At 47.9% G+C, this 106,730-nt stretch overlaps 5 protein-coding genes, 1 non-coding gene and 2 pseudogenes across 21 annotated transcripts; 3 read left to right on the top strand and 5 right to left on the bottom strand.

The window, feature by feature from the left end:
* Window positions 1–2,800: 2,800 nt before the first annotated feature.
* On the bottom strand, window positions 2,801–5,038 carry LOC140596108 (vesicle-associated membrane protein-associated protein A pseudogene; annotated as a pseudogene).
* A 7,562-nt stretch (window positions 5,039–12,600) lies between these two features.
* Window positions 12,601–18,409, top strand: PCSK1N (proprotein convertase subtilisin/kexin type 1 inhibitor). The gene is made up of 3 exons (XM_072744768.1): window positions 12,601–12,822; window positions 17,210–17,682; window positions 18,037–18,409. Exons 1-3 carry the CDS (start codon window positions 12,709–12,711, stop codon window positions 18,230–18,232), a joined length of 783 nt encoding a protein of 260 aa, XP_072600869.1. The 5' UTR covers window positions 12,601–12,708; the 3' UTR covers window positions 18,233–18,409.
* Window positions 18,410–19,600: 1,191 nt separating this feature from the next.
* ERAS (ES cell expressed Ras) lies at window positions 19,601–23,380 on the bottom strand. Its single transcript, XM_025982368.2, has 2 exons — window positions 23,124–23,380; window positions 19,601–20,463 (listed from the first exon to the last, which is right to left on the bottom strand). Exon 2 carries the CDS (start codon window positions 20,419–20,421, stop codon window positions 19,720–19,722), a length of 702 nt encoding a protein of 233 aa, XP_025838153.1. The 5' UTR covers window positions 20,422–20,463; window positions 23,124–23,380; the 3' UTR covers window positions 19,601–19,719.
* A 986-nt stretch (window positions 23,381–24,366) lies between these two features.
* On the bottom strand, window positions 24,367–45,082 carry HDAC6 (histone deacetylase 6). 16 transcript variants are annotated; one of them, XM_025982363.2, is made up of 29 exons: window positions 44,524–45,082; window positions 43,684–43,806; window positions 43,477–43,605; window positions 43,252–43,340; window positions 41,867–41,951; window positions 41,730–41,770; window positions 40,950–41,046; window positions 40,706–40,803; window positions 39,441–39,545; window positions 39,247–39,315; window positions 32,459–32,585; window positions 32,287–32,352; window positions 32,135–32,194; window positions 31,946–32,035; window positions 31,495–31,601; window positions 31,330–31,397; window positions 30,934–31,099; window positions 30,698–30,826; window positions 30,448–30,616; window positions 30,028–30,161; window positions 29,392–29,460; window positions 29,111–29,303; window positions 27,700–27,849; window positions 26,237–26,411; window positions 25,670–26,127; window positions 25,469–25,588; window positions 25,188–25,334; window positions 24,964–25,092; window positions 24,367–24,764 (listed from the first exon to the last, which is right to left on the bottom strand). In XM_025982363.2, the coding sequence occupies exons 1-29, from the start codon at window positions 44,617–44,619 to the stop codon at window positions 24,696–24,698; spliced, it is 3,558 nt and encodes a 1,185-aa protein (XP_025838148.1). In that variant the 5' UTR covers window positions 44,620–45,082; the 3' UTR covers window positions 24,367–24,695. The 16 variants fall into 16 exon arrangements, with proteins under 16 accessions (XP_025838148.1, XP_025838152.1, XP_072599503.1 ...); XM_025982367.2 differs by having other exon boundaries at window positions 44,879–45,067; XM_072743402.1 differs by having other exon boundaries at window positions 43,477–43,602; window positions 44,879–45,019.
* LOC112907309 (U6 spliceosomal RNA) lies at window positions 39,755–39,860 on the top strand. The gene has a single exon (XR_003232750.1). It is a non-coding gene; the product is annotated as a U6 spliceosomal RNA (small nuclear RNA).
* A 6,010-nt stretch (window positions 45,083–51,092) lies between the features above and the next one.
* GATA1 (GATA binding protein 1) lies at window positions 51,093–57,989 on the bottom strand. The gene is made up of 6 exons (XM_025982372.2): window positions 57,916–57,989; window positions 54,166–54,399; window positions 53,281–53,658; window positions 53,014–53,159; window positions 52,311–52,436; window positions 51,093–51,624 (listed from the first exon to the last, which is right to left on the bottom strand). Exons 2-6 carry the CDS (start codon window positions 54,380–54,382, stop codon window positions 51,253–51,255), a joined length of 1,239 nt encoding a protein of 412 aa, XP_025838157.1. The 5' UTR covers window positions 54,383–54,399; window positions 57,916–57,989; the 3' UTR covers window positions 51,093–51,252.
* Window positions 57,990–59,985: 1,996 nt separating this feature from the next.
* Window positions 59,986–66,259, top strand: LOC112907293 (mammalian ependymin-related protein 1-like; annotated as a pseudogene).
* A 4,275-nt stretch (window positions 66,260–70,534) lies between these two features.
* Window positions 70,535–82,637, bottom strand: GLOD5 (glyoxalase domain containing 5). Its single transcript, XM_025982508.2, has 4 exons — window positions 82,521–82,637; window positions 78,761–78,898; window positions 71,951–72,106; window positions 70,535–70,874 (listed from the first exon to the last, which is right to left on the bottom strand). Exons 1-4 carry the CDS (start codon window positions 82,581–82,583, stop codon window positions 70,749–70,751), a joined length of 483 nt encoding a protein of 160 aa, XP_025838293.1. The 5' UTR covers window positions 82,584–82,637; the 3' UTR covers window positions 70,535–70,748.
* Between the last annotated feature and the right edge of the window lie 24,093 nt (window positions 82,638–106,730).

Here is a 106,730-nt window from a genome sequence, read left to right as displayed (position 1 = left end):
AAACTAAAAAATAAATAAATAAATAAATAAATAAATAAATAAATAAATAAAATAAAAAAGAAAGCTACCTTCAGAGGTACTTAACAACTATGAAATTTTTTTGAAACATTTTTTTAAAGATTTATTTCTTTATTTATGATAGACATAGAGAGAAAGAGGCAGAGACACAGGAGGAGGGAGAAGCAGGTTCCATGCTGGGAGCCCGACATGGGACTGGATCCCAGGACTCCAGGATCGCGCCCTGGGCCAAAGGCAGGAGCCAAACCACTGAGCCACCCAGGGATCCCCAACAACTATGAAATTTTTGGCAGGTGGACGAGTGAAATCAAACTGAGAATAGTAGCCATGGTCTGAGAAAATACCCAAGAGGGTTTTGTTTCTTCCTTAAGTGACAGGGAGACCGTAGGAGATCAAAAGTAACAGGGTGAAAATAAGGGAGATCAGGGGAGGGGAGTGGGGGATGGGGTAACTGGGTGATGGGCATTAAGGAGGGCACGTGATGGAATGAGCATTGGGTGTTATATGCAACTGATGAATCCCCAAATTCTCCTTCTGAGGGGAAACTGGGTGGCTCCATGGTTGAGCATCTGCTTTTGACTCAGGGCATGATCCCGGGGTCCTGGGACGGAGTCCCACGTCAGCCTCCCAACAGGGAGCCTGCTTCTCCCTCTGCCTATGTCTCTGCCTCTCTCTCTGTGTCTCCCATGAATAAACAAATAAAGCCTTTAATAAATAAATAAATTAGCCCTCCGAAACCAACAGTATACTATATGTTAATTAAATTGAATTTAAATTTTAAAAAAGAAAGTAAGGGATATCGTACTGAGAGATATCTTAATTGGGTACTAGAGGGTGTCAAGACACACTAATAGTCAAGACCCATAGTGGGATAAAAAGAAAAAAGGGATGCTGTAAAATCAGAAAATTAATCTCGGGCAGCCCTGGTGGCGCAGCAGTTTAGTGCTGCCTGCAGGCCAGGGTGTGATCCTGGAGACCCAGGATGGAGTCCCACATCGGGCTCCCTGCATGGGGCCTGCTTATCCCTCTGCCTGTGTCTCTCATGAATAAATAAAAAAAAAATCTTAAAAAAAAAAAAAGAAAATCTCGTCTTGTCATCTTGGGGAGAAGCTCTGCACCTCTGTCGTCATCAGCTTCCGGAGAATTCCTAAGAATCCTGTTTGATGCCTATTAATAGATCTTTTCAAGAAGTTCGAGGGTGGTTTTCCCTTTGTTCATGCAGGTTTTGTTTAGGTGGATATTTTGAAATTTGTTTTTTGTTTTTTTTTAAGTAATCTCTACACTCAATGTGGGCCTCCAACTCAGGAAATTGAGTCTCTTACTGAGCCAGTCAGGGGCCCCTAGGTGGATATTTTTTAAATGCAACTTGAACCTGTTAGGGAGACATCTAGAGGCATCATATGAGTCTCTGGTAGTATAAAGTTACATTGACCTGTAATAGGGTTGAATCTAGGATTCAAAGTGAAATTACAAAAAAAAAAAAAATGAGATGGTCTGTTATTAACACAGAAGTAACTAACCAGGGATCTCTGGGTGGCGCAGCGGTTTGGTGCCTGCCTTTGGCCCAAGGCGCGATCCTGGAGACCCGGGATCGAATCCCACATTGGGCTCCCGGTGCATGGAGCCTGCTTCTCCCTCTGCCTGTGTCTCTGCCTCTCTCTCTCTCTCTGTGTGTGACTATCATAAATAAAAAATTTAAAAAAATTTATAAAAAAAAATTAAAAAAAAGAAGTAACTAACCAGAGGTGGTCCCCAGAGATCTTATTGCCATCAAGGCTAATAGCAATACTTTAGTCCCTGGAAGTTTGAGGGTTTCTCAGAAGTGTGTTGATTATATATATATATATATATATATATATATATATATATAGACAGTTTTTTTATGTTAAATACCATGGGACAGGATTGTAAGGATGAAAAACTCAGTCAACAACTGCCTCACAAGGGATAAGAAAAATTCTGCCATATTAGCAAAGGTAAAGGAGAAAATCTACACTGTAAGAGGCACCATTTCCCCACAGAATACCTCTTGGCATTTCCTGAATGAGTGGGATTAGCAATCTAAATAAATCGGGATCCCTGGGTGGCGCAGTGATTTGGCACCTGCCTTTGGCTCAGGGCGTGATCCTGGAGACCCGGGATCGAATCCCACATCAGGCTCCCGGTGCATGGAGCCTGCTTCTCCCTCTGCCTATGTCTCTGCCTCTCTCTCTCTCTCTCTCTCTCTCTGTGTGACCATCATAAATAATAAATAAAAAAAATTAAAAAATAAATAAATTAATCATATTTCAAGAGGTAACAGCAACAGATAAAATTTAAACATTTTTTTAAATCTTTATTTATTTATGATAGTCACAGAGAGAGAGAGAGAGGCAGAGACACAGGCAGAGGGAGAAGCAGGCTCCATGCACCGGGAGCCCGATGTGGGATTCGATCCCGGGTCTCCAGGATCGCGCCCTGGGCCAAAGGCAGGCGCCAAACCGCTGCGCCACCCAGGGATCCCAACAGATAAAATTTAAAGGGATTATTAAAATAACATTTACAAGACCCTGAACAATTCTTGAACTCTTATTAAAACCACAAAGAAAGAACAATTCTTTATTTATGAATTTCATAAAGGACTGAATGTGCAACTGACATCTGCTAGTGATGATCTAGTAATATACAATTTGTCCAGGAGCCGAACAGTTTGTTTTATTGTGTTTTCTAACCGTAAGAGATCATTAAAGGCAAAGCCTATGTGACACTGTACACACACACACACACAGGTCACTGTGGGCCATACTACCAATGAAAAGGTAGGTAAACAAATCTTTTTCTGGTCAAGAGAAAAAAAAAATAGTACTCTGCATGCTTCACTCTACAAGATGAACTTCCTAGAAAGAACCCGATGAAAATGGCTGCAATTACGACAAGAAGGGAAGGAGGAGGACTGGAGACATTATCTCTGAAGGATGCAGCTGAGGTTGATACATGTTTATCTGAATGTGCTACCTTTCTGAGCCTTAAACCTTCATCTCTCAGATGTCAGTTTTCTTCTGATAGTTTCATCATTTCTCCTTTAAGTCTTACATTCTTCCATGAGTTTCCTTGATTCAGTATCATTGAGTGAAACACTATGTGGTTTTGGAATGGGTCCATCTTGTTTGGAGGCATTAGGTGGAACAGTTTTGCTAGGTTCCAGATCATTCAATTTATAATTTTCATTGGGCATTTCAAATACACATCTCAATTTATTTTTTTCACATCTCAATTTAGAATCCATTAATTCATAAGGTTTTGCCTCTTTCCACACAGCTTCCATATCTGAAGTGTTTGTGTTGTGCCCAAGATCGCAAATCCGAGAAACCACCAAGGAGCCGACACCGATGCAAACACACGAGGGTTTATTTACAAGCTCCAGCCTGGGTCCAAGTATAACTGACACAGTGGAGCAGGGACTTGGACCCCAAGACTAAGAGGCGTAGCAGCTTTATAGGGGCCGGTGGCCAATGGGATTGTAACATACGCAGAAAGTTGCAGTCATGTCGGTCCACACGCAGGTGGCTGATTGAATTACATTTTACCCTATAGTATCCATTTGAGCTGGCCTATTACTTTGGTCAGAATTGGCACGCAGTTTTGGCGGGCACAAGGCAGAGTTACATTGTTATGAGCCGGTTTCCCATAAGGGTGTGCTCAGCGGCTTGGCTAGGGTGGGGCAGCGCCTTAAGTAATAAGCAGGTCATGTGGGGGTGATACAGGAGGTGGCGGGTGCAGCACAAAATGGAGTTAGTCCTGCTCTGCTTGTCCAGGGGCAGGGGATTTTTGTTAAATTTCCTGGGTCCCACATTTGGTGGAGCAAAAATTGTACCATAAACTTGTGTTTACTCTTCTCATTGGGATCATAGTCAAAAAGGCTTGTAGCATTACTGAAACAGTCACAGTCGACCTAGGGTCAATGATCCCGCTGTTAGGCCTCACGCAGTACCGACTAGGTGCTGTAGCCTTCACCTTGAAACGCACTTTCCTATCAGATGGATTTCGCAACTTAAGATTTGTGGGGACTACATCTGTGAAGGGGCCTGCTACTACCCGTCCCCGGGCTGACACAGAGCTCTCCTGCCTGCACGCGCTTGGGTCTCCGCCAGCACCGCCCGTCGGTCCTAACTGGAGGCCTTCTTGGGCTTCTCCGCCTCCCTGGAGCGCCTCGAACCTGACAGCCCCAGGCCCAACCAGTGACACGGTGGGCGGCAGCCCTGTGCCGGGGGCAGCTCCACCCGGGCCCTGCCCCTGGACCCACGTCCCGGCCGCAGCACAGCTGCCTCACCCGGCCTCCCACCGCCGCTGACCGAGATTATAAGATTTTATTTATTTATTCTTGAGAGAAAGAGAGAGGCAGAGACACAGGCAGACGGAGAAGCAGGTTCCCTGCGGGGAGCGCACCGCAGGACTCGATCCTGGGTCTCCGGGATCATGCCCTGGGCCAAAGTCAGGCACTAAACCGCTGAGCCACCCAGGCGTCCCTGTTGATATATTTTTAAAGATTGTATTTATTTATTTGAGAGCAAGAGAGAGCACAAGTAGAGGGAGAGACAGAGGGAGAGGGACAAACAGACACCCCGATGAGCACAGAACCAGACAAGGGGCTCAATCTCAGTATCCCGAGACCATGACCTGAGCTGAAGTCAGACCCTTAACCAACTGAACCACCCAGGCATCCCAGAAGTGTGTTGATTTTTTTGTAAATTGAAGTTTAGTTGGGACGGTTGAGCTTCTTCTGCTTTCAGCTCAGGGCTTGACACCAGGATTCTGGGATGGAGTCCCATGGGGCTCCCTAAGGGGAGCCTGCTTCTCCCTCTGCCCATGTCTCTGCCCCTCTCTGTGTGTCTCTCATGAATAAATATATAAAATCTTTAAAAAATAATTGAAGTTTAGTTGACATACACTATCACATTAGTTCCGGGTACATAGTGATTCAACATCTATGTGTGATGCTATGCTGACAAGTATAGCTACCTGTATCACCATACAAGGCCATTACAATACTGGTGACTAATATTCCCTATGCTGTGCCTTTCAACCCTGTGACGTATTCACTTCATAACTGGAAGCCTGTATGTCCCACTCCCCTTCACTCCTTTTTGCCTATTCCCCCCATCTCTTCCCCTCTGGCAACCATCAGCTTGTTTTCTGTTACCTTTTGCTATTAGAATTCCATTAAGTCTCTCTACTTTTTCTGAAATTATGGATGATAATGGCTATAGAGTTTGTAAATTAAAACTTCACAGGTTTTTTTAAAGATTTTATTTATTTATTCATGACAGACAGAGAAAGGGAGAGAGGCAGAGACACAGGCAGAGGGAGAAGCAGGCTCCATGCAGGGAGCCCAACGTGGGACTCGATCCCAAGTCTCCAGGATCACACCCCTGAAAGTGGCACTAAACCACTAGGCCACCAGGACTGCCCTTCACAGAGTTTTTTTTTTTTTAAATAACGGAATTATTTAAATGAGTGCAATGTGTGTCCCTGTTACTGGAGAGAGAAGTTGAGTTTCCCCATGTCAAATACAAAAGCAAGCAATTTCCCCTATCTTTACAGGAAAAGCTCTCTGGCCATGAAAAGCTCAGTTCGCCTAGGAAATAAACCACAGCCAGAATATGCTCATAACCCATTTGGAGGTGTTCAAAGGAGCCTTAAGTCTTGGGTTCCTATCCATGTCCTACCTTTATGGTTTTGTTTTTTTTTTTTTAATTTTTATTTATTTATGATAGTCACAGAGAGAGAGAGAGAGAGAGAGAGAGGGGCAGAGACACAGGCAGAGGGAGAAGCAGGCACAATGCACCGGGAGCCTGATGTGGGATCCGATCCCGGGTCTCCAGGATCACGCCCTGGGCCAAAGGCAGGCACCAAACCGCTGCGCCACCCAGAGATCCCCTCCTTTATGGTTTTTGCCATGATTGTGTCATTAGAGATATGACATTCAAAGGGACCATCTCAGCAAAAGCCTTAAAGTTACCCCATCAATGTTTTATTATCAAGGCCAATTTATCTCTGCTATTGTGGCTAATGTCACAAAGCATTTTTGCCACTTTCCATTCTTTCTATGGCTATCTCAAGCTATATAGAATAATGGCAAGCTATATAGAATTTCCTTCATTTGTTGTCCATTTTGATAAGGGTTCCTGAAGTGGCTTCAGATGAACATGAAATTATCTCTGTAAAAAGCTAGTTATGTTCCCTCCAAAAGTAGAGGGGAAGATTTTTGCTGCAGGAAAATACAATCTGATATGAACATACTCAAAAGAATTATTACAGAGGCGCCTGGACAGCTAAGTTGGTTAAAGATTAAAGCATCTGACTCTTGATTTCAGCTCAGGTCATGATCTTATGGTCTTGGGATCAAGCCCCAAATGGGGCTCTGCACTCAGTGTGTGTGGGGCGAAGGTGGGGGATGGTCTGCTTGGGGATTCTCTTGTTGGCGCAAGAGTGAGCACTCTATATTTAAAAAAATACAAAATAATAACAAATTTTAAAAGAGACGGGACGCCTGGGTGGCTCAATTAGTTGGGTGGCAGGCTCTTGGTTGCAGGTCCAACATTGGTCTTGAGGTCCTAGTTTTGAGCCCTGCATTGTGCTCTGTGCTCATTGGGGAATCTGCTTGAAGATTCTTTCTCTTCTCCCTCTGCCCCTCCCCGCCCCAGTGGTGTGCTCTCTCTCTCTTAAATAAATAAATAAATAAATAAATAAATAAATAAATAAATATTTTAACAAAACCTTGGGTGGTTCAGTTGGTTAAGCATCCAACTATTGATTTTGGCTAGGGTCATGAACTCAGGGGTGTGGGATGGACCCTCTCCCCCTAGAGGAGGCTCTGCCCTCAGCTCAGAGTCCGCTTGAGATTCTTTCTCCCTCTCTCCCTCCTACTCTGCTCCTCCCTCTGCTTGAGCTCACTCGCTCTCTCTTAGATAGATAAATAGATAGATAAAATCTTTTTTTAAAAAGTCAACACTCGGCAGCCCCGGTGGCACAGCGGTTTAGTGCAGCCTGCAACCCAGGGTGTGATCCTGGAGACCCTGGATCGAGTCCCATGTTGGGCTCCCTGCATGGAGCCTGCTTCTCCTCTGCCTGTGTCTCTGCCTCTCTCTCTCTCTCTCTCTCTGCATCTCTATGAATAAATAAAATCTTTTTAAAAAAGTCAGCACTGGGATCCCTGGGTGGCGCAGCGGTTTGGTGTCTGCCTTTGGCCCAGGGCGCGATCCTGGAGACCCGGGATCGAATCCCACATCGGGCTCCCGGTGCATGGAGCCTGCTTCTCCCTCTGCCTGTGTCTCTGCCTCTCTCTCTCTCTCTGTGACTATCATAAGTAAATAAAAATTAAAAAAAAAAAGTCAGCACTGATTAGTCTCCAAATACAGAAATGAAAAGAAGGGTGTCTCCTTTGTTAAATAAAATGATCTCTCTCGGGATCCCTGGGTGGCGCAGTGGTTTGGCGCCTGCCTTTGGCCCAGGGCGCGATCCTGGAGACCCGGGATCGAATCCCACGTCAGGCTCCCGGTGCATGGAGCCTGCTTCTCTCTCTCTCTCTCTCTCTCTCTCTCTGCGACTATCATAAATAAATAAAAATTTTTAAAAAAATTATCTCTCTCTTAGATTAAACAAGCCGTCTCTTCATGTGGATTTGTGCCCTTTTTATTCTTTTTTTAATTTTATAAATTTTGTTTTTTAAGTAAGCTCCATGCTCACTGTAGAGGTCAATGCAGGGCTTGAACTCATGACCCTGAGATTAAGACGTGAGCTGAGATCAAGAGCTGGACACTTAACCAACTGAACCACCCGGGTGCCCCAGCTGCCCTTTTTGTTCTAAGGCATCCCTCAAACAAGCAATCTTGTTCATGGCAGAAGTTTCCTGCAGTAGTAACTGCAATTTCAAAATTTCCCTGGTGAAATTATGCCAGTTCCAGTTAACTAAACATATGTATTGATGTTTCAGTGAAAAAACACGAAGGACACAGGTGCTTGGCCTGAGAAGATCCTGTGAGAATTGCAATGCTCCATCAGGGTGGTGCTTGTGTAACTGGCATCTCCAGATTCTGGCTAAAGGCCAATCGTCATGATCATGGGCCAGGAACAAAAACCCTCCTGACTGAGCAGATGAAACTAAACAAAGCAATTCTCAGGGACACAAAGAAAAGACTGAAGAAGAAATTCATGTAACTTTTGTTTGTTTTATTGTGGTGAAATACACATAACATAAAATTTACCATCTTTACCACTTTAAGTGTACATTTCAGGAGTATCAAATATGGTCATAATATTGTGCAACTATTACCACCATCCATCTCCGTAACTTTTCGTCTTATAAAACTGAAACTTCAGGGGCACTTTAGTGAATCAGTTGGTTACATATCTGCCTTTGACTTGGGTCATGATCCCAGGGTCCTGGAATCAAGCCTTGTGTGGGCTTCCCTGCTCAGCGGGGAGTCTGCTTGTTCCTCTGCACCACTCCCCCCCCCCCGCCTTTGCCCCCCCCCACACTGGTGCTGGGGCAAGCACACATGCTCTCTTTCTCTCTCAAATAAATAAATCTTAAAACAACTAGGGGGTGCCTGAGTGGCTGAGTCGGTTAAGTGTCTGCCTTCGGCTTAGGTTATGATCCTGGGGTCCTGGGATGGACCCCACCTCAGGATTCCTGCTTAGTGAGGAGTCTGCTTTTCCCTCTCCCTCTCCTGGCCCCCCACTCCCTGCTCGTGCTCTCTCTATCTCTCTCTCAAATAAATTAATAAAATCTAAAAAAAAAAAAAAATTAAAAAAAAAACCCTGAAACTCTACTCATTAAACACTAACTCCCTAGTCTCCCCACCCCCCAGCCCCTGGTAACCCATCATTCTACTTTCTGTCTCTATGATTTTGACTATTCTAAGTACCTCATATAAGTGGACTCATTCAGTATTCTTTTGGGGACTGGCTTATCTCACTTAGCATAATGTCCTCAGTGTTTATTCATGTTGTAGCGTGTGTCAGAATTTCCTTCCTTAAAGGCTGAATAATATACCATCGTGGGCATATATCACATTTTGCTTATCCATTCATCCACCAATGGATACTTGGGTTGCTTCCATGTTTACCTGTGGTGAATAATGCTGCTACGAACATGTGTGTACAAATAATCTATTTGAGACTGCTTCCACGTAAGATTTTCTTTTTTTAAAATTGGGTTTATTAGCTCCTTGCAATGAGAGAGACTGCACGCCATGAGGAACCATGGAGTATCTGAAAAAGGGGTGTTGGAAGTAAGTGATTATGGGATTTGAACCTATGTTAGATGGTTTTTGTGGTTTTCAGGGTAAGGTCTTGCACTTATTTTGTTAAATTTGTTTCTAAGTGTTTTTATTCTTTTTTAAAAAGATTTTTATTTTTATTTTATTTTTTTAAAAAGATTTTATTTATTTATTCATGAGAGGCACACAGAGAGAGAGAGGCAGAGACACAGGCAGAGGGACAAGCAGACTCCTCACAGGGAGCCCGATGTGGGACCCGATCCAGGGACCCCGGGATCACGCCCTGAGTCAAAGACAGATGCTCAACTGCTGAGCCACCCAGATGTCCCCGTTCTTTTTGATGGTATTGCAAATGGAATTGTTCCCTTTTGTTTTTGGATTGTTCATTTGCAGTGTGTAGAAATACAACTGAGCTTTATAATATTGATCTTATATCCTGCAACCTCGCTGGTCTCATTTATTAACTCTAATGATTTTGATGTGGATTCCTTAAGATTATCCATGTAAAAGGCCATGCCATTTGCAAATGGAAATGATTTCACTTCTGCCTTTCCACTCTGGATGCCTTTTTTTTCTTGCCTAAGTGTCCTGGCTAGAACCTTCAGTACGATGTCAAATAGAAATGAGAGGGAATATCCTTATCTTTCTTTCTTTTTTAAAATTAATTAATTAAGTTTTTATTAATTAATTTTTTATTATTTTTTTAAAGTAAGCTCTACACCCAATGTGAGGCTAGAACTCACCACCATGAGATCAAGAGTCATATGCTCTATGGACGGAGCCAGCCAGGTCACCCTTGGAACATCCTTGTCTTGATCCTGATCCCTGGGGAAAAAGCTTTCAGTCATTCATTGTTTTTTTTTTTTTTTAAATGAACAATCTGATTTATTTTTATTTTTATTTTTTTTAAAATTTATTTATTTATTTATGATAGAGAGAGAGAGAGAGAGGCAGAGACACAGGCAGAGGGAGAAGCAGGCTCCATGCTGGGAGCCTGACACGGGACTCGATCCCGGGACTCCAGGATCGCACCCTGGACCAAAGGCAGGCGCCAAACCGCTGAGCCACCCAGGGATCCCCCAGTCATTCATTGTTAAGTATGTTGTTAGCTGTGGTTTTTTTTTTTTTTAGATTTTATTTATTTATTCATGAAAGGCACAGAGAAAGAGGCAGATACATAGGCAGAAGGAGAGGTAGGCTTCCTGTGGGGAGCCTGATGTGAAACTCAATCCCAGGACCCCAGGATCATGCCTCGAGCCAAAGGCAGACACTCAACCACTGAGCCACCCAGGCGCCCCTGTGGGGTTTTGTCCTTTATCAGGTTGAGAACGTCCTCTTCTATTCCTAGTTTGTTGATATGTGTTACTTCTCAGCTTAAAACAACAGACTTACAGTTTTTGTGGGTCAGGACTCAGGACGTGGCTTAACTGGGATATATGCTTAGGGTTGCACAAGGCTGAAATGAAGGTGCTGACAAGGGCTGCAGTCTCATCTAAGGCTTGACTGGGGAAGGATCCAAGCTCACTCTGGTCATTGGCAGAATTGAGTTCTTTGCAGGGGAAGGACTGGGGGCTTTGATTTCTTGCAGGCTGTCATCCGGAGGCCACCTTCAATTCCTAGAGACTAACCACTCTTTCTTGCCATCTGAAGTTCCCAAAGTGGCCCCTTGCTTCATCAAAGCTAGTAAAGGAGTGGGAGTCACCTCATGACAAGAAGGTCATTTTGATAAAGTAGGCAGTTAGCTAGACATGAACTGGAGGCAAAGGTGGTGATAAATAGATGACACTTTAGAAGCCTGAAGGGACAACACTCTGACTTTGTGGCTTCTAACATCCTGGCCTTAAAGCTTCTAATACCCTGGGGCTGACAGGCCAAGAGCCATAGGTGCAGAATATGTGCTCTCTTCTTCCACCTCTGCCCTAGGGTAATCTATACTTTCATCATAATATATTTACATTATATATTACAATGGCCAGAGTGGCCCAGGGTCCAGCCACCAGTCTGCACCCAGTTTCAATGTGCCTCCCTCCACTGTAGGGAAAAATAGCCATAACAGTTCCAGCAAGAACCTTGTAGGGCCCAAAACTCTCCCTCTCAACTGGTAGGAGGAATTCGTTAGATGATTGGAAACAACCTCAGTCAGAGATCGCTAGCTATGACCCACAACCTATACGACCATAAAAAGAAAAGGCATCCCTAACCCCAGTTCAGTTGCCACCTCCGGGCCTGCCCACTCTCCATTCTTGAGAGTGTACTGTCCTTAATATGCTGCTTTGTGCTTGCTACCTTCCCTGGGGCTGTCTCTATTCGAGTGTGGATCCTCATGTAAATCTCTTATGGGGAATCCAAGAACCAAGACCTCCATTCACCCAATGTAGTCTCTCCTGCAACAATTCCAACCTCCAACAATTCCCATAACATAATTATGTACATGTAATCACATATATCTGGTCACCTTTGGTCATGCACACTTTCAAAGGGGAGGGGATTACGCAAGATTGTGGACACCAGGAGACAAGGATCATGGGAACCACCTTAAACACGTGTCCATCACACCATCACTGGGTACATCATTTTCAGGTCCATAAAGGCATGTGTGTGATGGTTTTCTTTGTAAGTTGTTTATAACAACGAAGAGCTGGAGACAGAAAATCTATGGATGAGATATACTCACAGCAGCATAAACGGATCTCTTTCCTTCACTTTTAATTTGTGCCGTTACCATACTTTAATTTCTGAATGAAAATATCTTTATTTTTTATCTGATTATAATATTCATTGCAACACTTTTTCAGATAACAGAGAGAAATGTAAAGGAGAAAGTGACAAACCATTATTTATCTCCCCACCCAGAAATTATCACTAACACTCCCTCCCCAACGTTTTTTTGCCCAACGTATAGACAAATTTCACCAAAGTTTTGTTTCCTTTGATGCATCATTTTAAGTGGCTTGAAATCCTTTCTGGAACAATATATGGATAAAATCTATTCGATTCTGTATCTTTGCTCACCCACAGTGGCAAGTAACTGTTTATCCAGCGAACAAAGTCTTCTATCTCCTCCTCAGGGAGGGCGGGTGGGGACCAGACCCCATTCCACTCCATTGAGTCAATTTTGCCTGCTTATCTGCTATGGGACCGCCAGGTCTGTTGCCCCGGCAACTGCCCTTCGACTGCCATGGCAACCGCCAGCGCCTGCTCCAGCTCACCACCTTGCCCCTCAGGCATCTCCATGGCGACGGGTAGGATGGAGGCGCTGCTGGAGCTCCCAGGCTGCGCCTGCGTGGAGTGGCGGGAGAGGGGGTGGGCAGGGGAGGGCCGGGCTCCCCGGCGTGCGCAGCCGCAAAGCACCGCAGCCTTGCCCGCTCGCCCAGGCGCTGCGCATTTGCCAGCCAGTCCGCCCGTCCGGAGCCCGGCTCGCTGGGGCAGCATGGCGTGGTCGCCGCTGCTCGGCGGGCCGCGGGCCGGGGGCGTCGGCCTTTTGGTGCTGCTGCTGTTGGGCTTACTTCGGCCGCCTCCCGCGTTCTGCGCGCGGCCGGTAAAGGTGCGACACCGGTCCGGCGCGGGGTGGGGGTGGGGGTGGGCAGGAGGGTGCTGCGGGCGAGGGTGTGTGCTCGGCTGCTGGCCCCTCGTCCTCGCTGGCCCGTGCCTGCCCCTGGACGTGCGGGGACATCGGCCAGGGTGGCCCGGGATGCAGCCGCCGGTCTGCGCCCAGACCGCACGGGGCTCGGTCTCTGGGTGTGCGAGGATCGGCTGGCAGCCACGCCCTGGCCACCCTTGGCACCTGGCGTGGGCCGGCCTCGCCCGGGGCGCTGTCCAGGGCACTAGTGCGCATTAAGGAAGGGGGTGCGCACACGGATCTGCGTGCGCGAGATGCGATGACAGGCGTGAGAATGTGGTGGCCGTCTTTTGATGTGAGCGCTTCCGAGCGCCGGTACAGAGGTGTGATCGTGAGTCTGGGTGTGCTGTGTGTGATGCCGGCTGTGTTCCTGCGTTTGACTTGTCTCAGTGACGCCGTGTGAGTGTTTGTGAATCCTATGTTATGGCTGGCCTATGGGCGTGTCAGTGTGTGTGTGAGATTTCGTTTTTTAGGTGGGAGTGGTCTTTGCATCCACATATGTGCATCCCATTTTCGTTCTGTTGGACTAGGATTTTGTATGCGTGTTCCCAAGGCTGTTTCTGACTGTCTCTTTATGCAGCTGTGTCATCGTGGGGAGAGGAGCCATGATGTTTCTGCTGCATTGTGTCTTTAAGGGTGGTGCATGTCCTTGCATCTGGGTAGCTTGGGCATCGTAACCGCAGGAGCAGCCCTGTATGTGAATGTGTGCAGTTCCTTCTGTGTGGATGCGGCACGTGTGACATCCCAAGGCCTGCTAGTCCACGAGAATATATGTGAGGCTCTGATTGCTGAGTGTGTGATTCCCTAGGGCCTGAGGGGTGGTGGGTGTCCAGGGCACTTGGAACATATCATCCTCCAACTCATCAGGGCTATCTGTGTCAAGGATGGAGGATTTTTAAAAAATTATTAAATAGGGATCCCTGGGTGGCGCAGCGCTTTGGCGCCTGCCTTTGGCCCAGGGCGCGATCCTGGAGACCTGGGATCGAATCCCACGTCAGGCTCCCGGTGCATGGAGCCTGCTTCTCCCTCTGCCTGTGTCTCTGCCTCTCTCTCTCTCTCTGTGACTATCATAAATAAATAAAAATTTAAAAAAAATTAAAAAAAATATTAAATATTTGATATATGACATAATATAGTTAATATACACGTATGATGTAAGGAATGATGATAATTAATAACCCCTGTGTGTATCCACCACTCAGTTGAAGAAATAGAGCATGACCAATAGTTAGAAGCCCTTGGGGGCCGCTGCGCACAGATCCCTCCTGCTCCATAATCATTATCTTCTTTTCTGTTCATCAATTCCTTACTTCTCTTTGTAGCTTATCACATATATATGTATGTCTAAATAATATGTTATTTCGCCTTTCCTTTTTTTTAAAACATTTTTTTATTATTTATTTATGAGAGTCATACAGAGAGAGAGAGAGAGAGAGAGAGAGAGAGGCAGAGACATAGGCAGAGGGAGAAGCAGGCTCCATGCACCGGGAGCCTGACGTGGGATTCGATCCCAGGTCTCCAGGATCGCGCCCTGGGCCAAAGGCAGGCGCCAAAGCGCTGCGCCACCCAGGGATCCCAATTTCACCTTTCCTCATAGAAATGGAATCATACCAGGCATTGGGCCCTTTGTGGTCACTAGGGGTCACTAGGAAGTCATCAGGGTGGCTGGTAGTCTTAGGCTGCCTGCAGTGGCATTCTATAACTTGCTTTTTTTTGGGGGGGGGTCTGCATTGATAGTGAGATGCGTGCACCATCCACATTTCCGCATTGAAGTGTGTGGCTATAATTCATTTATCTTTATTGATGCATAATATTTTATTTTCTTTTTTTAAAGATTTATTTATTTATTCATGATAGACACATAGAGAGAGGGGTGGAGACACAGGCAAAGGGAGAAGCAGGCTCCATGCAGGAAGCCTGACGTGGGACTCGATCCCGGGACTCCAGGATCGAGTCCTGGGCCCAAGGCAGGTGCTAAACCACTGAGCCACCCAGGGATCCCCAATATTTTATTTTCTGAGTATATCATCAATAAATGAGTATATTATGGTTGACAAATGCATTCTCAATTTATCAGTAGACATTTGGGTGGTTTCCAGGCTTTCTCCCCCACTCTGCCCACTTCCTTGATGTCACAAATAGTGCCTATGTGATTTTTCACAAACTCATGTCCAGTATAGTATGTGTACAAAAACTATAGCACCCCAGGAGTGGGTCACAGGATTTGTGTATCTTTTTAGACGTTGCCAAATTGTTTTTTTTAAGTTATTTTGGCAATTGAATTCCCACCAGCAATGTACGAGAGTTTCTGTTTTTCCCACCCCCCTGTCAACATTGGACATTATTGGGCAGTTTAAGTTTTGGCAATCTTTTGGACAAATTATGCATACTACCTCACTGGCACTTTAATTTACATTTTCCTGATTACTAATGAGGCTCACAATTTTTCATATATTTAGTAACTATTTTTGTTTCCTTTTTAAAAAAGATTTTATTTATTTATTCATGAGAGACACAGAAAGAGGGAGAAAGAGAGGCAGAGACCTAGACAGAGGGAGAAGCAGGCTCCATGCAAGGAGCCTGATGTGGGACTCGATCTTGGATCTTGGGCTCATGCCCTGAGCCAAAGGCAGACTCTCAACCACTGAGCCACCCAGGCATCCCCTATTTATGTTTCCTTTTTTATGGAATACTTGATCATCAGTTTTCCCTATTTTTTAAATTTATTTTTTATCTAAATAATCTCTGTACCCCACGTGGGGCTGGAACTTATGACCCCCAAATCAAGAGTCGCGTGCTCTTCCTGCTGAGCCAGCCAGGCACCCCTCCCTATTTTTGCATTAGTTTTTCTGTTTGCTTTTTACACATTTTTTTGGTATAATTCTAGATGTTCTAGGTGTTTCTTTTTCAATTCTTCACGGTCATTTTAATGGTCTTATGGTCTTTTGTTCCTTACTCATACTTTTGATACTGTCTTTTATTTCTTTTTAAAAAGATTTTATTTATTCATTCATGAGAGAGAGAGAGAGAGAGAGAGGCAGAGACATAGGCAGAGGGAGAGGCAGTCTCCACGCAGGGAGCCCAATGTGGGACTGGATCCCGGGCAGACGCTCAACCACTGAGCCACCCAGGCGTCCCTGTCTTTTATTTCTTTAAACCTTTTGAAATTGTTTCAAAACCGTCTAAATTGAAAATTAGTTACTGGGTAATTTATCTTACAGAAAGATTTACACACACACACAAAAAAGAAAGATTTACACATATGCCAAAAAATATACGAACAAGGTTATTCATCCCAACATTACAAGAATAGCAAAAGATTGGGGGGGCACCTGGCTGGCTCAGTTGGTAGAACACCAGGCTCTTAATGGGGATGTGAGTTTCAGTCCCATATTGGGACTGAAGTATAGAGTATATTTAAGTATAGAGATTACTTTAAAAATACAATCTTGGGGTGCTTGGATGGCTCAGTCCGTTAAGCATCTGCCTTCGGTTCAGGTCATGGTCCTGGAGTCTTGTGATGGAGCCCCTTAAAGCCCCCTATCGGGCACCCTTCTCAGCGGGGAGTCTGCTTCTCCCTCAGGCTCCTCACCTCACTCATGCTCTCTCTCTGTCTCTGTCTCTCTCAAAAAAAACAAATAAAATCTATAAAAATTAAAATATTTTTAAAAAGGAATAGCAAAAGATTGGAAACACTGTAAATGTCCATCAATCGAAGACTAGTCAAATATGTACATCCATACAAAAGGGATTCAATGCAGAGGAAAAAAAGGCAAAGAGGAGGAGAGAGAAGGAAAGGGGGGAGGGAGGGAACAAGAGAGGGAGAGGGGGGGAGGGAGGGAGGGAGGAGAAAGAAAAGGAAGAGAGAGATGTACTGAAAGTACTGATCTAGATATAGATTCGGAAATGCAAGGTGTGGAACAGTTCGCTAACTTTTGCGTAAAACAAGTGAACGATAGGAACCTATAAAATGCAAATATGGTTCTTATAGTCCACAACATCAAAATAGACAAATTTATGGCTGTATATCCGCCATCACCACCTATAAAGAAACCCTTTCTCCAGCAGCTCTGGGGGAAATTCTGAATCACTAGGAAATTGTTGAGGAGGTTAGGGATCTAGGGGCCTTCAGCTGTCTTACGTGTGCCTGGACATATTTGGGACCCAGTGGCCTTAGGGGTGTCCGGGTATATTTGAGGGGCCATGGTGCCTTTGGCGGCATCTGGGGATGTCTGAGGTCCACAGGGCTCCCCCGGTGGGGTCCTTGGCCTGACCGCCGCTGACATCTCCCTCTTCCCACGTCTTCCGGCAGGAGCCCCGCGGCCTGGGCGCAGTCTCGTCGCCCTTGGCCGAGGCCGGCGCTCCCCGCCGCTTCCGGCGAGCGGTGCCCGGGGGCGAGGCGGCGGGGGCCGTGCAGGAGCTGGCGCGGGCGCTGGCGCACCTGCTGGAGGCCGAGAGGCAGGAGCGGGCGCGGGCGGAGGCGCAGGAGGCCGAGGACCAGCAGGCGCGCGTCCTGGCGCAGCTGCTGCGCGCCTGGGGCGCACCCCGCGCCAGCGAACCCGCGCCGGGCCTGGAGGACGACCCCGAGGCGCCCGCCGCGCAGCTAGCCCGCGCCCTGCTCCGAGCCCGCCTGGATCCCGCTGCCCTCGCCGCCCAGCTCGTCCCCGCCCCGGCCCCGGCCGCGGCGCTCAGACCCCGGCCCCCAGTCTACGACGACGGCCCCGTGGGTCCAGAGGCCGAGGACGCCAGCGACGACACCCCCGACGTGGACCCGGAGCTGCTGAGGTGCCCCAGCGAGAGGGGCAGGGGGCGGCGCCTTCGTGGGGCGGGGGCCCCTAGGAGGGAGTGAGGACCCGCACCCAAGGGCTGGGGCAGAGGTGCTTTGCCGGGGGGACTCTGGGGAACGGGACTCTTGGTCCCGGGGAGGGGGCTCCGCTGTCGGTTTCTGGGAGGGGTGGGGGACTGGGAGGCTGGGAAACCAGAGGGTCTGGAATTGGAGGCCGGGACTGCTGGAAAGCAGTGGGCTGGGGACGACCTGGTTCCCCGGCTGTGTGGGGTTGCAGGGCCATCTGGGTCCTAGGGCCGCGACGTTATTGCGCGGGCACGTTCTCACTGCCGCCCACTCCCGCTCTCCTGCAGGTACTTGTTGGGGCGGATCCTGGCCGGAAGCGGGGATCCCGAGGCTGTGGCTGCCCCGCGCCGTCTCCGCCGAGCCGCGGACCAGGATCTGGGCCCCGAGGTGCCCCCTGAGGGCGTGCTGGGGGCTCTGCTTCGGGTGAAGCGCCTGGAGACCCCTTCGCCTCAGGCGCAGGTGCGCCGCCTCCTGCCCCCCTGAGCCCCGGCCGAATCCTGCGCTCCTTGGGGCCCAGGACTGCCCCACCCCTACACCCCGACTGCTCCCTGTCGGCACATTGAGAGCGGCTTACCGGCTTACCGCGTCAGCCGCAGTTGCGGCCCTCGACCCCCAACATCCCCGCCTTTGGCTCCACAATAAAGAGATCTGAAGCAGCCATATGCTTGTCCGAGTGGCTGTCTCTAGGGGGGCTGGTGGGCCCAGCGGTGATGACTGCCCTCAGACAAAGGCAGAGGGGCCCCTGGTGGCACCTTGGAGTCCCCCGCCCCCACTCTGCCTCTCCTCACTGGGGGAGGCATCCATAAAGACAATAGCAGTAACCGGCCAGATCCTGTGCCCCACTCCAGAAGGCTTTGAGGACACTTCCAGAGCCTGCAGCACCATTTTCCTGGGGTCCATCCTTCTGAGAACCAAGGGGTGGCTGTGAGGCCTGAGTGGCTGGAGCTGTGCTGGCTGCAGAGGCCACAGGCACACCTGAGCACTTCCTGCTGCAGGCCAGCAGGAGGTAGGCCTTCCCAACGGACACATTCAGGCATGGGAGAACACATTCAGGCATGGGACTCCAGGTCGTAAGAGAGGGTCTTTGTCAAATCAGGAAAGTAGGGTGTATTTTACTTGCATTTGTTAGCTTGATTTGTAATATTTATAGAGTAGAAGCTCGCTGTAGCTGTACTCTTACCCTTGGCCTGAAGGTATTGGGAGTTGTGGTGGCAGCTGATTTATGCTCACAGCCTTTGCACTGGTTATTCCCTCTGCCCCTAGTTACCTGCAAAAGTTTTTTTTAAGATTGTATTATTAATGACAGAGAGAGAGAGAGAGGCAGAGACGTAGGCAGAGGGAGAAGCAGACTCTCCGTGGGGAATCCCATGAGGGACTCCATCTTAGGACCCTGGATCAGGCCCTGAGACAAAGGCAGAGGCTCAACCACTGAGCCACCCAGGTGCCCCACCTTCAAAAGTTTTTACTCAAGTATCACCTACTCAGTAGGGCTTTCCTTGACCTGTCGCTCTTTATTCCTGCACTCGCTTTTAATACATAGCCTTTGTTATATCTACGAGGGCAGGGATTTCTAAGTGTCTTGTTTGCCTCTACATCCTTTGCACCCAGAGCAGGGCCTGACACACAGTGGCCTCTCCCCAACATTTCCTGAATGAAAGAATTCTCACAATTAAAGTAACAGTCTCCCCAGTTTCACTCCCACCTACGTAACACTTGGCACAGAGGCAGCTTTGAAGCCTGAGAACACCATTTATTTAATTTTGCACAAAATCTCTTAGCTTGCCGGTGACCAATACTATGCCCCACATTCCCAAATGCCCATCACCAAATGCAAACTTCCCCAATAGAGGGATGGATTCTTATATCCCAACACACCAACAGTGTCCCACACAGCTGGTTGCTCTGGGGATCTCATGCCTAGGAACCACCACCCTGGCCTGGGGGAAGGCCACTTTTCTTGACCAAGAGCTTCAGGCCACGGAACAGCCACAGCGGCACATGGCCTTCTGGTGTCGGCTCTTATCTCCACTTGCCCCTGCCATGGCCTCCTTTGCCATGGCCTCCCGGACCTTTTGAATCTCATGAATGAGCAGGGTAAAGGCCTCTTCTACACCTTGCCGTGTTTTGGCTGAAGTTTCCACGAAGGGGGCTCCCCAGCTCTTTGCGAGGGCGGCAGCTGCAGCATGAGCATCTCCGGTGGTGGTTACAAGGTCACACTTATTGCCCACAAGGACGAGGGGCTGGGTGTGGCGAGGGCCCCAGGTGGCCCGCATCTGCTGCAACTGGGCTAGAGACGAGGGGTCATCCAGGGCAAAGACACCCAGCACACCATCTCCAATAGCCACGCACTGGTCACGCAGGGCCCTATGAGTGGCCTGCCCTGCCGTGTCCAGCACATTCAGAATGCAGCCCCCGTGGCCCAGGGCCACCTCCTTCCAGTAGGAATCCTGGATCGTGGGATCGTGGTCTTCCACGAAGCACTGGTGATTCAGCTGGATGGTGAGCGCACTCTTGCCCACGCCACTCGCGCCCACCACCACCGCCTTGTACTCGGGCAACTGCTTCCCGACACTCTTGGAGGGCGCCTGAGCCCTCTGGTTCTCCTCTCGGGAGCTAAGGCTCCACGTGCCCAGGCCCAGATCAAACATGTTAGGCTTTCTTGGCAGTGCCATCCCCTAGTGGGCAGCTCGGAGGAGGAATGTGGACAGCAGGCCCTGTGAAGGGAAGAGAAAAAACAAGACAAGGGTACCTAGGTGTGTGCAAATCACCTCCTAGTAGGCCATATATACACCTTATTTATGTTGTTTAATTTGTTTCATTCCTTCTATGTGAAGGCAGGGATTTTTATTTTATTTTAAAGATCTTATTTATTTATTCTGAGAGACAGAGACAGGCGGAGGGAGAATCAGGCTCCCTGTGGGGAGCAGGATGTGGGACTGAATCCTGGGACCCCGGGATCACACTCTGAGCCAAAGGCAGACACTCAACCCTGAGCCACCCAGGTGCCCCAAGGCAAGGATTTTAAAAACAGCTTGATTTAGACATAATTTATATATCACAAAGTTAATCTCGTTCCAGTGCACAGTTCAATGTTTGTTTCGTTGTTTTTTTTAAAGTATATTCAGACTGTTGTGCAACCATCTTCATAATCTAATCTTAAAACATTTTCATCACCTGGAAAAGAAAGTTCCTGCCCATTAGCAGTCCCTCCTCATTCCAGAGGGAGGGTGGGGGTTTTGGTTAGTTTGGGTTTTGGATTGTTATTGGATTGTTATCACTGCTGGTCTCCAGCCCACCACCATGCTTGTCACATATTATATGCCAAGCAACATTCCTGTCCCCAGGGAGTTTGTATTCTAAAAGGTGGAGACAATAAACCAAACAAATCAGTAAATTATGAGGTCGGTTAGCCATTAACATTAGAATTTAGTCTTTCTTACGTATGCAGCATGCGGCTATTGAGAACCCACTGTGGGGCAAGGACAAACAAGTGGGGAGAATAGTTAAAGCAGTTAACAAACCCTTGGCCCCCAGGAGCGTGACATACTAGTCAGGAAGACTGACACCGAGAAAGATAAATCAGTAAAAACAGACGGAAACAATAGGTGATAAACACGCAGAAAATGCTTGGTTAATGTTAGGCCTCTTTATTATTATTTAATTTTCATGCATTATTTCCAGTGTTTTCCGGCAGGCCAGGCATTGTGATGGGTGTGGGGAAGGGAGGGGGGAGGTGTGGGGGTGGAGAACGGGAAAGAACAAAATAGACTAAAATCCCTGCCCTTGGGAGGATTAGATTCTGGAAGTGAGGAGACAATCAACAACATAAGCAAGTAAATTATCATGCAGTTTGGAGAGGATGGGCACACAGCAGGTACTCAATTAGTGTTAGCTATTAATAGCAAATTACCATTAAACTTATTCAATACACATCCAGGTCCTGGTTCAGTGTGTGGCCTCAAGAAATGCATCATAATGACTGCTACCTGGAGTCTCTCTGGAAACCCGGGGAGAATGTCAGTTTGGGGGCAGACCTTGGGTTCGAGGTATCCACAGGGAGTTCAGTCGAATGTCAGGGTTGGGGGCAGGGAAGGTCCCAGATGGGGATCCAGCTGGGAGGTCCCAGGCCCAGAGAGACTCCAGGCAATAGTTATTAGATGCACTGGCCCAGAAAGAAGGGCGGCCCTGGTGAAGAGCGGTAAACTGTGGACAGAACTCTGGCGGGGGGGGGGGGGGCGAACACTTGGGAGACAGAAAGAGGGGGACGATGTAGCAGCAAGGACAGGCGAGGAGAGAGTGAGGGTGGAAAGCAGCGAGGAGGCCACTGCCCTGGTCCAAGGCCATCCATGGCCGAGGTCAGAACCTGGCATATTCCTAGATTGGAATTGACAGGATTTGCTCCAACAGTAAAAGGCGGTGTTGGGGGCAGGGTGTGGAATTAAGATTAATTCTCCAGTTTGGGGTTCGGCAGCTGGGAATCTGAGGGTGCCCCGGCCCAAGACCAGGGACAAGTGAGAGGGCTCTCCCTGTCTCCCTTGGTGACCAACACCTGGAGCGGTAAGGAGCCGCAGGAATTCTTTCCAGGGAGCTCGGCCTGCAACAGGGGAGCCGCCCGATGGCCCCCGCAACTCTTCCCACCGCCCTCGAGAGGCTACCCTTCCCTACCCACCCAGGCCACTGTTAGCGTGAAACAGGGAGGCCCCGGCAAGCGAGGTGGCGGTGGCGGTGACCTGCCCGAGGTCACACAGCCCGGGAGATCAGACCAGACCAATGGCAGAGGGGGGTCTGGCCCTCCCTGGGTGACACTGTGCCACTTTCTGTGGGTCGAGAGCTTACGAGCGTCACCGTGGGGCCCTTGAGACCCTGTGACCCCACTTGGAGCCGGCTGGCCCAGGGCCATGTGGATTCGCCCGGATCCAGGGGTGCATGTTGGTGGGGGGAGGAAGGTGGCAGCGGCACCCGAGCGTGCACCCCTACGAGCCAAAACCCGAAACCGGTGCCAGGCCAACGCTTCCCCTGACTCGGCCAGGGGAGGTGCAGGATAGGGTCACACGAGTTTCCCTTAAAGCTGTCCCCTGTGCTCCAGGCGGCCCAGCTCGTCCAGTTCTCCTTTCTAGGGGGCTGGGGTCGCCCCAATCCCGAGCCTCGGGCCTGTAGCCCGGCTTCCTGTGTGGTACAGCGACCCGCACCCAGGTCTGTCTCTTAGAGGTGGCTGAGTGAGGGGCTGGGAGTGGTCACTGGCCACTTGGAATGGGAGGAGATAGGGGAAGGGTCCCCTCTCAATGCCCACCTCCGTCGCGCTCCCTCAGCCCACAGTGGGAAAAGACCCCTGGCTCAAGCCTCAGGGGCTGGAGGCCCAGAGGCAGTGGCTCACCTTGGTCCTGGGAAAGGCCGGAGTGCTCGACCGGAACCTGCCGCAGCTCTGACAGGACAGAGGAGAAGATGCTCCCACCCTGTCTCAGCAGGTGTGTGGTGGGGGGCGGGAGACAGGAGGGAGAACGCATGCGCAGCAGCGCTCCCAGGCCCCTACAATGGCACGCCCCCTCCCCGCCCCACCCCGCCCCGCCCTGGGGGTAGGCATGGGGTCCAAGCCTCTGGCCAGCCACCTTGCACCAAGGAGGTGGTCTTGGGGATGCACGGAGCGGCGGGATCTGTTCCTGTACCCCCTGTTGCACCTCTCCCTTACCTTGCCCCTATCTGGGATGGGATTTCATGTTTTTGGCATGCGGGGGGTGTCAAGTTTGACCTGAATGGCCAGACTTTGTTATATGTCTCAAGAGGGCCCCAAGCGGTGGCGCCTGGGCTGCCTCAAGCAGGCTTTTGGAAAGTAGCTTGGGGGAGAAGGTTCGGCCTGCTTCTGGAGGGAAAGAGTTGCAGGGGAGGGTTATTGTATCAGGGCCTTAGGAATCTGATTTGAAGTGGATGTGTGTCAAGCTCAAACATTTCCCAGACTCCCTTGCAGCTATGACAGCCATGTGGCACAGTTCTGACCAAGGAGATGTAAGTTGAGGTTGTTGGTAGCGGGGAAGCCTCCAGAATGCTCTTTCAAAGATGGATGAATGATGGGGCTCTGTGGGTATCTTGGGTTCATAAGGTAGCCATGAAGAAAAGTCTAAGAAATCTTAACCTGGTCTCTTCTGAGTTGCCAAAGAAATTCTCAGTATACGGGAGAAATAAAACCCCCAAAGTATCCTCCAGTTCCTCATGCCTGGTCAATGATGGGCACTCTGTTCTGGGGGAAGTTACCCATGACCACTAAATCTGAGTATGTTAAACCTAAACCACACTGAAATCAGGACAAAAACAGAGATGGGGAGAATGAGGCCTGGTGAGGACACTTCCTGTTAGTTGTCCCCCCTTCTCAGCCCAGGGTGTAGCTGAGACTGGCAGTGAGGCTATTTCTAGGGCAGGCACTCATTTGCTCAGGGATTCCACCATTTAATCTATAGTAGAGCCAGTCAAGCTGCTTGCCCTATTCCCAGTTAGTTTTTCGGACTCTGGTTGGGCAGGGTTGACCCGATAAAGACCCATGCCCTCATTCCTTCATTACACCTTGGACCTGTTGGCCAGGGGTGTGGCGTTCTTTACTTACTTAAGGTTAAAAGGCTCTCTCCAGGTTTTGTAATAGCTCGTCCTTTATTACAAATGCAACTCAGCTATATATTGTCAGTTGATCCCCTCCCTCCAAAGTATCCGGTTCAGGATATCAGCCCCCTCTTGGGACCACTGAACTGCCCCCCGTTTCTTTCCAGGGCAGGTTAGATGGAGTCCCTCAAACAGGCAGTGGGCAGGGGGAGATTTACAATTGATCATCACAGTCCTCTTACAAGTATTGATGCTTAAATCGGTATCCCAGGGGAGCTGAAAAGTCTTCAGGATGGGATGGAGTGGGGCTGTGCCTCATGTGAATCCTCAGAAGGTGGAGATGAGAAGCATTTTCTGGGATTTAGTGTGAGTGGGGCATGTCCTCCCCAAACTTGTTCTGGTGAGCAACGTTCTTCACATCTAGGAGAGCCTGAGGAGGCGAGAGAGGGTGGGGAGGAGAGTGAGGACCCCTCAGCCAGGAGGTTGTCCCACACCAGTCCTCAACCACCCTTCTCCTGGACTGTCCTGTCCTACATGCAGAAGGGTCCTCACTCTCCCTTTACCCAAGCACAGAAGGTCTGTGTGAGGGTGTGTGTGCGCGCGTGTTAGAGGCTCTGCCCAGGACCCACCTGGTGGTGGACATAGGCCTCACAGTTGTAACACCAGGTGGATAGGTCGACATAGCTGAGGACCAGCGGGTGTCCTGAGTCTTCGTGGTGGTGGAGCATATGAGCACTGATGTAACGACCGCAGTATACCTGAAGTTGGGAAGTGAGGATTGAGTGGGGATCAGTACCCATCGGCAGTCTGCTCCCAGCCAACCTCCACTCCAACCCCTTCTTCTGCTGCCTACCTGATAGCAAGAGAGACACACCCAGTTCTCCTGGAGCACTCCACAGTCCTGACAAGGTTGGGTCACGTCGAGGCCTGACTCAGGGATGGGGCACACTGCCACCAAATGGGGACACCAGGGCAGCGGTGTCACAGCATAAAGCACGACCTGGAATGGATGAAACTGAGTGAGCTAGGGACTCCATCTCCCCATCCCATGTCCCTCCACCACATTTTCCTAGCTGGAGGCTGGAACGGGCAAGAGACAGAAGCCACAGTCTTCTCCCTGGTGCCTGAGCTCACCTGGTCAGTGTCAGCATGGTCCCCACAGCTCTCATTCAGCACAGAATCATCCACGTCCTGACCTCCAGCTGCCTCTCCTAGTAGCCCCTCCTCTTCTGGGATCTGAGATTCTGGTGCCTTCTGGATGCAGAGGTAAGAGATGTATCTGAGAGGCCAGATTCTTGCCCCTTCTTCCCCCTAACTGGGTGTGGTAGGTCTTACCTCAGCCTTGTTGTTTAGTTCCAAGGTCCTGAGATTCTCAATCAGTTTACTGGGGGATATCTGGGGTGTGGGTCCTTGCACAGGTGAGGTTGGGGGAGTCTGGTTATCAGTACATGAGGTTTGGATCACTTCAGCTCCCCCCACAGCTTCCTCTGAGGTGGTCTGGCCTGGTGTGGTTCCTTCTGTGGCTGCCTCTGGGATGGTCTGGTCCAGAGTGGTTTCCCCTGTGGTAGCCTCCAAGGACTGGTCCTGATTGAGCTCCACCACAGCAGTCTCTGACTTAGCTTGCCTGGGAGTGGACTCTTCCATGGATGATGCTGAGGGACCCTTCTCTGTGTCTATGTCCAGAATGTTCCCTTCTGGTGTGGTCATCCTCTCAGCTGACCCAGGGTTGGCTGGTTGGGTCACTTTCTTGGTGATCAACTCAGAAGTAGAGGGTCCCTCCTTGTCTTCGACCTCTGGAACCACAGGAGGGAGATCCTTGAGTGTGAGTGCTCTCTCCTATCCTGCCCCTGATCCCTGCTCTCTCATGAGCCCCATCACCCCCAGTTCCCCACGTCTGCTCACTCATGACTCGCAAGCTGCGCCAGTATCTGCGATGGATTTGGATGGTCTCGGTGATGGAGGCCAGGGCCCCCGATAGTGGGGGCCGCGACAGGGTTAGCGGTGGTGGTGGGTCCCCAAGGAGGGAACGGGTGCAGGCAGCCATGGACTCTGAGATGGATGTCAGGTTATAGCCACCCTTTGTTAAGAAAAAGTGGAGGAAAAGTATGATGGAGGGTCCCCGTGGAATCTGGGAGGCAAGATGTTCTGCCTTCCAATCCCCCTCCAGGGCCCTGCAAGTCTGGAGGGTGAAGACAAATGAGTAGAACACACATCTGTCAGATGGGCAGCATCCACCAAGTCAGATGGGCTGCTGAGGGAGATCAATTATGATGTAAAGTGCAAGATAATAATTACCATGATGACAGTAGCACTGAGCGTAATGTTAGTAACAGCAAATATTCCTCAAGTGCCTTCTGGGTGCCAGACCCTATATTGAGCATTTTATGTGTTATCAAATCACTTAATCCTTACCATCACATGTGCCCAGTCTGTAGGGAAACCCCCTTTGCTCAACATCCTATAGGAATCCCAGTCTCTGCTCTTTCTACAAAGAAACTGAGGCTCAGTGTGGTAAGATAATGTGTCTGAGTCCCACAGCGGGTTACAGGCAGTGCTCAGGTCGGGAGCTGGGCTACCTGATGGGAGAGTCCAAGTTCTTCACCACTTCCCTGCCCTGCCACAAGTGGTCCTGGGCACCCTGTGGGACCTTAGAGCAGCTAATTAATCTCTGAGTGACTGTCCTTATCTGCTCAGTAGTGAAAAATAGCAGCATGTAAGGTGGCCCGAGAGGGTTCAACTAGCACATGTAACTCACGACAATTAGAAACTACTTATACAGCACTTAGCACACACCAGGCACTGTTTTGTGAGTAGCCAGCCCCATCTTACAGTTGAGGAAACTGAGGCACGGGGGGGGGGGGTGGCACAGGGGCACTGAGTGACTCACAAAAGGTCAGTGAGTTAACTTTGTCTCGGGAGATTTCTTGAGATAGCTCAACTAATGGTAAAGGATTTAGACGCCAGAGTGAGTAAGGCTGCTTGGGTTCAAGCCCTGGCTCTGCCATCATCAGATGTGTGGAGGTGGGCTAGTCACTACACCTCTCTGTGCCTCAGTTTTCCTGATCATGAGGGAGGAAGATGACAAGGTCAGCAGACTCTACCTTGGAAGGCTGTTTTGGCAAGTGAGCGGGTTAATATTACACATGAAGAGCTGGGAGGAGCGCATGGCAAATGCCAAGCACTCAGTTAAAGCTATTAAGCTGGTGTTATTGACACTGGGTGTCTACCAGCAATCCCAGGTGGGGACACTCAAAGCAGATTTTGGCAAGCTGCCCCCGAGTGTTACAGCTAGCCAGCAGAGAGGGCAGGACTTCAAGCCTTCCAAACCATCCTCCCACCGTGGGAAGAGAGGCTAAGAGAATTACCTCCAGGATTAGGACAACACGGCCATTGGCGAGGCCCATCAGCAGGTGGGTGAGGTGGGCATAGCCCTCCGGCGACACCTGGCAGCCCCCCAGCGGGTCCCCCCGTGCAGCGTCAAAGCCAGCTGAGACCAGCACCAGTTCTGGGTTAAACTGAACCAGGAGAGAAGAGATATGGGGGCATGAGTGTGGTGGCCTGGGTAGCTAGTAGGGGAGGGTGACCGAGACACACAGAGATGCCAGTCAGAGAAAGATGGAGGACTGCAGACTGGGGGACACAGGACCAGAGCCCTGAAAATAGGAAGGGGAGGGGAGGACGTGGAGACACAGGGCAGGCAGAATCAGGGTCACAGAGACAGAGACATGGAGACAGATCAACAGGGATGTGGACACACCAAACATAGACTGAGAGACATGACGCAACAGAGACTGGGAGACAGTTCTGGAAATGGACAGATGGGGACACAAAGAGTCATAAGGCAGAAACATGAAATGTGGAGATTCAGACGTCAGGAGATGGTGACATGGGACATACATGCACAACACAGGGATTTATACACAGTACCAAAGGGAGGTGCACATATACTTCCATCACAGAAAGTGACAATATAAGTGCCACAGGCAGAAAATGGTCACATGCCCACACATATGAGACGGTAGCACATAGACTGAACTGACATTGTGCTAATCACACACACATACACAACAGTACCTCACAGACGGGATGGTAAGCCACATCCACCCCTACACAGACACAGTCCTACATGTGCCATTACCCAAATCACCACACACACACACTGCACACAGAGAAAGCAGTCATCTATAGCCACACACTCACGCAGTGTCAGGCAAAGATACACAGGCTATTGCCAGCCAGACACACAAGCAGCTGTGGCAGACAGGCAGAGGGGGATGTCACACATACTCTCACACATGCTGAAAGCCACGCACCAGCTGTCACAGAGAGAGCAGTGCATGGTAACATCCAGTGTTACAGCCACCAGAGAGCAAAACGGTGGTGGCCAAGAGCCATTTGTGCAGCCACACACACACACACACACACACACACACACACTCAAACTCCTCCCTGCCTTGCATGTGCAATTCCACAGAGATGGCACTCACACAGGGCCACCTCATATGCATCCAAAGAAGTCCACCACCACATACCCGGAAGTCCCTTATGATTACAGGACCGCAGGGAAGGCGGTCACATAGAGCCACTCTGCAGAGGCAGAAATATGCCAGGGCCATCGCAGAGTCACGCCCCCCCCCCCCCACAGCCATCACTACAGCCACCCACAGGATCAGTCACTCACTACAGCTATCCCACAGGATCAGTCATCTGGAAGTCAGACACATGCAGGCCCACTGTCACCCACACAGTCACTGCCACATGCATCCCATACTATACCTCGTAGGCAATAGGAAGCACCAGACGATGCCAGGCAGCCAGGTAGTCGGCGTCACCCACGCGGGGCCCATTCCAGGCCACGTTGACAGTGAAGCCAGTGCCTGCGGCCTGGCCTACCTGGCTGCTGGCACCCTCATCCCCCATGGGAAAGAAGGTGCCGTGATCATACCGATGCAGGGAAATGTAGAGCACGCTGCCGGGGTGGGAAGGGGGCGACCATGGCTGGTTAGTGGCCCCCGGCACCCCTGAGGCATGCCCCGGCCCCTGCCCCAGCCCCTCACCTGGGGTCTTCCTCAAATATGTGCTGAGTTCCATTACCATGATGGACATCCCAGTCCACTATCAGGATCCTGGGGAGGGAAGGGCTCCTTAGTGACCTGGGACACTGGCCCCCTGAGAGAGGATAGGGGCTTGAACCCCAGGGTCTGTCTGCAGGGGCATTTATTGCTGGCGGCAAAACTCTGGGTCCCGGGGGAAAGCAGTGGGTGGCAGGCTTGCGGGTCCTATCAGAGTAAGGATGAAGGCCAGAGACTCGGTCCTGAGGTCTTCACTATGAGCCCAAGCAAGTGCTTGGGGCTGGAACCACCCCCCCAAAACCCCTGTATGGGTAAATGTGGGGAGCTGGATACTGGGTCTTCTGAAGTAAGCACTGGGGGCCTGGACCTTGAAATCTGTCAGGATGGCCATCAGGGGCCAGAAATGAGGGAGCAGGGAGACACTGGGTGCCACAATCTGGGGGTCCTATCCGGTTAAGTACTACAAGGCTAGATCCTTGGTCCTTTTTTGGGGAAGTACTGGGCAAAAGTACACTTGGGTGTTTCTGGGTAAGTCCTAGTAGCAGTCTGCACCACTGGCCCAGTGAGTAAGCACTGGGCTGGTGGGAGGGGTGGGGGTAATGGAGCCCAGGGAGCCCTCACCGCAGCGCATGCCCACTGATGGCCTGGGCATGGCGAGCAGCCACAGCCACAGAGTTGAAAAAGCAGAAACCACAAGCGGCATCCCGCTCTGCGTGGTGTCCTGGGGGACGCACCACAGCAGCACCATTCAAAACCTGGGGGGAGGAGCAGGAAGCAAAGATTAGACCACCTGCCCTCGCTGCTTTCTCTCTCCTTTATTCCCTTTATTCTCTTCTTCCGTCATTGCCACTACCCCCCGCTGCTAGGCGCCCCCAGCCTATAATCCCCATCCCCCCACTGCACTTGCCAGTAAGCAAGGCCTCTGGGGAGCAGGGGTCTTCCTTCCTGTGCGCCTCAAGGCCCAGCCCCACACCTCTTTCCATCCCCCCTACCCCTCCCAAGACCCCCCCAACACACACACACACAGTGTGTAGGAGGTACCTCTCTGGCTAGTACAGCCTCCACCAGGCGGCACACAGAGCCAGTGGCCAGCTGCGCACAGGCAAAGGTGCTGGGGCAGATGTAGATGGAGTCAAAGTTGGAGCCCTCGCGGTGCAGCTCTCGGGTTTTCATCTTCTCGGTTGCTCGCAGACGGCCCACATACTCGGCACTGGAGGCACAGACGGGGGACAGTCGGGTGCTTCCATCCCCTCCACCAGGGCAGTAGTGGGGGGGTGGAGGGAGGTCTGACCTGTGGCAGGTAAGCAGCTCAGCGTCCGTGGCAGGACGTGTGGGCAAGGTAAGGCAGCGCCCTGCAAGGCCCAGCTCTTCCAAACGGCGCATGATCCGAAAGACTCGCTGAGGCATCTCTGGGTGATGGCTGGGTTTGGGGTGGGGGTGGGCAAGGAACAGAGACAGGGCTTAGTGCTTCAGAAAGGGGGGAGGAATGTCCCTGTCTATTTAGCCAGTGGCCCTCCAACTGCATACTTGTCCCACAAGTTGTAGTGACCCATCATCCGCTGGTCATAGACCAGCCCTGTGCGAGCCTGCAGCATGGGCCACGTCAGAACTGGGAGCACTGAGGGCTGCCACGGTCTCTCCTCTTCCTTCTCCACCTTTTCCTCCTCCAGGATGTCCTCCTCCAGGGCCTCAGCTGTAAAGGGAGGCCACGTTTACTCTACTCCCCCAACCTCAGATCCCTGTAATGCTCTGGAACTCAGTTTACCCAAACATAAAAGAGGTGAGAGGCCTGAAACCAGGGTCCAGGGCGAGAGAAGGCCTGACGCTCCCCTACCAGGAAAAGTCATGCAGGGTCTGGGAGAGTCTCTCCCAAGGGCTCATTTCATGCTTGACTCCCCACCTAGCCCCCTCCCTGCCTCCTACCTGATCTCACAAGGACCTCCCAGAAGGGCTCCAGGGCTTCCAGGGCGCAGAAGAGTGACGCCTGGGCACTAGAGGGCAGGGGAGGGGAAATGTGATCAGATGGCCAGTGGGCGGGCAGTACGGGTCCCACTTTTCTCCTCCTCCACCCTCCACTAGGGTGCTCACCTTGGGCAGGGGGCACTGGGAGACTCCAGGATGGGGCAGGGGTCTCCCAGAAGGGTGTGGAGTGAGGCGCTGACACCCTCAGCCAGGGCGCGGAGGTTGTAGCCGCCCTGGGAAAGGAGTGTGTGTGGGGGGGATCAGGAAAGAGCCACGCATTATGAAGGAATAACAGCAGTAATGCTACTAGGGTGCTGACTACACAGCAAGCAACAAGGAAAATGAAGGCTGACTTCCATTTCGTTCACCAAACAGTGCAGGGAGGCAATCACCACAGTTATGATGCCCATTTTGCACAAGGCAAGTGGGGGTACAAGTAAGTTCAGTGACTTAGATGAGGTGGTCCAGCTAGTAAGCAGAAGGGCTGGGACAAACTCCTGCCTAACCTGAAAGCTTTGTTCTAATGTCCTCCTGGATGGATCCATAGACAGGCTGAGACTTGAAGGGAGTCACTCACCTCCAGAGACAGGATCAGCTTGCCTCCTGCCAGACCCATGAGCAGGTGGGTTAGCTGAGCGAACCCTGCCGGAGTGGCGGCCATCTCACCCTGGGTGGGGGTAGGGGGGTGGGGGATGTGTGTGGAGGATCAGCCTGGCTCGATGCAGCCCCCTTCTGCCCACGTACCATCCCAGGCAGCCCACCTTACCTTGGGGTCCCCTTGGAGGGCATCAAATCCAGCGGCCACCAGGACCAGCTGGGGCTGGAACTGAGGGGGAAAGGGACTACATGAGGCCACTTGCCCTCACGGCCCATCCCTCAACATTGTTCCTGTCCCAACACACCCCAGACCCCCAGGACCTCAAGGGCGACTGGCAGAAGGAGGCGCAGGAAAGCAGCAATGTAGTCAGCATCTCGCATCCCCACCTGCAGACAAAGCAGCACAATGGGGACATTCTGCCCTCTGCCCCGAAACCGGCTGAAGGGCAGGGTGGGGCCTGACTTTGGGGGTGTAGGGCGGGCAGACGCTGACCTGGTTCCAAGGCACATTGATGGTATATCCCTGGCCTTGGCCAAAACCTATGGTGGACCAGTTAGAGGCCTTCAGGTGGGGCCAGAACCGACCCTGCTCATAGCGGTGGATGGAGAAATAGAGGACGCTAGAGGCAGGGAGGGGGAAAAAAAGGTGGGGGGCAGTTGAGAGTCAATGCCCCCAGACACCCCAACCCACAGCACCCAGCTGACTTGGCCACTCATTCATTCTCTCATCCATTTCCCCACTAACTCAACTCTCACATCCATTCATTCTATTTAGTCGCCAACTTATCCATCCTTCCATTCACGAATGTTCCTGTTTCTCCAACACTTCACTCATTCGTGCACTTGCTCTCTCACTGGCAAAAACACAGGTATCCTCTGCCTTTCTTTCTCTGTCTCTCATGAATAAATAAATATAATTTTTTTTAAAAAAAAAGGACCTCAGGGGGTGATCCCAGCGTCCTGGGATCAAGTCCCACATAGGGCTCCCTGCAGGGAACCTGCTTTTACCTCTGTGTATGTCTCTGCCTCTCTGTCTCCCATGAATAAATAAATAAAATCTTAAAAGAAAAAAACCCACTTGGTACTCTCCTCAGTGCTAGCTTGGGAGACCCTGACAGCGATGGGATCAAAATCATTACCAGCCTGCCCTATGGGCTCCCGTGACCAAGGTGGTGACAAGCAGGACAGATTCTGTGATGTTGGAGACCCAAGGGAGGCATACAGCTCTTAGCTGGCAGGAGCCAGCTAACATGGAAAAGAAGAGCAGGCAAGGCTGGAGAGCCTAGTGCTTCCCCTGAAGGATGTGGGGAACCTTGAGGGCTAGGGCTTAGGGGGCATGGAGTTTGTTTCTGTATATGCGTGGTTCAGCTGAAGTGGGGGTGGTGGCTGAGGCTTCCTGAGGCCAGTGAAGGGGCCCTTCCTTCTCTCCAGTACCTTACAGGTCACCTCTACTACTTGTATTTTGTAGGTGAGACACTGAGCACTCAGGGCAGTGAGGACAGAGGATACACCAGAGAGACACAGAACAGACCCTGAAAAGGCACGAAGGTCTATGTTCTGATAGAAAGCCCAGCAGGAGGCTGTAGGAGGGCTTAATTCTGATGGGGGCAATCAAAATGAATAATCTTGGGATCCCTGGGTGGCGCAGCGGTTTGGCGCCTGCCTTTGGCCCAGGGCGTGATCCTGGAGACCCAGGATAGAATCCCATGTCGGGCTCCCAGTGCATGGAGCCTGCTTCTCCCTCTGCCTGTGTCTCTGCCTCTCTCTCTCTCTCTCTCTCTCTCTCTCTGTGACTATCATAAATAAAATAAATTAAAAAAAGAAATTATTAAAAAAAATGAATAATCTTTCCTCCATCCATCCATCTGTTAACTCCCTGTCTTGTTTAAGAATTTTTTAAAAACTTTTTAAAGATTTTATTTATTTATTCATGACAGACACACAGAGAGGCAGAGACACAGGCAGAGGGAGGAGCAGGCTCCATGCAGGGAGCCCGATGTGGGATCCCAGGTCTCCAGGATCAGGCCCTGGGCTGAAGGCAGTGCTAAACCGCTGGGCCATCGGGGCTGCCCCTGTTTAAGAATTTAAGGCAACAGTTTTTATCTTTCTTCAGAGAAATGCAAGGAATAGCAGTAAGCAATGAATCTAAACCAACCTAGTCACATTTTAAAAAGTGCTGATAATGTGGTAGTGAAAATGGATGCAACTGATATAGAAAGATTCTTGAAATCGAAGAAAACACCTTGGAATCGAGCAATGAAATCCATGCAAAAGTTCTGATCTTGAGTAGGTGAGAGATAACTGTTTTACTTAAAAAATATATATTTTATTTATTTGACAGAGAGAGAGAGAGAGACAGACAGATTACAAGCAGGGGGAGCAGCAGAGGGAGAAGCAGACTCCCCACCAAGCAGGGAGCCTGACTTGGGGGCTCGATCCCAGGACCCTGGGATCATGACCTGAGCCAAAGGCAGATTGCCTAGCCGACTGAGCCTCCCAGGGGCCCGACTGTTTTACTTTTGACTTTGATAAATATCAGTTCTAAACTTTTTTTTAAAGTAAGTTAACCAGTAGAAAAAGAGAAAACCACAGTGTAATATAAAGATGATCATCAGGGAAAGAAAAGAATAAAGAAAATAGTGGAGGAGGGATCCCTGGGTGGCGCAGCAGTTTGGCGCCTGCCTTTGGCCCAGGGCGCGATCTTGGAGACCCCAGATCGAATCCCACGTCGGGCTCCCAGGGCATGGAGCCTGCTTCTCCCTCTGCCTGTGTCTCTGCCTCTCTCTCTCTCTCTGTGACTATCATAAATAAATAAAAATCAAAAAAAAAAAAAAAAGAAAGAAAAAAGAAAATAGTGGAAGAAAGCCAAACTCATGACAGCCACCAGAACCAGCAGAATGAACACCCAAGGAAACAAAGCAAACAGCAGGAGGGTTTTTTTTTTTTTTTTTTTGCTTGCTTGTTTGTTTAAAGATTTATTTATTTTAATTTGGGAGAGAAAGAGTATGAGTGGGGAGAGGGGCAGGGGAGAGGGAGAGAGAGAGAGAGAGAATCTCAAGCAGCATGGAGCCCAACACAGCGCTCTATCCCGGGACCTGACATCATGACCTGAGCTGAAACCAAGAGTTGGATGCTTAACTGAGTCACCCAGGCACCCCAGCAGGAGGTTTTAAAATAAGTTCCACTGATTTCTAATAAAAGAATGGTGGACTGATAGCACAGGTTTACCTCCTTGCTCTCCCACAATCCCAGTCAAAAGACAGTAAAAGGAAGTTTAAACAAGGATCATCTCAGAAAGATGGAGACAATTAGAGACTTCAACAAATCCCTGGGAAATAGTCTTTGAGACTCCAAGGGCCTCACGGAGCCCTCTCTCATGCTGAGCAGATCACGGAGGGAACCCAAGATGACCTGAGGTTTCCCTTCTGGAGAAATCAAGTACATATCCAGGTCAAAGTACACAAAATCAATTCTGAGTAGCCAATTCACTGAATGACCAATTCACTAGATTTTCTTGTTCTCTTAACTACTTAGCCTTAGTTTACCTGTTTTTATCATCTTCATAGTAGTACTTTAAGGCTTGATCAATTTGTCTCCACCCAGGACCCTGCTGATGGAGTTAAGAGCCCAAGGGATGGGGAGCTAGGAGATTGAAGGGCATGGATAAATGTGTGCTTTTTTTCCCCCCAATTATACATTCTTATTTATGAGAAAGAATGCATTGAATATATTTACAATTCTTCATATCTGTGCATATTGTCAATAACATATCCACAAAAGAACACAGCTGTAGCCTCCAATGCATTTATTAAAACAAAAAGAATGATGAATGAAGTTAGGGAATTCTTGTTTGCTTAGAGACAATATACGATGGTAAATTTTTTTTAATTTAAAATACATCCTCTATGTTTTAGAGAGATATTCTAGAATATTTACAGAAAAAAAATGATACGGTAATCTGGGATTAACTTAAAAATATTACAGAAGGATGGCAGTAATAAAAAAAAAGAAGAATGGCAGTGATGGCAGGTACAAATGAAATCAGATTGGCCAACTGAGTTGATAATTGTTGAAGCATTCAAGAAGCCAGAAACAGACAAAATAACACAGGAGAAAGAGATTAATAAAGATAAAAACAAAAACAATAATTAAGTATAAAAAATAAATGCTAGGGGTGCCTGAGTGGCTCAGCTAGTTGAGTGTCTGACTCTTGTTTTGGCTCAGGTCATGATTTCAGGGTCATGGGATAGAGCCCTGCATAGGACTCTGTGCAGCGCTGATTCTGCTTGAGTTTCTCTCCCTCTGCCCCTACCCTCACTCTTTCTCTTGTTCTCTCTCAAAATAAATAAATCTTAAAAAAAATAAACATGGGGTACCTGGGTGGTTCAGTTGGTTTAGCATCTGCCTTTGGCTCAGGTCATGATCCTATGGTCCTGGGATCGAGTCCCATGTCTGGCTCCCTGCTCAGTGGGGAGTCTGCTTCTCTCTCTCCCTCTGCCATTCCCCCTGCTTGTACTTACTTTCTCTCTCAAATAAATAAAATCTTTAAAAAAAACCCAAACCCCACTAGAACAGTGGATGGCCAAAAAAGCCAAAAGTTAGATTTGAAAAAATTAGTACAACTGACAAATGTTCAGCAAGACAGACGGTAAAAAAAAGAGATGCCATCACAAGAAGAGTCCCCCTCCCCCTTTTCCTGGCATTTGGCAGGACCCCATCTGATGCATGGCTTCCTGTCCATGCTCCCTAAGGTTAAGATCTGTCAGTGGACATGACATTTCCTGCCCCCACCCTGGGGAAACAATTTTGAGGAAACAGACTGGTATGCACTCCAGAAAAGCAGCCCCAGGACAGCCACCTTCAGCAGCATTTTTCAATATGAATGCCAAATAAGAACTGCTAGACATTTGAGGCAAACTGAGGAAAACTTAGAGCACTTCTAATTACTCCTCTCTAAAAACAAGCTGAGGAATGAGAGGATGCAGAAACAGGGAGGAAGAAAGTGCTTTTGAAGATGAAAACAATGTCTAAATATGTAATTCAATGGAAGAGCTTCAAGATATAATATAGTTGAGGAAATCTCCCAGGACACAGAGCAAAATGAAGGAGAAAACACGAGAGAGGGACACCTGGGTGGCTCAGTGGTTTACCGTCTGTCTTCGGCTCAGGGCGTGATCCCAGGGTCTGGGATCAAGTCCCACATCAGGCTCCTTGTGGGGAGTCTGCTTCCCCTCTGCCTGTGTCTCTCATGAATAAATAAATAAAATCTTTAAAAAAAGAGAATACAAGAGACCAGACAGAATACAGTAGAATACAGGAGCACCTGGGTGGCTTACTCAGTTAAGCATCTGCCTTTGGCTCGGGTCATGATCCCAGGATCCTGGAATTGAGCCCCACACTCGGCTCCCTGCTCAGCAGGAGTCTGCTCATCACTCTGTCCCTCACCTCACTCATGCTCTCTTGCTCTTTCTCTGTCTCTCAAATAAATAAATAAATAAATCTTTCTTAAAAAGACTCTTAAGAAGAAAGCATCTGAGGAGGGCAGCCCTGGTGGCGCAGTGGTTTAGCGCCGCCTGCAGCCTGGAGCGTGGTCCTGGAGACCCGGGATCGAGTCCCACATCAGGCTCCCTGCATGGAACCTGCTTCTCCCTCTGCCTGTGTCTCTGTCTCTCTCTCTCCCTCTCCGTGTGTGTTTCACATTAATAAATAAATAAAATCTAAAAAAAAAATTAAAAAAAGACTATCCTTTAAAAAAAAAAGCATCTGAGGATTTAAGAAAGGCATGAGTCTTCAGATGTAAAATGTCTACTCCCTGCTAAGAGGAATGAAGGGGCGGGCCGGGATGAAAGTTCAGAACACACGGATAGAAAGAAGAAAGTGGTATCTTTGGAGAGGGAAATGGATTACTCAGGAAGAAATAAAAGTCAGACACCTGTCAGCAACTTTGAATGCTACATAATAATAAAGCAATGTTCAGAGAACTGCCAACCTAGATTAAATGATAGGCCATGGGAACTTGGGATCTGTGGGGGAAAAAGGGGATTCTATGCAGTTGATTTGATAGAAGGCTGAATAAAACAACACTTAGTGTCCCTACTGACGAGGACTTGCTCAATCACTTTCCACAGGAAGGGTAAGCTGGTGCCACATTTTAGGAGGGAAGTCTGGCAGGAGACCCCAGATTTGAAAGCCCATTGACCCTCTGACCCAGCAATCCACACTTGGAAATTCATCCTATACGTGTACAAAGGAGGAATGCAAAGTTACATCTTTCTAAATTACAGATTTTAAGATAATATAAAATGATATATTTTCATTGTAGAACTGTCTGTTATAGCAAAAACTGGAAAGCACCATAAATGTCCGAGGGTTAAATGACCAGAGATACAGCTATACAACGGGATACTGAACGCTCCTTGCAAAGACCAAGGTGTTCTTTAGAGGCACTAATGTGGAGAGGTGCCCAGGACACGTTGTTAAATGCAAAAAGCAAATTGCCGAAGAACACAGAAAGCAACATCCCATTAGGGGGTGCATTAATGACCATACTAAATATTCATCCATCTAAAGAAAAAATTCTGTAAGAATATAACTGACACTATCAATAAGTTATTTGGAAGTGGCAGGAATTCCAGGAGACTCACTGCTTTAGACATTTCTGTATTGCTCAATTATCTTTTCTTTTTTTAAAATCCTGCTAGAATTTTTAAAAAAGACTTTATTTATTTTACAGAAAAAAAAGTATAAGCATAGTAGTATGCAGAGGGAGAAGGAGAAGCAGGCTTCCCACTGAGCAAGGAGCCCGACATGGGGCTTGATCCCAGGATCCTGGGATCATGACCTGGGCCTAAGGCAGACACCTTACCGACTGAGCCACTTAAGTGCCCCAATGTTGTTCAATTTCATTAAATATTTTGCAGTAGTCAGAATCAGAAAAATAAACCCGTAATTTGAAGTTCACTCCAGCTCCTAGGGAAACTTGTGAACAAGATCTTCAAACATCTGTGGGCTCAAATCTCATCTCTCCCACTACTCTGTATGACCATGTGAGCTGTAAGCCTCAGTTCCCCCATCTGTAAAATGGGGAAGCCAGTGGACCCTGCCTCACAGTGAAATTAAGCAAGAAAGAAGGCAATGCAGAGACCTGCACAGAACTGGGTTCTAAGGTGGGCCTGATGAATGTGAATGCCTTCCGTTCCTGCCTAGGCTCCTTCTGGCTGGGCCTGTAAGGATGCGGGGGTGGCTGGAAGTCTAGCATCTAAGGCAGCACTCAGGGCATACCTGGGGTCCTGGTCAAAGGTAAACTGTGTTCCTTGACCATGGTGTACGTCCCAATCCACGATAAGGACCCTGTGAGGATGACAGAGGTGGGGTACTATGTAAGAGGATCAAGGTGCATCTGGCAGAAGGGCCCAGACCAGGATACCCTACCCTGTGCCACCCCCACCACCCCCGCCCCCCTGCTTGCTGCTGACCTCTCAATGTTATGCTTCTGTTGAGCGTAGCGGGCAGCCACGGCCACATGGTTGAACATGCAATACCCATCCATAAGGCTGTGCTGGGCGTGGTGTCCAGGAGGCCTGGGCAGGACAGGGAAGGCCACAGATTGGGGGTGGGGGTCCTCCTCTACAGAGGCAGACCCTCCCCTGTGTTCCAATTCTAGACCACCAACTCCTCTGGTTGCAAATCTGTCAGGAACTGAGTACCTGGGGCCCCCAGACCTTCACCTCATCTACTGCTCTCTACCCAAAGGAAATTGCATAATGTTCGTTAAAGTTATCAAAGTGTAATGCTCCCTTTGGCAGCACATATACTAAAATGTAGGCAGAGGGAGAGGATTAGCATGGCCACTGTGCAAGGGTGACGCAAAAATTTGTAAAGTGTTCCATGTTTTTTTCACTATATTGTATACCTTAAACTAATATAACACTGCATGTTAACTATACTGAAATTAAAATTTTTAAAATAAGTAAAATAAAAGTAATCAGTGCACACACCCTCACAGCCATTTTGTTCCCGGGGACTTAGCCCACAGCCCACAAAATATAAAGGGTGAAATAACAATGTTTCTAAATGGATAATGGTATTTGCTATCACATGTTTTGGAAACAGCAAATGACTGGGGAGAACCAAAATGCCCATTTCTAGGGGGCTGGTTAACTTCCTGTGCATTTGCACAGTGGCGTTCTACACAGATCTAAGGCATGCACTGTTCGAGAAAAGCTTTCCAAGACCTAGAAGTGAAAAATGCATGGTACGGAAGGGAGCATGTTGAGTGCTACCACCTTTTGTGGCTAAAAAAAAGGGGGAGGAGAAAGGCTGTATCTTCTGCATTTCATCAATTTTGGGATGCCAACAATGTGAAGATGTACAGTGATTTCACATGCCAACAACAAAACAGAAAACACTGCTAAATGAATTCTAAGACGCCACTGTTTGCAAGATGAGTCTGGTTTTCAAGATGGTAAAATACAGATTTCAGCATTGATAAAATATGGCATTTACTCCATGAATAAACACAGAATGTTTCTGGGTACACACATGAGTCATTGGTTACAATGGCTACCTCCAGGAGAGAAAGCAGGTCTCTGAGGGATGAGGGTAGGAGATTTTTTTGGTATCCCCTCTTGTATCTTTTGACTCTTGAACCATATGAATATACCACCCATACCAATACATTTTACATTCGAGAGAAGAAATTTTTTAAAACATAAAACAGCCAAATGCTGGTGGGTCCTACCTGACAATGGCCATGCCATTCCGGATCTCATTCCTCAGGACTGCATCCACCAGCCTAAGGACAGAGCCTGAGGCCAGGCAGGCACAAGTATAGGAGTTCTGAAAAGACAGTGGGGATCCAGAGAGGGAGTAAGGGAGAGAGCAGCCCTGTCCACTCCACTACTCCTCCCCAGGATGTGGTGGGCATGGGGATGGGAAACCCTAGGATTGCCACCACCCTCTGCTCTTACAGTTCTTATCCATACCGGATGCAGATAAACTGAGTCATAGGTGTCAGCTAGGATGCGGAGCTCTCCCTCATTCATGTACTGGGTCGTCTCCATCAGATCAATGTATTCTAGGCTGGGGACACAGACAGGAGATGAGATTCAAGGATTTGCCTCCCTCCTGGGCCTGAGTCAGGGCTGTCCCTTCTGAGCCCTGGTCAAGACAGGCCCCCTCAACTGTCAATCTGAGGGATCAGCTGGGATACAGGACATGTTTCCTGATTCTTCCCCAGCCAGCCTCATTTCCAGTAATATCCCTTGCTCTCTGCTCTAGCCAGAATAAATCCTACCCCCAGGCCATTGGCCATACTGTTGTAGCTGTCTGTACCTCCCTTCTCTCAGCTTTCCTCTTCATCTGACTCGCTCTTTCTCAGCTCAGACAGCCCCTCTGCCAAGCTAGCTCTCCTTGAATCACATCACACCAGGGCCCTCACTCTGGGTTCCTGCAGCCCATGGAGGAACCTCTAATCACTCTCCACATGTCCATCCTCTGTTTACACACTAGGTTGTAATACCAACAGCCTATTGTGGGCTGATGACATGGCAGACACCACTCTAAGCACTCAACACATCCCGGAGCCTCCTGAGGAACTTCTGTTTACAAGTGCCCGTGTGATAGGCGAGGACGCTCAGATTCAGAGACTCAGCAACTTGCCCAAGGCCACAAGGCCTAGGACATTCCTTCCCAGAGAACGCGGCCTGCCCTGGTTGGCCCAGGGTGGCCTCCTCCCCACCGCTACAAGGCCCTGAAGCCTTCACCTGTGAACCAACATCAGCTCCTCCTTTTCAGCAAACCGAGCCTGGAGAGACACAAGGAATAAAGGGCTAAGGCATTGGCCGCACCCAGGCTCTGCCAGCTCCTGCCCACCACCCAGGGTGTCAGCTGAGGGACTCACCTGGAAGTACACGCAGCGGTCCAGGAGGCCATCCTGGATCAGTTGTTCCTTGATGGCATGGAGCCGCTCAGGGCCCTCAGGAAAGCTGGGTTGACAAGACATACAGTTACACACACATACACACACAGACTCTCTCTTCCCCCTCTAAAATGCAATCTTCCCGGAGGCAGGGGTTCTGTTTGTTTTGTCTACCACGGCATCCCTAGCTCCTCAGGAGATGGCAGACATGTATTCGAGAATGAAATCTTTTGCCATCATGAGTCTTCTGTTGGGAGAGGGGACATACACACATAAGTGTGATAAATGAGCAAACCATGATATAGACTAGGAAGGCCTCCAACAGCAGGTGTGGGGGAAGGGGAGCAGACAAAGACCTCTTGGAGCAAGTCTCCTTGAGATGGGAATGTTAACTGGGCGAGGAGAAGGTGGAAATGAGTTTCTGGAAGAGGGGGCCAGCCAGGGTAAAGACCCGAGCTGACAGAGTGCCTGGCGATGCTGGAGGAACAGCAGGGGGACCAGTGTGGGTGAAATGAAGCTACGCAAGTGACTGGCTGATGAGGTCACTGAAGTGGTGTGGAGCCAGATCACGTGGTACGTTATAGGCCAGAATGAAGAATCTGGACTTTACCTTGAGGGCAATGGTATACCCTTGAAGGATTCTAAAAAAGAGAATAGGACTCTAACTAATGTAATGCAGTATGTCAACTATACTTCAGTTAAAAAGTAATTAAAAAGAGAGAGAGAACATCATCTCATACGTATTTTGGTTTTCTTTGGCTGCCATGTGGAGAACAGACAGCAGGGTGAGGGTGAAAGCAGGCAGCCAAGGAGAAGGCCTCGGCCAAGTCTAGGTAAGTGATGGTGGTGGTGGCAGTGGAGGTGGTAAGGAGAGGTCAGATACTGAATACATTTCCAACACAGAGCCAAAAGAATTACAACATGTGTGAGCAAATGGGAGGTATAAATTCTTGCATTTCTGCATGAAATATCCTTTCTTCAAGGAAGCCTTCTGTGAACCCCGGAATGCTAGTCTAGGGTCCTCTATCAAACACTCTTGAATCCCCTGGTCTGGGGTTATCCTTCGTTAAATACTTCACACTGCTGTTGGCTGTTTAATGATCTGCTCTCCTACTCAACTAACAGCTCCTAGAGAAGGGGCCCTGTCTGTCTGGTCTGACATGTCTGTATCACCAACTCCTGGAACACAGTGCATACTCAGGAGGTGTTGGCCAAATGAAAAGAATCTTTTCAAGCCTAAGCCTCCCCACTTGAAATCATCTGCTGCCAGTCTCCAGGCTAGCATAAGAATGGCTTCGTTCTTGCTAATGGGCTCTAAGGGCATTTATTTTTGTGGTTAGGGTACCGTCTGGAGGAGCCAGCCTCACCTGTCATCCCAGAGGCAGTGGAATTCATTTAGTTGCTCATCAAACACCAATCCAGTGCCACAAAGTGTCTTGGCCTCAAGGTTCAGATCCTGCAGGGAGAAAAAAGGGGAGAAACCGATCCACTTTGGGCCCGAGTCAGAAGGAACACACACTGTCCAGGAGGGAGAACCACAGGATTCTGATTGTCACAGGAAGCTAAATCCATTGAGCCCAGGCCACTCTCACCAGCCCTTGCAGGCCCACGATTAGGTCTTGCTCTGCTGCTTGGCTGAGCTTCTTCATTCTGCCTTTCTTCTTTACCTCTGCTAGACTAGGGCTGGAGTGGCGTAAGGCACCCTTCTTAACACCTCGCTTCTGCCAAACAGAGAAGGGTCAGATTCCAGGGCACGGCCTACTGCTCCTCCCCCCCATCAGGCAGGTTTGGGGCCTCACCGAGGTGACGCTGGAGTCGTGGGGCGGCGAATGGGGGTTATGCCTACTCCTTCGCTGCCTGGTTGTGGTGGAATCCTGGCCGGTGGAGGTCATGGTCGGGGAGACTTCACCCCTGACGCGGCTCTGGGGGGGTGGGGCGGCGGTGACTACGAACAGGCTGCAGTGCCCTGAGGGCCTCCCAGACCCCGCCCCCTATACAGTCTCCATCCCTTCTGCTATCCTACTCCCCACCGCCTTCTAAACTCCACCCCTTTCAAGGCCTTCTACTTCCACTGGGGTGTCCACTCCACCTGGTCCCGCCCATCCCAGTAGGCTCCACCCCTTAACACTATTCTCTCCCCTTTAAAAGTCTTGCCCTTTCGCGGAGCAATAAGTCCCCAGGCTCAGTCCATCCTAGCGCCGGCCCATTCCAGCTAATCACCGCCCTTTCCGCTCCCCCAAATCACATTCCCAGACTCTTTCATTCCTCCAAGCCTCGCCAAGACCCCACCCCTTCACAAATCTGCCCCTTCCAGCTAATCTCCCAGAATAATCACCCACCCTTTCACTCAGCCAGACCCAGACCCCGCTCCGGCCCCGACTCCACCCTTAACGATCCACTTAACTCCACCCCTTATCAGGCTGGACCGGCACCTTCCACTTGGCCAGATCCCGCCCCTAACATTTCAAGGAGCCTCGCTCCTCGGGGAACTGCCCCTTTCCTTCCACCAGATCCCACCCCCTGCTCAAACCCTACCCTCAAGCTCCACCAAATCCCTTCAGCCAGTTTCAGGCCGCCTCCCACCAGTCCCCTCCCCCTTCCCGACCCCGACGCCGACCAATCCCTTCGGCTCCACTCACTGAGCGCAGCCCTTTTTTCAAACTCCGCCCAGGGCTCCCGCCGCCAAATTCCTGGCGACCTGCGGGACGGCGGGTGCTTGAGGCCCTCTTTTCCATTGGGCCTGTCTCTACTGCCCGCCCCGATCCGCCTACGCTGTGCGTCGGTGCTCCGGGCCGCGCCCTTCAGGCGGGCCATACTTCCCGCAAGCTCACAAACGCCGTGGGTGCGTCAGCGCGCAACGCTGGCTGTGCTGCGCCTGCGTGAAGCGTGCGCCGGCGGTTTGAGGTGGTGCTCAGGCTCTAGCCCGCCCCTCCCCCAACCGCCGCTGCCGTCCTGGCTCCCGTGGCCGCTGTCTCTCGATCCTTGTCCGGTCACCTTAGGAGTCCTCCGGACCCGCGCCAGTTGTCCTGTACGATGACTCAAGAGAGCAAACAAGCAAGCGAGGGAATTAGGAAGGGGCGATTTCTTTTCTCCCGGTGGCTTTCTGCGCGGCGCGCTGTGATGACGTAGCGCGGGCGGGCTGGCGGCAGGGCCCCGGAGCGCGGTGGATATTGGAGGATGGCTGGTGGTGGCCAGAATGGGAGTGGTGACGAAGTTAAATGCTGTGAGGTTTTTCCGAGTTAATATTCACTAAGGTGGCCCACAGGAAGCACTCACTAAATGTTAGCTGCTGCTATTCTGCTGGGAATATGGTTGGTAGGATGGAAGGAAGTTTACTGAGTGCAGTCGTGATGATAGCAAGTAATATGTGACAGGCACTGTTGTAAGCCACAATTCTGTGAGGTAGTTCCTATTATTAAGGCTGCTTTGGAGATAAGGAAACTGAGGTTACACGACTTAGCCATGTGACCCTTAGCAAGTTGCTGAACATCTATGTGCTTCGGTTTCTTCATCTGGCAAATGTGATAATAGTGCCCGGGGCTTGAATAGACTCATGGAGAGTTTTTCTTGGACGGCAGTTCTCCCTCCAGCCCTCTCCATTGGGTAACCTCTGCCCCCAAGCTGTAGTGAAAGCGTGTGCCTGGGAAGTAGGGGGAGTTTCACCCGTGTGCCCCTCCAGCTCCCTCACACCCCTTGTCTAGATGTCTAAATATCAGCCCCGCAGGAGGCCGGTTTGTCCTCCTAATCTCCCTCTCTCATTCTTCACCATTTCCTACGGGGCTGTAGGCTGGGGCTGAAGAGATAAGCGGTCTGGGGTTCAGCATGCTGACTAATAGATTGACAGCCCCACCACCCAGTAGCCTGGCCCTATGACCCTTTAGAAAACCCCAGTTCCACCCTTCTCTTTCACTCTTTTGCTACTAGAACATGGTTTTGTTTTGTTTTGTTTTATTTTTTGTCCCAGTGGAAGAGGATCAAGTCCTAAGACCTTTAAACCTCCACATGCACCAAAGAAAACATGATACACACTGAGGAACATTCTGGGGTTGTAGTGCCCTCAGAACAGTAGAGTAGGGAGCACCCGGTAAGACCCACGGCCCATTTTTCTGTATAGTCACAAGACAGATTCCTGAAGAGCAGAGGTCAGTGAACTTTTCTGTAAAGAGCCGGATAGTAAATATTTTAGGCATTGCAGCCCACATAATGGTCTCTGTGGCATATTCTTTCTTTTCCTTTAAAAATGAGACTGGTTGAAGTCTGGCTTTGGCCTAAAGGCTATAACTTTTTGATCCTGCTATAGACTCTCAGTCTTTGGTTTCCTTTATCTGGCTGGGATTCTTTTTACAGGATGAGTGCAGAGTTTCCATGCTTCTTGCGGAAAGGTATTCCTTTTGTGTGAAGACAGGAATTCATGGACAGGGTCAGGTCACTTCTGGTGTTCTACTGGGTTAACTAGTGTTCTTGGACAGAACGAGGACAGGGATTCTTGTAGTTTCTATAGTTTTGTTCCTCTCCTGAACCAAGCAGGGATTTCTTTTTTTTTAAGATTTTTAATTTATTTTTATTTATTTATGATAATCACAGAGAGAGAGAGAGAGGCAGAGACACAGGCAGAGGGAGAAGCAGGCTCCATGCACTGGGAGCCCGACATGGGATTCGATCCCGGGTCTCCAGGATCACGCCCTGGGCCAAAGGCAGGCGCCAAACCGCTGCGCCACCCAGGGATCCCTTTTTAAGATTTTATTTATTCATGACAGACACCGAGAAAGAGAGGCAGAGACACAGGTAGAGGGAGAAGCAGGCTTCGTGCAGGGAGCCCAATGCGGGACTCCATCCCGGGTCCCCAGGATCACACCCTGGGCTGAAGGCGGCGCCAAAATGCTGGGCCACCAGGGCTGCCCCCTAGCAGGGATTTCTATACAGGACAAGACAGTTGTTTCTGGAGAGCTCCAGACTAGGGGTTCCATACAAGTTTAGGATGGGGCTTCTTATGCTGCCTTATGAGTTTCCTACAAAGAGATCAGGTGGTCCAGTTCAGGGTTAGCGCATGTGTTTCTATACAGGTTCAGAGCTGTATTAATGTAGACAGTAGGAACAGGTGTTTGTGTTTAGATTCAATGAAGAAATTGTTATTAATTGGTCTAAAATATGCTAGCTGCTGTAACAAACCCAGAATTGGGGATTAATGAATAAATGTTTATTTCTTGCTCATATAAGTCAATGTGAATATTTATTACTGATCACTCAGGGGCCCAGGCAACTTCCATTTTGTGTCTCTGCTCTCCTCTGAATCCTTGGAGTTCTCACTGTTCAGCTGGTAGATGGGAAAAGAGAGAGTGAGGGATTCTGTGAGAGATTTTTATGGGCTGGGCCTGAAAGTGTATAACATCACTTTGCCCATTCTCCATTGGTCAGAACTCTGTCACATGTCCGTATCTCATTGTAAAAGAGATTGGGAAAGTGAGCTCAGGAAGACAGGTTTGAAGAGCCTATAGCAGTGCCTGCTACAGGATTCTGTAGACCCCACAGAACTTTTCTGTCCAATGTGGCAGCCACTAGCCACAGGCAGGATAGTGGTTCCTGTATAGGGTGCAGGTGGAGTTTCCAGGACAAGGCCAGAGCCAGGGCTGTCAGAGTCACATCAGGGCTACCTATTCAGAGTTGAGTGTTTCCAGAAAGCAAGGTTAGGAGTTCCTATAAAGGATCAGGCCAGAGATTCCCATGAGTTAAGGATTTCTGTTGAGGGATCCCTTGGTGGCGCAGCGGTTTAGCGCCTGCCTTTGGCCCAGGGCACGATCCTGGAGACCCGGGATCGAATCCCGCGTCGGGCTCCCGGTGCATGGAGCCTGCTTCTCCCTCTGCCTGTGTCTCTGCCTCTCTCTCTCTCTCTGTCTGACTATCATAAATAAATAATAAAATAAAATTTAAAAAAAAAGGATTTCTGTTGAGAGGAAAATGTTTTCTACAGAGAGTTCTAGTACAGTTGTAGGCAAGGCTTCCTATAGAGGGTAAAGGCTATGGAGCTAATGCATGGTAAAGATAGGAAGCCTTGTACAGTGCCTAGGAAAGGGATCCTCTGCCAGATGAGGCCATAGGTACCTGTATAAGGTGAAATCTAGGCTTAAAGTAGAGGGTCAGGACAGGCATCCCTGCCACAGGGTCAGGAAGGGGTTTTATTTTCTTCTTCCTTTTTTTTTTTAAAGATTTTATTTATTTATTCATGAGAGACACAGAGAGAGAGAGAGAGAAGCAGAGACACAAGCAGAGGGAGAAGCAGGCCCCATGCAGGGAGCCCGATATGGGACTCGATCCCCGGTCCCCAGGATTACACTCTGGGCCGAAGGCAGGCGCTCAACCACCGTGCCACCCAGGGATCCCTCTTCTTCCTTTTATTTAAAAAAGAAAGCATTGTAAGTTTAAGACTGAGGTTCCTGTTGAGAGTTGGATTGTAGTGGGGGGTGGGCACCTGGCTGGTGCAGTTGGTTGAGTCTGACTCTTGGTTTCGACTCAGGTCATGATCTCAGGATCCTGGGATCAAGCCCTGGGTTGGGCTCTGTGCTCATCGTGGAATTGCTTAAGATTCTCTCTCTCCCTTTCCCTCTGCCCCTCCCCACACCATGCCCTCACATGCTCACTCTTTCTCTCTCTCAAATAAATCTTTTTAAAGAAGAGTTGGATCATGGGTTCTTATGGACTCTACAGGTTAGGGTGTGAGGTCAGGGATTGTGCACAGTGACATCAGAGGTCATTGTCAACAGTGGAGGCAAGAGCTATATTCAATTGGAGTTCCCGAAGAGGTTGAGGATGGAGTTTCTACCGAGAGCCAGGTCGGTGGTTCAGAACTAGATTTTTATTGTGGTTGGAGTGTTTCTATTTTTTTGAAGATTTTATTTATTCATGAGAGACACAGAGAGAGGCAGAGACATCGGCAGAGGAAGAACCAGGCTCCCCATGGGGACCCCCATGCGGGACTCAATCCCAGGACTCTGGGATCATGACCTGAGCCAAAGGCAGACCTTCAACCGCTGAGCCACTAGGTGCCCCTGAAGTGTGTCTAAAAATGCTATCTGGAGGGCTGGGCTCCAGTACAGTGTGAAGACAGAGATGTCCTGTCCAAGGTCAAGGTAGGATTTCTGTAGAGAGATTGAGACTAGTGAAAAGGTGTCTCTAAAGGATTGGTACAAGGGTTTCCTTATAGTGTGAGCTCACAGATTCCTAATTTGGCTAAGTCAGAGGTTCCCGTGCCATGGTAGGACAGGGCTTCCTCCTATGCAAGGTAAAGGCTGATATTCCTGTCTAGGGTCAGGATGGGTTTCCTGTTGCTAGTTAGAGAAAGGGTTCCCTTAGAGTGTCAGGCTAGCCATTTTTCTAGGAAGTGAGAGCTGGGGCTCCTGAACAAGGTGGGGCCAGGCACATATCCAGCACAGATTCTGAGAGAGGTTTCTGTTCAAGATGTGGATAGGGGCTCCTACAGAGTGAGAGAGCTGCTGGGTTTCTGTGGGGTGGCCAGGCAGGCAAGAGGTTTTTGCAAGGCCAGGGCCGTTCTGGACAATCCCTGTAATGAGCATAGACTGCTGTGATTCTGCAGCAGGGTAGCATGGTGGGTAGCTGAAGGAGTACTGTCCTGAGGACATCTGCTTACCCCTACTCTGTTCAGGATACCTAAGGGAAAGCCATGAAGAGAAGCTGCCTAAAAGCAAATTCAGATTTGAGTGGATTGAGGAGTGAGTGATGAGAGACAAGAGGGACAGAGAGACAGACAGAGAGAAGCAGCCAAGTTAAGTGTGAGCAAGACTCACGTGGGGGGAAGTGGCATCCAAAATGCACTCCTTAAACTCAGTGTGGTCAGGGCAAGTTATGCTGGTTCTGAACCTTACTTTTTCATTAATAAAATGAAAATGGAAAATGAGTATATTTTCTTTTCCTTGGAGGTTTTTTTTTCAGGTGTTCACAGAGCTAAAGCAACTGATGCTTCCTAGCCATTCCTTGACCCACAGCAAGCACTCAGCAAATGGTGCTGCTTGCTGTCAGGAGTGTGGGTAGTATGGAGGCTAAGCCACAGAGCCTGGCTCGGCCCCATGTCACCAGCTGTGTGGTCTCAGGAAAGCCACTCAATCCCTCTGGCTTGGATGTCACCTGACTCAGCACAGGCTCCTATGTCAGGGTTTTCCATTTTGGAAGAACACATTCCACTCTGCGGGGGAGCAGTTGGCCCAGGTGACTAGATGCATTGGCGAGAGGAGTGGCACTCCGGAGAGCTCCCACCACCTCCAGGATCTAAATATCACCCCCAGAAGCTATTCTGTTCTCCTCATCTTCCCCTCTCCTTCTCTACTATTTCCCACAGAGCTGCAGGCCGATCTGAGCTGAGAGAGATAAGAGGTGACTGACAGGGAAAGCCCAGGGGCAACCCCATGGTCCCGCACTGGCCTTCTGACTCTCGTGATGGCTACCATTCTGGCCCCTACCTCTTCCTCCCATTTCCTGTCTTGCACATGTCTTTTGTCCTCTGGAAGAGGGACCCTCATTTATACCAACCAAAACTATATATGTTGATCCTTCCACGAGGGAGTACATGTAGGGCTGCCCACGTCATCAGCCACTCATAGACACTGTGACATGGCACATGCCATGTGATCTGCACTTATACGCACAGAGACTCGCATAGAAATACTGCTGTGTAGACCTCTGCGGTCACCCTGTTCTGCCTCCACACACCACCACACACAGGCTTTATTCCACATGCCAAAAGTGTTGGATCCATCTGCTTCTGTGCCCACCACACAGGCCATCACGTTTTCTCAGAGATCACCCCAAAATGGTGCACAGTCTCACCAACACAGCACCACACATTCTTCCGCACATGCCATCATGCACACACACTTCCACATTCTCTAACGCCATCACCTATGCCCTGGCTCTTGCTGTCACCTGGTGTCACACATACTATCTTGCAAAGCCTCACCCCCCTCAGTCACACACTGGATCTCACACTGTTATGTGGGGCTACACATGCTGTCTCAGACAATCCAGGAGCTGTCACACGCAGTTTCATGTATACCATTTACAGTGGCACGTCATAAGCCACAATCATGAAGTGTTACACATGCTGCCTCAGCTCCCCATGGCCACACATTGCAGCCATACACTGTCATCAAAGACTCTGACATCCTGCCTACTATCACTCTTTATTCAGTCTCACACAGAGTTATGCCTCTGCTTTCAGGACTTTGGTGGTTTTATTTTACAAAAAGCTTTGAAGGTCCAGGCCAAGGGATGGCTGGGGCCCAGAGGGTTGGGTGGTACAGACTGCTGGCTACATAGGAGAGGGACCCCACCCTCCTGCCCCGAGGCCATGCTCTGTGCCCTCAGGAGCTGAGTGGAGCCACCACAGTGGTGGTGGTGGTGGGAGGAACAGGACCTGTGGGAAAGGAGCTGGCGGGAGACCCCAAGAGGGGTCCTGGGAAAGGCATGAGGTGGCTAACAGGCCCCGACAGCACCACGGGGCCCAGGCCTTGATAGAGATGGGCAGTACTGGGTGGGCCCAATGTCAAGCTTGAGGCCACCTCGCCACAATTCCCACTCCCGCTGCTCCCAGCCACCACCATGAAGCCACCAGCCGGTCCTTCAGCTCCTCCTGTACCTCCCAGACTTGACCCTCGTTTCTTTTTCCCTTTTCCAGATGCCTTGCGGTTTCGAGTCTGTATACCATCCTTCCGCATGGTCAGTGGCCGGTTCACCTGCCAAAAGGGAGGCTGTGAGTATTTCCCAACTCCACATCTTTGCCTCTCTTTTTTTTTTGGAAATATTTAATTTATTTCTTCATGAGAGACACACACACACAGAGGCAGAGGCATAGGCAGAGGGAAAAGCAGGCTCCCCACAAGGAGCCCGATGGGCGACTCAATCCTGGACCCTAGGATCATGCCCTGAGCCAAAGGCAGATGCTCAGCTGCTGAGCCACCCAGGCATCCCAGCCTCTGTGTCTTGACTAGGGAAGCCACCTCCATCCCCCATCTTCAAGCCCAAAGAATCGGTTCAGGGACTAGGGGGCATGACCCTGGTATGGTGCGGGGATTGTCCTATGGAATTCCAAGGTTATGAGGCCCTGAGCTTGGGAAAGCCTCTGAGAGCTGCCTCTGGTTTTAGGGCAGGAGGATGGAAGTTAGCTGATGGCTAGAGAGGAGGAAGGAGCCAGAGGGAGGAGGGGCAGTAGGGAGTGGAAGGGTGTGAGGAGATGAATGGAGGAGGGAGGAAGGAGGATGGAGGAGGAGGGGACTAGAGAAGGAAGGAGGGGGCAGAAAAGGAGTAGACAGAAGGGGAAAAGGAGAGATGAGGGAGGGCAATGGAGGGAAGCAAAGGTGGAAGTGGAACAGGAGCAAGGGAGGAGGGAAGTGGGATGACAGAAGGACAGGGCAGGGCAAACCTGGTGTAGCTTGTAGTAGAGGCCACAGGCATTACACACAGGGTCCCCGCTGGCATTTCTCCGCCACAGTGTCGTGGTGGTTGTCTGGCAGTTGGTGCACTGGGTACCTGCCCGTTTGCTGACAATCTGGGGGAGAGAGAATGTGAGGGTCAGCCTACTAGGAGGTGGAGAACCCAAGGGGTCAGTGTCAGGTTGAAGGCAGGGCTTCCCCTGTAGAGTAAGAACAGATGTTCTTATAGGACGATGGCTGTGGGTTCTCTTTAGGGCAAGGACAAGGCCTCCTGGCCAAGTTAGTGGATTTTGGTATTGGGGGTGAGACTCCATCAGTGATTCCCAACTTTGGCCATACGTGGGAATCGCTCAGGGAGTTGAGAAAAATCCTGCTGCCCAGGCGACACCCTAGATCAATGAAATCACATCTAAAGGAGGGCCCCAGGTGCCTGTGGTTCCAAGTGTCCTGAGGTGAGTCCCGTGTGAAGCCAAGGAGGAAACCCTGCTGTGCAGGGAGAGGATGGGGTTCCTGTGTGTAACTTATGAAGGTAGGTTGAGGATAGGCATTCCTGTGCACATCTGGGTTCCTGCATGGGTGGGGAAGGGATGGGCGGGGTGGGACATGGGTTCTCGAAGAGCGTGAGGATAGGGATCCTTGCACAGGTCAAGAACAGCAGGTCCTGGGTAAGGGGAGGCAGGCCTGGGGTCTTACCAGGCGCTTCTTGGGCCGGATGAGGGGCCTGTTCTGCCCATTCATCTTGTGATAGAGGCCACAGGCATTGCATAGGTAGTGGCCCGTCCTGTCCCGCCGCCACAGTGGAGTGGCTGTTGCTCCGCAGTTTACACATTCCCTGGCCTCTGATGGGGTGGACAGAGGGGACGGGGGAGCCCAGGCTGAGCCCAACTCTGCCTTGGACACCCCCCCTCCACACACACACACACATACCTCAACCTCCCTGTCCCTTTTTGGGGACCTCACCACAGGGGGGCAAGGGCAGTGTTCCACGAAGCTTGGGGGAGGAATAGGCCGCTGGATTGAGGGGGCTCCCGGTGGGAGAAAAGAAGGTACTGGAAAAGTCAGGACCCCCGTAGGCACTGCTGGGGACAGGGATTGATGAAGGCAGTGCAGGCCCCAGCGTCAAGAGATCTGGACTTAGCCGCTCTGTCTTTAAGGTCTCCAGGAAGCTGCTGCCGCCTTTCCCATCTGGGTCTTCTGGGGCCTGGGGAGGGGAGTCCTCGCGGGCGGGGCACACAGTCGAGGCAGGGTAGAGCCCTGTCTTGCCGTAGGTCCAGCCAGTGTATGGTGAGCCCCCTGGGATCCCCTCCATGCAGTTGAGCAGTGGGTACACCTGAAAGACTATTATGGAGGGTGGGTATGGGAAGGAAGGAGGGATCAGTATAAAGCTATCCTGCTTTTGGGGTGCAGCGGTGCCCGGTCAGTTCTGACAGAGCAGCCAAGTTTTTAGTCTTCCCATAGGTGACCAGAACAGCTGCTGGCCACTGGGTAACTCCAGGATTCTGAGCCCCACTTGTCACTTTGGCAACTACAGAACCTCTGCCAGTTTCCAAAGGGGCTTTGAGGGTGACCGTTGGGATTCGGAGCCCTATGGATCACTTGACAGTTAGGGCCACCACTGCCTACTTTCAACGCTGCTTTCCAGTCTGGTCACCCCAAGACAGATTGGGGGAGCACTGGGCATTCCCAGGTCTGGGCTTAACTGGGGCAAGTGGCTAGCTCAGTCATCTGAAGGTTTCTGGCCATTTTTAAGATGACCTCTTAGTGGGATTCTGCCCTAGTTGAGGATCCCCAGGGCAGCCCAGACAGCACGGAGCCAGTGCTAAGACAGCCACCCAAAGGAGTTACCTGGGGAGTGCCTGTAGGCTTCGGCATCCCTGTAGTAGGCCAGAGCTGCTGCGGCCGTGGCCGTGCTGGGGGCCGTGGAGGAGGCTGCTGCATCCAAGCCCTCTGGCCCAGAGGGGAAGAAGACCCCCGACTCCGGTGGTGACGATACCAAGGCCGGGTCCACAAACTGGGGCAGGGGCTCCGAGGTCCCCAGGGCCCCTAGGCCAGGGAACTCCATGGGGCCTCGGGTATGACCTGTGAGGACGGGAGGGGTCCTCAGACTCCAAACTTCTCCCCTTTCCACACCGCCCCTCCTCCCTCCTTTCTCCCTCCCCTGCTCCATTCCCTGTTTTCATAGCCTTCTTTTCCTCTGCCCCATCTTTCCCATCCTCCCCTCCATCATCCCCTCCTTCCTACCGCCCCTTCTCCTCCCCTTCCTACCCCACTTGTCTTTCTTTCCCTCCCTCTCTTCCATTCCCTCTTTTCTTCTGCCTCCTTTCTTCTCTCTCCCTCTTTCTACCTCTTCTTTTCCCTCCTCTCATCACTTCCCTTCTCTCTCCTCTCTTCTTCCCTCTCCCCTCTTTCCCTCATACCTTTTATTCTCTCTCCCTGGCCCTCCTCCCCTTCTCTATCTTCATTTGTTCCCCCTCTCTCAGCCACTTATCCTCCTTTCCCCTTTCTGCATCTCCTCCCCTCCTCATTTTCTCTTTCCTTCCTGGCTGTCCCCTTCCTCCCCTCCTTTTCCTTCATCTTCCTCCTCTCCCTCCCTTTCTATTCATCTCTTTCTTCTCATTTTCTCCTGTCCTCCGCCTCTTTTCCCCCAATAGGAGTTTGGGTGGGCTGGGCTGGGGTGCAGAGCCAGAGTCCCTGGAACCACTTGTCAACCCTGGGACCTTGGGGTTCACCCTCCTGTGCTCCCCAACTTCATTCCTATCTGTTGCATCTTCTAACTTTCTCAGAAACCCATGGTTTCCGGCTTGACTCCTCCCTCCCCCCACCTCCGTTGGGTCTGCAGACAGAGGGCCCCCTCAGTTCCTCCCTGCTCCATGGGGGGGGGGGTCATTACCCCTCACGGCTTATCTCTGCCATCCCCGCCCAACTTTTGAAATCACCCCAAGGCCACTGGCTTCCTCTGAAGAGGGGGACAGGTCTGAGGTGTTCCCTCTACCCATACCCTCTGCCCTGGGGAGGTCTACCATAGTTCTGCTTTCGGGTTCCTTCACTTCCAACCATCCACAGGCCTCAGTTTCCCCAGCTGCCAGATAGGAGGTGGTTACGGGGGCCCAGCTAAGACCTGTGAGATGGCGGCTTGGTCTCTGCCCCTTTGTCTCCATCCCTCCTTGTGTGTGTATCTGTGTCACTAAGGCTTACTCTCCTCACACACTTTCTTCTCCAGCCCAGCCCTCGATATTTCTGCCCTTCTTTCTATGTCTTATCCTCTCTCTTTCTCTGCTTTTGTGAATGCCTGATTCCACCCCCTTCTCTCTCTTTTTTTTTGCCACGTTTCTATCTCTGATTGTCTCTCTCCATCTTTATCTCTATGTCTTGTGTCTTTTTCTGTTTCTCTTCTCCCTTCCCTCTCCAGTCATGTCTCTGAATGTCTCTACATCTCTCCCACTCAATCTCTTTCTGCTTATCTTCTCTCTGGCTCTCACTCTTTTCCTGCCCTCTGGCTTTATTTCTAGTCTGCCTTACTAGTCCCACATCCTCTCCCATACCTCACTTCACATAGCCTGCGAGTGGGGAGCCAGAAAACCTACTCCTGCCCCTGACTTGCCCTATGAATCTGAAGGCCTCAGTTTCCCTGTCCTTGAGGTGGAGTGACAAAGTAGAAGGCCATCTTCACAGCCCCAGCCTACATGACCCACTGTGAACACTGTCGGCTCAGGGTTGGGGGTTGTGCTGGGGAAGAGATGAGCCAGCAGCTCTGTCCACCACCAATCTCTGGGCCCCCGGGTCTCCAATGACTTCCCAGAGTGGGTGTCTTGCCGCTTCCTCGGTTTCCAGCTGTTTCCTCTGTGCCTCTCCACAATTCTATCTGTGAAGATCTCGCCTTCTGTTCCTGGGTCTCCTTCACTTTCACACTGTCTCCCTCTGTTTCTCCTTTCTTTTTCTTCATGTCTGTCCCTAGCTCTTTTTCTCCCTCCTTCTCTCCCTCCCTCCCATGCTCTCTGCCCCTCTCCCCCTCCCCCCTCTCCTCCTCTCTCCCTTCCTTCTCTGTCTGCCTGTCTCTTGTTCTTTCTGTCTCCATCACCATTGTACCTTTATCCCCCCTCATCCTCACCTCACCTCACCCTGTTCCCCATGGTCTCCCTCTAGTCCCATGGCCCCACATCCCTGCACCTAGCACCTTGGTGGGTCCAGGGCTGCCCACCCGTCTTATGGCAGGGGCCCAGCCCCCCCACCCCCAGTTATCACTCTCCGGACAGAGATAAAGTTTATCTCGAAGCTGGGGGATATGAAAGCTCCTTATCAGCTGCCCCACTAGAGTAAGTGCTGCCCCAACGGGCAGCAAGCAGCAGGCTGGCACCCTCAACTCTCCCTCGGCCCAGCCCCTCACCCCAGGTAACATCCCTGTCCCAGCCCTCAAGGGAGGGTCTCATTGGACTGGAGGGAACAGAGATAGGGTCTGGGGGCAGATGAGTCTCAGGAGGCTTTGATGTGGAATTTGAGGTCAGATAGAGGGGTGGGGGACTCAGGGAGAGGTTGGGGGCATAGCTCTAGTTTGAGGAAAGCAGATAATGGTATTTGAGGAGCAGAGACATTTGAAAGGTCACATTTGGGGATCAGAAATAGGCTGAAAAAGCAGAAACAAGATTGGGGATGTGAGGTGAAGTTTGAGAGCCAGAAAGTTGAGAAGTTGGGAATGTAGTTCAGGGAGTCAGAGATGAATTCAGAGGATCGTGGAAAAGTTTGGAGGTTCCATGGGTTTCGCTGGAGCAGAGATGGAGTTTAGGGGTCAGAGCTGGGTTTGGACAGGCAGGAATGTGTCTGATAGAGATAAGTTATGAGAGCAGAGGAGGAGTTTGAGAACTGAGATGGAATTGGAATGGAGAAAGATTTGGGACCAGAGGAGATCTGGGGACCAGAGACATATTTGGGGGCTGAGATGGGGTTTAGGGAAGGTAGGCATGAGGATTCATGTGGCAGACAAGACTTGGTGTAGTAGATAGACTTGGTGTTTAGAGTGACAGACATTTTGGTGTGCAGGCAAGGGGCTGCGGGGAGAGAAGTGGTTTGGAGGGGATCAGAGAGAAGTCACAGGGAAAAATATGAGGCTTAAGAGGCACAGATGGGGATAAGGGGATGAAGCTGGGGTTTAGGGGACCAGAGAATTTGGAGCAGAAACCATAATGGGGAGCAGACAAGCGCTTGGGGAGCAAAGTGAGCTTTGGGGGCAAACTCAGAAACAACTCCAGGTGAGTGAAAAGCAGATTTGGGGCAGAGATAGGATTTGGGGGAGAGAGGCATGTTGTAGGGGGCAGAGATGGGGCAAAGGGAGCAGAGTTATGGCACCAGGAATAGATATCTTAGAGAGGGTGGGAGTTAGGGCAGAAAAGAGGTTGGGCTTGGGGGGCAGTTTCAGGGTAGAGATGAAGGTTGGAAAGACAGGTAGTTTGGAGGAGCTGGGAAGGGTATTGGGGGTGGTAGACACTTCGGGGACCAGCGGCAGGCTGGGGATCCTGGAGCAGGCTGGAGGAGTAGCTTTGAGGTAAGGGACAGCAGGCCTGGAGTTTGCCTTGCTGGGGGCTCTGGGGGTCTGAGACTGACCTGGGCTTGTTGGCGCAGAGGGTTCGGCCGCTTTGGGGATGTGGCGAGTTCAGTGTGATCCCAGGGGGTGTCCTGGCTGGCCTTGGCCTTTGAGGTTCCCTTCCTCCTTCCCTCCCTCCCTCCCTCCCCTCTCCCTCCTCCCTCCTCCCCAGGGAGTGGCTGGTGCCCCAGTGGGTGGGGCAGACCAGGGGAGGGGGCGGGCTCCCTGCTGGTGGGGCACCTCTTGGGCAGTGGGAGCCTCCCTCTGCCCCACCTGCCCACCCCATGGATTCTCAGACCCTGTTCACCTTGGGCTCACATAGACTTCAGTGTCCAGCCAAACAAAATGGGCCAAAGCCAAGACAAAATGAAACTAGCAGATAGGGTTTTATGACTCCGCAAGGCTTTTCAGCGTGTGTTTCCAGAGTCCCTACTGTGTGCTGGGTCAGATTTGGGCTTGGGCCCTTACGTATAAGAATCTTTCTGGCCCCAGGGAGAGGAGGGGTGTGACTATACCCATTTTGCAGGCGAGAAGAATGAGGCTCACAGAGGTTCGGTGGGATTAGAACCAGGGCCCATGGGACATCTTGATGACCCAGGCCCAGCCTGAAGGCTGGGCCAGACCAGGGCTGGCGGGAGGCAGGGGCACACTTACTCAGTGCCCCACTGGGGCTTACGCCAGCTCCGGCCTGCCCTGGGGCAGCAGATAAGTCTTATCAGATGGAGGAGACTGTGGCTGTTGGCTCCGCGGTAACAGGCTGTCTTGGGATGGGGGGCGGGGCTGGGGGGGCATACAGGGACAGCGGCTTCAACTTGTTGCCACCATGCTGCTTTGGAGGCGGGAAACAGGTGTGACCCAGGGTTGGTGGCTCTGTGGGTCCCTGAAGAGTGGGATAGAGTGGGGGAAGGGAAGAACTGCAGGGCTAAAGAAGGAAGAGAGGCAAGAGAGCAAGAGACAGAGAGATGGGAATGGAGAGACTTAGGGAGAAAAAGTGAGACGGCTGGGAGGAGGCAGAGAGAAGGCACAGGAAGGAGGGAGAGATGCCAAGAGAGCCAGCAACAGTTAAAGATACATAGAGAGGGGGCAAAGAGAATGAGAGCCATAGCAGAAGGTGAAAGATACAGCCTGACATTGATGGAGGCCAAGGACACAAGTGGAGAACCCCAGAAGGGAGACAAAGATGATGATGTACAGGGAGACGGAGTCTGAGAGGAAGTCCACAAGACCCCAGATGTCAGCCTGGGGTCTGCTCTGGGCTGGTGGTGCTGGGGCGGGTGGGACAGGGCCGTGTGGGGTGATGTGGACTCATAGGATCTGTGGCTCTGCCCTCAACCTACTGAGAGGGCCCTCCAGAACTTTTGCTCCTCAGTCCCCACCTTTCTGTCTTGCCTTACTCTCCCAAATAGTAGCACCAGAAATGACAGCCTGTGTTTCATGCTGACACAGAACCAGGCCAGGCCTGCTCTGAGCACTTTCTCCATGTAAAATCAATGAACATACATACAGGCACTAGGTGTCCAACTTGGGTCCCTGTAGAGAGGGTAAGACCACACACTGGTGGCTCCAGGACGCCACAGGACAGAGCACTCTCCTGACCACCCATTCTACAGATGGGGAGATTGAGACCTGCCCAGGGCATGGGGCAATGATGGAGCCCTGGGTCAGTGGGTCCTGCTCCCCCACTGGCTGCCCCAGTAGGAGCTTGCTGTCCTCATCTTGCCTCCATGGGCCGGCCTCGTTGTCCTCAGAAGCAAAATGAGAGGTATGCTGAGCCTTTATTTTTTTTTTAAGACTTTATTAATTTATTCATGAGAGACAGAGAGAGAGAGAGAGAGGGGGGCAGAGACACAGACAGAGGGAGAAGCAGGCTCCCTGCAAGGAGCCCAATGTGGGATTCGATCCCGGATCCCAGGATCACGCAATGGGCCAAAGGCAGATGCTCAGCGGCTGAGCCACCCAGGTGTCCCATGCTGAGCCTTCATAAACAAGGAGGATGAGGACCCCTATGAGTTAGGTGGTAAGGTTTTCAGGACTTCCACTCTAGAGCCAACCTGCCCTCATTTATAGACTGCCCTAACCACCGAGGGGCCATGTGGCCTTGGGTAAGTTAGCAGCCTCTTTGGACCTCAGTTCCTCATCTGTAGAGATGGGGTAATAATAGCAGCTACTCCATAGAGTGATTGGGACAGCTAAATGAGATTTAATCCATTAAGTGATTTTAACTCACTTGAATCTGAAATCTCAATAAATGTTAAGTACTCTTATTTATAGAGTACCTCATGTGTACAAGGGGTAGTCCTTGACCCTTTTTTATTAGCACTACTAATTCCAGTAATAATGCTAATAATATGTGACTCCGATACCAATTTTAATTAACAATCCTAATTCTAATATCGATACTAATCCTTTTTTATACTAATCTTTTCAAAAAGGTTTTACTTATTTATTAGAAAGCATGCATACACAAGCAGAGGGAGCAGCAGGCAGAGGGAGAGGGAGAAGTAGGTTCCCCACTGAGCAGGGAGCCCGATATGGGACCCAATCCCAGGACCCTGGGATCATGACGTGAGCCGAAGGCAGACACTCAACCAACTGAGCCACCCAGGCACCCTATCAATACTAATCTTAATAGTGATAATAATACTGATATTAATTCTAAATCTAATAATTATTATTTTCATTCTATCCACAACCATACTAATGCTAATTCTGGTACAAATACTTTAGCACTAATATAGTAATAACAACAGCAGCAGTGTTTGTCGAGCCACCCCAGGCACTGAGCTAAGTGCTCTCCTCGGCTAATTTTATCCTATCTCACCAGGTCCTTGTGGTGTGAGTGCGTATAATTGCCCACATCTTCCAGACTGGGAGTGGACTCAGGGAAATGAAGATGTTCCTCCCAGGGCCTGTGCTCTTGTCTCAGCTCTGACCCTGATTGGCCACATGATTCCTGGGCAGGCCACCCTTTGAGCCTCAGTTTCTTTGCCTGGATAATGGGTACCATTTTAGAACCCAAAGTGAATGATATTGAGAGGCCACTCAATACAGGTCCTCCCCGGCACACCATAGATGATGAGCTCTGTAATAACTCTCTTTGTTGTTATTTTTAAATTAGAAACAGCAGTTACAATATTGGGAGCAAGTTAGGGAAATCTGTCATCCTCAGGAAGGTCAGGCTGGAGGCATGTCTCAAACAAGAATTTGGCCACTGGACTCAGTCTATTTCTTCATAATTGGAGCAGAGAAAGGGCTTAGGAAGGGAAGTAAGGGGTGGAGGATGGGGACCTTAGAGCCCTGGCTACATCAAGAGCCAGAAACCTTGAGGCTCTGAGTCTGAGGCCAGGCTCACCCCATTCCCTCCCCCATCTTTGTGGAGGGGGCACAGGCCCAGAAGTCTGCGGCGACAGTTCAGCCAGCAGGGAGGCAGCTGGGAGTGGGCAGATAAGGGAATCTGCAGGGCCAGGCCAGGCTTTGGGAGAGACCCAAAGGGTGGGGGTGGGGGTGGGGTGTCCGGGCCAAGTGTCCCCTCTGTCAGGCCTCCATTTGAGGCTCAGCACCAACATCCTCTCTTCCTGGAAGGCTTCCCTGACTGGTTCCCCTCTTCCCGGCATCTTCTGAGGTTCTAGAGCTTTGTCCAAGCCCATGGCATGTGGGCTATTTGTGCCTCTTCCAGACTGGAGTCCACCAGGCCAGGGGCCGAGCCTAACTCTCCTTGGTGTCAATCCTGCAGAGAGGAAGCATCAACCAGAGCCTGGCTAAGGACTCAAACGTTTGTCTTAGAACCGAGTTGTTTTATTTTTATTTTTATTTTTTTAAGAGAAAAGTATGAAGGATAATGTAACAACATTCATCTTTGTTACATGTTAATATTTTGCCTATTTGCTTCAGATACTTTTAAAAGAAATATGGTATTAGGGATCCCGGGGTGGCGCAGCGGTTTGGCGCCTGCCTTTGGCCCAGGGTGTGATCCTGGAGACCCAGGATCGAATCCCACGTCGGGCTCCCAGTGCATGGAGCCTGCTTCTCCCTCTGCCTGTGTCTCTGCCTCTCTCTCTCTCTCTGTGTGACTATCATGGATAAATAAAAAAATATATAAAAAAAAGAAATGTGGTATCAGAGATCCAGCTGAAGTTCTTGTACAAATTCCATTTTGCACTCTCCTTCCACTGCCTTGAGTTTGGTATTTGTCTTCTTCGTGACTGTTTTCATTCCATTACTACAGATCTATGTTATCCATAAACAGCATATGATACCGGAGGTTTTCAGCTTGTTTTTGAACTTCATATAAATGGACTCATATAGCTTTTGTTTCTTCTGCTTGGCATAATGTTTGTGACATTCACCCACGTTGTTGTATGTATTGATAGTTAATTCTCTTTCTATTGAGGTAGAATTCACATACTGCAAAATTCACCCTTTTAAGTGGATGTTTCAGTGGTTAGTGTATTCATGATGTTGTACAACTATCATCATTTTCAAATTCTTTTTTAAAATATTTTATTTATTCATGAGAGACACACAGAGAGAGGCAGAGACATAGGCAGAGAGAGAAGCGGGCTCCATGCAGGGAGCCCGATGCAGGACTTGATCCCAGGACTCCAGGATCATGCCCTAAGCCAAAGGCAGGCACTTTAACCGCCAAGCCACCCAAGTGTCCCTATGAGTTCTTTACATATTCTGGATTTTAGTCCTTTCTCAGATAATGTGATTTGCAAATATGTGCTTCTATTTTTCGGTTGTCCTTTCACTTTCCTGTGTCCCTTGAAGCACAAAAACTTATAGCTTTTATGAAGTGCAATTTATTTTTTCTTTGATTGCTTATGAGTTACTTGCCATCTAAGAAACCATTGCCTAATCTAAAGTCATGAATATTTATGCCTATGTTTTCTTCCAGAAGTTTTATAGTTTTAGTTCTTACATTCATGTCTTTGATTTTTTAAAAAATATTTTATTCATTTATTCATGAGAGACACAGAGAGAGAGAGAGAGAGGTAGAGACAAGGGCAGAGGGAGGCTCCTTCAGGGACCCTGCTGTGGGACTCAATCCCAGGACCCTGGGATCACAACCTGAGCCAAAGGCAGATGCTCAACCACTGACCACCCAGATGCCCCTGTTTTGTTTGGTGGGGTTTTTTTTGTTGTTGTTGTTACTTTTGGCATATGGTATGAAGTAAGGATCCAGCTTCATTCTTTTGCATGTGGATATCCAATTGTCCCAGCACCATTTGTTGAAAATACTGTTCTTTCCCCTATTGAATTATCTAGTCATGCTTGCCAAAAATCAGTTGCCCATAAATGTCTGAGTTTACTTCTGGACTCTCACTTCTTTTTTTTAATATATATATATTTTTAATTTTTTATTTATTTATGATAGTCACACAGAGAGAGAGAGAGAGAGAGGCAGAGACACAGGCAGAGGGAGAAGCAGGCTCCATGCATCGGGAACCTGACGTGGGATTCGATCCCGGGTCTCCAGGATCACGCCCTGGGCCAAAGGCAGGCGCCAAACCGCTGCGCCACCCAGGGATCCCGTGGACTCTCACTTCTATTCCATTGATCTATAGATCTATTTCTATGCCAGTACCACCCAGCTTGATTACTATAGCCATGCAGTATGTTTTTAAATCAGAAAGTATAAGTCATCCAACTTTCTGCTTTTTCAAGATTGTTGTGGCCATTCTAGGTCCCTAGCATTTTCATATGAATTTTAGGATCAGTTTGTCAATTTCTGCAAAGCAGGCTGGGATTCTGATAGGGATTGCATTAAACCTGTGGATTAGTTTGAGGATATTGCCATCTTAACACCATGAAGTCTTCAGTCCATGATTAGAATATGTGATGTTGGGGCCCCTGGGTGATATATACGTGTATATATATACACCATATATATACATAATGGGTCTCCATCCCATTCCCCCATATATATATATATATATATATATATATATATATATATATATATTAACCTCTTATATATGTAATGGTTTTGTTGTGGGTTCCTTAAGATTTTCTCTGTAAGGGACCCCTGGGTGGCTCAGCGGTTGAGCAACTGCCTTTGGCTCATGGTGTGATCCCGGGATCTGAGATTGAGTCCCATATCGGGCTCCCTGCAAGGAGCCTGCTTCTCCCTCTGCCTATGTCTCTGTTTTTCTCTCCCTGTGTCTCTCTCATGAATAAATAAAATACTTAAAAAAAAGATTTTCTCTGTATAAGATCATGTCATCTGCAAATACAGATAGTTCTACTTCTTTTTTCCAATGTGGATGCTTTTTCTTTCTTTTTCTTACCTAATTGTCCTGGCTAGAACCTCTAGTACATTGTCGAATAGAAGTGGTGATAGGAGACATCCTTATCTTGTTCCTGATCTCCAGGAGAAAGTTTTTAGTCTTTCATCATTAAGTATGATATTAGTTGTAAGTTTTTTGTAGATGTACTTTATCATATTGGGAAGTTCTCATCTGTTTCTAGTTTGTCAAGTGTTTTTATCATGAAAAGGTATTGAGTTTCGCCAAGTGCTTTTTCTGCTGCATCTGTTGAGAAGGTCATGTGGTTTTTGGCCTTTATTAATATGGTATATTACATTGATTTTCTTATGTTGAACAAATCTTGCATTCTTGGGATAAATCGCACTTGGTTGTGGTGTATGATCCTTCTTATATATTGCTGAATTCTATTTACTAGTATTTTGTTGAAAATTTTTGCATCTATGTTCATAAGAGATATTGGTCTGTAGTTTTCTTGGTATGTTTCTGTCTAATTTTGGTATTAGGTTAGTGTGGCCTTGTAGATTTATTCCCTTTTATGGCTGAGTAGTATTCCATGGAATGGATATACCATGGTTTGTTTAACAATTCATCTCCTGAAGGACATGTGGGTCATTTCCAGTGTTTTCTATATTACAGCAAACCTGCAGTTTACAAACGCATACTCCTCTCTCTGTGCACACACATGCCAAAGAGTTTCTCCAGGGCCAGAGGATATCAGTCCATCAATTCACCTGCTCACCCATCTATCCATCCACCCACCTATCTACCCATTTATTCGTTTTCCCATCTGCTGCCAACTCTCCCTCCCTCCTTCTATCCCTCCCTCCTTCTCCCTCTCTCCCTTCCTCCTCTCCCCTTCCATTCCCTTCCTCCTTCCCCCCTTCCCTCTTCCCTCTCTCCCTCCTTCTCTCTCTCCTCTCTACTTCCTTCCTCCTTCCTTTCTTTTTTTTAAAGATTTTATTCATGAGAGATACAGAAAGAGAGAGAAGCAGAGACAAAGGCAGAGGGAGAAGCAGGCTCCTTGCAGGAAGCTTGATTCGGGACTCGATCCTGGGACCCTGGAATTATGCCCTGAGCCAAAGGCAGATGCTCAACCACTGAGCCACCCAGGCATCCCATTCCTCCTTCCTTTCATAAGTCATCTATCTCCAGGCATATGACTCTGTGTCCAAGGCAAACTGTCTTTCCAAAATAGACAGGAAGTGTGGCCCAGGGGGCCCTGGGTGCCTGGCTGCTGGGTGGCCTCTGTGGCCTGGGGGCAGCAGCCCTGAGGGCAGGGACCAGGGATGCCCCAGGATCCTGTGCCTTTGCCAGGTGCCACAGGAGTGAGAGGCTGACCAGTTTCTGTACCCACAGAGTAGTAGGTGCAACAGCCATGCCCTGCTCTCCTATGACAGGCTCAACCAGCACATTTGGGTACTGAAGGAGTGAAAGGTGATGATCCCCTGCAAAAGATCATTTGAATATATTTTGCTCTGTAAGGATGAAATGATGTTTTAGATTGAACATGGCACCAAGCAGTGGTCCAAGGTCACCCTGACTGACCCCTGGGCCTTCTAGACATTCCTCAGAATGCCACCTTTGAGGACTAGTACTCCATAGGGGGTCCCAGGAGTAGATCACTGTCCAGGAGTGGCCTGAAAGAAATTCATCTAGATCATATGAAACCTGGATTGGCATCTATTTATTTATTTTTTAAAGATTTTATTTATTTACTCATGAGAGACACACACACACACACACACACACACAGAGAGAGAGAGAGAGAGAGAGAGAGAGAGAGGTAGAGACACAGGCAGAGGGAGAAGCAGGCTCCACACAGGGAGCCCGATGTGGGACTCCATCTCGGGTCTCCAGGATCACACCCTGGACCGAAGGTGGTGCTAAACCGCTGAGCCACCCGGCTGCCCTGGATTGGCATTTATACAGTCGAAGATTGTTATCCTGCCCAGAAACCTTCACCAAAAGTTACAGTATGATATTGTCTGTGCAGTTTTTCAGTATACAGCTGGTCATTAGAGACCCCTGGGTGTTTACCCCACCAAGCACCTGCCAGTTGGCCCAGCCAGGGAGAATGAGCGAGAACTGTCCCTGAATGTAGAGGTGGCAGCATTGGACATCATCCCCAGCTCAAAAGGAACTCGAGACTTGAAAAACAAGAAACTTCATTGAAGAGAAATATTATAATTGTTGGAAGAGAAACATTGATGTGGGTTTTTTTGTATACATGATTTTTTTGTAAACATGATACACAAGCCATGTTTGCACAAGGGAATGGAATGGAATGGAATGGAATGGAGAACGTGTGGTAATAGGAATGGAAGAGATGGCTGAGATGGCAATTTCAGATGTTCATATGTAGCTCATGTGGGTGCGGGGCCTTCTGCCTGTGGAGATATTATCTAAGTTCCGACGCATAGATGAAGTGAGGGTCAGCAGGAGCAGCTTGCCTTGGCAGGGAGGAGGGTTTCATTACTGGCATTACAGACAGTTGCTGGATTGCTGCCACGTGGTGATAATAACATGCAGAACAATTTTAGTCAGTTTTACTATTAAATTTTTTTTTTTAGTTTTACTATTAATTTTTAAGTTCTCTACAGGTAGTGTCTCCTTTTTGCCTGCACTGGTCCCCCGGCCCTGCCTCTTGCTCCCCTGGCCACTGACAAAGTGATTCCTTAAAGTCCCTTCCAGACTTATGGCATGCCCTAATTGATGTAAATTTTGAGAGAAAACAAACAACTATAATGTAATCATTCCTCAAGGAGATGTTTCAAACAAAAGGGTTTGAAAATCTTAATGTCTTAATGAATGGATAAAGAAGATATGATAGGGGATCCCTCAGTGGCTCAGCGGTTTGGCCCATGCCTTTGGCCCATGGCACGATCCTGGAGTCCTGGGATCAAGTCCCACATCAGGCTCCTTGCATGGAGCCTGCTTCTCCCTCTGCCTGTGTCTCTGCCTCTCTCTCTCTCTCTATGTCTATAATGAATAAATAAAATCTTTTTTTTTAAAAAAAGAAGATATGATATATAGATACACACATAGGAATACTACTCAGCCATCAAAAAGAAATTCTTAGTGTCTCTAAGCATGAGCCATGTATGCTTCCTTTTCTTCTATGCCAGAGTATTGATACCTATGAATTCTCACATATTGGTCAGGAAACCCGAAAGACAGATAGTATTCTAAAAATAGCCTCGAACTAGTTGTCAGGAGACTGTTGTTTCCAGCCAGAATCCAGGACTGGAATTCCTTTGTCCTTGAACTCCTTTGATTAACCAAGTGTACTGTGCTGTCACTCACCTGGGCCTTCACCAGCCATGTTTCACAAGCTCTTTGTCTCTTTGACTTTTTTCCTTTTTTAAGATTTTATTTATTTATTCATGAGAGACACAGAGAGAGACAGAGGGAGAAGCAGGCTTCCTCTAGAGAGCCTGATGCAGGATTCGATCCCAGGACCCTGGGATCACAACCTGAGCCAAAGGCAGGCACTCAACCACTGAGCCATCCAGGTGCCCCTATCTCTGTGACTCTTGCTCATCCTTCCCAGGTTAGGTCTTACACGTGACCTTCGAAGAGCTGCTCCCAAGCCTGGATTGGGTACACCTTGGAGCTTCAGCATGCTGTTCTCATGATACTTATTAAACTGTATATTAATTTCCTGCTTTACTGGACACTTTCTAGCCTGGCTACAGGCTCCTGGAGTACAGGTACCACGTTCTGTTTACTTTTATATGCCCAGTGCCAAGTAAATGCCTGGCCCATGGTCAGTGCCCTATACATTTCTAGAGTAGAGAATGTAGGCATCTCTGGTCATTAGTTTCCTCATTGGTGAGTGGATTGGGTTTGCTGACTTTATGGAAGATGCCTAGTAATAAAATTTGTTATTGTAGATTCTTGTACTACTGTGCTTCATCTGGCTATCTATCATCTATTACTAGGAGAAATGTGTGGTATCTATATCACACTGAAAACAATCTGTATTACCCATAGTTTATATTATTTTAATAAACATTTAATTGTGAAGCTAAGCAAATAATAAAAAAAATAAAATAGGCAGGAAACCTGCTAGAGCTTTTGGCAGAGCCTTTCACAGCTGAAACTCACATCCTTACACATCTTCTCTTCCCAGCATTATTGGGGCTTTTTTTTTTCTTTTTTTTTTTTTTTAATTTTTATTTATGATAGTCACAGAGAGAGAGAGAGAGAGAGAGAGAGAGAGAGAGAGAGAGAGAGGCAGAGACACAGGCAGAGGGAGAAGCAGGCTCCATGCACTGGGAGCCCGATGTGGGATTCGATCCCAGGTCTCCAGGATCGCGCCCTGGGCCAAAGGCAGGCGCCAAACCGCTGCGCCACCCAGGGATCCCTTATTGGGGCTTTATGGGGGTTCACTCATAGGGTCTGGCTGAGCCACCAGCTAGGGAGTATTTTGAGACCAGAGTCCACAAGACTAGGGGCTTGCTCACCCCAGGAGACTGTCAGGCTCCTTCATCCTCATTCATTCATTCAGGAAGCCCTACTCTTCCCTTTCCTCTCTGCCTGCCTCGTTTCCTGGTTCATCCTTGTTTTAGAACTCTAAATGTCCTCAGACCTCTTCTCTGGTTGACCTTCTCTCTCTCTCTCTCTTAAAGATTTTATTTAGAGAGAGAGAGGCAGAGACATAGGCAGAGGAAGAAGCAGGCTCCCTGTGGGAAGCCTGGTGGAGGACTCAATCCCAGGACCCCAGGATCACAACCTGAGCCAAAGACCAATGCTCAACCACTGAACCACCCAGGCACCCCAACATTTTCTCTCTTGGTGGACGTGTCCAGTCTGTCTTCAGAATATCTCCACAATCTAACCACTTTTTATCACCTCCACTGCCAGCACCAGCATCACTGGCCTGAACCTCGAGGGCCCCCTGCTCCTGCCTTCTCTGCTACTGCCTGTTTTCCTCATAGCAGCCAGAGGGAGCCCGTTAAATCCTACGTCAGATCATGGCCCTTCTCTGTTCACAACCAACCCTTCCTTCCGTGGCTCCTCTGTCACTCAGAGTAAAAGCCAGAGTTCTTTCCCAGGCCCGCAAGACCCTAGGTGATCTGTCCCCCACTTGCTGTCTGACTTCACCTCCTGCTGCTCCACCCTCCTTACTGCTCCTCGCTGTTCCTCGCATACCCCGACTTTTTTTTTGGGGGGGGGGTTTACCAATTTTATTTCTAGGCTTTTCACGTTTGTCTTTTTTTCTGCTGGAAACGTGCCGGTTACATGTCTGTGCCACAGTGTGCCACCAAAACACACACAGACCAAAAGTGCCCCCCCACCAGAGACCCATCCCTGCTTCAGGGCCTTTGCACAGGTTGTTCTCTGCCTGTTCTGCTCTTCCTCCAGCTGTCGGTGGTGCAACTCCCTCCTCTCCTCAGATATGTGCTCAAATGGTTCCTCAGTGAAGATTCCCTTGACCACCCCATTATACATCAGAAACTGCCCTGTCAAATTTTACCTGCATTCCCTCTTTCCCATGTTTTCTTTTTCTCCAAAGCATTTCTCATCCTCTAACATACTTCATGTTTTCCTTAATTTTATTTACTCTCTGTCTCTCCCGCTAGAATGGCAGCTCCCAAAACCTAGATAGGCTTATTTCTTCTGTTCACCATGGTCTCCCCCATGTCTGGAACAGGGTCAAGCACACAGTAGGTGCCCAATATATGTTCACTAGCTGACTGAATGGATGGTGTTGGGGAAAGGGAGGACAGAAACAGGTAAGATTTGTCCCTGTCCTATCTACTCTGTCAGGAGCTGTGCCTCAAGATGAGTCTGGGATGCCTGGGTGGCTCAGCAGTTGAGCATCTGCCTTCGGCTCAGGGCGTGATCCCGGGATCTGGGATCGAGTCCCACATCAGGCTCCTTGGAGAAAACCTGCTTCTCCCTCTGCCTGTGTCTCTGCCTCTCTGTGTGTCTCTCATGAATAGATAAATAAAATCTTTACAAAAAAAAAAAAAAAAAGATGAGTCTGGACTCACCAAATCCAAAGGCAGAAGGTACTGCAAACCCTGGAGGTGTGATCAGATAAGGCACTCCAGGAAGAGGCAGTGTCATCTGGAGTGGTCCTTGAAGGCTCTGTGGGACTCACAGAGGTCTGGAGGTTCAGTGAGGCATCTGGGGTAGAGGACACAGTGGGCAGCACTTGGAAGGGTTGAGGTGAATTCCAGGAGGATGAAAAATTTATGGGCTCAGTAACGAGAAATCTTTCAGGGTCCTGAATCCCAAGGGGATGACTCTGGATTTGGTCTTCAGAGATGTTCCCTGGTCACCAACCCCCAAACAGTTCAGAGACCTCACATCCTAGGTGAACACATCCATACATAACACCAAGATGGTAATAACAAAGAGCTCATATTAATTGAGACATTATTTATTAGGGGAAACTTGGGGGATATTCAGACAGGTAGTTTTGGTTCCAAATCCAACTCAGTTCCACCCCAGTAGGAAGAGTGAAGTGCTGAAGTCATCAGTCCTTAGAGATCTCTGGGCTTGGGTGAGAGTTTGCAGGAAGGAAGGGAGAGGGAGACATGGCGGGGAACAGAACAGAGAAGGGCCAGCCTCAATTATGAGGGGATATAGTTGGACACCTCAATGAGGTTTCTGTCAGGGTCTCGGAAATATATGGACATAATAGGTCCTTTGGCCCCTGTTCTGGGGACTGGACCCTCCTCAATAGGGACCTCACAAGCCTGAAATAGGAGGAGAAGACAAAAGTCATTCATCACAGTCCATGTATGAGACCAAAATTGAATCCTGAGAAGGCCCCTGAACTCTTCCTGACTTCATCTCTGGCCATTCTTCCCTCTCACTCTGCTCCAGCCACAGATCAGCTGCCTGGGCTTCGCCACTGTACCAAACTGCCTCAGTTTCCTCATCTGTAGAGTGGAAATGATAATGATACCTAGTATTATCTAGTAAGTGGCAGAGCCAGGATTCAAACCCAGGTAGTCTGGACCAAAGTCCATATTCTTAACTCCTCTGCTTTCCCCACTTTACTTCCGAACTAACCTTTTTCGCTGATACTTTCCAAAGAAAGATTATAGGCAAAACCCAATCTGTGTTCCCCAGATGGAGAAGCAGTGCTTCCTTTACGTGAAATCATTTTAGGTTTTAGAGGGATGCCAAGTTAATATTCCCTCTTCAATCCTATTTCAATCCTTTTTTTTTTCTCTTGTTAAGTAATCTCTACACCCAATGTGGGACTTGAACTCACAACTCCAAGAACAACAGTCGCATAATCCTCTGACCAATCCAGCCAGGACTTTCAATCCTCCTAGTTATACCAAGAAGAAAGCCTCTGGTGATGCCAACAAGTCCTGGGCACCTCTTCAACCATTTGCCAAATCTGCCTTTGTAATGTCAGGCCCAGAGGGTTCAGAGAAAGGAAGTGGGTAGAATCTAAATGACTGGTGTTTTTATAGCTATTTGTTTTTACAAGTTAACTTCCCTTGTGTCAAGATATAATGGGCGTTTCACATACTCAGTCAAACTTATGCTTTTTACAGAAATGCATTTCTGTAAGAAGAATTTAGGTTTTCTTTTTTTTTTTTTTTACAAGAATGATGTGCTCTTTCCTTTTAAAATAGATTTGTTTACCTAAAACAGTGATGTCAGCAGAAATAATGAGCAAACAGTTGTGTACAGGCATTCTCTAGAAGTGACAAAACCTGTTAGACCTGAAGTTTGAGGAAGACCTGCCTGAGTCTTGCTTCTGTTTTTGCCACATCAGCGGCAGCTTTCTCAGAAAAAATGTTGTCCGACTTACCTTGAGGTGCTGGACCATTTCCTCCAAAGGTACTTCTGTGATCAGACATATATCCAGGGAGCCAGGAACTGGGTGAGCAGCTTTGGGTTCAAATTCCTTTCCCACCTCGTGGAGGTTCAATTTCTGATCTCCGAAACACAATGCTTTCCGGTCACCCTATGTGGGGAGGAAGAACAATAGAGGACTAAACCCCCAAGATGAGTGTGAGGCAAAGCCCCCTCCCTACCCCAGCAAGGTTAAAACAAGGTCCAATGAGGCTTTTAATTAAAAGCAACAGCCCCGGGGATCCGTGGGTGGCTCAGCAGTTTAGCACCTGCCTTTGGTCCAGGGTGTGATCCTGGGGACCCTGGATCAAGTCCCACATCGGGCTTCCTGCATGGAGCCTGCTTCTCCCTCTGCCTCTCTCTCTCTCTCTGTCTCTCATGAATAAATAAATAAAATCTTTAAAAATTTTTTTAAAAAATTAAAAGCAACAGCCCCTTGCTTCACCGCCATCTCATTCCCTAAAGACAACTGCTTTCAGTGTGTGTGTGTGTGTGTGTGTGTGTGTGTGTGTGTATGTATGTATTTCTTCTGGAAATTATTTGCATTATCATCAAATAATATGTAAATACTGCCCATGGCAGAGACAATTTGTCTTAATATACATTTACTTAGTATACAATATAATATACATCTCTCCTTTTTTTCTTTCTTTTTTTGGTATATTTTTTTATTGGCGTTCAGTTTGCTAACATATAGTATACCACCCAAAGCTCATCCCATCAAGTGCCCTACTCAGTGCCAGTCACCCAGTCACCCCGTCACCCTACCCACCTCCCCCTCCACCACTCCTTGTTCGTTTCCCAGAGTTAGGAGTCTCTCATGTTCTGTCTCCCTCTCTGATATTTCCCACTCATTTTCTCTCCTTTCCCCTTTCTTCCCTTTCACTATTTTTTATATTCCCCAAATGAATGAGACCATATAATGTTTGTCTTTCTCCGATTGACTTACTTCACTCAGCATAATCCACTCCAGTTCCATCCATGTCGAAGCAAATGGTGGGTATTTGTCATTTCTAATGGCTGAGGAATATTCCATTGTATACATAGACCACAGCTGCTTTATCCATTCATCTTTCGATGGACACTTGAGGCTCCTTCCACAGTTTGGCTATTGTGGACATTGCTGCTATAAACACTGGGGTGCAGGTGTTTCAGTTTTTCACTGCATCTGTATCTTTGGGGTAAATCCCCAGCAGTGCAATTCCTGGGTTGTAGGGCAGCTCTATTTTTAACTCTTCGAGGAACCTCCACACAGTTTACCAGAGTGGCTGTACCAGTTCACACTCCCACCAACAGTGCAAGAGGGTTCCACTTTCTCCACATCCTTTCCAACATTTGTTGTTTCCTGTCTTGTTACTCTTCAGAGTGTAGGGATAGAGGGAACATTCCTCAACATCTTAAAAGCCATTTACATAAAGCCCACTGCAAATATCATTCTCAATGAGGAAACACTGGGAGCCTTTCCCCTAAGATCAGGAACACGACAGGGATGTCCACTCTCACACTGCTATTCAACATAGTACTAGAAGTCCTAGCCTCAGCAATCAGGCAACAAAAAGAAATAAAAGGCATTCAAATTGGCGAAGAAGTCAAACTCTCTCTCTTTGCAGATTACATGATACTGTACATAGAAAACCCAAAAGGAAAAAAAAACCCAAAAGACTCCACCCCAAGATTGCTAAAACTCATACAGCAATTCGGCAATGTGGCAAGATGCAAGATCAATGCCCAGAAATAATCAGTGGCATTTCTATACACTTAACAATGAGACTGAAGAAAGAAATTAAGGAATCAATGCCATTACAATTGCACCCAAAAGCATTAGATACCCAGGAATAAACCTAACCAAAGAGGTAAAGGATCTATCCCCCAAAAACTACAGAACACTTCTGAAAGAAATTGAGGAAGACACAAAGAGATGGAAAAATATTCCATGCTCATGGATTGGAAGAATTAATATTGTGAAAATGTCTATGCTACCGAGGGCAATTTACACATTCAGTGCATCCCAATCAAAATACCATGGACTTTCTTCAGAGAGTTGGAACAAATCATCTTAAGATTTGTGTAGAATCAGAAAAGACCCCGAATAGCCAGGGGAATATTGAAAAAGAAAACCAGAGCTGGGGGCATCACAATGCCAGATTTCAAGCTGTACTACAAAGCTGTGATCATCAAGACAGTGTGGTACTGGCCCAAAAACAGACACATAGATCAATGGAACAGAATAGAGAACCCAGAAATGGCCCCTCAACTCTATGGCCAACTAATATTTGACAAAGCAGGAAAGACTATCCACTGGAAAAAGGACAGTCTCTTCAATAAATGGTGCTGGGAAAATTGGACATCCACGCGCAGAAGAATGAAACTAGACCATTCTCTTACACCATACACAAAGATAAACTCAAAATGGTTGAAAGTTCTAAATGAGAGACAATCCATCAAAATCCTAGAGGAGAACACAGGCAACACCCTTTTTGAACTTGGCCACAGTAACTTCTTGCAAGATACATCTATGAAAGCAAGGGAAACAAGCAAAAATGAACTATTGAGACTTGATCAAGATCAAAAGCTTCTGCACAGCAAAAGAAACAGTCAACAGGGCAGCCTCGGTGGCGCAGCGGTTTAGCGCCGCCTGCAGCCAAAGGCGTGATCCTGGAGACCCGGGATCGAGTCCCACGTCAGGCTCTCTGTGTGGTGCCTGCTTCTCTCTCTGCCTCACTCTCTGTCTCTATGAATAAATAAAATAAAATCTTTAAAAAAAAAACAGTCAACAAAACTAAAAGACAACCTACAGAATGGGAGAAGATATTTGCAAATGACATATCAGATAAAGGGCTAGTATCCAAGATCTATAAAGAACTTATGAAACTCAACAGCAAAGAAACAAACTCTCATTTTTTTCTTATAAACAACCCAATTTCAAAGGGGTCAATTGCCCACCTTTAAAAAGCCTACATTTCCCAGCATTCCTTGCTGGGGGCGGCCATTAAGATGGACTGGACAGGGAGATGTCACAAAGGTTGTGGGTGGAGCTTCTGGGAATCTCCTGCTCCCCCTGAGCTGGCACTTCTCGCCCATTCATTTCCTTCTTCCCAGCCAAGGCTTGATCCTCAACTTTCTACAGAGGTTGTTAAATGAAGAAAAAACTCGATTTTCTTTTTTCTTTTTTTTTTCGATTTTCTTTAATCCACTGTTAGTTGAGTTTTCTCCTATGTGACTCCAGATAGTACCTGACTGATAATGGGCAGCTTTAGACATTTTCACTCCTCTCCCTGCTCTGAAAAGTAAGAATTTAGCCCATCTACTTTAGCCATCTACATTACTACCCCTCCTAATAGAATTCTATCATAATTTGTAGTTCCTCTTTTAGTTGCTTTATTTATTTATTTATTTATTTTGCTTTATAACTTTTTAAAACCCCACTTGCATCTTTATGTTTTGATAGATGAACTACAGACAGCTAGTATCTCATTGGCCCTCCTGTCCTCTTCATGTCACCTCCCTCTCCACCTCTACCATTTCTTTTATCATGTTCCTATTTCTTTCTTTTCTATCACAATGGTGGATACCACATCCATTTTTCAGAAAATGATCTTATATCATATGAGTTACAGTTTGGCTGAGCATAGAATTCAAGGTTGTAGGTTATTTTCCCCCAGCCTTTCTTTTTTTCCACACGGCCTTTTTAAAAAATATATATTTTTTCTTTATTTGACACACAGAGAAAGTGTGCACACAAGCAGGGGAAGCTGGAGAGGGAGAACCAGACTCCCCGCTGAGCAGAGAATCCGACACAGGCTGGATACCAGGCCAAGATCATGACCTGAGCCAAAAGGGGATGCTGCACCTAATGAGCCACCCAGGCACCCCTCCCACAGCCTTTTATTTTATACTTTTAAAATATTTTATTTATTTATGAGAGACACAGAGAGAGAGGCAGAGGGAGAAGCAGGCTCCATGCAGGGAGGCTGACTTGGGACTCGATTCCAGGTCTCCAGGATCGCCCTGGGGTGAAGGTGGCGCTAAACCACTGAGCCACGCAGGCTGCCCTCCCACAGCCTTTTAAATATGTTTCTTTGTTGTCTTCCTGAAGCTGATGTTGCTATTAAGTCTGATGTTAGGGACGCCTGGGTGGCTCAGCTGTTGGGCTCCTGCCTTCGCCTCAGGTCGTGATCCCGGGATCCCGGATTGAGTCCTGCATCGGGCTCCCTGTGAAGAGCCTGCTTCTCCCTCTGCCTGTGTCTCTGCCTCTCTCTCTTTCAGTCTGTGTCTCTCATGAATAAATAAATAAATCTTCAAAAAAAAAAGTCTGATGTTAATCTATTTTTCATTCTTTCCTAGATGATACATCCCCTCTCCACTCCTGTAGCTTTTAAGACTTTTTTTTGATCTGAGATATGCTGACATTTCACTTGGATGTGCCCAAGTACTGGGAATTCAGGCATCACATGCCTCATTACCACCCCTGGCCCATGCAGGGCCCCTTTCTAGTTTTATTTATGCATTTATTCATTTTATCTCCATTCTCCATTCCTGTCCCCACCCTAGGCAACTACTATAATGTGTTTGATGTTCATCCCATGGTTTTCATAGGATATTGTAAAAACTATATTATTGTTTTATGTGTGTGTGTTATAAATGGTACCATGCTGTAGATCTGATTCTGTTTCTTCATCTTTCGCTCAGCGTGATCTTTTTTAAGACCTGTCCAGTCGGGGCACCTGTGTGGCTCATTGGTTGAGCATCTGCCTTCAGCTCAGTGCATGATCCCCGGGTCCTAGGATTGAGTCTTGCATCAGGCTCCCCGCAGGGGGCCTGCTTCTCCCTCTGCCTATGTCTCTGCCTCTCTCTGTGTGTCTCTTATGGGTAAATAAATGAAATATTTTTTTAAAAAGACCTGTCCAGTCATGCTGTGTATACATCCGGTCTGATGGTGCACAATTCTACTTTTATGCATAGCATTCCATGTTAGTTTTATTTAATTTAAGGATTTTATTTTTGAGTAATCTCTACACCCAACGTAGGGCTTGAACTCACGACTCCAAGATCAAGAGTTGCATGCTCTACCAACTGAGCCAGCCAGGCACACTGTTAATTTTAAATGTTTACCCTGTTTGCCATTCCATGGGCCCCCTTTTTAAAGATTTTATTTATTCACTTGAAACAGAGATACAGAGAGAGTTCACATGAGCAGGGGCAGGTGTAGGGGCAGGAGGAGAAGCAGACTCCGTGCCGAGCATGGAGCCTGATGGCAGGCTGGATCCCCGAACCCAGAGGATCATGACCCAACAAAGGCACACACTTAACCATCTGAGCCACCCAGGCACCACCTCCCATGCACTTTTTCAATTTAAGACATATTTCCTGGGATCCCTGGGTGGCACAGCGGTTTAGCGCCTGCCTGCCTTTGGCCCAGGGCGCGATCCTGGAGACCCGGGATCGAATCCCACGTCGGGCTCCCGGTGCATGGAGCCTGCTTCTCCCTCTGCCTATGTCTCTGCCTCTCTCTCTCTCTCTCTCTTTCTCTCTCTCTCTCTCTGTGTGTGTGAGTGTGTGACTATCATAAATAGATTTAAAAAAATTTTTTTTAAATTAAGAATTTGAAAAAAAAAAAGACATATTTCCCATCTTTAAAGTCATTTGAATTCTCAAGAAGTATTCATTCCCTTTTTTTCAGTGGCTCACTCTCTTTCTTGGAACCTTTCTTTCACCGGTTCCAAACTAGATTGAGTGTTTAATAGGTAGCTTTCTGGGATCTTCCTCTTGGGATCCACTGTGTCCTGACTTTGATGTCTTTTCTACACCTGGCTTAATCACTCATTTTAATGTATCATGCTCTCAAGTAATTTTCAAAGCAAGTGAGCAAAGTTTCTGACTCTTTATGTCTAAGTTTTTTTTAAGTGAACTCTAAGCCCAATATGGGGCTCGAACTTACAACCCCGAGATCAAGAGTCACTGAGCCAGCCACGTGTCCCATATATCTAAGAATGTTTTATTTTATACTTACCTGGATTAATAGTTTGGCTGGACATAGAATTTTCCCCTCAGAATCTTGAAATTGTTCTATTGTATTCTGGTCTCTGATGTGACTCTTGGGCAATCTGGTATCTGCATATTTCTTTTCCCTTTGTAGTTGAACTACTTTTCTTTTTTTTAAAAGTAGGCTCCATGCCCAACATGGTGCTCAAACTCATGACCCTGAAATCAAGGGTGGCATACTCTGCTGACTGAGCTTTTTCTTTTAAAAAAAATTTTTTTTTAAAGATTTTGTTTATTTATTCATAGACACACAGAGAGAGGCAGAGGGAGAAGCAGGCTCCATGCAGGGAGCCTGATGTGGGACTCGATCCTGGGTCTCCAGGATCACACCCCAGGCTGCAGGCGGCGCCAAACCGCTGCGCCACCCAGGCTGCCCGAGCTTTTTCTTTTTAAAGAAAAAGCCTCTCTCTCTCTTTTTGAAAAGTCGTAGGATATTCATTTCCACTTTGATGTTCTGTAATTCCATAAGAACATATCTAAGTGTCAGTGTGCTTTCTGTATAAAGACTGGGAAGTTATTTTGCATTACTTTTATGGCAATTTCCTCCCCTCCCTTTTCTCTATTCTTTCTCTGGAAGTTCCACTCTTCAGAGTTTGGAATCTCCTACATGGATGCTTTAAATTTTTCTCACAGATTTCCTGTGGGTTTTTTTAGGGGAGGGGGGTTAAAAGTATTATAACCAAATTCTATTTCACTTACAGTTTGTACTTGGGAAAGCAATTACCTTGAAAGTTGTGACTTCCATGCCCAGGATCTTGGAATAAAACATGGTGGTGTCTTTGATACTCTTTACTGTCATCACGATGTGGTCAAGTCTACTGATAAGACATGATGAAAGAGTCTGACTGCTGTTCCTCCATGACTTAAAAAAAAAAGAAATTCAAAAAAGATCACATTGCCACTAGTCACACCCATGTTTCCTGTTTCCTTCTCTTCACCTCTCCTCTCTCCACAAGTAGTATATTTCCTCCTCACTCCATTTCCAGGGGAAAGTCCTGGGAGGAAATTTGTGTAGAGTCTTATCACCCTTGTGTGGATTCACAAGAGTCTGCCATGACCACTCTTTTCTGTTTTCTTGTTCTCTTTCCCCTTGTAGAGGGATAGAGATGAAGTTAAGGGAAGTGGAGACCAAGACCAAACCCTCTCTTTTTGTCCCCAAGCTGGAATTCTTCTCTTTTGCCAGGAATGATAAGACCCAGAGGAGGCCTAACCCTATGAGTACAAGCCCTCCGTTGGCCGGTTTAACCCAGTCCCCTTTTTTCTCACTCCTTAGCTATGCTAGGACAGGAAAGGAGCATCTCAGACGGAATAAATATTTCTTTGCATATGTGTTTCCAGATCCACCTTGACACCCAGTGGGAGGGCATACCTCCCTGCTTCTTACTTCCTGCCATCTGCACACTTCCCACCTGCTCTTTCTCTTGATTTGCATTCTTTAGTAATTTATATATTTACTTTACATCTGCTACAGGATTATAAAGTGTCTGTGGTCTGGCACTATAGCAGAGTATAGCAGTTAAAAGAACAGGGCAGCCCGGGTTGCTCAGCGGTTTAGCGCCACCTTCGGCCCAGGGTGTGATCTGGGCCTGTCTCTGCCTCTCTCTCCCTGTGTCTCTCATGAATAAATAAATAAAATCTTAAAAAAAAATAAAAGAACAGATTTTGGGTGCCAGACTGATGTTTAGTTAATCTCTCTGTGCCGTGGCTTCCCCTTCCATGAAATGTGCATGATTTTATACATATAAGATTTTTAAAAGATTTTATTTATTTATTCACGAGAGACACACACAGAGAGGGGGCAGAGACATAGGCAGAGGTAGAAGCAGGCTCCCCACAAGGAGCCCGATGTGGTACTCAATCCCAGACCCTGGGATCACGCCCTGAGCCAAAGGCAGATGCTCAACTGCTGAGCCACCCAGGTGTCCCTTACATATAAGATTATTGTGAACATTTAAAAAAAAGAGTTGGATTTTTAAGGGCTTAGAACAATGCCTGGCATGTAGCAAGTGCTATAAGAGTTAATGGTGATGGGGGCACCTGGGTGGCTCAGGTGGCTCAGTGGTTGAGCATCTACCTTTGGCTCAGGTTGTGATCCCGGCATCCTGGGATTGAGTCCTGCATCTGGCTCCCCTCAGGGAGCCTGCTTTTCCTTCTTCTTATATGTCTGCCTCTCTGTGTCTCTCGTGAATAAATAAATGGAAAAAAAAGTTAACGGTGATGATGATGATGTTGTCATGATCATCTTGTTAAATTTCAGACTCCCTACTGTGGTTCCTAGTCTCTACAGCCTCATCCATTTCAAGCTACATTGTTCTTTGCCTGTTCCTCATAAGGGCAATCTTTGTATCTTTGGCCTCAGGGCCTTATGCATATGCTGATCTCTCTCTCTCTCTGACTAGAAGATAAGCTACATTAGGGCAGAGATTTCTCTGTTCCACACTGTGTCCCAAACAGCTAGTAGATATTCAATAATATTTGCTCAATTAGTGGATATCTACAACAGTTAGGGCCCAGCGCCTAGCACAAAGTCTGACTATTCCATTCCACCCTATGCTATTTGATTCATTCTGTTCCACTGTCTTCAATTCCATTCAAACCATTACATTTTAGACAACCGATTTCACTGAGCCCCAGCTTAAAAAAAATACTGTGCTGTTCTATTCTCCTGAGTGGAGGAAGCATTAGTAAAGTTGCTGAGCTCTGCTGTCCTCATGGATACAGAGGATCCAAAGGGACACACAAGCAATAGAATGAGAAATTGACTGACCTTTGGACTCCATTAAAAAGAAAGTTGTATGTTGGGCTCCATTGAAAATAAAGTTTAATGTTAAAAACCTTTTAATGTCTGTAGGATCTGTAATAGCACCCCTTTTCATTCCTGATATTGGTAGTTTGTATTTTTCCCTTAATTGCCGGAGGAAAGGGCAGCGCCGGTGGAGCAGCGGTTCAGTGCTGGCGGCAGCCCAGGGCGTGATCCTGGAGACCCTGAATCGAGTCCCATGTCAGGCTCCCTGCATGGAGCCTGCTTCTCCCTCTGCCTGTGTCTCTGACTCTCTCTCTGCCTCCCTATGAATAAATAAATAAAATCTTTTAAAAAATTGCCTGAGAGAAAACAGAAATTACTAATATATTTTTTAAAGATTTTATTTATTCATGAGAGACACACAGAGAGAGGCAGAGACACAGGCAGAGGGAGAAGCAGGCTCCCTGCAGAGAGCCCAATGTGGGATTCGATCCTGGGTCTCCAGGATCATGCCCTGAGCCAAAGGCAGATCCTCAACCGCTGAGCCACCCAGGGATCCCTTCCTTCCACTTTCTAAAGGTTCAATTTGCTGTTCCTTTTCCAGCTTCTTGATATGGAAGCTCAGGTCACTGGTTTTCAACTTTCCTGATCTATGCATTTAGAACTATAGATTTCCCCCTACATGCCACTTTAGCCACACACACACCCTCCTCCAATTTTGATAGTATTATTGGAAATCAACTCAACCCATTTCTCCCATTTTTCTTTTTTTTTTTTTAAGATTTTGTTTATTTATTCATGAGAGACACACAGAGAGAGGCAGACACATAGGCAAAGGGAGAAGCAGGTTCCCTGAGGGGAGCCCGATGTGGGACTTGATCCCAGGACCCTGGGGTCATGACCTGAGCCAAAGACAGATGCTCAACCACTGAGCCATCCAGGTGCCCCTCCTCTCACTTTTCAATGCCCTACCAGCTCAGACTCACTCCCCAGATACCATTTTGCAGACAAGGAGCTCCAGCCTCACAAATTCAAGGATGAGTCTTTAAAGAACCAGAAGAAAGGCCAGTGTGGTTTAGAATCCAAGAGTGAGTGAGGTATGAGCACATGGGGAAAGCCAGGGCCAGATAGTTCCAGGTTGTTAAGGTGAGTTTAGGGAGGTGGTTTATAAAAGGATCATCAGGACATAGTAGTCATATAAGTCTTACTCTGTGCCAAGCCCTGTTCTAAGCATGACAGGAAGTATAGTTTATTCCTCACAGTAGCTATCTCTATATAGTAGGGTGCCTGGAACACCGTGCCCTCCCTCCTGCCTCCTATTTTTCTACAGAATTGTCTTCAAGGTCTCCTTCAGGGTGCCAGGGGCCTCTGGAATTCTTCTGGCCAACCTCAAGGTCAGCGCCAGGTTTCCTGGCCCCTCTCCACACTGCCCCATCAGGACACTCCCACCCAACTGGCTCCCTGGAGCCACCCTAAGGGAGCAGAGCTGTCAGCCCTCAGCCCAGGTCCATTCTTGAAGACATGTTGCTGTCTGTCCACATTAGAACAGGGCCTTTCTGTGTCCCTCTGCTGCCCTCTGCTTGTCTTTGAAAGCAGAAGAGACAGGAGGACGGGGGAAATGGGGGTCAGCATGCTAGGACAGCCCACAAAGAAGAGAAGCTGGTTACCCGGCCTGGGCTGGGGCATCCCCGGCCTTGGTGTGAACACCTGTGCCCCCGGGCCCTGGGACCACCCCACTCACCTGCTTCTGGCAAGTTCCGCCCCACATCCTGGCTGCCAGCCTGGAGGGCAGATGGTGCAGCATGGCAGGCTAGGTGTCCTTGCCCTGAAGCCTCCAGATAACCCTCTGGCTCAGCGCCTGGAGATCAAGGGTCAGGAATGGGAGGGCCATGGGCTGAGGAATGCTGGTGGTGACAGGGGTAGGCGGTGCAAGTACAAGTATTCTGAAATAAAACTCAGGGCCTTAAGGGGCACCTGGGTGGCTCAGTGGTTGGGTTTCGGCCTTCAGCTCAGGTCATGGTCTCCAGGTCCTGGGATTAAGTCCCACATCAGGCTCCCCACGGGGAGCCTGCTTCTCCCTCTGCCTGTGTCCCTGCCTCTCTCTCCTGTGTGTCTGTCATGAATAAATAAATAAAATCTTAAAAAAAAAAAACACCTCAAGGCTTTGAAAGTAAAAGCTTGAGGTCTGACGTTGGCTCAGGCTGCCATAACAAAGTATCACAAACTGGGTGCCTGAAATTAATTTTCTCGCAGTTCTGGATGCTGGAAGTTTGAGATCAGGGTGCCAGCAGGGTCATGTGCTGGTCAGGTCTCTCTTCCTGACTTGAGGATGTCCCCCTTCTCTCTGTGTCTTCACACAGTGAAGAGAAAGAGCAGGCTCTCTGGTCCCCTCGTGGAAGGGCACTAATCCCATCATGAGCACCCCACCCTCATAACGTCATCTAAATCCTAATCAACACCCCCCCCACACACACACAAAGGCTTCACCTCCTAACACCATCACTTTGGGGGCTGGGATTTAAACATATGAATTTGGGGGGAACACAAGCATTCAGCCCATTACACGGTGTACGTGTAAGGGATTACTTTGTAATAGCAGAAAATTCACCCATCCTAAGTGTGGTGGGGGGAATCTTTATTCTAGGGTGTGAGGCCTCTGGTCTGTTTAAGCTTGTGTCCCTGGGGTTTGAGATCTCTGATACATTTGAGATTCAGAGTTTGTATCCAGGGTGTGAAGTTAGAAGTTGTCTGAGTTAGGTATGACCACTGACTTATGGGTCTGTTTCTGAGGCAAGATCTCTTAAGCTATTAAGTGTTCTGTGTCCCAGGGTGCAATGTTTCTGAATTCTTTTGGGGTGTGAGCTTTGAGGTTTGCCCCATTGCTTACCAAGCCCTCTCCCTCCACTGCTGGGAGTCAGGGAACATTCACTAGTCCCAATGCTGCTTGCCTTACCCTGCACTGAGTTCTCTTTCCCTTGGGGGTTACTGGTCTAGCCCCTGGGGCATGTGAGTTTGAGATTCTTATTCCTCTGCACACCCCAGATACCCCACCCCAACACACACACAAGTTCTCTTGTGCTATGCGTATTGATTTTAGCATATGATTTTTCCTTATAATACATTAATATAGGTTTGTATAAAAGGTTTCAACAGTACATTAAGTATATGGACTACGGGGTCATCCCCACCTCCATGCTCCAAACATTACCACTGAGGTCAGTTTCTGGTGTTTACACACACACACACACACACACACACACACACACACACACATACACACAACCACGGTAACCAGCTCCCACCTGCTCTTCCTTGTTAACATTCTGTCCCTGTGGAAGGCACCCTGCTTCCACAGGCACACACGGGTCCCGCTCATCCTGCCACCTGTGCAGCCTCGTGTGTGCTCTGTGGTAGAACACAAACCCCCAGCATTCATTTCCCTCTGCAGTCGTCATTGGCCATATGTGGAGATTTACAAGGTCGATCCCAATTGTTTGCTCCTACCAGCCTGTGCACACGGCCCTGAGAAGGTGTGTATGTGCTATATGGAGTTAGAAGTGGAATTGCTGGGTCAGAGTGTTCATTCAGTCACCAAACCGAAGGAGCACGTTCTGTGCACCAAGTGCTGTTCTAGATACTGGAGCAGCATCAAAGAACTGGACGGACAAAAGTCCTTGCCCACGTGGAGCTGACATGCTAGAGGGTGTTAAAAAGTTGATTTCTGTAGATGTTTCACAAGATCCTGGAAGGCTTTATTCCCGTCAGCAGTGCCTTTATTGGCTCCCTCTCCACCACTCTGCGGGGTGGGGTCTGTGGCAGGAGGCTGGCTGCTTTGGCCTTTGTTCAAGGTCTGGGGCTGGGACGGTCTGTTTGGGGATATAGACATACGTGTGTGTGGCTGGGGAGGAGGATAAGGGAATTCAATGGTCATCTGGAGAGGGTGAGGGGAAATAGGATTAGAAGAGGCCACTTAGGGGCACCTGGATGGCTAGTGGTTAAGCATCTGCCTTCGGCTCAGGGTATGATCCGGGGGTCCTGGGATTGAGTCCCGCATCAGGCTCATTGCGGGGAGCCTGCTTCTCCCTCTGCCTATGTCTGCCATGAATAAATAAATAAAATCTTTGAAAAAAAAGGAAGAGGCTACTTAATGGTGTGGGTGGGAGCTAGGGACAATGGTCCACTGAATGAGGCATGAACAGCCCCTCACAGGTCACACCCACAGAACATGCACAGGTGCAGCAGCACTGAAGAATCCAGTACTGTCTTGGAATATACTATAGTGAGACTGTTTTGTGGACACCCCTTGGGTGTGACTAAACCTGGGGTCACACAGAGTGGGGTGTGAATACTCCCAGGGCTACATGGACAGGGGTGTGGCCACCACATGAGGTAGTATATAAACTGGGGGTGGACAGCCTTAGGTTACTCAGATGGGGGTCTGGCCAATCCAGAAGTCACACACACTAGGGAGTGGATACTCCTTGAATTGCACACACTGGAGACTACACACTCTTGGGGTCACACAGAGTGGGTTGTAGACATTTCTGGAGTCCGATCGACCAGTGTGTTGACACTACATAGTCAAACAGATGTGGACGGTCCTAGGGTCAAAATGATTTGTGTGTGACACTTCTGGAGTCACGCGTGCTAAGGAGGAGACATTCTGGAGTCACCCAGACTGTCTAGTAGACATTCACAGGGTCACACATATCAGGGTGTGGACATCCCAGGGGTCAGATAGCAGGTTGGATTGGGGAGCTTTGGGGGTCACTCAGACAGGGATATGGGCACTCCTGGGCTCAGACAACCTAAGGTGTAGACAGCTATGAGGCAAGAATCAGTGGGTGGGGACAGACATGGAGTCACAAAGATGGGGGTTTGGACATTCCTGGAGTCACTTATGCTGGAGTGTGGACAGACATAGGGTCACTCAGAGTTGTGAACACTCCAAGATGTCTGTTACACACATTGGAGAGTGGAAATCCCTGGGGTCACCCAGAAGGAGTTTGGGACACTCTTGCCATTAACCACACTGGGGCATGGAGACTCCTGAAATCACACACATTGTGGATTGGGTTTCCCCTTGTGTCACGCAGATTAGGGGGTGAACATCTATGGTGTTATACAGATTGAGGAATAGACACTTCTAGGATCGTAGTGACGGAGGTGGGGACAGTTCTTTGATCAAACAAATGATGTATTGACCCCTCTCAGTTCAGAAACAGATATAGACACTCCTGTGGTCACACAGAGACATTGAGGGACACTCCCTGGTATAGACTTGGGAGTGGACACTGCTGAGGTCACAGACTGCGGTGCGGGTGGCCCTGGGCTCAAACAAACCAGGATGCAAATTCTTTTGGGTCACATAGACTGGGTGTGGACATCCCTGGCATCACACAAATGGGTATTTGGACACTAATGGGGTCACATAGAAAGGAGAGCAGACTGTCATGGGGTCACAAACGCTGGTCAGACACCTCTGGGGTCACTCACATAAGGCTTTGAACACTTACTATCATAGGCTAGGGTGTGGACACTGTTGGTGTCACACGCCTTGGGGGAGTGGCACTCCCAAGGTTACACATACTGGTATGTGGACACAATTGTGGTCACTCAGATTGAGTTTTGGACACTCCTGAAGTTACGCACAGGGCTGGGAACGCTTCTGGCATCACACACAGGGGTGTGTCCATTCATGCTGTCACACAGAATGAGGAGGGAATGAGGCCAGAGGTGTGCATCTGGTGGCGCTGAATAAGAGGGGAAAATTCCAATACCCCCTGCTAAAAGTAATTCAACAAGGAGGCCATTAGGCTGGGGTGACTCTGATGCCTTAGTAGCCTCAGTTAGTGAATGGAAACCTAAGCCAGAGCAATGCACTTGCATCCAAGACACCAAAATTTAAGAACAGCCATCACAAACAGCCAACTGGGCTTTCCCAGGTGAGGCAACTGCTTCAATCATAGCCGATCAAATAATCTCGTCCCTTTGCTCCCGCCTGCCCCATGGAAGACTGTCCCCAGCTCCTGTTAGAAGTTCTCCTAACCACTTCCAGTTTGGCACTCCCCAGTACGATTGACTTAAGCTCCAACAAACTCCTGAAGATTTAAACGTGCCTCAGTTTATCTTTTTAAAAAATATTTTATTTGTTCATAAAAGACACAGAGAGAAAAGCAGAGACAGGCAGAAAGAGAAGCAGGCTCTCTACAGAGAGCCTGATGCAGAACTCGATCCCAGGACCCCAGGATCACAACCTGAGCCGAAAACAGACGCTCAAACACTGAGCCACCCAGGCGTCCCCCAGTTTGTCTTTTAACACCCCGGAGCCAAGCACAGAACAGGCTCTAAAATGTGGGCCTCACCTTTAGTGTACGTGCTGCCGAAGCGAGCACTGGACTGCACAGACTGATTCTTTTCGGGGGTAGTGGGGATGCCCAAAGAAAAACATCTGCAATCTGTTGCTTGGGAGGTCTGCAATGGTGCTTTCTCCATTTGCTCTGTGTCCATCTTTTGGAGGGCTAGAGCCCCAGCAGAGAGTAAAGTCACACTACAAAGAGCCTGAGGTCCTCAGCTGCCACACTGGAGCCCACCTATCCACCAGGAACAGCCACATTCATCTGTGAGGGGAGCAAGAAATAAATGATTATTCCTATGTGAAACCACTGACATTGTGGGGTTCGTTTGTCATTTCAGAATCCCCAAATACACAGTGTTGCTGCGTGGATTGAATCCTCTGTGGGAATGGGCTCTGAAAGCTGAGGAGCTCATGGAGGGTGACCGGGTGGAATCTTCCTCCAAGAGGGCTTCCTGGCTTCCAGGAGCTGTTCGTCCTTCCTTTTTTTTTTTTTTTTTTTTAGATTTTCTTTATTCATGAGAGACACAGAGAGAGAGGAGGCAGACACATAGGCAGAGGGAGAAGGCTCCCTGCAGGGAGCCCGATGAAGGACTCCATCCCAGGATCCCAGGATCACGACTGAGCCAAAGGCAGATGCTTGACCACTGAGCCACCCAGGTGCCCGTTCATCTTTCCTTTACGGTAGGCAGAGCTCTGGCCAGGGGGAGGGGGCTGGGCGGGCATCTGTACTTCCAAGCCAGACACTGGCTCCATTGCCTGGGCGGGGGCTGGATGTGGAGCCCCGTTCTTCAGAGATCTATGGGTTAACGAGGTTCTGGTGCTCTGTGGCTGGGCCAGGCTTTAATACTGGGCCTCAGGGTGCATCAAGAGTTGGTATAATTCAGCTACTCCTTTCTACGGATGGATTAAAGATAACTTTGGCTTCACTAAACAGCTCCAACAGCAGAATTCTTTTCCTCCTTAGAATGGAGGGACTGAAACCTCACACGCTCCCTTCCTGCTCACCACTGGCCCAAGCACCTCTCCCAGGTCAAGTCCCAGAGGAACCAGTGGGCAGCAGGTAGGGCTTCCCAAATCACGGCCACTTTCAGGGTCATTTGATGTTCCTACAAGCATAGGCCCATACGATGTACTGGGACAGCATTTGTTTGAGAGTATATTCTACCCCAAAGCGAACGCCTGCCTTTCCACCAGACCCAGAGTTTGTGAGGACTTGAAGGAAGACATTTAAGCCACATAGGCTCTGGGCACCTGAGTGGCTCAGTGGTTGCCCGTCTGTCTTTGGCTCAGGTCATGATCCTGGGGGCCTGAGATCGAGTCCTGTATCCGGCTCCCCGCAGGGAGCCTGCTTCTCCCTCTGCCTATGTCTCTGCCTCTTTCTCTGTGTCTCTCATGAATAAATAAAATCTTAAAAAACATAAACCACATAGGCTCTGTGGCTCAATTTCCTTGGATGAGGAGGGTGTGCTAGGACCTAGCCTGGCTGTCCCAAAGGGTGGTTAAGAGATTATATGACTAGGGTCTTTCTTAGGCATTCTTTCCCCTGTAACTAACTGAAAGCTCTGCTAGAGTGTCTTCTAGTGAAAGGGGTTTATTTTCTCCCATTACCAGAAAATTCGAGATTGACAGTCTCAGGCTCAATGATAATTGTAAGCAGAGTCAAAGTTTCCTTCCCTCTGCATCTTGACCATCTTTAAGCATGCTGACTTTTTTCTTCATGGTTCTTACCTCATGGTTGCAAGAAGGCTGCTGTACTTCTAGACCTCACGTCTGTATCTGATGCAGGAAAAAGGGTTCAGAACAAAGGCTTTCTTCTAATGAGGCATTGTCTTTTTATTTGGCCTGAACAGTCCTCCCTATGGATTATCCCTTACATCTCATTTGCCAAAACTGCACCAAATGCCACCCCCTCCCCCATTCATCACTCTTCAGAGGAAGCAAAATTCCTATGACTGATTTAGATCAATCATAATCCCTGCCCTTGGTCTGGGGGAGGAATTTATGTTCCTTTGGAACAGGGGAGCTCAAACTGCCATCTGAGGAAAATGGAGGAGTAGTGGAGAGGGAGGAAATGTGGGTGAGGATTGTAGGGAGGCAGTGGAAAGCATTGCCTATAGAACCACAGAATGAAAGGTATGGTGAGCTGAGTTCTAGCCCTCATTCTGCATTGGAGCTGCCGGTGGTTTGGGTTCTGTCCCTTGCCCTCTCTGGGCTTCAGTTTCATCTTCTGTACCAAAGGAGTTGAGCTCAGTGGTCTCAAAAGTCACTCTATGTGTTGGTGGCCCTATGGCCTTGACCTGGACATGGGGGCTGGGCTGTGGAATCTACCACATGACAGAAAAGGCCCATTGAGTCTTGAATGGGGGAAGGTCTAGAGACTATCTGGCTCCTAGCACCTAGCAGGGGCAAGAATCCCTCTTCCCTGTGTGATCCAGGTCATTTTGATTGTCCTTGAAGAGGTCACTCTGAGTGTTTATAAGAGCAGGGGCCCATATCTGGGTCCAGTTTCTGGCCTTAGTGCTGTTGCTGATGTCATGCTGGGTGAGTTTGAACAGGTCCCTGGCCCACTCTGTGCCTCAGTTTTCCCCATTTGTTCAGTGAGGAGGTTAGACAAGATGGTCTTTGCTGGACTTTACAGTCCTAAACTGCTGAGCTGAGTGGATTTAAGGACAGAAGGGAGGGGCTCCTGGGCGGGTTCAGTCAGTGAAGCATCTGCCTTCGGTTCAGGTCATGGTCCGGTTCTGGGACCCTGCTCAACAGGGAGCCTACTTCTTCCTCTCCTGCTCCCCCTGTTTGTGTTCTCTCTCTCTCTCTCTCGTAAATATATAAAATCTTTAAAAAGAAAGAAGGGAAAGGTGAGATCTGCTGCTAGAAGCTGCCGGCATTCCTTGGTTTATGGTTCCATAGACTCCACCAGTCCGATCTCCATCTCTGTGATCGCACTGCCACCTCCTCTGTGTGTGTGTCTTCTCATCTTCTATCTTAACCCCTCCCCCAACGCCGGCTTCCCTCTTACAAAGACATTTGTGGTTACATTTAGGATTCACCCAGATAATCAAGATAATCTCCCCTTCATGGACTCTTAACTTTTTTTGTAGGGGGAGCAGAGGGAGGGGGAGAGAGAGAATCCTAAGCAGGTTCAATCCCAGGACCCTCAGATCATGACCTGAGCCGAAATAGTCAGTCACTTAACCAACTGAGCCACCCAGACGCCCCCGGATCCTTAACTTAATCACACCTGCTAAGTGCTTTTTGTTGTTGTTGTTGTTGCCACATAAGCGAACATTCACAGGTTCCAGGGATTGGAAGCTGGATACCTTTTGGAGGGCCCACCACAGTGGAGGGGGCCAGGAAGCAGTCCTCAGGGTGGTGACATCTCAGTTGAAATCTGAAGGAGAGGGAGGTAACTAAACCGAAGGGACAGAGTATGGCAGCAGGGGAAACAGCATGTGTAAAGTGAAGCACTTGGAGATGCCATCGTAATAGTGCTGTGGGGAAAGGCGAGCAGTTTAGGATAGTGGGCCGTACATCGGTGAGAGAGGTCGCTCAGGATGCTGAATTGAGGCCTAGTAGGATACAAGCCTTTTCCTCCCAGCTACTCTCTCGGCCCCGGAGCCTGGCGAGGTTCCAGGTGGAGCCTGCTCAATCCTCAGCACCACCCTGGCTTCCAGAGGCCCAGGCTAGCCCAGCCAGGCAGAGGGGAGGTAAGGAAAAAGGCAACGTGACAACGTGCCTGTGGTTTGCAGGCCATGCAGCTCCCTAGTCGTGCATGAAGCACAGGCCGAAGTCTGGCCTGTGCCCAAGATATGGCCCCTCACCAGGCCTGGAGACATGGGTGGCCAGCTCCTACTCACTCAGGAGGGAAGGCCTTTGAGCCAGAGTGCCCCCACCAGCATAGGCCAGTGTGGACTGATGGTGGTTAAGAGCCTGGTCGGGCAATGGTTGGACAGCCTGGCCTGGGATTGCAACTCTGTCAGTCGCTAGCACGATGGCCTTTGGCCAGTGACTTGACCTGCCTGGAACTCCCTCCCCCCATCATCCCACTTTTTCCTCTATTGGAGGTAGTAGGTTAGTTGTTATAAGCACCAAGAAATACAGTCAGCCTCGAGACACTGCAGCAGAAAGGAGTAGGAAGAAACAGGCTGCTGAGACAGCCCTTGAGCCAACCTGAAGCCATTTCCTCTTTTTGTGAGTTCATCTATTCCCTTGTTGGTCAAGCTGATTCCATTTGGTTTCTGTTACTTGCAGACAAAAGCATCTTAGCTGATAAAGGTTTTTCATCATTTTTTTTTTTACTTAGAGAATTACAAAAAATGTAAATGTAGAGGATATTGTGATGACAGCTTTAGCTGAGGTTTGGCAGGTTTTTTTTTTTTAATTTTTATTTGTTTATGATAGTCACAGAGAGAGAGAGAGAGGCAGAGACACAGGCGGAGGGAGAAGCAGGCTCCATGCACCGGGAGCCTGATGTGGGATTCGATCCCGGGTCTCCAGGATCGCGCCCTGGGCCAAAGGCAGGCGCCAAACCGCTGCGCCACCCAGGGATCCCCCTTTTTTTTTAATTTTTATTTATTTATGATAGTCACAGAGAGAGAGAGAGAGAGAGAGAGTTTGGCAGGTTTTTACATTTTGCATGTGTGGCTGGCAGAATAATGCCCCCACCCCCAAAGATGGTCACATCCTAATTGCCAGGACTTGTGACTCTGCTAGGTTACACTGCAGAAGAGAATTCAGATTGCTCATCAGCTGACTTTAAGATAAACCAAATATCCTGGATTATCCAGGGGAGCCAATATACTTATAAGGGTCCTTAAAAGTTGAAGTGGAAGGCAGGAGTGCTGTGATGTGAAAAGAACCCGACTAAAGTTGCTACCTTTGAAGATGGAGGTAGGAGGCTGTGAGCCGAGGGATTCAGGGGCCTCTCAAAGCCAGAAAAAGCAAGAAAACAAGAGTTTCCCCTGAACCCTTTAGAAGGGAACCCAGACCTCCTAACACCTTGACTGGAGCCCAGTGAGACCTGTGCCAGACTTCTGGCTTCCAGAAAGGGAAGGTAGTGAATCTGTGTTGTCTTGAGCAGTTATGTTCGCAGTAATTTGTTACAGGAGCAAAAAGAAACTAATATAACATCCGTTTGGTTTTCTTATGTTAATTTATTTTTATTTTTTTTAAAGATTTTATTTATTTACTCATGAGAAACACAGGACAGCTGCCCCTCTTCTGTTAATTTAATCAAAGAAAAGCTCAACACCTTTTACTTAAGCTAACAGGTACAGCATAAGCCCCTTCGTAGAAATGGCTTTTGTTTCTTTCCCTCTTTGCTGATTCTCTCCACCCACCAATCTGCCTCCCTGTCCGGGTGCAGAAGGAATATGGTAAGAAAAATGGTTATTTGGTTATTTCTTGGTATTAGGATTTAGAGGGATATTTTAAATTTTTATTTTTAAAATTTTATTTATTTGAGAGAGTTGGGGGGTGGGGCAGAGGCAGAGGGAGAAAGAGAGAAATCTGGAGCAGACTCCACTCCGATAGTGGAGCCCCAGTCAGAGCTTGATTCCAAGATACTGGGATCATGACCCAAGCTAAAGGCAGACACTTGGGGCAGCCCAGGTGGCTCAGTGGTTTAGTGCCGCCTTCGGCCTGGGGCATGATCCTGGAGACCTTGGTGAGTCCCACATTGGGCTCCCTGCATGGAGCCTGCTTCTCCCTCTGTCTCTGCCTCTCTCTCTCTCTCTCTCTCTCTCTCTCTCTCGTGAATAAATAAATAAAATCCTTAAAAAAAAATAAAGGCAGACACTTAACTAACTGAGCCACCCAGGTCCCCCAGAGGGATTTTTCTTTTTTACATTTTTGGCTTTATGCTTTTCTGCATTTTTTTCCCATTTTTTATTTTTGTAATGAGCAGGCATTATTATTTTTATACCCAAAACAAGGTCATGACTATGCATTTTATTGAGAAAGCCTGTGCCAATCAATGCCCATGGCTACCTTTGAGTGTTCTGTCCATCCTAGATGAGGTGTCCCCAAAGCAAACCAACAACTCCCAGATCTAGACTACTCCTTCCTCTTCTTCCCCTGCCTTAGACAGATGGATAAAATTCATAAAATTCATCCGTGGCTGTTATGGGCTGATCAGTGTCCTTAGATTCACATGTTGAAGTCCTAACTCCCAGTGTCTCAGAACATGACTGTATTTGGAGACGGGGCCTTTAAAGAGGTGATCAAGTTAAAATGAAGTCCTCAGGGGATTCCTAATCCAATCTGACTGATGTCCTTATAAGAAGAGCAGATCAGGGGGATCCCTGGGTGGCGCAGCGGTTTGGCGCCTGCCTTTGGCCCAGGGCGCGATCCTGGAGACCCGGGATCGAATCCCATGTCGGGCTTCCGGTGCATGGAGCCTGCTTCTCCCTCTGCCCCTGTCTTTGCCTCTCTCTCTCTCTCTCTGTGACTATCATAAAAAAAAAAAAAAAGAGCAGATCAGGACACAGAAAACATAGAAGAAAAACCATGTGAGTTGGATCCAAGGAGTAGGTGGCCATCTGCAAACCAAAGAAAGAGGCATTGGGGAAAAACCAAGGCTAACATTTTGATCTCAGACTTCTAGCCTCCAGAACTGTTAGAAAATTAATCTCTGATGTTTAAGCCACCTGGTCTGTCGTAGTCTGATGGCAGCCCAAGCAGGCTAACACACTAGCATCACCTACTACTTTGTTCCGAAGAAACCAGTTCTATGTGGTAAGAATTCTAAAACGTGTTATGTCCTGGGAGAGCTGATTTAGTTCCTTAAAGATACTTCATTTTCACTGTATTGTGACCTCCTGACAAACCTGTGAACCTGTGACCGTTCAGAATGGTGCCTGTGACTCCTCATTTGACACAAGGGAAAAACTGAGGCCTGTGGGGGACACATGACTCAGCCAAAGTCACACAGAATGCAGATCTCCAGGTTCCATTCCAGAAATGGCATAGAAGCACCGAGATCAGGATATGTGGAAAGAGGGCCAAGCATTCTATCTTCCTGTCTAGGAATAAGTCCATCAAATTAGTTTTCACATTTGATTTTGGCCCCCATCTCTAAGATGTCCCCTCTCTATCTTCAGAGAGCCTTTGATTTTTATTTATTTTTAAAGATTTTATTTATTTATTCATGAGAGACAGACAGACAGAGAGAGAGAGAGACATAGGCAGAGGGAGAAGCAAGCTCCCCATGGGGAGACTGATGTAGGACTCGATCCCAGGACCCTCCCTGAGCTGAAGGCAGATGCTCAACCACGAAGCCACCCAGGTGCCCCTAGAGTGTATTTTATAAGTAACAAAAAACATTTAATCATTTGTTTTAAAGTTGCTAGTATTTCTTTTACGGATACAAAACTAAGCTGAACCCTTCCTGGCTCTTCCCATTAACTGACATTTATGAAATTTTAAGGGATTTTTTTAGGCATTTCTATTAATGAGAATATAACTCAATTAAAAAAGTTTTCTGGGGGCAGCCCGGGTGGCTCAGCGGTTTAGCGCCACCTTCAGCCCGGGGCCTGATCCTGGCCAGGATCAAGTCCCATGTCGGGCTCCCTGCATGGGGCCTGCTTCTCCCTCTGCCTGTGTCTTTATTTTTTTTTAATAATTTTTTTAAATTTATTTATGATATGCCCAGAGAGAGAGAGAGAGAGAGAGAGAGAGGCAGAGACACAGGCAGAGGGAGAAGCAGGCTCCATGCAGGGAGCCCGATGTGGGATTCGATTCCGGGTCTCCAGGATCGCGCCCTGGGCCAAAGGCAGGCGCCAAACCATTGCGCCACCCAGGGATCCCCTGCCTGTGTCTTTAAAAAAAATTTTTTTTAAAGTAGGCTCCACACCAAGCATGAAGCCCAATGAGGGGCTTGAACTCAGAACCTTGAGATCCAGACCCAAGCTGAGATCAAGAGTCAGATGCTTGGGATGCCTGGGTGGCTCAGAGGTTGAGCTTCTGCCTTTGGCTCAGGGTATGATCCCAGGTCCAGGGATCCAGTCCCGCATCCAGCTCCCTGCGAGGAGCCTGCTTCTCCCTCTGCCTATGTCTCTGCCTCTCTCTCTATCTGTGTGTCTCTTGTGTCAATAAATAAAATCTTATTTTTTAAGAGATGCTTAATTGAGGCCACCCAGGCACTCAATATGGCTCAATTTTTTAAAAGATTGATTGGTTGATTGATTGATTGATTGATTGATTGATTTGGGAGAGGGAGGGTCAGAGGGAGAGAATCCCAAGCAGACTCCCACTGAGCACAGAGCCCAACACATGGCTCAATCTCATGACCCATGAGATCATGACCTGAGCCAAAACCAAGAGTCCAACGCTTAACCTATTGAACCACTCAGGAGCCCCCAATATGGCTCAATTTTTAAATGAGGATCTAAGCTGCCAATATTCCCATTAGGGCTTTTACTTAAATTGAGAAAATATTTATCAATCACACCCTGGCTGTCCAACGAGGACTCCTTGTACGATGATGAGGTCAGGGGGCATGCAGGGCCCTGGGGCATCAAGGAAGATATGAATGTCTGGGGAAAGCAGGCCACATGGAAAAAGGCTCCAGGACCAGCTTGGGAGCCATTTCTTTACATTGGGAGTGAGGAATGTGGGAGTTAGTGCCAACCTCCTACCTAGCTATCATCTGGGAAACGCCTGCTAACGTTTCTCCCTGACCCCTCTAGATTTGCAGATAGTCCAGTTGACAGGAGAAAGTGAAGATAGAGTCAGGGGTGGCTGCCCCAGCATGTCCCAAAACCTTTTATGAACGAAGCAATCCTAGCAGTGGGCACAGAGGACATCAGTGACTCCATGCCTTATCTAGAGGAGAAGACCCTACCCAACCCCCATCCATTGCTGCTGTATGGGGGGCCCGATCTTCTAATATCCCAACAGTAGCTAGATATCGCAATTTATTTTTTATTTTTTAAAAGATTTTATTTATTTATTCATGAGAGACAGAGAAGAGAGAGAGAGAGAGAGAGAGAGAGAGAGAAGCAGGCTCCATGCAAGGAGCCCAACATGGGAATCGATCCCAGACCCCAGGATCACACCCTGGGCTGAAGGCAGGCGCCAAACCGCTGAGCCACCCAGGGATCCCCCGATACTGCAATTTAGTAGAGAATCTTTTACTTTCTTTTTTTAAAAATTTTATTTATTTATTAGAGAGAGAGAGCTAGTATGAGCAGAGGGAGCAGCAGGCAGAGAGAGAAGGAGAAGCAGACTCCCCGTTGAGCAGAGAGCCCAATGTGGGGCTTGATCCCAGGACCTTCAGATCATGCATGACCTGAGCTGACGGCAGATGCTCAACCGACTGAGCCACTCAGGCGCCCCAAGAAACTTTTACTTTTTAAAGGCTGATCACTAGTTACATTTTTGGAAAAAATCTTTTGCAGCCAGTAGAAAAGGGAGCAAATATTTGAAATGGCACACTCCAGAAGAGGATGCCCAGATATACAGTAAACATGTGAAGGATATTCATCCAGAAAAAGAAAAATTGAAATGACAAAGAGGAACATCACAATAATACTGTATTGGTAAAACTTTTTTTTTTTTTTTAGTATAATACTCTCTACACGGTTGATGTGAGTGTAAACTGATGCAACCACTTTGGAAAACCATATGGAATTCCTTAGGAATGTATAAAGGTAGGTGTCCTCAATGACCCAGAAATTACACTCCTTGATACACTAAGAGAATGGAGAAACACATTGTGGAATATGTACCAATGGAGTACTGCAAAGTGATGAGAATGAGCAGATTACAGCTACACACAACGCACAGGTATCTCATAGACATGATGTTGAGGGGAAAAAAGCAAGACCCAAAATGTACATAATGTATTTTAGTACATCTATGTAACTGTTCAAAACAGGCAAAACTAAACTCTGCTGTTTAGGTTCACAGATGTGGGTGATAAAGAGCAAGGAAATCATGACTACAAAAGTCAGGGGTGTGGTTCTCTCTGGGAAGAGAGAACTGGATGCCAGGGAAGGGTCCCACTAAGGACTTCTGTAGTTCTGGCCATGTTCTGTTTCAAGGGCCAGCAAACTACAACCCATGGGCCAGATCTAGCCTGTTGCCTATTTCTGCATGGCCTTGAGCTGAGAAAGGTAAGAGCTTTTTACCTTATTTTTTTAAGATTGTATTTATTTTAGAGAGTGCGAGAGGTAGCAGAGGAGAGGGAGAGAGAGAATCCTAAGCATGGAGCCTGATGTGGGGCTCAATCTCACAACCCTGAGATCAGGACTGTGAGCTGAAATTAAGAGTCGGATATTTAACCAACTGAGCCACCCACATGCCCCAGAGCTTTTTACTTTTTTTTTTAAGCTTTTATTTATTTATTCATGAAAGACACAGAGAGAGACACAGGCAGAGGGAGAAGCAGGCTCCATGCAAGGAGCCCGATGTGGGACTCGATCCTAGGTCTCCAGGATCACACGTTGGGCTGCAGGCGGCGCTAAACCACTGCGCCATGGGGGCTGCCTGCTTTTTACTTTTTAAAATAATTTTATTTTCAAAAAATTTTTAAATATTTTATTTATTTATTTGAAAAACAGAGAGGGTGCACGAGGGGAGGTGGGGAGGGAGCAGAGGGAGAGGGAGAGGCAGACTCTCTGCTGAGCAGGGAGGGCTCGATCCCAGACTCTGAGATCATGACCTGAGCCAAAGGCAGATGCTTAACTGGCTGAGCCACCCAGGCGTCCCTAAAATTATTTTAAAAACACAAGAAACAACAGGACTTGGCAAGGATGTAGAGGAAAAGGAACACCTCCACACTGTTGGTGGGAATGTAAACTGGTGCAGCTGCTGTGGAAAACAGTATAGAGGTTCCTCAAAAAATAAAAAATAGAACTACCCTCTAATCCAGTGATTATACTACTAAGTATTTACCCAAAGTATACAAAAACATGGGAGGTGGGCAGGGGGAAGGGGGCACTGGGTGACGGGCACTGAGGAGAGCACTTGACAGGATGAGCACTGGGTGTTATATGTTGGCAAATCTAACTTCAATTAAAAAAAGAAAAAAGTATACAAAAACACTAACGAACACCCCTATGTGTTTTTGCAACATTATTTACAATAGCCAAATTATGGAGGCAGATCAAGTGTTCATTGATTGATGGATGGATGAAGAAGATGTTATGTGTGTATATATGTATATTTGCACACACACACACGAAATATTACTAGGGCATAAAAAATAATGAAAACCTGCTATTTGCAACAATGTGGATGGATCTACAGAGTATAATGCTAAGCAAAATAAGTTAGGGAAAGACAAGCACCATACGATTTCACTCACATGTGGAATTTAAGAAATGCAGGGCAAAGGAACAAAGAAAAAAAGATACAAAACAAAAAACAGACTCTTAACTATAGAGAACAAACTGGTGGTTGCCAGAGAGGTAAGTGTGGGGATGGGTGAAATAGGGAATGGGAATTAAGAGTACACTTATCTTGATCAGTACTGAATCATGTATAGAACTGTTGAATCACTGGGGGCTTGAGTGGCTCAGTTGGTTAGGAATCCAATTCTAGATTTCAGCTCAGGTCAGGATGTCATGGTCATGGGATGGAGCCCCACATCTGGCTCCTCACTGGGCATGCAGTCTTCTTTTTTTTTTTTTTTTTTTTTTTTTGGGTGGCATGCAGTCTTCTTAAGATTCTCTGTCTTCTTGTGCTGCTCTCTCATGCACTTGCTCTTGCTCTCTCTCACTGTCTCTCTAAAAAACACAATTGTTGAATTGCTATATTGTACACCTGAAACTAATATAACAATATGTTGACTATATTGGAATTAAAATTCTAAAACTAGTCAGTTCTAAAATAAAATGATTAAAAAGAACAAAAAATATCTTGTGATGTAAAAATTATATAAAATTCAAATTTCTGGGTCTGTAAATAAAGTTTTGCTAGAATACAGCCACTATTGCTCATTTATGTATTGTTTATTATGGCTACTTCACAACAATGGCAGGTTGACTAGTTGTGACAGAAACCAGATAATGTCTCCCAAAGTCTAAAATACTAGAATGTCAGAAAAGGTTTGCTGACATCTTCTGTTCTTTTTTTTTTTTTTTATATTTTATTTGTTTATTCATGAGAGAAACAGAGAGAGAGGCAGAGACATCGACAGAGGGAGAAGCAGGCTCCCCACAGGGAGCTGGATGCAGGCCTCAATCCCTAGACCCAGAATCACACCCTGAGCCAAAGGCAGATGCCCAACCACTGAGCCACCCAGGTGTCCCTGACATCTTCTGTATTTCTTGACCTGACAGGCAGTTTTGTTGGTGTTCACTTTATACTAATAGTACATTAATTCTATGAAACACATGTGTGTGTGTGTGTGTGTGTGTGTGTGTGTGTGTGTGTGTGTCGCCTCAGGGCCCCACATAGGGCTGCTAGGTGTCCAATAATATATAGAGGGCATTTCCTGTATTTAATCATTTTATGCTATGATCTGCATTACCGTTGGCAGGGTGCCCCCGAATCCTGTATTTAGATTTCTTAAATAAATTACAAAAAATTGACAGTTGGAGCTATTTTTCTGCCACAGTTATTGGTTCTTAAATCACTAAAGTGGCAATACTACTTAATATCATACCTCCTCAAATAAAGATCTGGAATGTCTCTGTGTCTCCTGCAGGTTTGGTTGAGAGAAAACCAAGAGCGGTGACTGAGAATTAAAAATACATATTGAATAAAGGAAAAGTCTGTTTCATGGCCAAAGTCCCAAGTTGTGAATAAGTAATCACTGTTTAGAGATAACTTTGGCTGATTTTCAGAGCATGCGTACAGATCCAATCAGTGATAGCCTCACTCCAGTGGCTATACTTCTGAGAGTTTAAAACTAACCACAACTTTAAGCTTGTGAAATTCAACAGACAATGGGGCAGGGGCACCTGGGTGGCTCAGTGGTTGAGCACCTGCCTTTGGCTCAGGTGGTGATTCCAGGGTCCTGGGATGGAGTCCTGCATCAGGCTCCTCTCAGGGAACCTGCTCCTCCTTCTGCCTATGACTCTGCCTCTGTGTGTGTGTGTGTGTGTGTGTCTCATTAATAAATAAATAATCTTAAAAAAATAGACAACTGGGCAAAAGATTCCAACAGACAATTACAGAAGAGGATGCCTAAATGTTCAATAAATGTGAAACACGGGCGCATGGCTGGCTCAGTTGGTAGAACATGCAACTCTTGAACTCTGGGTTGTAAATTCAATCCCCACAGTGGGTATAGAGATTATTTTTTTTAAGATTTTATTTATTTATTCATGAGAGACACACTGAGAGAGAGGCAAAGACACAGGCAGAGGGAGAAGCAGGCTCCATGCAGGTAGCCCGCGTGGGACTCAATCCGGGGTCTCCAGGATCAGGCCCTGGTCTGGAGGTGGCGCTAAACTGCTGAGCCACCCGGGCTGTCCCTGATGAATTTACTAAACAGTAGACACTTACTAAATGAGGAGACGTACTTTTGAAGGTCTTTGAGCAGTATGCAATCAGTCATTCAGTATCAAAAATGGTAGGAATTGGGGGATCCCTGGGTGGCTCAGTGGTTTGGTGCCTGCCTTCTGCCCGGGGCGTGATCCTGGAGTCATTGGATCGAGTCCCGCATCAGGCTCCTTGCATGGAGCCTGCTTCTCCCTCTGCCTGTGTCTCTGCCTCTCTTTCTCTCTGTGTCTCTCATGAATAAATAAATTTTTAAAAAATCTTTAAAAAAATGGTAGGAATTCCAATATAAACCAACATAGTACAGCTAAGTGTAAGGGATATATGATTTCCTCAACTTGTACTAAGGAAACTAATAAAATGATAATTTTTTTTATTTTTTTTATTTATTTTATTTTATTTTTTTTTGATAAATTTTTTTATGATAAAAATTTTTATTAAGAAATTCAAGGGTGCCTGGCTGGCTTAGTCGGTAGAACATGCGACTCTTGATCTCAGAGTTGTGATTTGGAACCTCACTTGAATGTACAGATTACTTAAAAATAAATCTTAAAAAAAGAAATTCAGTAGAAGAAAATAAATTAATCCCAGCAGACGTTGTAAATGGCTATCCACACTATATCACCATTAATTTTCCGCTCAAATAACTGCTTGGACATATCGCTACCAGAGTATTTTCTGATTCCAAACCTTCAAACTAACTTTTAAGTGCCAGGATGAAATCTACTATGATAATAAAAAATGTAATAGCTCCACTTACTATTATCGATATCATGAAAAATCTAAATGCCTTACCTTTCATGATATAACTGTGAATTCAAGTAATCACAATGCAGAGAAAAAAATTTCCCTCTGCTTAATACAATATTTTTTGCATGAAAAAGGCTTGCAGGGGGATCCCTGGGTGGCTCAGCAGTTTGGCTCCTGCCTTTGGCCCAAGGTGCGATCCTGGAGTCCCAGGATTGGGTCCCATGTGGGGCTCCCTGCATGGAGCCTGCTTCTCCCTCTGCCTGTGTCTCTACCTCTCTCTCTCTCTCTCTGTGTGTCTATCATGAATAATAAAAAAAAAGGCTCGCTAATTAGTAAAATCCCTTTTGAGTAAAATCCCTTCTAGTTGAGATTTCAGAAATGAGAAAATTTCTACAGAGACTCTCTTATTGATTTAGGAGTTAATGAAAGAAATTATACTGCTTTTGGTGGTAGAGACTTTCCATTTTTTAAAAGATTTATTTATTTATTTGAGAGAGAGCACAGAGGGAAAAGAAGGCGGCCCTCTACTCAGCAGGGAATCCAACGAGGGAGTGGATTCCAGGACCCTGAAAGCCTGTCCTGAGCCAAAGGCAGAAGCTGAACTTACTGAGACACCCAGGTGCCCCTAGAAACTTTCAATTTTATTTTTATTTGTTTATTATTTATTTTTTAAGGATTTTATTAATTTATTCATGAGAGACACAGAGAGGCAGAGACATAGGCAGAGGGAGAAGCAGGCTCCCTGCAGGAAGCCTTATGTGGGACTTGACCCCAGAACCCCAGGATCATGACCTGAGCCACCCAGGCACCCCAAGAGATTTTCAATTTTATTGATGTTTTCCTAAGAACTGGCATTTGGTTCCATTGATATTTTTTCTCTATTTTTTGTGTTTTCAATTTTACTGATTTCTGTTGGTGTCTTTATTATTTCCTTCCTTTGGACATAAAATTTCTAGTTTCCTAAGTTGGAAATTTGGATAATTGAGTTGAGACCTTTCTTCTTTTCTCTTATAAGCATTTTATTGCTACTAATTTCCTTCTCGTCGCCACTTTAACTACATTCCAGAAAATCTGATTCATTGTATTTTTTTAAGACTTTATTCATTTATTCATGAGAGAGGCAGAGACATAGGCTGAGGGAGAAGCAGACTCCTTGCAGGGAGCCCAATGTGGGACTCGATCCCTGGACCCTGGAATTATGCCCTGAGCCAAAGGCAGATGCTCAACCACTGAGCCACCCAGGCATCCCAGATTCATTGTACTTTTATTTTTATCCAATTTACAGGAGTTTCTGATTTCCTTTCGGATTTCCTCTTTGATTCACAGATTATTTAGAAGTGTATTATGTAATTTCCAAATATTTTGAGATTTTCCATAGAGATGTATATGTTTCTGTTGCCAACTTCTAGTTTAATTCCATTATGGTCAGAGAACATATTTTCTGTGATTTCAATTCTTTTAAGTTTGTTAAAGATGGTTTCATGGCACGGAATATGGTCTATTTGGTGAATGTTCCATGTGCATTTGTGAAGAATATGTATTCTGCTGTTGTTCAAAAGACTCTATAAATGTCAGGTTAAATTGTTTAATATTGTTCAGATCTTCTATATCCTTACTGATTTTCTGCCTACTTTTTTAAAAAGATTTTTTATTTATTCATTCATGAGAGACACACAAAGAGAGGCAGAGACACAGACAGAGGGAGAAGCAGGCTCCCTGCAGGGAGCCTGATGCAGGACTCCATCCCAGCTCCATCGCCAACCCCGGGGATCATGCCCTGAGCCGAAGGCAGATGCTCTACCACTGAGCCACCCAGGCGTCCCTCTGCCTACTTCTTATTACTTTATCCTAGAAGAAAAATTTTGATGTCTCCAACAATAATCAAATTTACCTGATTATCCTTACATTTCTATCAGTTTTTGCTTCGTGTATTTTGGAGATTTGTTGTGAAGTACATATATATACTTAAGATTGTTTCGGGACACGTGGATGGCTCAGTGGTTGAGCATCTGCCTTTAGGTCAGGTTGCGATCCTGGGGTCCTGGGATCGAGTCCCACATCGGGCTCCCCGCAGGGGTCCTGCTTGTCCCTCTGCCTATGTCTCTGCCTCTCTCTCTCTCTCTCTCATGAGTAAATAAATAAGAAACCTAAAAAAAAAGAACAAGGAAAATGATCAAGGATAAAGAGGGACAATACGTAATAATAAAGTGGTCAGTTCACCAAGAAGATGAAACAATCTTTTACTTTTTTTAAGATTTTATTTATTTATTCATGAGAGACACACAGAGAGGAGGCAGAGACACAGGCAGAGGGAGAAGCAGGCTCCATACCGGAGCCTAATGTGGGACTCGATCCCAGGTCTCCAGGATCACACCCTGGGCCAAAGGCAGTGCTAAGCCGCTGAGCCTCCCGGGCTGCCCCAATTTCTTTCTTTTAAGATTTTATTTATTTATTCATGAGAGACACACAGAGAGGCAGAGACGTAGGTAGAGGGAGAAGTGGGCTCCCTGCGGGAGCCTGATGCGGGACTCGATTCCAAGACCCTGGGATCATGACCTGAGTCAAAGGCAGATTCTCAACCACTGAGCCACCCAGGTGCCCCCATTTTCCTTGTTCTGATGTTTATTTTGTCTCTCCATCTTTTTTTCATTCTTTTAGTTTTCACCTATCTATACCTTTGAAGTAGGTTTATTATAGAAAGCATGTCACTAGATATTGTTTTAAAATGTATTTATAATCAGACAACCTGTTTGTTTTTTTTTAAGATTGTATTTATTTATTTGACAGAGAGAGCACAGCAGGCAGGCAGAAGAAAAGGGAGAAGCAGGTTCCCCACTGAGCAGAGAGCCCAACGTGGGCCTTGATTCTAGGACCTCAGATTATGACTTGAGCCAAAGGCAGATGCTCAACTGACTGAGCCACCCAGGCACCTCAAACTTCTATCTTTGAATTGATGAGCTTAGGCCAGGAGCCACAAACTAAGGCCTGCAAGCTGATTGGCTGTTTTTGTAAATAACATTTTACTAGAACACATAAAACACCTATGCATTTACTATTGTCTATGGTTGCTCTTCTACTACAGAAGCAGAATTGAGTAGTTTCGACAGAGACTATGTGACCCACCAGCCTGAAATGTTTACTCTCTGGCCCTTGTAGCAAAAATTGGCTGACCTCTGGTGTAGATCATTTACATTTAACGTTATTATTGATATGGCTGGATTTAGGGCCAGCATTTGATTATTTTTTATTTTCCCTTTTTCTCTTTTGTTCAGCTGTTCCCCTTGTTTTCTTTTGGATTGTTTGGATATTCTTTAGTATTCCATTTTGATTTAGGTAATTGGAATTTTTTTTGTTTTTTGTTTTTTTTTTTTTTTGTTTTTTTTTGTTTTTTTTTTTGGTAATTGGATTTTTAGCTATATTTCTTTGTAGTAATTTTTAGTAATTGCTCCAGAGATTACAAAATATATATTAGTTAGTTCACAATCTTTTTAGAGTCGACATTTTACCACTTCATGTAAAATGTACAAGCCTTGCAGCCATATAATTCCCTTTGCGCTATCCACTTTTGTCATGATTGTTGTGTGTATTACATTTTCATATGATGAAAACATTAACACGCAATGGTAACATTTTTCTTAGAACAGTCATTCATATTCTGAAGAATTTAAGAGGAGAAAAATAGTCTTTTATGTTTACCCAGATATTTATGATTTCTGTTGTTCTTCCCTCATTCTTGAAGTTCCACGTTTCCCTCTGGTATTATTTTTCATTATCATTTCTTGCATAGCACATCAGCTGTTGACAAATTCTCTTAATTTTCCATCATCTGAGAATGTCTTTATTTGTTTTTAAAGATTTTATTTATTCATTTGAGGTATATATATAGAGAGAGACAGAGCACAAGCAGGGGGAGCAGCAGAGGGAGAGCGAGAAGCAGACTCCCTGCTGAGCGTGGAGCCCAATGCAGGGCTTGATCCCAGGACCCTGAGTTCAGGGCCTGAGCCACAGTCAAATGCTTAACCAACTGAGCCACCCTGAGAATGTCTTTATTTTGAATTAATTTATGAAAATGATTTTCACTGATTGGAATTCTGGGCTGACTGTTACTCCCAGCACTTTAAAGATGTTCCACTGTTTTCTGGCCACTATATTCCTTCTTCTTTTTTTAGATTTTATTTATTCATGAAAGACATAGAGAGAGAGGCAGAGACACAGGCAGAGGGAGAAGCAGACTCCCTGTGCAGAGCCTGATATGGGATTTGACCTCGGGACCCTGGAAACATGCCCTGAGCCAAAGCCAGACATTCAAACTCTGAGCCATTCAAGCATCCCTGTCCACTATATTTCTAATGAGAAATCTGTGGAATTTGTATTGTTTTTCTCCTATGTATAATGTGTTTTTTTGGCAATTTGATTATAATATTTCTTGGCATAATTTTCTTTGAGTTTGTGCTGCTTGGGGATCACTGCATTTCTTGTATCTGTTCATTTGTGCCTTTCACCCAACTTGGGGGGAGTTTGGGTCATTGTTTCTTCAATTTTATTTCTTTTTTTCTTTTTAAAGATTTTATTTATTTATTTATAAGGGGGTGGGTAGAGACCTTGGCAGAGGGAGAAGCAGGCTCCCAGCAAGGAGCCTGATATGGGACTCGATCCTGGATCCTGGGATCACACCCTGAGCTGAAGGCAGACACTCAACCACTGAGCCACCCAGGCATGCCTTCAATTTTTTCCCATGCCAATATCATCTTCTCTTTCTAAGACTCCAGTAGCATAAATATTAGATGTTTTAATATTGTCCAAGAGGTCCCTGAAGAAGTTCTCCTCCCATTTTTCAATATTCTTCTCTTTGTTTTTCAGGTTAAATAATAGATCTACTTTCTAAGTTCACGGATATTTTCCTTTGTCATATCCATTTTGCTCTTGAGCCCATCTGGATAATTTTTTATTTCAAATGTTATATTTTGGGTCCTAGAATTTCAAATTGGTTTTTTAAAAGAAACAACAGCAGCAATATTTTATTTTATTTTTTAAATTTTTATTTATTTATGTATGATAGTCACACAGAGAGAGAGAGAGGCAGAGACACAGGCAGAGGGAGAAGCAGGCTCCATGCACCGGGAGCCCAACGTGGGATTCGATCCCGGGTCTCCAGGATCACGCCCTGGGCCAAAGGCAGGCGCTAAACCGCTGCGCCACCCAGGGATCCCCTCAATATTTTATTTTTTAAAAAATAATCTCTTGGGACGCCTGGGTGGCTCAGTGGTTGAGCATCTGCCTTTGGCTCAGGGCATGATCCCAGAGTCCCAGGATGGAGTCCCATATCAGGCTCCTGGCGAGGGTCCTGCTTTTCCCTCTGCCTGTGTCTTTGCCTCTCTCTGTGTGTCTTTCATGAAT

This window comes from Vulpes vulpes, chromosome X, assembly GCF_048418805.1.
Source record: "Vulpes vulpes isolate BD-2025 chromosome X, VulVul3, whole genome shotgun sequence".
Classification (NCBI taxonomy): domain Eukaryota; kingdom Metazoa; phylum Chordata; class Mammalia; order Carnivora; family Canidae; genus Vulpes; species Vulpes vulpes.
This window is presented reverse-complemented; position numbering and strand designations above follow the sequence as displayed.

What these genes read in the sequence shown, in the direction of transcription:
- GATA1 (XM_025982372.2), bottom strand. Translation starts at nt 54,382, where the DNA reads ATGGAGTTCCCTGGCCTAGGGGCCCTGGGGACCTCGGAGCCCCTGCCC. An exon ending in ACTGCCCTTGCCCCCCTGTG is followed by an intron (nt 53,160 to 53,280) that starts GTGAGGTCCCCA and finishes CCACCCCATCAG; the next exon opens with AGGCCAGGGAATGTGTAAAC. An exon ending in TCCGGCCCAAGAAGCGCCTG is followed by an intron (nt 52,437 to 53,013) that starts GTAAGACCCCAG and finishes TCTCTCCCCCAG; the next exon opens with ATTGTCAGCAAACGGGCAGG.
- HDAC6 (XM_072743393.1), bottom strand. Translation starts at nt 44,619, where the DNA reads ATGGAAAAGAGGGCCTCAAGCACCCGCCGTCCCGCAGGTCGCCAGGAA. An exon ending in GAGCTGATGTTGGTTCACAG is followed by an intron (nt 41,047 to 41,729) that starts GTGAAGGCTTCA and finishes CTGTGTCCCCAG; the next exon opens with CCTAGAATACATTGATCTGA. An exon ending in ATATTTGAGGAAGACCCCAG is followed by an intron (nt 29,304 to 29,391) that starts GTGAGGGGCTGG and finishes CCACCCCGGCAG; the next exon opens with CGTGCTCTACATTTCCCTGC.
- ERAS (XM_025982368.2), bottom strand. Translation starts at nt 20,421, where the DNA reads ATGGCACTGCCAAGAAAGCCTAACATGTTTGATCTGGGCCTGGGCACG.
- PCSK1N (XM_072744768.1), top strand. Translation starts at nt 12,709, where the DNA reads ATGGCGTGGTCGCCGCTGCTCGGCGGGCCGCGGGCCGGGGGCGTCGGC. An exon ending in TCTGCGCGCGGCCGGTAAAG is followed by an intron (nt 12,823 to 17,209) that starts GTGCGACACCGG and finishes GTCTTCCGGCAG; the next exon opens with GAGCCCCGCGGCCTGGGCGC. An exon ending in GTGGACCCGGAGCTGCTGAG is followed by an intron (nt 17,683 to 18,036) that starts GTGCCCCAGCGA and finishes GCTCTCCTGCAG; the next exon opens with GTACTTGTTGGGGCGGATCC.
- GLOD5 (XM_025982508.2), bottom strand. Translation starts at nt 82,583, where the DNA reads ATGCTGCACCATCTGCCCTCCAGGCTGGCAGCCAGGATGTGGGGCGGA. An exon ending in GCGGAACTTGCCAGAAGCAG is followed by an intron (nt 78,899 to 82,520) that starts GTGAGTGGGGTG and finishes TTTTTTTTTAAG; the next exon opens with TCATGGAGGAACAGCAGTCA. An exon ending in TGGAAGTCACAACTTTCAAG is followed by an intron (nt 72,107 to 78,760) that starts GTAATTGCTTTC and finishes CTCCCCACATAG; the next exon opens with GGTGACCGGAAAGCATTGTG.